Source organism: Motacilla alba, chromosome 2, assembly GCF_015832195.1.
Source record: "Motacilla alba alba isolate MOTALB_02 chromosome 2, Motacilla_alba_V1.0_pri, whole genome shotgun sequence".
NCBI lineage: Eukaryota > Metazoa > Chordata > Aves > Passeriformes > Motacillidae > Motacilla > Motacilla alba.
In genome coordinates, this window is record NC_052017.1 from 66,867,717 (window position 1) to 67,011,895 (window position 144,179).

A 144,179-nucleotide genomic window follows, 5' to 3' on the forward strand; every position below is an offset into this window, starting at 1 on the left:
AGTTATATATAAAAAAAAAAATTGAGGAGTTCAAGTTGTTCTATTTGACAAGTGTTTGTGTCTTTGGCGATCATCTGTTTCCTCTCCCACTACATGGACATGTAGAGACCACATGTTTCTTCCTGCTTTTTGGTCTTGCACAACTTTCTTTGACCACTCCCAGCCACTCAAAGCACTTTACAAAATACTTCCCTTTTGGCTTCTCATTTGCCCATATCTGACGCCAGCATTTCTCACCCAGTTCCTTCTCTCTGTTCAACTGTTAAATGAACCTTTGTGCCCCAAGGTTTTTTTTCTTTCTCTGGAGAATGGATGACAGGTGCACAAAACACATCCAAGCAGTGCTTGCAGGTTTGAAAACAAGAAAAGAAAGGTGCCAGCACTAGGTGAAAGCTCAGGGCTTGTGCTGTGTAATTTAAGTTTAATGCTACAGCAGAATCTGGTTTTTGTGCTTGGCTCTTCAAAGATATAACTTCTGTGACATGTTTTGCAGCTTCTCTTGTGCGTGAGAGTAAAGGACATTTTGACTCACTTGAGATCCCTGGAAATGTTAAAAAAAAAAAGGGGAAGAAAATAGTACAAGAAAAGACACTTATGGAACTGCTGAGGTGATATAACCAGGTGTCTTTTCATGGGTATCCTTTGTTTTTTCTTCTATCTCATCAAATTTAAACGACCTAATCCTATGAAGGATTAAAGCTGTGATGTCTCCTTGCCATGTTTCTGTGTTCTGGGCTTTTCTCATGAGTTAGCATTTAAGCTCTAATGAGCTTGGAGGTTTAGTGAAAGCACAGGCAGCAACTATTTACACATGAAGTGGTTGAAGGTAGTGCCTTTTCCTTGGCAAAGGGATGTTATTCTTCCTTTCAGCCACAACGAAATCCCTTCAGTCAATCGTGTGGTCCCTTAAAGTACCTGGGAAATGGCATGTTTGATCTGGGTTCACTGAGACCTCATTTGCTCTTTGTGTGTGGGGATAAGTTGAGCTGATGCTGGAGGAAAAATGGCACAGGCACAGTCCTGTTTAGGGTGCCAATGCTGTTCTGCAGAAGGAACCTCTGCACCTCTGTGTGGTGGCATGCAGAGCTCATTGGTTACTTCTTTATGAATACTGAGGGGCTGGCACCTCTGGGGCCTGCTGCTACTCTTGCTATCAAAAAGTACAGGTTTTGAGTTCAGTGGGGCAAAAAACAGCCTGGAGAGAATAGGAGAGTTATACAGAAAATTAGTGGATGATTTGAGATGTAGAGAACATTATGCAGTGACCTACTTTGGGAGAGAACAGAAGAGACTCCTGCAGATGGAATAAAACCAGGAGTGCTGCCTCCCTGCAATGAGAAAAGAGAGCAAAAACAGCATTGGGTGGAGAAACAATTACATCTATGTTTTCTGGAGATGCAAAGCAGTTTGCTGCAAGACCTGTTGGCTTGATTTTACCCAGGTGAGGAAGCTGGCATCTTCCAGTGACATCAAGGTAGGAAGCTTTATATTGTAGCCTTCCTCTTACTACCTGATGAGCTTCATAGTGTTTGCTCAGATCTGGCATACTTGGCAAAATAAATGTGCAATCTATGTGTGGAAGATCTGGGGCTTTTTTGGCAGCCCTGCCAGACAGTGCATCTGATCTCTGCCCCACTGGTTGCCCAGATGCTCCTTGGTTCAGCTGTGCTGGGTGCCAGTGTATGGAGCAGTCCTGACTCTCCAGGATTACAGTAGGGTGGTGACTGTGGCTGTCTGCCTGCTGCCAAGGCCAATGCATCTCGCCAGTGATTTCCATCCACGTTGCTTCCAGCTACATCATGTTGATAGGAGAAGTAGTCAGGGAATGTGTGTGTTTGTCTGTTGAAGGTTCATGTTTTCTATAAGCACTTTGGCCTCCATGCAAATCATGCTGGAACCTGCAGCATTCTTTTGAGACTGCAAACTTGGACATGGCCTGTTTAAAGTCAATTAAAAAAAAACAAACAAAACAAAGAGCAAAATTCAGGGTGAGTCTCCCTTGAGCTCGAATACTCCCATTAAGAATTTAATTCATTATGTCTCTTCTTACAGCCATGATAATATGGCCCATGGTCCCTGTGTGGAGGGAGCCCTTTGCAATTCAATATTGATTTATTAGTTTCCTACTGTTACCAATACTTCAAACAAAACACCCAGTGCCTTAACCCATCCTTTGTTCCACACTCTGTTGGGTTTATTCCCCTTGAGATTGTCCTTGAGGGTGTGAAAGGTAGTTAGTGATGAGGAGTCTGAACAGCTCTCCATAATGAGAGACGGTTGATTACCTCCTGCTCCATATGTTACATGTTCACATAGGAGACTGCTGGAACTCAAATCCTGTCAACCTGCAAGTACATAGAACGGACCCTGGTATCCCCGGCTCCTTAACATTTCCAGACGGGAAGAGAAGTTCTTTCCTTGCTCATGGCCCTTGTAGAAGCAACTTGCAAGAAGTGTCAGGAGTTCTAACTGCAATGTACTCACGTCTGCTGTGGAAAGGACTGGCTCCTGAAACTGGCTTTCAAAGGTCTTTCTCACTCTGATCTGACCTTCCTAGTTATTTGCAAGCACAGTTTGACATTTGGATAATTAAGCACATAATTTATGACTGAAAAGGGAGAGCGTTTTTTCCCACTGGTATCTGACCCAAAATGTGGAGAGGTCACACTAAAAGGAGTCCTTATATTTCATTTCTGACTTCAGTAAACTCACCCTGAATGAAGTTATAAAACTTACATTGATAAGTCTTGCCTCTAAGAGATATCAGCTATGGACAGTGTTTACTGGAGTGAAGTGGTACTGCTGTAGTTGGTGTGGTTCAGGATAGTCTCACAGGGGTCCCTGCTATCCTTCCTTCCACATGAAGAAAATGCTTGTATTAAATATTCATGTGGGCGGAAATATTTTCTTTGTGGTTGGCACTGTGGTTACACTATAGCAAGATAACCCATGCAGTTCCTGTGAAACCACCCGTCTATCTAAAAGGCACAATATCCGCAGGAGTGAGTAATAAGGATAGTCTGAACCTGAAACGGCTTGACAGGCCTTATTTTATTGGTCATGGCATGAACACACAGCTGGGATGGAGGGGAGTGGGATCATATGAGGATGCAATGGGAATACAACAGCACAAGCAAACAATCACCTCTGTTGTCATGAGAAGTCAGGCTTCTGGAGAGAGCTGTCCACTTACAGAAAGCCACCTTTTATTGTGCTTCTTGTTTTCACATTCTCTGTAAGTTCAACAAGTGTACACATGCAAAGACAAACTCAGACCCTGCTGTTGCATTGTGGAGACAGAGAAAGCTTTCACCAAGGATGAGCTGCCTTGCACACAACTCAGCCCAGCAGCTGCGGCTGTGTGTGCATTTGCTATTCTGTGCTGGCACAGCAGTCCACAATTGCTGTCTGGTGCTTGGCTGTGAGCAACAAGGGCAGGGCTTTTGTCTCTGAGCACCCTCAGTGGGCACAAGGGGCTGGCAGCCCTTGTCCTGCTGGACCTGGATGTTGTGTGTTTAAAAAGGATATGTCTACATTACACTTGCCCAGAAAAAGCTTTCTTGCTTATAGTGGATTTTTTTTTTGGTGTGTGTTGAATCCTCTTTATGTTAGTTTAGATACAATTGTACTGTTCCCCCATTGCACAGGCGTGTCTCTGTTGGTGAAGAAGTAGATGAGGGATGAGAGATTGATCCTAAACTGGATGTTTGAATACAACCCCCATGGAACTTTGGAAGTGTCTGAGTCCCATATTGAGCTATAGAGCTCTGGGTCTTGGGTGTTCTAATGCTGGCTACTGGAGAGATCCACAAAACCAGCTGTGCTGTGTGACTGTAGCTAATGCCTAACACAGAGGCCTCTCAGTAACGTGCTGCAATCTGCTTGTGAAAAGTAAATCAGAGGTAGTTCTTCCACTGGAAGTGCTTCATGGAGCTTGTAATAGCAGGTTGTGTTTGGGTATGACTTTGTGCTTTTCGCAGCCAAGTTTTCCAAGTTTTTACCTCACATCTACTGAATGAAAGGTGTAGATGTGTTTGTACAGCCCGGCTGTAGGTGCCCTCTCTGTGCCCACAGCTCAACAGCATGTTTCTTTCACCATTTGAAATACAGTAACTGTTTTACCTGAGACCCTATAAACTTCCTGCAAGGACATCTAGGAAGATTTTTTGGTTTTCTTCAGATTAATAGCCCCCAGATATCCAATGTTCTGTTTTGGGGTATGGTTTTAGGTTCTGTTATTTTGCATGTTCCAGTGGTGCAACCAGTTCCTCTTTCTGTCTATTACAGTGAGGAACCAGCCTTGTAACATTTGCCAGCACGGTGTGTGCTTTTTCACTAGGATCACTTCAAGTGAAGGGAAAGATGGGCTGGTTTAGGAGTTTGGGGTGTTCTCTGCCACTCCAGTGGTGGGAAAATTCCTGCCTTTCATAAGTTGTTTTTTTGGTAATCGGTTTGAAATCTCCTCTGTCTTGTCTTGGCAGTGCAGAAGGGTTCAAATGGAAAGAAAAGATGTTGAGAATGAACCTTCTTGCCAGTATCCATTAAAGCTATGACCTGGCCTTCTTGCTGCTCTGTGCTTTGATCTATGGGACCTGAGCCTTTACCGACCGGCCAAACAAAGATGACCAGGTCAGATGAAGATCAGGCTACAGCTCTTCAAAGGGCCATTTGTTTTAGAGGACACTAAATGTCTAGGGTATTTTGCAGCACACTGGTGGGAAGAGAGCACAATAGTTGCTCTTCTATTTTTTTTTTCTCACCCAAAAAACCTGCTACCGGCTGAATGGTATTCAATGGGTTTTGGCCTCTAGAACTGAAAAAAGCCTCTGAACTGATGTTTTATTTTAAGACCACAGGAAACTATTTGCCACTATCCATTAATAAGCACTTGGCTAGCTGTTTGTTATCTTAAGAAAAATAGATGATGAAACAGAAAACCCCACCATCCAGAGTCTACTGTTTTATCCCTTCATCAAACTAACACCAAACTAACTTTCTGCACAAAACACCATTTTCATTATCTGTGCTCACTATTTTTTCCCATCCTCATTAAAATCTGCCAGAATAAGAAAAAATGAGCTAAATCCACTGTGAGCTCATTCTGTCTGGGAAGTGGGGGAGACTGCTGCTCCTCCCAATGGTGGCCAAGTCAAGGCTGGACTCTATTCATCCAGTGGGGGAAATAATTGTACTGGAACATCAGTAGGGGCAGGATGGACTATTCCTCTCACTTCATGTGGGAAAAAATGGTGGAGAAGACAGAGAGGCCAAGGCACTGACCCATGTTCCCAAGCTGAAGACACAGGCTGAAGAGCAGCAATCTCATCCCCACCCAACAGGAACATCTGGCTGCAACAGCTATGTAAATAATTTAGCAGTGAGATTTATGGGCTTTTTTCTCACTTTGGTGTCTTAGATTGCATTTAGTCACATTTACCAGGATAATTGCCCTGAACTTGTGTTCTGATGGCATGGTAATGTGTAAGAGAGGAGCTGATATCTTCAGGTCACCAATTAAAAGGGGAAAACATCTCTTTTTCTCTCAAAACAAAGTGCAAAAGACTACTTTTCTCTCTCTCTTTTTTTTTTTTTTTATTTTATTTTTTGGGCAAGTTTTCAAGGACACAATGGAGTATTTCTCTACAGGTTAGATTGAATTCAAGGCTCTTTGGCTGTAAAAGCTCATTGCTTTGCTGATTCTCACAGTAATCAAACCAATGTGTCAGACTTGATAGTTATCCTCCATACAGATATAGATAAGCCAATTGTTTTGTTAGGGGGAGAAATGGAGCTATCGCTTGCAGATAACCTATTTATTTTTAAAAATTGGAAAAAATTCACTTTTGTTTATTTTCTGCTGTGAATGTGAAGTATTTCTGTTTTCCACAGCCATTTTCTGACATGCAAATTGCAATTTATTTTTATGTGCAATAAATCCTTCCTGTGCACTTTCCACTCTGTGAAACAGGGTTGGGGGAAATGTGCCTTTTTCCATGAAAATACTAATGACTGAATTAAAGCATGACTCAAGTGGGCACTGTTCTAAGCAATAATATCAAAGTTGTCACAATTGTGTGTGGGATTTAATGTTCCTGGATGATACTTGCGTTTAGTCTGCAGATCCATGAGTCAAGGCAACTGTTAAAATCTCTCCAAACCTTAGGTGGGGCCCAAATGACTTATTTTGAGGTGTTAATAGAGTCATTTGAAGACATAACAGAAAACTGACTTTAAAACAGGGCCAGCTGGGAGCATAGGTGATGTGGGCTGTTGCCTTGGGCAGCAGCAGCCTGCCAGGGGCACAGCAGAATGGTTGTGTCTTCATTGCTTGCTCTGCCTCTGCCAGTGCCTGGGGAAATCAGGTTTGCTGCCAGTGCCAGGGCAGGGATCAGGGTGAGTGTGTGCAGACTGGGGCCAGCTGCTTTCAGCGGTCACTGCCCCGGCCTGGCGAGTGCCTGTCTGACAGCAGGAGCTGTCTGTCATGAGTGGTATCCTGGTTTAAGGGCATGCTTTTCCCTGGTGAACATGCACTAACTGTGGTGGCTTTTTCAAGTCCTGAAAGATTTGTACCCCTCCACTATGCCTCTGTGGTGCAGCCTGGCTCCCCATCCTCCTCTGTTCTCTCAGCTGGATTTTGATTGGGTGCCTGGTGTTCCCATGATGGCAAGTGATGATGGAGTTTGGAGCTCTGACAGCTCTGCAGTGAACACAGGGTGGTTATATTTTCCAGAAGAGGATGTTGTTGAACATTTATTTCATAGATTTCAAAGTAAAAGTAAAGTAAATTTTATTACTGTACATAGAATTTATGTCATGAGAAAAAAAAAATCTTCATTAAAAGTTCAGGCTCCCAGAGACATGAGCCTGGTGCTCTGGGGTCAGTGTTGCTTGTGGCTGATGGGCTCTTTTTTGCTTTGACCCTCTTTGTCCATATAGATAAATCTTGATTATGAACTATTTGGCTCCTCTTTACAAAATGGTTGTATCTTCCATGATATTCCACAGTGCTGGAACAGCACAGCAAACTAGAGTTAGGGAAACATTGGGATGCAGAACCCTCTGCACAACACAAACATCAGTTCTGAGTGGCTTTCTAAAAGATGTGTTCAACTTTCATAGTTTCATTTCATAACTTCTTTCTTCACTAAGAATTCTTTCTGAAGCAGAAATACAGTCCCAGCAGTGTACTCAGCAGAGAATTAAACAGTTTTCTGGGCAAAAAATGTTATGTTCCAGCTGGAAAGAGGTCAGTTTCTGGTAACCCTCACCAGTGCCTACACATGCTCTTCATGAAGTTGAGTTAGAAGCAATTGTGTGTACTGCAGTATTGACTAGTTTCGGGAAGAGAATGGAAAGTATTTCCTTTGAGAGTTTGAAAGCCAGGAATAATTTTTCAGTTGGCTGTAGGATGGATACCATTACTTCTGAAAGCAGCAGCCCAGGGCCATGTGACTGGCTTGGAACAAACATCCCAAACAGTGCTTGATTTGGTGGAGATATTTCTAAGCACTTTATTCCCCTTTCTTACATATTCATAGAAGTATTTGTCTGGGGGAATATGTTGACCATTTTAAACCCAAATTCCACTAAATAATGTTGTAGCAGTCATCTAACACTGACAGAAAGTGGTGGCAGGGTACCAGAGACTGGCAAGTACACAGTTATAAGTTAATTTCTTGTAAAAGGTAAAAGTTTCTCCTTTGTCCTTCTAAAAGCCAGCATTAAAGCCAGCATGGACTTCATCCATCTTATGCATCTGTTTTAACAGATATTTCTGTACAGCTGGAAATTGCTAGTTCAGTGTGGCTGACCCAGAGAGCTCTCATCAGTCAGCTGATGTGTGGCTGCTGAACACATGCCTGCTTAAAACCTGTCCCAACAGCTCAGGAAGGCACATCAGTGTAAACTGCTCCCTGATTTTCTTCTGTGGAATAAACCATGTATGTGATACAACATCAGCTAAGAGAAAAATCCAGGTCAGTGGAGCTCTGTGGCTGTTTGTGGTGAGATTTCAGAGGCAACTGCTTCCAATCACTTGTATTTAAGTGCCTGAAGTAAGATCTTGTTCAGTTTTCAACTGAAATAAAACTCCCTACTTTTGTGTGTGACTGAGCAAGACCAACAGGGGAAAAAAAAAAAAAAAAACAACCAAAAACGAGACTCTTTGGAAAATATATCTATGTAGAATATCTGAAATTTTGCAGAAATGTTTCCAGGCTTTCTAGCTACATTGTTAGCACCATGTTCAGGACAAAAACAGTATATCCCATTGTTACTGTATAAAATGTGTGTGCATTTACTGGTATTTCAGTAGTGAGTGAGGCAGTATATGTTATTATCTACAAACATTTTGGGTTTGTCTCTGCTCCAGCACCTCAATGTCTTTCTTGTAGTGAGGGTCCCAAAACTGAGCCCAGGATTTGAGGTGTGGCCTCACCAGTGCTGTGTACAGAGGGATGATCACTGCCCTGGTCCTGCTGGCCACACTATATCCTGGTCCTTTTCTGGCCGCACAGGCCAGGAAGTCAGGATTGGCCTTCTTGTTGACCTTCTTCTGTTAAGCAGCACCCCCAGGTCCTTTTCCATTGGGCGGCTTTCCAGCTACTATTCCTCAAGCCTGTGGCATGGGGAAGCCTTATTCCTGGCTCATGGGGTCATTGTGACCCACATGCGGGAATGGGCATTTCACCTTGTTGAACCTCATACAACTGACCTCTGTCCATCCACCCACTGAACGTGACCAATCCTAGGAGCGGACCAGATGACTGTAGCATTAAAGAGGCTTCAGTACCTGATGATGGACTTTAGGTCAAAGTGCTGTTTGAGAGGAAAACCAAGTAATTTTCAAAATGTATGTTCTTGCTAAATAGGTTGCATTATTGCAGAGGTGGGCACTCTAAGTAATCCTAAGGCAGCTGTTGCTGTTATCTAAGCCCTGGAACTGCCATGGCGCTGCCTTATGGCAGCAGGAGCAAACCACCGAATGATGAATATTTAATCGAAAAGTTGACGTATATCTACAGTGAATCATTTGCTACAGAACTGTAAATAAAACAGTGTTTTTAATTCACTGACTAGGGCTGTTAAAGTATACCATGTATGAGTTATGTCCACAGGGGAAAGGAGCTTAGGTTAGTGTAGCCCTGGCTGAAAATTTGCGAACATACAAATACATATCTTTATTTGATAGTGGTAGGAGTTGCCTGAATCAGTTTTCAATATAGGTATGTGTATGTTTATATGTCTTCTTAAGACCAAATGCTAAATGTTTAGATGTGCCTGGTTTAAATTCAGTTGTCTGAACCCCTGATTTGTCCCCCCATCCTTTTCCTCTGCTGTGTGTGTGTGTGCATTAAACCAGTCTTCATGTAGGTGGTCACACTGCATTTTCTCTCTTTGGCCTTCTCACCTTGATCCAGGTGGATTGTGGTTTTTCATCTCCTTTTATTCTCCTTCACATTACTTCATACACATCCTCTGAGCCCTGCACTAAATACAGGCCTTGCTCAGGGGACTAGAAGTGCTCTGATCATATTTGTAAGCTGTTCATGGACACAAGTGGATTTCTGCTCACAGCTAGCTCTCCACTGATGTGAGGTGTCCTTGTACGTGAGCCACTGAGATGCAGAAGTTACAGCTGTTACTGCCTGATGTGCCCACTGGTCTTTGATTCTGTATCTGGGATATGGGGGACCAAGGTACTTATAATTTTTTTCTCTTCTTGCATTCACATTAAAAGCACAGCTCACATTGACCTTCAGTGGGAGGTGGGAATTCCTATGTTATCCATGTACCAAATGTCTCAAAATGGACCCCTGGAAAATGAAACAGGAGTGAGTACATTGAGAATGCTGGATTAGAAGGAGTTTTGGGCAACTCTGGGATGTAGAAAAGCTGTGCCTGGAGATGGATAAAATCTTTTTTTCAGAATGGCACAGAATTGCCACGACTACAAGTCTACCTTTTCAAGGCATTTTGGGGAACTGCTCCATCTCTCAGTAAAATTTATTGTTGGAATTACAGCTCCTCTCCAGGTCAGGTGTTTTGGCTACGCCCTTTTTCGATGTTGACCATGGGCACTTTTGCGTATCAGCCTGTCCCTACACTGCTTAATTTTAGGGTGAGGACCTCTGGATCTTAACAAGAGAAGTTCCTCCACAAAATCTGAAACATTTCCATAACTTCCCTGTCGACTTCTATCACCGCTCCAGAGGTCCCTACATACAGGACTTGGCACCTAGGTGTTTTTTTCTTTCTGCTGCCACACTTTCCTAATGACTTAACAGGAAGGGATTTAGGGCAACTAGAGGGCCTTTTGCTTTATCCTATGAAGCTTCCAGATCTGTGTGAGTATGCAGGAAAGCAGTCCACGACACCTTTCATTTGGATAGGTACCTTATCTCTAGGTTTATTGTCAAAGGGAAGCACCACACATCTCCCAGCTTCTGTGATTGCAAGTCCTATCAGACCAGAGCCTGCTTTAACATGCCCCCTTTTTGTCCAAAGTTGAATTCATACTATACACTGAAGGAGGCTGGAAACTGTGGGAAAACACTGTGTAACTGAACATTGGATCCTGGAGCATACAGTCCATGGGAAAGAGTCAGGGTTTTCACAGGCATCTCCTGATTTTTTTGGGGCTAGAATATACAACACTTTATTTCTGTGAACTGAGGGTTATGGACCATGCTCTTGGCTTTCCAGAAGGAATTGAACTAGCTTCTGCAGCTTTCCTGAAATGGGAGGGGTTTTTTCAGATTTTGCTCTCTGTGGGTATGTGATTTCTTAAGAGTGACTTTATTGAGCACCTTCTTTGACAAGTAGCCTCCTAAGTTCAAAGCAATGTGCTACAAAATAGTCCTAGTATGGAGATCAGTATTTAGCAAGACTGGCTTTTAAAGTGCTGTAGAAAAATAGCAAGAAAATAAGTGTATGTGAGACCAAAGGACATTTATCCTACTAGCAAGTTTCAGATGTGCTTACTCAAACTTATTTTGACAGTCTGAGGACTCAGCCTAATGGCAGAGACATTAAACTTTGGCATTAAGGGAGTGGACTGTGTTAGTTTGCTGGAAGGGTACCCAAGAGGTTTTATTATTTTTGCCAATGGTATTTATCATAAAGCAGCTTCATTTTCTCTAGGAATACATCTTATTTTGTTTCTTTCTGAGACTTCTCTGTTACAAGAAGTTGTTGATTTAAAACTCTGCAGAAGTAAGCAAACAGTAAATTTCTCGGAAGTGTTTCCCCTCTGTTTTTCCAAATGTTGTAGGCATCTAAACATCTCTCATTGTTCCATGTGACAGGAAAACAGAGCAGAAGATCAGCTTGGGGTTTTGGCAAACAGTGTGTGTTCATGGGGCCAAAGAAAGTGAGAATAACTTGGTATCACAGCAGCCAAGGAACAGACATCCACAATTTTTAGAAGAAGAGGAACCAGGAGAGACTCAACAGTCCTCTAGTCCTTCTGACTTCAAAATAGTTTGGTGGGTGAGAAATTCTCTTAACATCAAGTCTTGCTCCTGTTTCATCGGAAAGGAGAACCCTAGTCTCCAGTGTCCTAGTTGAATACCTGGAACTAGTGGAAAACAGTAAGAGACTCTCCACCCCTGAATCCCACTGGCTTGGTGTGAAGCACACATGTGGAAAGTTCCCCTTCCTCATTCTCCTTCTGCTTGAATTCACACAGGAAGTTCGATTTGAGATTGATTTTATTTTCCTTTCTCCTGAATTTCAGTTTTTTTGAGGGGCATCCATCCCAGTGCCATCGACCATCACTCCCTCAGGCTGCTAATGCCAGCCTTCACCTCAAAGTTCCTTGCAGGGCTTGCTGAGCCCCGAGGGGGTGGCAGTGAGAGAAGGGAGGCAGCCAGAGCTGCCTAAGGCAGCTCTGGCTGCCTTTGAGCTGCTGCTGCTCCAGTGCTCAGCCTGACAGAGAAACAAAATGGAAATTATTCAGGAGCATGAACCAAAGTGGAGGCATCCCAGAGGCCTTTGGCAGAGGTTTATAGATGTCAGTTTTTGTGTTTCCTTGGTGAACGAGTCACTGTGGCTGTGCTTAAATCCTTAAAATACCTTTTAAGCATTCACAGCAGCATTTTTCTCCTGTTCGTGTGGCTACTTTCAAACACTAACTTCAGGTACACCCAGGCCTTTGCAAATCAGTGAGAACCCAGATTTGACCCAGAAGCTGTTTAGCCACGTTAGCAAAGTCCAAAACAAGGTCTAATCTCTCTGGCAGGTTTTAAAAGCTTAAGGTCAGATTTTTTTAGGTGGCTTTCTGTTATAAGACTAGGTTGTTGTGCAGATGGATCAAAATAGAGGGAGACTGAGCTTGCAGTTACTTGCAATGTCAGGCTGACTTTATCCTAGGAATTTGCAGTATAAGAAACAGCAAACCTAAATAACATGCCAGATCTTGACTCCATTTTTCATTGTTTCTCCTGTTCTGGAGGAGCTGCTACTTTGTCAAAATAGGATGTGTGCAGAAGAAAACACCAAAAAGAAAATCAAGCAACAGATGAGGTATTCTCATCATACTGAATTTTGTGTTGGAAGATGGGACTGTTCTCTGGGACACCATGTACTAGATCATGGCATGGTGTGTAATTTTAAACTTTCTCACTGCCAGTTTTGTTGTGTTAATATTTGGGTGCTCTGCTGAGTTGGCACTGCCGGATGCAGGTTGTTCCTTATCCATTACTGGCAGGAAACATTGCACCAGAAGGGTGGATACAGGCACCCTGGCTGCTGGGCACTTGCAATAGGAGATAATTTCCTGAGTGGCATGAGACAGCATGGTTTGTATATCATGTAAAAAGCCCATCTCTTGAGGCATTTTCCTCTGATTGCTGAGTCCACTGCAGAAGAGTAAAAAACATATGACACTTAAAAATAGGATATATCCTCAACCATTGCAAACGCCATCTGTTCTCAAAGAAACAACTGGTAGGAAAAAATAACCTTGGGTTGAAACCTTGCATGAAGTTGCCATTTAAGATAAGTGGGGTTGGCTTTGTTATTTTTATTTTTTTGGAGGTGTGGAGAAGGGCTGTTTGATGGCAACTGAAAGAAGACAGATATGTGGAACTGGAGTGTGCGTGTTACAGACGTGCAGAGAAGTCGTGTCTTGAAGACCTGTTAAAATTGTGGGACCAAGCATCACAGTGACACTGGAAGGAACCCATGCACTATTTTAAACAGTTCGTGCAGGTGACTGCAGCAAGATGTCTGTCTGCCCACCACCAGAAGGTGGTTTCTAGGGAAAATGTCTACATTCCTAGTCATAAACACATAAGACCTAATTTTCCAATTGGACACAGTTCTCTGGTGAATGGTATGGCTTCCTCACCCATTCAGACTCCATCCAGACTGGTAGTGAGGAGTGAATCAGTAGCTTAGGGAATGCTGACTCCATCCCTATATGCTGCTCCCCCAAAGCACACCCACAGTCATCACCTCTGGTCACAGGAGCAAAGTTTCAGAGCTTTGGCCATTCCCAGGAGTCAGCACTGCTTCTTTTGGCCCTGTCAGGCTGTGATTAAATGACTGAAGAGAATTTTGTTTTCACATCGTGGCAATTTGTTGTTACCCATGGAATTTCAGTAACTAGTCACACCACCTGCCCCAAGTCTGATGAAAATCCTGAAAGCCCACTAGTGGACTTGGTCACTTATGCTATTTTGGATACCCTTCTGAGAAGTCAGGTGGGATACCTTTAGCATATACCCATGATTTCTTTTGGTGCCAAAACTGAAGGCAAACAGGAACAACTCACCCCCTTTACATGGGCTGATGGTTTCAGAACACCTGTGGGCTACATGCAGCTGCAGTAGCACATGAAATCAGCAGGGCTCAGCAGCAATATAAAGCCTGTGTCTTGATAGTCTTGTATGGATCAGAAATTTGAAAATGGGATGGCTGCATTTCAGTGCTTCTGTCCCTGCTCTATACTAATGTGAAGAGCAGCTGACTTGTACTTAAGACACATGCCAAGAAACTGTGCATGAGGTAAAGGGAACACTGCACGGTGTTTGCTCAAACAAAATAGCCATGTTCCAAGGCAGTGTCCTAATCCTGTCAACCTCACTGTTTTTATGAGTTCCAAGTGGGACAACATGCTGAGGTAAGAAAAGGGCATTTTAATGAATAGGTTTGATAGTGATATTTCTGAATCATTTCTTTTTTTTGCATCTCACAGCACAGGAATAGCTACAGTGATGTAATGTTGCTATTTAGAATTGTTTTCAAAGTGTGTTTTGAGTTTGGTGTCTGCAGTATTAAAAATTTTGCTTTGGAAATGAGTGCACCTAAGGTAAAGGCTGCGTGCATGCATTTTCAGGCTCTGTCTCTCTGAATTTGGACTACCATGCTTCTGATCCTCTTATCTCCAGTCTGAACATCAGAAGATTTGAAGGATACTAGCCTGTGCTCAGCTTTTGTGACAAGCAGATGAGGGATGAGACAAATCAACTAAACACATTCTCTGCTTTGTGGGGGAAGAAGGCAATAACCTGCTTGCCAGTGTTTGGTCCTAGTAGACCTAACTCCTGAGATAAAGACCTTTTGTTACTTAACCCAGGGAATGAGTAATTCTTTTGTGATGTGCTGCCACAGCACATTTCTGTGTTCTGGTCTTAACTGTGCAGCAGCAAAACCTGGCTGCATTGCCCCACAATAGAGCAAAAAACCACTGTGACCTGGAGTGTAAAACTGCATGGAAGCATGAGGAGTGATGTGGCTGGCATAGTTCGCAGTGGTGGGAGAGCAAGCTTCTAATTTCATATGTGACAAGACAAAAAAACTCAGTTTTGCAAGAACTTTTTTTTTTTTTGGTCAAACTCTTTCATATTGGAACAGTGTGACTAATTTACCAGTCCACTTACAGGGCAATAACACCAAGTCCTGTTTGAAACAAAGTATGCTGCTCTTGCAACACAACTCATACTCTTAGATTTGAGCCTTGCATGTGGGTCAACTATAGTTAACATTTTAATACTCTGGCAACATTTCAAACACACTCTGCTTTTGTCTACCAGCTTATTTCTTGGTACTAATGGTCTTGATCTTCCATGGTGGAATTTCGGTATCCCTCTTAAGTTGAAATAACATCTTCTGTACTCTGAAATGTTAGACCAGCCTTATTATTATTAAATTTTTTTCCAGCTGTCAAGCTTAATGCATTTTTTAAAGCATCCTCCTACTTTAAGGCAGAGTTGTGAAAAGTGAATATGTAACAGTGCATATATATTTACTGTACATGTATTTGTTTGTGAGAGACCAGGACTGAAAACTAAATTCTGTTACCCTGTAAATCTGGTGCAAGTTCACCCCTTCTCACAGCTTTAGATCTACCTGTGAAGTTTGTAGCATTGTGCTGCTTTTTAATGGGCTAAATGAAAGCTCTGGTTTGGGGCAATACTGACTTTTGTCCTAAAACATATGAGTTGGCTTGTAGTACATTCCCACCACGGCCTCCTGTGTCTGCATCCTGTCACATTCTCTTCAGTGACTTCCAACTCATGTTTGCTGTTCTGCCTAATATTTAAACAAGTTCATTAGGTATGGCCATGTTTTAAAAATATAAACCTCATTTTTCAGGCTATGGACCAACATGTTAAAAACCATCTGTGATATCAATTGCTCAACTTATGCTCTCTGAAGAGACTGCTTTACTTTAGGCAAATGCTCTGCACTTACAGAAAATGAAGGTGGTCATTAGGTACCCCAACTCACTTTTGAATATTTCAGCTAAGATTCTGTCATTACAGCTTTTATTGTATCTAACCCTCTGGGTTCTTCTGTAAATGTGGTGGGGTTAAGTGCTTCTGTCATTCATCCCCAGCTATTTGTGTGCCCAGATGTGGAGTCAGGTAACTCACTTCAAAGAAATGACTTTGTAAACAGGTGATGAGAGCGGTGAGTGAAAACTAAATGAAATTTCACAGCCTGAGGCTTAGGCAAAATATCCCTTTGGCTAGTCAGGTTAGTGTCATTACCAGGTGAGACTTCTTTTTCCTGAAGCATTTATTCCAGATGTGTTTCTTTAGCCTTCTGCTCTGCTTGGCTGACTGTTACAGTCTATCGTTGCTCTTTTGTACATAAACAAGTTGAATTGCTAGATATAGAATTAGGAATTATCTTGGGTTATTGAAATGGTCTCTAAAGAAGGTAAAAATACTTCTGAGAAAAAAAGAAATAATTCCAGGTTGGATGTTTTAAGCCACACTGGTATGGCCATGCTGAGGGTTACCTCGAAGTGTAGCTGTGTAAAATGCAGCAAAGCTGACATCAAAGTGAAAGGGAAAATGAATGTCGTACAGAAACTCTGTGTTTACAAAGTCACCTTCTGCACTGCAGGGACACTTTAAAGAGGAACATTAAGAGTGATAAACCTTAGCTGTAGAGCTCTTCTGAATTTTAGTTCTTTTAAACATATTTGATTTTCAGTACCTTATGCCATATGAGAACAACAAAGGACTCCTCAAAATGCTGCCAGCTTGAGGTAAAAATTCTGAAAGACTTTCTCATTTCTTGTTCATTATGTCCTGTTCCTGCCCCCAGCCACTATCAGCGGTGGAAATCTCGATTTTAGAATTGAAGCAGATGGGCTTTCTGCAAGTCACTGAGGATTTCTACTCTGTTATTTAGTTCAGAGAAAAAAAAAACAACCTCCTCTTCTGCCCTCCCTCAGTCTGGGCTGTTAGCTTTTTAGACTAATGCTTGGATGTACTCCTTAGCTAATGGAACCCTACCTTCAGGTGTTTCAGTTGAGTCTTTTTTCTGGTCCCCACCCCCTCCTCAAGAATTTGAGCACTTCAGAATTCTTCAAGGATTCCTGGTTGGAGCAAAAGCAATTGCAGCAACAAACCAAACCAAAATTCTTTCAACAAGTCTGCAGACCATGTAGAAACCCAGTCTATGTCTTTTGCACATGTGCAGACCCACTGCAGAGAGCCCAGCTCACAGTTCTGCCTGGATGTGTCCTTGCCTCCTGGAAGTGACAGACTCACAATACATGCCCCGTACTTCTGCCTGGGGAAGCTTTACCCAGGCTTCTGAGTGCATGGCTGTGAACAGCCACCATCACCTATTATAAATTAATTTTCTTATATTTTAACTGCTACAGTAAAAGTGAGTGCTTCACCACAGGTCAGGAGCCAAGTCTGACCTTAAAAAGATGTAGACACAGTTCTTATTGGTACTCACACACTTTTTTTATGCCCTTGTTGTGCCATCAGCAAGAGAAAAGTTTCTTTTCCCTTGCAAGAATGCTACAATGGATTTTGACATGCATGAGAATCAGAACCAAGTATCTCCAAGTGCTGAATGATTTATGAACATATATTTAGTTAAAAGACAGATGACCACAGCATTCCCTGTTTTTCTAACGCATTTTTTGCAGTCAGAGAGTAAAATATTGAATGAAGCAGAGTGTCTGAGGGTGAGGGCACACCTATATGTCTGACAGCCTCACCTTCTCTACCCACACTCTTGTATTTTCACAAATTCCCCACTCCTCCAAATCCAGCCAACATGGAGCATGGACAGTGAAAAGTTTGAGTCTGTGCCAGCCTGTGTACATGTATCTTCAACTTTTCCCTGTTACCCTTGTGGCTTGGGTGTCTCTTGCAAAGATGCTGTCAGCCCCTCAGAGTGACCCATCCTTCTGTCAAAGATTTTAGATGTCCAGAATATGTGTCTTCTGTTAGTTGTGGCTTCTTGCAATTCTGGAAATCCCAGAAAAATTCTGGAAATCATCTTCATGCAAAACAGTTTTGACCATCACCATTTGGGTAAAACGTTTTATCACACTGTACAAACTGTCTTTGGTCATGCGTGCCCTTGGCTGTTCACTGAGCTTTGCTCAGCCATCTGCTTCCACCACTTTCTTCCTCAAAAGAACAGCTTATCACCTTGGTCAAACAAGACCCCAGGCTCACTCTACTTCTATCTTTTCCTAGAAATACCTGTTTTAATGTCTGATTGCTCTAGGGTCAGAATTCTCTGACTAGTTTTTAGTGTCTTGTTATAGGAGAGACCCACATTTTTTGGCTCAGTATGGTCCATTGCTGGTATACATAGAATACAGAAATTAACACACTGATGTAAAACAGCTTTGAGACTGGCATGATCTCCACATTTCAATTTTGTATGGCTGATGTGTATTTTATATCAGTTGAAAATGTTCATGAATGTTCATAAAACTCCCTGTTTCAATTCTTACCTGCAACATTTATTTCTGTTTTGTTTGTTTGTATCACCTCAAAAATTCCCTTTTCCTATTGGATTCCCAGGTCACCACATGAGTATGTTGGCATCCATAATAAACTACAGAGACCTCATTAAACCACCTTTCTTTTTAAAGTAGTTGGAAATGTTGAATTCTGATGGTGTAGTTGGTGACTGACTTAACAAGATAGCAAAGTTTCTTTAGAGCGGAGGTCTGCTGCTGTGCCAGGCTGATTAGCTCTCCTATTTTATGACTGTGTGGTCACAGCTGAAATTAAGATGTTAAAGTAAATTATCCTTCTTCACTTCACTGGAGTGTGTGGCCAAGTTAATCAGCAGCATGGAGTTGCTGTGTGACACACATCTTTTTGTCACCTCTCACAACAGTGACACTGTAGAGGTACAGAACTTTATTGTTGAAAACACTCTCAAATTCATTGCCATTATCACACTAGCTGATCATGTAAAGACGGTCTGAATTGTGAGGTCATATTCTGTTTACTGAGAGAAATGTCGGAACAGAAACACAAACTCTCCTTGCTTCTGTTGATGAAGTTGCCCAAGGTTCCCAGAAGCCAGTGGGAATCTGAAAGAGCTGTCTTACTGAACAGAAGGAAAAAATGTAATCCTAGGACTCAACTCATGTTTAGCTATGCTTTACTTAAGCAGCTATTTCTGTTCTTACATTTAGGGTATGCTAGTAAAGCAGATTCTGGATTAAGATAATAATTTCTTTTTCCTAGCTAGAAAAAAATGTCCTTTTCTGTGAACCCTTTTCTTTCTTTCCAGCCTGTAGTCTACAGCCTCAGATGGTAATAATGATTTTAATATTTCTGGCTGAGAAATATAGTCAATATTCTCATGCAGAACTCACAGCAGTGACTGTAAATTACATGGTACTCTGGAAACACAGCAGGAGGCGTTTCCTTCCTTGGACGGTTTATTACAGGGCCTTCATCCCGTGGCATATTACCCATATTTAATTTGCATGTTGAGTTAATGTCATTGTGCCAAGTAACAGTGCTCTCCTGGCTGGTGAGAATGCCTGTCTGTGACAGTGAGCTTTCCCTCATGGTCTGTGGCTTGTCCTATGTGGGAGCAACGAGATAACAAGTCAGGGCTGAAATTTTCAAATTCCTCCTAGGGATTTGTCTGCTGCTTTTAATAGGACTTATGAGAATTAACTCTTCCTCTGCCTTGGAAAGATCTACATCATTGTCATTACTGAGAACAATATAAAAGGTTTCAAGAAGTTCCTCTTGCCTTATCTGTGGCCATTAATTTGGGTGTGAGATGTTATCGCTGGCAGTATGGGATTTTTTATAAATAATCATAGAATCAGATTAAATAGTTAGTGGACATCAAAGAAGGAAGCCTGTCTGAACTTCCTAGGTTCATTCTGAGGGGAATATGTTTAGCTGGGATGACTGCTTTACTGGGGACCATTCTAGGGATTGTTTTGAATTAACAGTGGCAAAGAACAATGACTGTTGCTTAATCAGAACAAAATAAGACACATTTGCCTAATGAAGATATATTCAGCTGGAGCCAAGTCATTAAGTGGTGCTTAAATTCATATTACAGTCTAAACTTCTGGAAATTTCCTTGTAAGTATTAAATGAAGATGTAAAGGATCAAATGTGATTTTGAATTGGGTTGGGGTTTTTCTGTGTTGTATTTTTACATCTCTTAAAAACTACTTAGACTAAGGTTTTTCATAGCTTTTCTTGTTTACAGCTGTTAAAATACAACAATTTACTGTTCATCAAGGTGTTTCTGTTCAGAGGATTTTAGTGCATTGTTATTAGCATGTAGAACTACAATTTTTTCATATGCCCCAAGTTCAGGGTTTTCCTCTATGGGCAGTTTTTCTGCACATGCTTGCAAAAGCTGTGACACAGTAGTGTGTCCTGATGTCAGTCACCTGGTGGAGCAGCAGGTGGAGGAGATGATGTTTTCATGTGCTGACCCTTGCTCAGCTTGTGGTTTCAGAAAACACTATGCAGCCTTTTGCTAGCACGGCACTCCTCTCTGAGGTGGGTGGGGAGGACTTCTATGCACATGGAGATAAAGGCACCAGAGTGCTGGGTTGGAGGGGAAAATCCCTCAGAGAAATGGAGGAGTTGGTGGAGTTGCTACAGGAGTGGGGAGAGGGATTTTCCCCTCTTCTGTATTTTCAAGACCCCATCAACATGCCATCCCCATGGGGACTGGGAGGAGGCCTAAATGATAAAGTTGCTCAGCATTAGTGTGATTCACACCTGAACATTGCCTGTGACAAACTACATCTTCCTACCAATAAACCAGCTGCTGTCTATAGCCTTTGAGGAAAAGAAAAGCCCAGAAGCTGTGTATGTACTGGCACAGGTAAGAGAAGGGCTGCTGGCAGATCACATTCTGTGTGATAAAATGAGATCAAAGACATATTAGTGCAAAAAGTCTGACATTGAACAGACCTGTAGTGTCTGTCAAGTGGGGCGTTAAGGTGTCAGATAAGTTTTGGCCACAAATATTTTCTCTCTGCTATTTTAGATCAGATGCATTGGTTTAATCACAAATGTGAACTGGAAAATGTTGCTTAGGGGATCATATATATACTTATAGGAAATGATATCTTAGATATAGGAAATGTTACCTTAGATCAACAGCTTTATTTTAAAGTCACACAAGCACACTCTGTGCTACCCGGAAACATCAGTCTCATTTGGCAGAACTTCCTGAACTAGTTAACCTTTATTTTGCCCTCAGAAGGTATTTGGTTTGGTTTTACAAAGAAAAAAATTGATTGTTTTGACAGATGTATAGGCTTGTTACATCCCTACTTGTATGCCAGTGAAGGTTTGAAAGCACTTACACCTCTTATCTTTCATACAGTCCTGAGATAAGGGAAGATTGCCATCAGGCATCTTACTGGCTCTCAGATCTAAGGTCAATAATGTTCTTACTTTCTTACTGCAACATAATGCTATAAAGCCATTGCAGCTACAAGTGTATAAATGAGTAGGCTGAGTTCCATGCTTTGCCAAATTTCTCCCCAGCAGCATAGGGCTGATTTTCCCTTTGGTCTGGGAGGATGCACACTGGGTGATTTTCCCAGCCTTGCTGTAGTGTGGTGTCTCAGCTAGCAGAGTGACATGTTGTCACGGGGCAGCAAGCCAGGTCTAAGAGTATCCATGTACACCTTCCTTCCCTGCCTGTGCATTCATTTATGCAGGCAGACAAACTGTGTCCAAACTGCTGTACAGTGGGTGAATGTGGGGGCTCTCTGGAGGCCACAGAGGAAAGTGGACATGGCTCTGGCTATATGCTGAAAAGTCAAACTTCTCAGAGCATCATGATTTACATGTGAGGCTAATAAATGAGTGAGACCTGGGGAGCAGCTCTGTGGAAAGGGACTTGGGGTTGGTCCTGGTGGATAAACAGCTCAATCTGAGTGAGCAGTGTGCTGCTGCTGCAGCAAAGAAAGCCAGCAGGATGCTGTGCTGCATCAACAAGGGCATCACCAGCAGAGATGGAGAAGTCATTGTCCCTCTCTAATCATTGCTTGTCAGGCTGCACCTGGAATACTGTGTTCAGTTTTGGTCCCCACAATGGAAAAAGGTGTGGACAGGCTGGGGAGGGTCCAGAGAGGGGCCTCAAAGGTGATCAAAGGCTGACACATGAGGAAAGGCTGAGAGAGAAATGTATTTGTTCATCCTTGGGAAAAGAGGCTTAGGGAGACCTCATCACCATGTTCTAGTATTTCAGGTGTGGCAACAAAGAAGATGGATATTTCTATTTGCAAGAAATCACACGGAAAACACAAGGGGTACAAATTATTTTCAGGAAAATTCCAACTGGACAAAAGAGGGAAATTTTTCACAATGAAAACAAGCAGCCCTTGGAATTATCTTTCAAAGGAAAGTGGTGCATTCCCCAGTATTGGCCAATTTTAAGATTCAGCTGGAAAATGTGCTGGGCTGTCTTGCGTGGACCATGCTTTTCCAAAAATCGATTGATATTCTATGATTCTATATAATGAATTACTTTCAGCACTGTTGTTCCATCTACCCTGTGAACAAGCAGTGCCTAGTGTCCAGAATGACTTATTTTTTCTACCTTTCAGTCTCCCTGCTGTCTGGCATTCTACTGATATCAAGAACAATGGGCAGAACAGAGGTCAGTCTCTCAGCTAGATGTCTTTTAATGCAGCATGCAGAGAGGATTTTGTCTGTTGGAATACCTTAACTGCATCTTAGGCAGGCTCCCTGAAATCCAGAAATTCATCTTGCTTAATGCATGTGGAATGTGGCGCTTAGCTTTAAGGAAGACTCCTTTTTCTCCTCGATTGGGAACCTCTTTAAAATCTCAGCACACCCACACACTGAAGGTCGGGCTCATTTGATGTGTACCCAAGCTCTCCCTGGGTGGTACAACACATTGCTGCCTCTGCACAGCTTTCCTTTTAATCTGTTATGCTGGGGTTTTCCGCAGTGAGACTATTGCAGTCTCTCTGCAATACAGTCTCTCTCTAAAGAAACATTTTACACTATTTTTGCCAGTAAAAGGGTGAATTAAAAAAAAAGAAAAAGGCATACTGCCTGTCTTTCTAAACAAACACATGGTTTGGGTCTTGATGTGAAGCCGTAGTTTTGTGGAGGTATATGTTGGTATGCTAGATGTATGAAGAGAAGTATTTTCTCTTATGGAAGATATACTGTCTTCTAATTCTCTCTATTATGGTAGACTTCAAGTCAAGCCCTATTCTAATTCCCATTTTAGTTACCCAGCCTTCTTTACCAAAACAGTACAATGTTGAGTGTAGGCAAATTATTTTATAGCTGTCAAAATGGAGGACACTATTAGTGAAGTAATAATGTGAGGATTCCTAATTAGTGGAGTCAATACTTTCAGGGGTCAATTTCAGCCTCATTCAACTTAATAGGCCTGAGAGGAGCCAATTAAAATGAAGCTTAAATGACAGAGGTCATAAAAAGAGGGATTTCTGTTCTTCAGTGTATCTCACTCTTTTGTTTCCAGGTCTCCTTTGGTTCACACCAGTCACAGACCCAGGTCTCATTCTCAAGGTGTCAAATTACTAGGAGTCAGAGATATAAATTTCCTCAGTCTGAAACTTTCTTGAAACCTGAGGCGTGTGTTAGGTGTTCCAAGGTCTTTGTTTGAACCTTACACAAGAAACTGATTGTGTTTGAGGCATATCTATCATTTAACTGATTAAAGATTTAAATATGTTATGTCTGGATAAAAATAATATTTTTCATTGCATTGATACTTCTCAGTTCACTTGCAATGGTGATACTTCTCATGTTGGCAAAGGAGAAGCCAACATTCCTTATGCTCTCCAGGTAAAGAATGGCTTGTTGGACTAAAGTACTCATGAGGGAAACACATTATGAAGTTCCTGTTCTGCTGTTCTCTTGTGTCTTGGATGAGATCCTGGAAAATCATCGCGTAACTGCTGCCCTGGTAGTCAAGAAGCTTTACGTGAGAAACCAGGATGATGATTTTTTTCAGAATTGGTATTTTTCTATGAAATACTTTTTGTTGACCAGTATGGTCAACATAATTTGTAATCTCTAATGTGAATAGCTTGAGTAAAGATTCCAGGCCATTACTGGAATGCAAGGTACAGTTCCAAGGGATGAGAGATGCAAAGATGGATTGCCATGTTTTTGCAAGGAATTAGAAGCAGTTGAAAGTTGAAATGAGCCTTTACTCATTTCAAAGCATATCTTCACAATCCTAGCCTTTTCTCTCTGGTGAAGCAAAACAATCACTGTCCTTCTCAATCTCTTGTTCCACCATGGCAGTGTGTCCCCAAGTGATGCAAACCACGGAAGTCTGGGTGCATCTTCGAGCAGTATCATGCTGCATCATCCCATGGAATAGCCATGATTCACCAAGTTTCAAATCTTTTAAAGATCTTGGTATCATTGAAGCTGAAGGTTATAAATCATTTTGAGAGCAGCTGTTTTAAAGTAGAGATATTTTCTCTGAGGAGAAAAATTTAAAAACACATTTATTGCAGTTTTTCAATTTTACTTCAGAAATGTCTGGGCACATCCCATTCAATTTCCACTTCTTGTATCAAGTATTTATTATTTTTCCAAAAAGTTGTTACTAGTTTAGAAAGCATCACTAGGTCAATTATTAGTTTGATAATAACAGCCTGAAAACCCAATGCTGACCACTGAGGTACTTCTTCAAACATCTCTTTTGAGCAGTGGTGGTGGTAATGGCAATAACATTCATACTTGGAGGTCCAAATGAGGAAAGTATGTTCATGTAATAAGTTGAATTGGAGTTCTCTTCCGCATATATCTTGTAAATACACACTAGAGCAATAGTCACTGGGTAAATTTATTGTTGTGATCTGTTAGTAAGAGACCACAGGTTATTCATACAAATGGTGCTTGTTAAAGCCAGCTTTGCAGGGCTAGGTCTCTGGCTGACCAAGTGACACTGTATTAATGAAAACAGTTGCCTTTAAAGAAATTGCATCTCTTAGACTGTTAGTGAAGAAAATAACAGGTTTCAAAGACAAGGCAAAAAATTCAACCATCACAATGTGTGAGAATGCATTGCTTAATATTACAGTATTTCTCAGCTGGAGAAAAATTAGTGTGATGGTTTGCTGGAATACAGTAAGAAAAGGTCACCTAGACTTTTGCCAACCTCTTCTGATCAACAGTCATTTTTATAAAATTTCAGACAGGTGGAAAAGTTGTTTGGCTCTAAAAGCTGAAAGAAAACAAGTGGGTGTTTGAAATGAGGTGGCTTAGATTTTTTGGAATCCTTTGGAATCACCAATGTCTAAAGTGTTAATTTTTAAGCAGCATTTGTCAGGTGTGCTTGGGCAGCACACCATTACTGGCTCAATGAATATATTAGTGGTGGTGTTGTGGCCCCCCCCCCGCAGAACAAAGGCACCTTTGCACTCTTCAAATCCATTTTGAGTTGTGACTGTGCAGCATTAACCACAGCTGCAGCCAAGCCTTCAGCAGGCTTCATACTTTAATACCACACGATTCAAAAGGTGCACTGGTCCTTTTTCAGAAGCCACTCTACTTACAATAGCAGATGCCAACCTTATCTTAAAGGTTGAGCTCAGCCAGGTCATGCATGAAAGCTTCTGGAGTAGCACAGGTTAAAACTCTCATGCCTTCTCACATTATCCCCCTTAACCTCTCACACTAGCTGGCTTCTGACCAGCTAGCTCTCCTGGTGGCTGTTTTCTTCACTTATGCTCTTCTAGTTTTGGCACATTCCAGGTATTACCCTAAAATGCTTTTCTTAATGGAGTATGTCACTCTTTTCCCTCATGTCAGTCCATACTCTCAGCTCTGAAGTGCCACATGTCAGAGCCCTCTTTACATCTCTGCTGCAGCTGAAGCTGAGCAGTGTGTGTGCCATAGCCTTTGATATTCTTCCTCCTGCAGGGTAGAACTTTTGCTTGGCATAGCCCACCTTACATTAAAGAGCCATTTTCAGTAATGGCCTACATTGGGAATCTTACAAAGAATTTTAAAAAGCCTTTGACAGGGTGAAGTGAAAACATTTCATGCTCTTTCACACAACATGTTGGACTATAGGTGTTGTCCTTTCTATATATTCGTATATATATCCTTTCTATATCTTCAGGTATTTGTATGTAGAAGCAGTTAAAAAATTGCCTCTCTCTCTTGAAAAAATAATAATTGAAAACCTCTTTTAAATCCTGTTTTCCTTTGGAGTATATTCCGCGCTCACTCCTCTTTATACATACGAATAGGTTTGAAAATGAGAAATAAAAAAATAACCTTTTTTTTTTTATTTTCAATTTGAAGGAATGATGCACATTGACAGGATCTTAATTAAAATAGGAACTGCCAAAAAGGACTATTTCACTTTGTTAATCTAAGTTCTGCTTGGGAGAATGTGAAAGGAAATATTTTTATAAACTTGAGATTTTCGTAAAAGCTTGTTTTTACTAGTTCTGAAGAACTGGGTTACACTAATTTGCTGATATTTCTGGAAAATTGAGCAGTTGAAAGAATAAAAATGGTTTTATGTTATCTTTGGGTTTTTACCATTACTTTGCTTAGAAATTAACGTACAAAATGCAGTTGCCTTCAGTAGGCTTCACAATCATTATAAATTGCTCAAATCTTGTTGTATTAACTTTTTATTTTGGAAAAAATTTCTCATTATCCCAAACTTATCCATGTAGTACCTGATTTTATTAGAAAACACAGCAAAACAGAAATCCAAACCCCATGCTTCTTAGGGAGTGAAGCATCAGTTCTATGGGGAATTCCATTATTTCTAATACATTTGTCTGAATTTCCAAAGAGAAGCCAAATATTGCTTATTTACTGTAAAAACAAAAATTGCTTTTCAAGTAAAGGGAAAGAAAGTGCTTATGTATGATAGTGCCAAATGCCCTTTTTTTTTTTTTCAGTGCTTTTATTCATTCTGTATGCATTTACTTCAAAATTAGAGCAAGATATCGATAACACTAGATGTATGGTAATGGAATGTCCTGAATTAGGCTGTTTAAAATGAAAACTGTGTGCCCACTTCCCCAGTGCACTTCTCTTCAGGATGAGGGTCTATTGAAAGAGCCTGGTTTGGGACTTGATCTCACAGACATCAGGGACAGAAAAAGGATCTTCCATAGACTGATGACACCTGGAAAAATCTATGGCTTGTAGCAGAGTGGTGATCAGATAGCCACATCTCTGGAGATCAGTAGGGAATTTATGACATACACATGGACTCATAGCATGGTATTTAAAATGACGTTCATCCTGAAGTGAATGAGAGACTTTCCAGTAGTGTGCTAAAGAACTACTCCCACTATTTCTGCCTTAGAGTACCTGTGAATCAGCACTTTCTTATTTCCATGTGTCTTTTGAAATTTCGCTGTACAGAACATCCTGTGGTTGCAAAATCACAGGCGTGTCTGCAATGCTCTGGAGGAGACGGAGTGATTCAAAGGCCCTCAGACTGTGATGAGAAACAGAGAACCAGATTTCAGGTGTAAACTGGAGAGACCTTTGCTGCCAGCGAGATGTCCTTTGAGGTGGTTGCAGCTCAAAAGAGTTGAAATGAGAAGAGCCAGAGTTTGACTAGAAGCCAAGAAAAAGACCAGCCCAGGTCAGTTAACCTACCACGCTGCATGTGGGGGATCTATGATCGGGCACTGTCTCTGTCTGCTCTGAAATAGTGTAGTTGAAGGGAGACAGTCTTCAAAGGTATCCTTGCCTGAATGGCAGCTCCTAGGGCTTGCTAGGCACAGCTGATAGAGGACTCAGGAAACTACTGCAGCAAAGCGCTGCAACTGGTGAGAGACATACTTGTGTAACAAACTGTAGAGTTCTGGGAGGAAGTCCTTGTGGAGGGATAGAAGAAGTATGGAGAGGAAGACCAAGCCATTCAAAGGTATGAAAGCAGCAGCTGAATAGAGTTGGACTCCTCATCCTGTCAGTCATGGAGTGCCATGACAGAGACATAAAATCATGGGTGCTTGGTGACTTGAAGGTGACTTCCAGTTTTGTTATTATTCTTAGCTGATATTTAGATACCCAAAAACCTGAGGAAACCTCCTGTACTTTACGCATCACTTTCTTGACATGTCTCAGACACAGCTGATGGTACTTATTTTGGAGGCATTTATAAAATCATGTGAGGAGGAGATTCAGGAAGCAGACATATTCAAAACTAAATGGATAATGGAACTTGGAATAACAACCATTCAAAAGGGTGAACTGAAATCATGGCCAAAACGTTCATCATCACCTCTCCATGGTGAAGAGAATGTCAATGCCAAAGTGGTGATATTCCAGTACTCTACTGATGATAAAAACAAGCAGAGAGAACTGCAGCTATTGGAAGAGAAAACTAATGTGAGTAAAGAAAAACAATTTCACTTTCTTGGAAATTATCCCCTCTGTCTTCTCATCACTTTCATCAGAGATGCATACTCACACTGACTCACAATTTTCTTCCCCCAGATCATAAATGCAAAAGCCCTCAATGGGTTATGAAGACATTGCTAAGTTTTAGCCTAACTGCACAAGATATTATCTGATGTCAAAATTCTTGTTTGGCATCCCAGCAAGGGCACAGGGTTGATAAATTTCTGGGCTTTTCCTTTAACCTCCCCTGACATCTTAGAGCTCTTGCAAAATTGTGCATTTCTCAAATCTCTAACTGCACCAGAAAAAATTTGGTGACCTGAGGTCAAGATTCAGTTGAGTTCTGTCATCATTGAAGCCTGCTCTCAATTCTAGTTTTGGCAGGCTGGCTACCTGATTTTAATGAAGGTGATCTGTGAGAACTCCAGATCTGAAGACATAAGCAGAAAATTCACAAAGCTGAAGCTAGATCATTTGAAGGCAAATCTGAACATTGTAAATATGTGCCAGTAGCTTCTTCCACAGGTTTTGGAAATTAGATAGAAATTTCCACTGAAAATTTCAGCTGCTTTGTAGTGGTTACTGCTGAGGCTAACCAGGTTTACAGTGGGTCTGCTGACTGGATTATGTTGATCCCTTGAGCAATAAATCTTGCAGTAGAAAGAAGCAGAAAGCAGAAGGTTTCTAATGGAGTTTCCACCTAGAAAATTTCATTTGAGACATGCTCATCTATGGAGAACCTGATCTTTCAAACAGCCTGCTCCCCTGATTCCTTCAATCATATTTGATGGCACCAAGCACTTTGTGTGGACAGGGAAGCACAGATTTCTTCACATCAGAAGGAGAGAGAACCAGGCAAAATTTTCCTCTAGAAGCAGTCATGCAACTTAGAGGCAAAATTCAGCCCTTAAAAACTGATGGTCCAAATGAAGTAATTATTTCAATACTATTGTTGCTAGGCTGGTGTTAGTGAAGCCATGTCATTTTTCTGAACAAAATTACTCAGCTCCTTCCAGAAGAAAGAACTGAGCTCTAGTGCTGATCTCTGCCTGTCCCTGACATACTAGGGTTGTCATGGTGTCTCAAAGGACCTAGGGAAAAGCTGCAAGAACTCCTAAATAATTTGGCAGTAAGGAAAATGCCCTCTTGTCATAAAGTTTCCCTTAGCCCTATATAGAACAAGATCTATCTGTCTGACAAACAGTTAACTTCTAGTTTAAGAGTTAAAGGCAGGCTCATATTTATTAAACATCTTTTAAAAATAAAGCAATTTATGTTTCCAGTGCAGAGATAGTCTGGGAAAGTGTGTTGCTTATGAGACACATTTGGCCCAACTCCTACCTTTGGAGTATGATAATCAGATCTGGATAAATACACATGGACTTTTTTCTTCTGGGAGTGCTGGACCAGATCACACTGAAATGACAACAGCTGGCAATATATTTAATTTTCATCGAGTATATTTGAATGATCTTTCTTACCTTGGCAACAGTATCGATGATCCTTGTCAATCCTTCCAAATGCAGTTTCTCCTTCTGTGGTTTCATGGTTCCTTTATTGCAAATTCACCAGGGCCAAATTCTTACTCAGCTTTCTTTTGAGGGGAAAAAGTCACAGAAATGCCTCTGAGGACTTGTATAAGTGAATGCTCAGGAAAAATGTAAGCCAAAATATTTGATCTACTTTAGGAGCTATAGAAAACTGCATCTCTCAGTTGTCCCATGCCTGTGTTACCACTGTTTTGTCCAAACTGCAAATGTTGAGGGTTTTTTTTTCATTTTCACTGTTTAAACTCTGCCATCCTTTCCTGAATTCCTTCATAGACTGAGTAGCAAGGTGAAAGTTCTCCCATTCAATACCCTTTTTACTTCAAGACTGCTGACATTACTGACCTTCTGTCTCACTAAATACTCTGCAGCATTTCCATCCTCTTTTGAATATTGCGTTTTTAGGTCTCTCCTGGGCATTACAGTCGTATTGAAGGGCCAGCTGTGTGAGAAGCCACTGAAGAGTGTCCATGACCTTGTAACTCCTGAATCCCCTGCTTTTTCCTCCACTGCTTCAATTAAGGTATGCGACAGCTGGGATTTTTTTCACATGTGCAGAACAGACTTGTGAAATAAGTGGTATCTATAAGGTTAAGAAAGTGTCTGTCTCTCTTTGGGTGCTCTGCTCAGAGTTGCTAGAGAGTTGCTAGAGAGTTAGAGCTCTTAAGGCATCCTGAGCACCATCACATGGGTATTTCCTGGGAGAGTTCTTGAAAGAGAAGCCAGCACATAGCTGCTGAGTGTTAGTGACCAGCTTGCATTTTTATGTCGTCCTTATGGGATGAGTATTGGTGCTGAAGTACTTTTGTCCTGTGGCTGTGTGTGCATGCAAACAGGCTCAGTCACTCAGGGAGTGCATGGCCTGTGCTTGGGGTGGGACCCCACACATTATTTGGGCTGTACAACTTGTACCACTCAAAAGCACCTGGATTTTGCTAGAGCAGAACTCAGTAGAAGTCATTGAGAACTATTTTAGACATATTTGGAAAACATGTTGAGACTGTTTTCATTTGCTCATGAAGACAAATGCTTTAGTTAGAAGTTCTTAGAATTAGAAGACAGAATTATAAAGCACCCCAAAATCACAGAAAAATTTAAATAACCTCATGACAGTAAATGCAAGCCTCAGGACTTTCCAGGGCTTCCACTAAGTTCATTCTTCTTCCTAGAAAAACAGAATATTCCCCATATCCTTTATCTGAGAGCTCTTTTTTTGATGTTTGCAGGATGGGAGATGAATACTATGAAAAAGTCATGACTCCTGGGTTGTAGGGTAGGCAACTCACTCAGAGCAACAAGAAGAGGTTGATTTATGGCCTGCTGCTAATTGGAGTTACTCACAGAACTGGGATGTCTTATCCTGTAACTCGCAGAGAGACAGATGACTAGGCACAGGGGAAGATGAGGGAGAGATCAATTTGGTAAAATTCTCTATGATTTACTGTGTGGTGATCCCAGCCATCCCACTGGACATCACTTTCACACTGTAGCTAGAGTCCTCCAATATGCAGCGAGAAGGTTCCTGCAAATTTGCAAGGCCATTTTCTTCTCTGATTTACAAACATTTGCCCAAGAAAGAGAAGTAAAACTTTAGTAAGTGGAAAAAAAAAGTTTTATTAGGGCTTTTATTTGTGGCAAAATATTTTAAGAAAACATGTTTGATACAAATGGTGTTCCATATCTCCCTGGGTTGTTTTCTTTCTTCTTTTTTGAGATGACTTTATTATCTTCCTGAGTTTTTTATCATTATAATGATTGTGGTTGGTGTAAGGGAAGGGTCTTGTGATTAATATTTTATTCTGTCAGAGATCAGATCAATACTTTGTGCTCTCTTTTTTAAACTTAATTTAATATAGGCTGCTTCTTTTCCAGGGTTGGTAACTTCCTCCACAACTTTTCTGTCTACAGGCTTTTCACACTCTCGTAAATTTTTCTCTCACAACTTTTGATTTAATATTGATATTGTGACTTGGAAGGAGAGCTCCTTCCAAGAGGAGAGGGCAAGATTAGGTGTCCAGACTTTGTTCACTCTGCAGCTGTTTTTGGACTGTATCAGCTCTTGTAAATTATGTGGACTCAGGCATGGGTCCAGCTTGTCAGGAAAGCTGTAACCCTCCTGCACCTCCGCATCATGTCCAAGAATACTCAGGAAGTGACACAAATAGAGAAACAGAGTGAGAAATTTTTGAACTCTGCTTCTCTTCCTGATTTTTATGTCCCTTTTCTGGCTTTGTCATATGAGGATCTTTCACATGGATTGTATGCTTTGCTGCACCTTGGTGTAGCAGTAAGATGAGGACAGCTCTCAGATGTAGGGTGCTGCTCATGTTGTGCCTTGCTCTTCTTAAAGCTCTGAAGAACAGCCTAAATATGCCTGGGGAATGTCTGCAGCTTCAACCATATAGGAACCCTTGTTGTGCAGACAAGGTGATGAGATTTCAAATAAATGAACTAAGTATGGGTAGCAATTGTTATATCATAGATTCTGAGGACCGTAAAGGTAAGAGCAAGATGCAGGAGTTAACAGTTCTAAAAATTTTGTAAAAGAGCACATGGGTTTGTGTGCTGAAAGGAACTGGAAACCTACACATCTGCTGATATTTCAAATATCCGTTAAAAGATATAAACTATAATGGACCCTGATCCTTGATTGTCACTGACTTCCCTTGAAACAGGTTTGAGCTTATGATGGAGAGAGAAATTGCAAATGTATCAATTCCTTAGGGGTTTTTTTTGTTTGGGTTTTTTTTTTTGGGTTTTTGTTTTGTTTTGTTTTTGTTGGTTTTTTTTTTTTTTTTGGTTGGTTGGTTTTGGGTTTTTTTGGGTTTTTTTTTCCTCTATGGATTGACTCCCACTTCTGGGAACATCAGGACCTCACTAAGAGCTGTTCCTCTTCTGAGTCTTCTAGGAAACACAGGAGTTGCTGACTGGAAATCCCCAACTCTGTCTGTCCCTCCCAGTGGACCACAGGGAGCACTCCAGTAGGAAATACCTCAGTCGTCTGGGTGAAGTGGGATCCCATCCCTCCCATGCATGTGGCCAGGCTCAGCCCTTTGCTTTGCTGTTGCCTTCCACAGCACATCAGTAAGGTGCATAAGGTGCCTTTCTGTTGTTCACTTTATGAGTGATTTTGGTAACAAACACATATACTAACTCAGCCTGGCCTTGGTTCATGATTTCAGTACTTTCCCTGCCAGCACGGATGGTTTGACCACACATTTCATTGCTCTGCCATGCAGACTATTTGTCATGTTTGCCCAGTGGGACAGCACTTGCTCATTTGTTTGGGGGGGTGTTCTTATTATTATTTTAAAAAGTATTTTGGATGATGTTTGCCTGTGCAAATTGGCAAGGGGAATTAAGAGACCTGAAATAACTTTTAACTCTATTATGAGGATATATCCTAGAATGAACAAATGTCCATCCTGATAGATTTGTGAAACTAGAGAAAAGATTGAATTCTTTGTGTTTAAGAACTCACAGTCAGCAACGATACATAGCCTCTGACTTGACTGTGTGTTGCTTATGTTGGACTCAGAAGGAAGGTCATAATAAGAAAAATGAGACCAGAGATGTGGCCAGTAAAGTCTTCAAGATTCCTGCTTCATGCCCGGTAAGAATAGGACTCCTAATGATAATAGGCAGAGAGAGAAGAATCAAGGCAAGGAGGAAGGTATGTGTGAGACTGCTAGGGAGAAGCAGACCTGAGAAAAAGTTAATTTGTTGATTTACAAAGGAGACAATTTTTCCACTGAATGAAGGTACTGTATAATTTTCTTTAGTAATTTTGAAGATTGGGATACGGAAATTGAGGATCAGTCTAGAGTTATCTCTTTTTATCAATGTTATGCTTTTGTAAGAATATGCAGAGATTTCTTTCTTATAATAGGCATTCTGTATTACTTGGAAAATTATCAAGAAAAGGATCCCTGCATGCAGAAAACACTTACTTTCCATACTCAAGGTTCACTTGGCAAGGAGAGAAAATGAACTGGTGCTGTAATGAGTTCCCTGTTCTGAAAAATAAATAGGAAGGGCATGGTGAACAAAGAAAGAAATGTTCATAAATCCAATGTGTCCTTGAGGAGAACAAGGCTTCTAAGGCTTAGAAGATAAAGCAGCAAGCTCTGAGACTCACAGGGGCAGAAATTAATGGCAAACAGGAAAAGAATTAAAAGGCTTCAATCATTAGTAGTTTCAAAGGAGCAGTTCCCTTTGTTTTCCTTGCCTTAAATGGAGGTTGATGTGGATCCTGGAGAACTAGACTTAACCTTGATGCAGAGTCTGAAAAGTAGTTTGAAAGAAGCATTTGTGGCTGTTGACCCAAATGATAACCTAACACTGAGCATGGTGCTGCACAGAACTGATGTCAGTCCCACAGAACAGTGTTGATTATGCCCTTAAGATCTTCACAACCTCCTGGGAGTACCAGAAAACACCATCCCCACCCCTCAACTTGAAAGTGATAATGGGACAGAGAGGACATCTGGACTTCCATGGGAGTGAAGCTCTCAATCAGTCAGTCAGTCTCTGGTTTTCAGATCTCTACTGTTCATGCTCTAAGGTTTGCAGTGCTGAACTGTAGCCATGTGAACACTGAGCTTGCTGTCTGATCTACTCTGTGTAAGGTAATGCATGCTCCCCCTCTCTGCTGTACCTGAATACAGTGGGATGAATACCTTCTGGAGCTGTCTCTCTCCAATTACTGCAGAGAAAGCATAAACAACAGAGCTGATTTAGGTTATATCAAACTCCTAACTATCTATGGTGAGAGGAGAAGAATCTAACCCGAGCCCACTGCTTATAGGTCTGAATATGTCAAAGAAAGCAAAACCAGAGTGAGGGCTACAGTGAAGGTGGGTGAGAAGAAGCCAAGGTGAAATTAAGATGACAAATCCTTACTGCAGAGTCTGTAATGTAAAATGTGATCTGCAGGTGTGACTGAGTTAGTGGCACTTGCTGTGATACCATTGACTGCTGAAGCCTGGCTGTCCTGCAGGACACAGAGATCCACTGATGGAGGGGAATATCAGGGGATTATGTGAAAGGCCACCACCCCGGTATCACTGGATGTAGTGAACTCCAGGATGGCTTTCTGAAAGAAAGGAGAGCTGTGGGCAAAGAGGAGACAAAGGCCTGTGCTGACCAAGAGGGTGGACAGATGACAGAGTGAGGAAGTCATGGAACAAAAAAGGGTCCAGGGTCCAGCCTGCCTGAAGAAGCCTTTTCCAGTAGGGAAATTAAGGCATGTCCAGCTGAGGGGAACAAAGTTTATATCATATAAGGTCCCAAAAGTGACTTCATTAATGAGGGAGACAAGATATCAAAGATAATTTCAGAATGATTGTGGTGTTCAGATCTGGGTCATTAGGCTGAGGACCAAAGAGCTGAGCAGTCTTGGTGGACAGCAGGAGGTTTCTGGGCTGTGAGTTTCTGCCTTCTTCACAAAGGTTGCAATATGAAAGGAGGACAGGAGTTCTCCCTGGGAGAAGCAAAATTTGGCAAACCAAGTACCTTGATGCCCTATTAATTACTGTCCTTTTTTTCTCTTTCTCTTTTTTTTTTTTTAATTTTGCCTGTGATCTCTTCAGACACTCCCTAAAACATGTTGTGCTGCCATTTCATTCGCTTTTTTTCCGCTGGAAGTGGAAGATATGCCAAACCTGTTGAAGAATTCATTCACTCCAGGGGTTTACATAACACCTGTGAGGGTTTTTAATCAAACAAATTTCTGAATACATCTACTTTTGCAACCATCCTACAAACTGAGATAAATGTCTTTATTTCTCAAGCAGGGAGAACTTTGGACCAGGTGGCCCATCTCTTCTAACACTCCCTGTTCTGTGAGGTAGCCACAAGATTTTCAGAGTTCACACCATATTGAAACAGGCCAGTGTGAGAATTTGCTAGGAATGCCCAGCAATCTAATGTGGAAACAGCCTCTCAGTATATCTGATGACTCTGGTCCCAAGCTATTGCCTTGGACCACAACAGAGATGGCTGGAGATCCAACATCAGTTGCATCGATGTGAGGGGGAAAAGTAGATGCAGTTGATTTGGGCATATTCAGTGTTCCCTGAATGCTAATAAAAAGAGAAACATGTTTGGCACCATTACAAGTCAAGCATCCTGAGGATTTCAAAATAGTGTCCTTTTTTACAACAGTAATAAATTTGTCAGTTTTGTGGGGAAACATTGTGAAAAATGAATGTCTTTTACTGCATTCAGAACTGCTGTTCCAAATCCAGTGAGATAATGGCCAATAAAACTTTGAGCTGGGAGGTTGAGTTCTGCATTGCTAAAGCATCATTATGTGTGGTTTTAGAAAATGTACACATGTGCCAGAGTGTCTCATTGTTCTTTAGCTGTTTTATTATTTTGTCACTATGAAGTGGCTCTAATTTCAGCTGTGAAATGCAAGTTTAGCTTATATTGATCCTGCTGTCTGGGTATAGTCCTTAGCAACTTTGCAGGATGTTGTTAAGAGTAGTTAGGTTTTATTTGCAGCTGAACCATACTATACTCTGTTCTCTATCAAAACAGATTTCACCCCAGTACAAATGTACTTGATGAATCTTTTTCTTTATTTTTTTTCCTTTGCATCGTAGAGAGCTGTTATTGAGATCCCCCAGATTTTCTGAACACTTAGAGGGAATCAAGAGCCAATCTATTTGTCCATTCCAAGGCAGAGAATGTGACTGCATTGTTAGAACTGTTTTGTTAAACAGTAGGCTCTAAGGTGAGGCCATAGCACTCTCTTGTCTTTATAGTATACAGATTCTACATTAGGTGTTAGGCTGACACTCTCCATTAGGTTCCCTGTTGCGGCTTCTAGGATAATGCAGGCTTTCTTTATATCTTTGACAAATTCAGTAACCCCTTGTTTGAAAAATATTTATACTTGGTCAGACTGGAATATAGTTAGGAGCTCTTCTATAACCAGGTTCAGTTTTCAGCACTCAATGAAAGTACTTCATCTCATGAGAAGTTAGCATCTGAATCCAAGTACATCACATTGCCAGTCCACTTTTTGGATCTTTAGGTATTATAAATCTGATTCACAACAATCACACTTCATGTGTAGTGTCTGGGGTTTTTTCCCTAACTGTGGTGTACAGTTTAGAAAATGATGCACAAGCTAGTACTCATTAGCAGATCCTTGGAGGGATGGCATTACAGACACAATGACTTCAAAAAGCTTGAAAATACTGCAGCCTTTAGGATGGGATATGTGAGTTTATTTTGCAGTGACCAATGCTATGCTAGGAAAAACGAACACCTTGTACCGGAACAAAACCAATCGACAGGCTTGCATAAAAAGCCTACCCAGACAAATCACGGAGTATTTTCAAACAGAGAAATGATGTGGTACCTAAGAACTGGCTTAGTGTAAACCAGGCAATGGTGTTGGCAACACCAGGGATGTTATGAAAGAGTGTGAGGACTGTGTGTTAGTGCAGCATCATCGGTATCTCTCATCTGATCAAAACTGAGTTCCTTGTTCCTGTGTTCCACAAAACACAGTCCCAACTGTGGCAGTTGTTTTCTCAGCATAGATGGACAAATCCTTGATCAAATTATCTTTTGAACAGCACTGAGACTTTGCAAGGCAGATTGGGCATAAAGAACACTAAGATCATACCAGTTTCAAAAATTATTCTGGACAGAGAAGGGCAGGAAAGTTTGTCGTGGGCTGCCTCCCACCATGCTCTGCTCCAAAGGACAAGTGTGTGGGAGAGCACCAGAGTATTTTGTCAATCCCCTCTTACAAAGGAAAGCTCAGTGTTGACAGTACATCTGCTAAAGGATCAGAAAATGGAAATTGTTATTCTCCACTACCTCTCTTCTATCTCTGACACCTTGTCTGTTGTTCATGGTTTTGACACAGTGCTATCACATGTATCTGTCTGGGACTGTGTAATAGAAGCGCTGTACCAAAAGAGTGCAAAGAAATTTGCTGTTCCCACTATCAGTTCACAGTACACATGTACCACTGGAAAAACTCTTTCTGAAGTCATGTGATCAGATTTTGTTGTTGGTCATATGCATTTGGAGAAATGTCTTCAGTACTGTCCCTTGGATTGTGTATGGGCAATGAGGGGGATCAGATCCTTCATTTTATCCAAGGAGTCAAAGGCAATTAAAGTCAGAGTATTTTAAAGGAGGGATGACTACTTTTGTTTTGGTTTATTTTAGAGGCAGACATTAAGGTTTTGAATCTGTTTTATCTTGCCATCAGAAGCACTCAGGTTTATCAGAGTTAATTTTAGAGAACTAAATTATAAACCAAAAGTACTTAAAACCAGCACCAACTTTCATCCTTTTCAAGTGAGCGTGTTTCTAAATAATACAGTATTATGATACAGACTTCTAATTGTGTGTTAGTGTTTCCCCTGTAAGGATGATGTGCAGAGAGCAGAATTCCACTAAAGACTCAGAGATCAGCTCCACATGAAGTTGATGACCTAATGTCTTCCTCTGTAACTGAGGAACTCCTTCACTCTTGTGCTCCTTCTCCCACCACTGGCCAACAGGCTACAAGCCAAGTGTCCCCTTCCAGTGCTGTCTGTGTTTGCTGAAACTCTGGTAGCCCCACTCAGGCCAGGTGCTCTCCTCCCACTCTCATGCCTGTACACTTTTCTGGGGCCTGTACACTTTTCTGGACACTTTTCTTGAAGGGCTTCAATTCCCTGCTACCAGGGCTTGCCACTCTGCACAGCCCTGCTTAGGAAGCAGGATCTGTAAAGGAGTGCCACTGAAGTCCTCTCTGATGTTTTTTGGCAAAGAAGCAAAAAGGAATGCTCAGTTTGAGCATGGGAGGTTTAAAGCTTCTGCACTGGTCTCTAAAGTCTCCCCTGATGCAGCTGAATGGGAGCCTTATGTGGGGTGGGTGGGTCTGGGTCTGCACCAAATCACAGGACTGAGTGGTGTGAAGATGGGGGAGTCCCAGCTCAGGGCACACAGCCTCTGTATCTCACTTTGGATGAATTATTTTCTGATAGAAGGTGAAATGTTCATCCCCTCTCCTTTCTTCTTTATGGAATTGCTTTGCCCACTCCTAATTTAAATCTCAGGCATAAAAGAAATCTTTGTGTTCAAATAAAAACATAAAGCTTCACTCTAGAGGCAATTAAAAATGAACAGACAAAATATTATAATATACTGAACAATATGCAAATGCTTTTAAACTTTTTCCACAAGAATACATCTGCAGATCTGTATGCCATTGCAGAGATTAGTCTAGAGGGATTTGATCCATAAAACAGAACAATATACTGACTTTTGATCTTTACTGAAGTGGTGAGTGAATGGAAATAAAAAAAAAAAAAAAAAGAAAAGAAAAGGAGGAAAACAGTACAGAGAGCAGAAATTGTGGAGAATACACCAGGAATTTCTGATTTCTGGAACATTTTACGCTTCAAAAATATGCACATGTGGATTGAACTGCTGCATAATTTTTATGGGATCTGCCTCCAAAAGTCTGTCAGAAATGTTAGGGAGCCAAGGCTCATTCTTTTAGACCAGACTCTGACATTGGAGCAAACACAACAGGAAGGTCTCCAGGAGCCTTTTGTAGATGAAGTGAGCACACCATGCAGAGCACTGATATTTCACAGATATCATCAACACAGATATCACTCATAGTCTCTGGGAATGGTTCAAATGTCCAAAAACTCTGAGGTTGGAAATAGCAATGACAAATTTTGTGCTGGAGCAAATGTTACCTTTACCTCAGATACTGCAACTAACTTGAGAGAAATGCAGTCTTCTGCCCAGATTAAATTTGTCCTGCCGAGCAGTCTGCTGGTGGAGAAAGCCAGAGCTTGTGACAGTGAAACCCTGGTGAGAGACTCTCTGTTACCTCTCTCCTCACAATGTTGCATTTGCTAGTTTTTATGTCACACACAGCTGATGGTACAATAGAAAGACAAAGCCGATGGCTCTCCTTCTGTCATCAGAAAGTTGTCTATCTGGCCTAGGGGTAGCTTCTCAAAGATTCCTACTTTTCTTATAGCCAAACTACACTACAGAGAAAAGATTAATTAAAATAGAAACAGAATAGAAGCTGGAGGGGGAAGCTGGAGGGAGAGCCATTGTGATGAGGTAACTTTCTCTTGAATTAGTGCAATTAGGTTGTGTTATGATCAGACTCTGTCATGGAAAATTAGTCCCAAAGATAACCTTAAGAGATCATTAAACCATATTTCCTTCTGAAGGCAAGTGCAAATTTGTCAACATCATCCCTGACAGATGTGTGTCTAACTCATCCTTAAAGATACCCAGAGATAGAGGCTTGAAGCTGGGGCCTCAAAACTTAAATTAGCTTTAGCCAGCTGTAGCAATGAGCAGCCGTGATTACTAGAATTAAGCTTATATTCTAAGGAGCTGGATAAATCAATCATAATTTAAATATCTGAGTGTATAGCCTAAGTAGCAAAAACCACAAAGGTAATTCAAAATTAAGCTTTGTAGACAGGTGAGACAGTGAATATCCTGGTTTTGCTGCCTTTTTCTGTTTGTTTGCATGGGTTTTATCCTTTTATTTAAAAATTGAGCGCTTTCTCTGTCTTTTATAATACAGCTTTGACTAAAGATACGTAAATATCTTAATATCTTTTGATAGGGAGGAGCACACTGTATGGTTTTAACTGAGAATTATTTTCTATCTTTGTTCCACATGGGGTGGAGGTGGGCAGTGGTGGGTGGCAAGGCAGTAAGTAACCAGTCAAGACTCTCCAACTTCTTACCTGCCTTGACATGGGTTTGCAAAAATTGCTGCTGAGAATCCTTATCTAGTACTTACTTGGATTTATCTGGTTTAAATGTCTGGATAACTGCTTTTGTCTCTTTTGTGCTTACTGTGGCCTTCTTTTAGAATCCTTTTTCTCCAAAATTGCTGAGGGATGTATGGGGAAAATTGTCTGTGAACTGAAGTCTTGACTTCAGAATTAGGTCATGAGTTATTGTCTGAGAGTTTGGTCCTTAAAACTAAACTGTCAGCAAGAATCATTGAAATTGAAATACACTGTTAAAAAATCAGCTTGGTTTTACCTGCACAGCAAAGGAGGCTGCTGTTTGTACTTTCAGCAAGGCTGGAATTTAGACATTGTTAGGCTTGGTTTATGGCACAGACTTAATTCTGCCACATACTTTCATCTCTCTGTGATATTTTGCTCCAGAGCCAATGTAGTTTAGGCTACAGTGTGCTGAACTGAGTGCATCCTTTACAGATACTAATTCATTTTCTAAAATGGGAAAAAAGAGAAGTATACTGTGACTGACAGCTCAATCTCAGCTTTGCATCTAAGCAAAACCCTGGTCTATGTGCAATGCAGGAAGTGAATTGCAGAGCTTCAGAAATAGCAGAGAAACCTACATTCTGCTTGCAAATACACCATTCAGTGCTTCCACAGGGGCTGTAGCTCAGTCCCTTGCAAAAAGGCAGCAATCTTGGTGTGGAATAACATGTAAAAAGCTGTGTTGTGACACACACTCACAATAAGACTGCCTTACAGCAGGTAGGAAATCTAATTGCTTGGAAGATGTGGTGGAAGGTTGCCTTCTTTCAAAGGCTTTGTGAGAAAATGAAGCTGAGTGTGGCAGAGTAGGACTTTGAAGGTTCAGTCTGGTCCCATGAAACTGCAGTTTGGTCAGATGTGGTGCATGCTAAGGGAAAGTGAGCCAGGATCCAGACCTTTGGGTCAGTATGGAAAGCAAGACCTGGCATTTATAGCTAATGAAAAGTGTCAAAGTAGCTCTAAGCAGGGCGAGCTCCATCCAACAGTCTGCTTTATTTTGGTTCTTTTTCTCTTACAGTGGGACTGGGTTTAAATAACAGTGGGCCTGTGTCATGAAATCTCTTAAAATGACCTAGAAAGCAGGTTTAGCTGACCCTGTGTGCTTATTCCCAGCTCCCTGAGCTGTCCCTTCCTTTCTTTGCAGAATTCTTTCATTCCTAAGGCACAGTGTGGGCAAGAATACACACACACGCGATACGCATGCTGGCAGATTACTCAGGTGCTGGTGGCATCACAGTGTGAGACGGCATTAAACTGGCCAGGGTGAAAGCAAATCAGCTCTCACTTCCTGCTCTTCCCATGCCAGCACATGATTAATATCCCAAGGTGCAGTGTGTCCTGGTGAGGGAATTGTTGAGGAGCAGTGTCATGCTGGCTGCACCTATGGGAGATCTGCTGGCATCACCTGGATGAGCACAAGCACAGCGTCACCGTTCAGCCACTGCAGAGGATCCAGTGTCCCCAAAATATTGTGCAGGTGCAGTCTGGCCACAGGCGTGTTATCTGTGTCCAATGCATTGCCTCAGAATGATCAGGGGGAAGGCAGAGTCCAAGTACTCACGGTGATGGTGGGGGAATACTGAAGCAGTGGTAGAAAGCTGTGTCCTAATTCCACCAGTATGGCACTGGTTGTATTTTTGCACCTCTGATATAATCTGCTGCATTAACAGGCTGCTGAATCTACCAGAGTCTATCCAGGGAGTGTTAAGATCACAGAGGATTGAGCTGCTTTTTTGGAAGGCACAAGTCTCTAGCACTCACTGAAAACTTTCACATGAAATCCTAAAAGTCTAGAAATTTCTAGAGGAGCAGTGAGAAACAAAAGATGCGGTCATAATTATGCTGGGGCATTCTGTCATATTTAATGCAGTTTGTAGTAAATGTGTGTGTAAATATGTATTCATCTCTTTGTTAAATGGTTTCTCTACTTATGATTCTAGGAGTTCTTCATATAAAAATTAAGAGAATATATGGTTTCACATCACCTATATTTGCAATCCCACTGTAGAACAAAAGTATTGAGGTAGTTTCTGTTTGGTGCATTTCAGGAACAAATATCTGAATCTGGTTTATTCAGATACACCAAACATATTTAGTTGCAATGATGGGAGTTATATAATGTTTTGGAATGTCACTTTTTATTTGCATGAATGGAAAATAAACAGCCCCTTGTTTTTCCCCATCTCAAAAAAACAAATAATCTGGGAATTGCTTTAAATGCTGGAAAACACCCACCAGAGGTACAAATCGTAGAAACAGAATTGTCAGCCTTCCCAAATGATTAATCCTGGATTTTAAACGACGAACAAAAATTCATCCCAAATGATATTTTTCAGGAAACCACAATCAAATGGGAGGACAGCTTTCCAATGGCCCAGTTGAGTTTATTTTCATCTATACTTCATGGCATCCTTTTCCTGGTTAGTCCCATGGGATAATTCAATGTTAAGCATTTCACTCTCTGTGAAACAGGTTATGGAAAAGCAATGTAATGAAAGTTTTGTGACTTTCAGAACACATCCATTCCCAGGCGTCTCAGGTTTCCTATTTGGAATAAAGGGAAGGACACAAGCATAGGACACTTGAGGGCTGGACCTCCACCTCAGCTCCTTGTGTGCTCTGCACCACTGCCATGCAGAAGCAGAGCTCTAAGTTTGGTGGGGTGCTACCACCCCTGCTTTGCTAGAGCCCTGCAGGGATATGCCTACAGTCTGTGCTCCAAATGGGAATAACATCTCTGTTTCCATCAGCTTTGTGCTCCTTTCCTCACTGTGGGTCACAGTTTTCTCTGCCAACAGCTTCATTGATCAAGGCATAAATGAAGGTAGGGAGCTGAAATTTGCTGTCCTCTCAGCACTGAGAGGATTGCTGGCTCTGCAACCTCTTAAAAGAAGGAAAAACGTGAAATCGCTTTGCTCTCCTTCTGCAGAGAAGTCATTAACCTCAGTAACAGGGAAGGCTGTTAGGGAAGGGGTAGATTTTTAAACCACATGCCTGGGGGGATAAGACAAGCAACTGCTCTTAATGTCAGCATTGATACATATGAGTAAGTTAGTCCCCTTCTGAAAACATAACATAATGAGTAGAGGTTCTGGCTGTGAAGCTTTAGCCCAAGTGGGTGGAGGGGAAAAAGGCTTACAAAAGAAAGGCCAAACTCAGGCCTGTTTATGATAAAGGAATATCTACATCTTCACATTTATCAATGTGAATTTCAAGGAATATATATATGTGTGTGTATATATATATGTGAATATATATATATATATATATACACACACTTATATATACATTTATATATTTTCACACACACACATACACACACACACACACACACACATATATATATATATGTATATATATATATATATATGTAATATTCAGTGTGAAAAATAAAAGGCTCTTCACGACTGTTTTGGTATTGTGCCTTAAAAAAATGACACTTTCTACTGCCAGTCATGACTTTAAGTCAGATTATGGCTAAAAATATTAAGGGAATGATCACCACAGCAACAATCACATTGCTCCCCTTCTGCAGAGGAAATGGAAAAACACTCAAACTTTGCCAAACTGAATAAATTACCCAGATTATCAGAACTGTAAGGAAAGCCATATGTAAGCAACTCTGTGTTTTTGTGTCTGGGAGCGTGTGCAAATGTGTTAACTGGGTTGCAACTCATTAAATACTTAAAGGGGGCAACTCTGAAAATATGCTCAAGAGACCAAAAATTAGTGTGGTTGTACCTTAATTGGCCAGCAGATACTATGTGAAGGGTAGAGCTCCCTGCAACAGTGGGGAACTCCAGTCCAGCTGCTGTGCTGGGCTCTCCCGCCCATGGTGGCCCGGAGATGGGATGGAGCACATTGATGCTCACTTGGTCTTGGGCCAATATGAAGGTGAGAAAGGGCTGCTTTGCTCCCAGAGATGCACTCTTACTCCAGTCTCATAGCTGTTTGTACTTATTTGGCATAGTTTGCTCTGCCAAAGTAAAACATGTCATTAGCCAAGGCGGGAAGAACAAGGGTGGAAGGGTGAGGGGGCAGGAGCAATGTTGTCACTGCTTGAATTGAAGCACATTATGCAGGAGTCTGCACTGGAAACCTCCTCTTTCCAGGCTGCCCACACTGTCAGTGAAGATAGGACAGCTTTTTTAGAGGCAGTCCAAGGACGCGACTTAGAACAGTTGAGATGATGTCAAGTGCTTTGGTGAATTCATATTGCATTAAAGACTCTAAAATCATCTTATGGAAGCCCAGAGCACATGGCTTTTGAGCATTGGAAGAAAAGGCACAGAGTGCAAAAGCTGTGTGTTCTCATTCTCTTGCCATTAGTATGAGCACTTACTTAGCTGTTTATAGGTCCAGAATTAAACCCTGGATTGTTGTCTGTCCGGGGGCTGCTATCACTTTCTGGCTTGGATTTCTAGCTCAAAAGGATCCTCAATTATTTTTGGGATCACATATTTTAAATAAATGGTGCTTGACTGGTCTGTGTCTTTAGCCTTTTCTACTTTCTAGATTCACAGATGTTTTGCAAAGGAGGTGTGTGCTCCTGCTGAACAAATTTAAACTTACTGATAACAGACTTGCTTTTCTTTGCTCTTTTTTTTATGTAGGCCAGTGCAGCTTGGGCTTGGCCAGATGATCTAAGTGATGCCAGTGATATCCTGTCCCCATTTGAAGTGTCTACTGAGTGATGGGTTAAGTATATGTTGCATCTATGCCTGTTGATGTAGACTGAATTCCAGTAATGAACTATACTTGATGCTAATATGGCTGGAAAAGGGTTATGATGGCTGCTGTCAGAATCATATGGGACTCTCTCCTGATTTGCAGGATATGCTGTTCAGGGCCCTTGTGTGCCAGTGCCAGAGAGGCACATGGGCAAGCAGGAGGTTTCAGTTTGATCAGGCTGACTGAAAACTCCTGCTGTTACCTCCAGCTTGTTAAGAGCAGTTTATGGTGAATTTGGTTGCTCTGCAGTATTCTGCTTTTTTGGTTTTTAAGTCTAAATTTTTAAATTTTCTTGCCTACTCATTTGAAGAGCCCTGTGGGCCCTTGCTCTTTTTTCTGTCTTTTGATGGCTGCCACCTGGTTGTGCCCACTGTGGCTCCAGGGCTGGCAGCCTGCTTAACCGCAGGGCCTTGCCACATGGCATGGGTTTTGTGCTGGTTGGTGGTGACACTGAGCCATTGCAGTGGGGAGAAGCTGACAGCGACTGCTGGCATTAATGAATCCTACATCACCCAGGATCAAGGACAGGAATCCCAGAGCTCAGAGGGTTTGGTCTGGTGCCATCTTGATATGTGAGTGAGTGTAGGGGATGAAAGCACATCTGGATGGGCTAAGGAATGCCTAAGCACTGGAATTCTAATACTTAATTCAATGCTTGTGCATTAGTTGGTTTGGTTTGGTTTGTTAGTGGTTTTTATTCCCCATCTCTTTTTAAGATTTGCTTGTTTTTCTGGATAAGGAAAGAGGAGTGGTACATATGGTTTGATGTATGTCCGGTATGATTCTGTTACTGCGTGTGGAAAATTTAAAAATAAAGTGTTCCCCAGGCTGTGGTCTAGAAGTGAATGCTATGCATCAATGCAAGTTAGCCCTTACAGCGAATTACACTCTTGTTTGTTTCCCTTGTAGTTGTTCTTTCTCTCCTTGCTAGTTTGATTTAATATGAAATAAAAACTATTCTGATTGTCGGCAATTTTGATCTAGGCATTCAGGAAATGGAACAGGATTGGATCTACGAAAAATACAACTGCGAAAGTCCTACCAGAACAACATGCTGCTTCCCCCACCATCCTGTCAAAGTCAGATCTGATCAGGATGTCTGCTCTGTACCACTCTGACTACCTGTTAAGAGGGCAGATTCTGAACTGGATGATTATGGACACTGATTTTCTTTCCCCTTCTCAATTACTGTCTCCAAACTAAGGTCTGTATGTTATAACCAACACTCCAGTCTAGAAAGCTGAAATTATTCCAAGCTGCAAAACTCATATCTGAGTTCCCCATAATGAGATAATATGTTAGAAGCCACCAATGGCTTCCATCCAGATTTATGGGATGAAAGCCTCAAATATGAGGGATTTATCTAAAGCAGCTGTGGGTCTTGCCTGCATTATACTTTGGGAATAACAGGCTTGGTAGCCTCTAAGCTGAACTTGGCCTCATGGAGTGCCTTTCTGGGGACTAGTTTATTGTGTTTGTTGTACCTTCCTGTCAAATGTGATGGGAAATCAGTGATGAACAGGAGGTCCCTAATCTCCATGGATACTTGTCTCTGCCTGGTGTCAAAATCTGAGTTGGCTGTTAATTTTCTCATATTTTGCATATGACTAATTTACTTAGGAAGGGAGGGAAAGGAAGGAGGTTATTTGAGATTGAAATAAAAAATGAGAGAAAGAAAATTTGGCAGTGGTTCTCAACTGTAGCTACTGGGAGGCTTCCATTAGCCTGTTCCATACCTGCATCTCCCAAGCTTGTTGTCAGCTCTCATGCTTTGTTCTGTGCTCAGAGCAGGGTCTTGAAGGAATACAGCTGCTGCAGCTGCTTGCAGACCAAAAGGTGACCTTTCGAGTAGCTGAGGCATGATTATTTAGTGCATTCCTGGCTAAAATGGAAATGAAATATTTTCGTTAGCACAAAGACTTGTTTGTCCTTTCACTTGGGTACATCCATTTTGCATCACACAATAGTGTGGCATACACACCACTCCTCGGAGTTTCTTCTGGGCAAAGTTTTTGGTAAGACTTTGAAAAAACACTGACTGTTTACTGGAAGGACCCTACTAGCCAAAGGTAATAGACTTCAGTTTACAGATACCAAGTTTGCAAAAAAACAGCTTCTATTTAAATGATGTGCAGGAGTGAAAGCTTCCTGGTGAAGTGTATGTCTTTTAGACTATCAGCTGATACTGGTAAGTACCATAACCAGCTGTTACTTCAACATGAAGCATTTTACTTCTTCCAATTAATCAATAGTCTCTTGGAAGTTGCCATAGCAGGGCATTCATTACAGGGATGTTTAATGAGTAGAATATTTGTCATTTGCATAGAGAGAGGCTTCAGCAGTAATCCCAGTGATCTGTGATAGCCAGGTACTTAGGCACTCTGTGTATCTATTGGGTGAAGGAGGGGAGGCAGATGGGACCAATTTTTCACAATGTCTGACATTAAATTTCCTACATGGTCTTCCAAACAGAGATTCAGTGAGGCTGGAACCTACCTCTCCCACTGACTGTGAATGAAGACTGCAGTATATTCAGCTACAAGTCCATCTGCTCTTTAACTTTAAAAAAAAATCTATCTAAGAGCGTTTTTCCTTTGAAGTTTCCAGCACCATTTATGAAGGCTCAAAAGGGGTATTATTCACATGTTTCAGATGAAGGAAGCTGAACTGTCAAAGTAACATCTGACTTGAGAATAGCCAGTACTCTCCAAAGCATCAGCATTTAAGAGGACCTGGGAAAAGATCTTGTGCCTACCAGGAAATTTCATGGATCTCATCAAGCCCCAAAACTCAGGAAGGAGAAAAAAATCTGCAAAAATGAAGAAGTGCCCAGCAGATCATGGTATGTTGTTGAAAACCCCAGTGGTAAAAATTTTGCATAAAGTTATAGGTATCTGCTTCTGTGGGATTATTTTTAGCAGTAAAAGAGTAGATGGTGTAAGATAAGTGAAGAGTGATTCCATAAATAACTGCATTTCAATTACCTGTTTGGCATCATCTTAATTGTTACAACAAACAGCACAAAATGACCAAAAAAATGAACACTTTTCTACTCAGAAGATAAACTGCTTTTAAAAAGAAAGGAATGAAACCTAGGTCTGTCATTTTTAGAATCCCAGTTAAGTAAAATGGACATGACTGGAGAAGCAAAGGCAGCTTTGAAGACATTTCTCTGGCATGTTCGCACTGACTCCAATACCTTATTTCCAACTACAGGGTCTGCTCATCCTAGTGCAGCACCCTTCAAACCAGCCTTCCCCAAAGGATTCAGCAGACATGGTCTGAGAAAAGAGCTAAGCACAAGCTGGTAAGCACTCACTGCAGGGAGTTCTAACTGCTGTGGGATTTAGTCAAACAGTAAAGTACAAGCTTCTACTATGACTCATCTAGTGCAAAACTAGTGCTAAGTATTGTACATAATTAAGACAGCATTATTACAGTGAGATGGCACTTCTTTTTTTGGTATGGTAAAAGTCGTGAAAAGGTGTAATGTTTTCAGCCTTCAGAGCTGTGAAGATGAGGAGTTCTGATAAGAGTTCATTCTAAAAGATATCATGGCTGCAGAGAGTTTAGATCATAATCTGCGTTATTGCTGAAGCTTTACATGCGTATTCCTGTTGCCTTTGTGAAAAGCTGTGGTATTTGTGAGAATAAACATGACCTTGGAGTCATGTTCATTAGATGACAGTTGCAACACTGGACTCTCTACACATTCCAAGGGGTTTCATAATTTTTAAACCCACAAATCAACTATTTTATTTTGAGCCTCCTTTTTAAAAGAGATCTTAATGGTTTTTCAAGTAACAGGCACAAGAAATTATATTTGCCATTGAATGCAACAGAAAATGTAGTGTCAGTGAGCTAGAGATTCAACATTTGAGCACTGACTGTCAGCAGGTACAGAAGTATTAGTAAGACATTGTCCCAACTAATAGGAAAAGTTGAACAAGTAGGTCATTCCAATTTGCATACTTATCCAAACTTTTTCCTTCAGAGGTCCACAAATCAACTTTGCTTTTAGTGAATGCATGATCTTGGTAAAAATTTATTGTGGTATATTGCAAAGAAATTCAGCTTATTGGTCATTCTAAACCCATTTGTTCAAGTTACTTGTTTCTCATTATCCTTTACTAGAAACTCCTATAGTGTTATGATATTTTTTTTGTTCATTGATAATCTGTCTGACTTGCAAGGGAGAGGTGGGAAAGCAAACTGCAAGGTGGTGACGTGGACCATTTTGAGGGATGGGACTTTAAAAGAAACCATTTCCACCTGTGTATTCCAATAGATGCCTTTGTACTATGTTTATGCTCTTACTGGAAAATCTATTGGCTACTTCTTCAACCTAACTTTACCACCACTTTTCTTATAGTTTCCTAACATGCTTTTTATACTGTGTTTCATGCACATCTCTAAGGAATTATTTGTGTAAGTTACAGGAACTACAGGGCCTCAGGAGGAATCCCAGGCAAACGATGCACTTGGGTGAAGACATCTCAACAACAGCCAGTAAGCCCTTTCTTTTTGTATGAGTTGAACAACCTATAATATTTTACAAGTCTGAAGATTCTGAATTTCAAGGGTCTTTCTGAAAAAATGATCATTTAATATAAAAGATAGATCAATTCCTGTATTGTTTGCACTGCTGCTTTCCGGATGAGCTTCCAATCTATTAGTGAAGCAGCAAATGCTCCCCCAGCAACCAACCATTGATGTTTTGAAAGCAAATCAAAAGCAGTGTAAGACTGTTGAAGAAAAGGGCTTGAAAGGAAATGAGTGAAAGATCATACCATCCCTATGGTAGCTGCAAAAGTCTGTGAAGATTACAGCTGAGAAAGGGATGGGCCAGAGACCAGAGAGAGACCAAGGACAAGATATCTGCCTGCAGAGTCTTGTCCTAACATGCCTTCTTGCAGGCTTATATTCTAAACAGCACAACTAAAACTCTGTAGGGTTGATCTGTCAGGGGCACACCACCAGAAGTGGAATTGTGTGAGAGGATGGATAAGCCACAAAAGGAGAGAGCACCTGTTGACCATCGTTTTTACCTTGGACTTTGTTCTGCCTTGACAGGATTTATAGAGAGTCTGGACATGTAAGAGAAATACTGTGCATGCCTGTTCTTTGTAACGTAGGGTTTTCACTTCAGCTGAGGGGCCAGGAACCTTGCTGTGGGTGCATACAGGAGTTGCAGTCCTGATGCACTCCCAGCTGCTCTGACTTTTATCTTTATTCCAACCATGAGCTCACTACAAGCCCAAAGGGAAAGGTATTTGTATTCCACTGTGCATATTGACAGTAATTTTGTGGATGCAGCACAACACTGTAGAAAGAGACAGGTATATGGAGCATTTAGAAAGCAATAATTTCTTCTAACTTATTTATTTATTTATTATTTTTAGCCACACTCCAAAGGTTATAGTGGGAATAGCAAAGGAAAAAACTTGCAGACTTCACAAAAATCAAAGCCTGCAGCTTGTCCTGGATGGGTTTATTTGGCACACATCTGTGATTATGAAATGAATTTTGAATTGCTTTTGAACTTCATCTGGATAATGATTCATCCTTTCGATTTCCCTTTTCCCTCCAGAATATCCGCCATTAACAAACCAACTATTGCAATGCTTTATAATCCACATTTGAACCAATTTCTCAAAAGATTGCACATTTCCTTGAATAAACAATTACTCAGCTCATTTGCACAGAGATAAGGTCAGTCTTGGGACTGAAGAATAAATCAACACCCCTCTCTGGCAACCATCTTTGAAACGGTCAAAAAGCAGTTGCAGTAGGAGCAAGTTAAACTGCAACTTCATGTTGCAGAAATGCAACATCAACAGGCAGCTTAAGTCTTTCTGTACAAAGAGATACTGTACAGCCTTGGTTTGGTTGAGTTGAGCCCCATACAGAGTTTAGGCACATGCCTGAAGATGGAATTACACGACTGAAGTTAAGATGTGCTTAAGTGTTTTGTTGTGTTTGGCCTGCATGCTACATCTGTGTTTGTATTAAGAAGAAAAGCTGTTCTACAAGACATTCAGGCATTTTAAAATGTATTTTTGTTCTGAACTGGAACAGGATGTTTTATCTTTTAATGAAATTTAGGAGATCTTTAATTCCAGAAATCTTGTAATTGAGTGTACTTGAAACATTGTGTGTCAGTAATGTTGAAATTATTTGAGACATTAAGATTGAAATATTGCATGTCCACATATGTTACTTAATTAATTAGAAGCAACTGTTAACTAAGCATGCCGGGATCGCCTGGGTTGTGTATTACCACCCCCTGGATACAGAAAAGAGCTGTGGTCTGGTCTAGCTTCTTGGCTGAGATGCAATGTTCTGTGAACATGCTTCTCAGCTGAGCAGTAAAACAAGGATATTCATCTGTGCACAAAGTAGAACTGGACCTACTCAGTCCAACTGGATTTAGGTAGGGACATCTCAAGTGTCTTGTACCATGCCTTTGCTGCAAGTGCTTCAGAAATGCAGGACACAGACCCTTTACTCCTACTTGTAGGTCGTTTGGGTTTTTCTTGGCTTGTTGGTTCTGCCTTTGATGTATCCAAGATGACTCCATACTGTCCAGGAGCCATGGTAATTTGAGCACAGCACCATCATTTTCATCTGATGCTGTACATGATAACTGGGCCCCTCTGGAGCTGAGGGCTGCAGCCAGGGTGCAGAACTAGGCTGCAGCTACCTAAACTCAAGCTGGGTCTTTGCAGGAACTTTAATGTTACCTTCAAGCCTGTTCTGCCATGGACATCCCACTAGCTGAGGACTGCAGCCTGGCTTTAAACTTAAAAGCTAAAATTTGCAAATTAAAGCTAAGCGTGTTTTGGTAACTTTCTAACTATATTCCCATAATCAATTGTCATTTTCTTGGAAAAGTTTCAGTATTGTGGAATCAGCCTTCACTATAAGGACACTCATGCATTGGGAAAAATTCAAGCAGTGTGAGCAAGTTGTATACAAGCAAGTTGTATACTCACAATTCTGTGAGTATATAGCAAGAATGATAGACAAAGTCTTACCAGACTGAATATATAGCTTGTTCTGCCTGTGTCTAGATATAGTGGTTGTTCAAAAGGGAGTAGATATCTGGAAATAGGCTATGAATGGGAATCATACTCTGTTCCCCTTGCTTTTCAAGTTACAATCTCTTATCTCAGCCTCATTGCCTGATAGATCAGGTAGGGTTGATCCCCAAGGCAAGGGCTTATTTGGGTAGGTGGGCTTAAGAAGACTGAAACAAATGCTTTAGAGAGGAAACTTTCTGTGGTCAAGTCATACAGCACCTGTGGTGAAATTTATTCAGACAAATGTTTCATCTAAAATGGCCTTTCCTGCTTAGGTCTCTAGGTAGTTGTGGCTTTGCTTGGATGTCCTGCCCTTTTCTTTTGAGGCTGAAATAAATATCTGAGGTTCACAGTCTTTGTGTCTCTATCAGCTTCTGGGTCAGCTGGCCAGCAGAGAGGTTGTCTAATCCCATTTTAAAGAGATGTTCTTTCATTTTTTAAGGCCTCAACTCCAGCAAAACATAAATTTAGCCAGAGACTGTGAATATTGACCCTTATGACAGCCCCCTCTGCCCTGCCCTTGCTTGGCTCCTCTCATACTCTTCCTGCAAGAAACTAGAGCAGTTTCTAGCATCCAACAAACAGAATTCTTTGGATTTGGATGTGAGTAAGAATAGGAGGGGGAACCTGGATTCTATGTTCATAATAGTTTTGGGTTTGGTTTTTTTTGTTTTGTTTTTTTTTTTTTGTTTTGGTTTTTTTTTTTGTTTTGTTGTTTTAGGTTTTTTTGGGTTTTTTTTCTGCAATCACTACATGGTATGGTTATATTTCTGTTTGAAGAAACAGAACAGCTTCATAAATGAGTATAAAAAGATGTATGTGTTTTCCCAAGCTTGTATGTACTTTACTGTAATCTGACACTTACTGTAAGAAATACATATTATATAATTGGCAGTGGCAGACACATATTATGATAGGAAAAAAATGTATTGAATGATACACTGTGTATCACTGATAGTGACTTGCAGCAATATTTCCATAAAAGTAAAGGATAATTTAGCACTTGAAAGTCAGGCCTCAAAACCAAAATAAAATATTTTTCTGTTTCTGTACCTAGCCTTGGATATATCTCCCCTCACTGCAGACATCAGCAGTGTAGACACATATGGCAAAACCCATCACCCCAAGCTCCCTTTGCAGTCAATACAGGGAGCAGGCACTTTTAGGCCATGATTCATCTGACCTATTTACATGTCTGCTGTAGGAGGAGATGAATCACTGCCTAGACTAGATCTGTGCGGAGGATAAAGGGAGCCTAAGATGGCCAGCACAGATGTAGTTGCTTGTAAAGATCTACAGTTTGAATTTAGGCTTTCAGTTTGGAACAACAACTTTCCAGAGAAGAGTAAAATTTCCTAAGCTGTGTTTTTCTAGCAGAATATGTGTATGATTATATACATCTATGGTATTTTTCTTCCTGCAACAGAAACATTTGCAACAATATCTTTTGAGCACTGGCCCTATATCCCCTTCCAAATGTTCTACTAGCTGAAGAGCTGCCATTTTGTTTCTCTCTGCCTCTGCCCCTCTTTCACACCTACAGACGTGTACCCATACCACATTTCAGAGCTGGGCCTTCTGAGTTTTCAGCATTAACTTAAAATATATTCCTCTGTGTGGTAACCAGAGCTGCTGTTACACACAGACAGATATTATAAGTGGGTTTGTTTTTTTAAAAAAAAAATCCGAAGCAAAATATGAAAACAAAAACACCAAATGAAGATTTCTGAAATTTCCTTCTGTTTAAAAATAACATTTTTCTTAGTTTGGATTTTTTTCTTCTAGGATCTGCTCTACTCTGCCTCCAGCCTCGGTGAGGCGGAGCATCACAGGGAGAGGAACGCAAATTCCTGGGAGACAAGTACTGATGCAGAGGAAGGGGGAAGACTTGATCATCTAAGACAGAGTGAAGGTTCCTAAGTAAAGCTGTGAGACAACAAGAGAGAGGCACAGTTGTGTTATTATGTATAGAAGGCCAGAGTTGAGAGTCTGGTTTCTTGAGGGTGATGTCCTGGCAGGTACTCTTGTGCACATGCTGTAGTATAATGTTCCAGTGCATCCATACATCCATCTATGCTGCAAATGGCACTTCTTTAAAAAAGAAGAAGAAATTAAACCACCCTGTTGGAGAGCTTTACAATGCTCAGCTGCTCCCGAGGAGTGCTTGGTGTAGCTACAGCAGGCAAAACATCCCTCCCATCTAGTCACTGGCATGCGGCACAGCTACCCATTTATGTGAACACCTGGTTGATCAGTTTGCCTGTGACAGATCTTGGCAGACCCTCTCCTCTGGCTGTAAAGCTTTACTGACTCGTGTGTTTTTCCCCCCACAAACTCTTGTCTAGCATGGGAGGACTTGGAACAGAACAACTCTAGCTCTGGCAACAACAGGAAAGTACATTTTAGATAACCCTTTATGGTGTAAGCTTTGCAGCCATTTAAGGGCTTTTCTGTGGGATTGGGGAGGAAGGGCTGTCCATCATCCAAAGTTTATTGCTGTGGGAAGGGTGCCTGTGACTGCAAAGGTCTTTGGCAAAGGCCATGAGCATCTGAAGGCTGCTCTGAGAAATGGATATGGGCTCACAGTTCCCCACAGGGTGCTGTGCAGAAGTGAGCACTCTTCCAGCGGTCATCCCAGTGCATCATTCATTAAACATAACGCCCTACAGGAAAATCAAGGCTTTGTGTTTTCCATACCCCCTCCTGCATCAGCCCTGACGTCAGTAGGTTGGAACCACGGAAGTTAAATTAAGGCCAGTGCAGTCTAATAGGCAAGGGATAGCAAATGCTAAGAAGTCAAGGTAATGAGAAAATACCTGCCATCTGGAGCTGTCATAAGCATGAATTTACATCTCTCCCCATGAAATAAATAAATCACAGCCTGCAAAACATTACTCTCCCTGGATGCAAGTCCCACTCCTGCTGCTGCCACCAAAATTTTTGGCCTCCCCACTTTCTGCATGGTCAGTGGCTTCTGCTGAAAGCCCCAGGGTGATGTGCCGGGGCGTGGGGAGACATCTGCAAGCGCTGCCTGCTCAGGCGCGATGGCTGGAGTGCAGGGATCTGCTCTGCTGCATCCGCTCGCTCCAGTCCTCGCTCTGACGGAAAGTTTTCCTCCTGGCTCTGACAGCACTGCAGCCACTTGGGGAAGCACATGACTTCCTTGGGAGACAGTGTTTCTTATTTGTGTTGCAGGCCTCCAGCAGGCATGGCACCGAGGCAATATTTATATCAGTTTTTGTAACATCATCGCAGCAGCTGCAATTTTGGGAACTGAAGTGCTGGCTGGAAGTGGGAGAGAGAGGCACAAAGCACAATATGCCGTATAGAAATGTGGATGCAAAGGGAAAAAAAAAAAAAGGCAAGTAAAGAAAATTGGCAACCAGCCTCCTCCCCCAGAAAGCTCATTTTGTTCCCTGGTGCCAGAGGTGCTGCTTGCCCTCCAGATGGTTACCAGAGGGCCCATCTGTGTAAAAGTGAATCAATGGCAATTGCAGCTGAGGATGTGTGTGATGGGATCAGATCTGTCCCCTCAGGGTGCTTGCACTCCTGGGGGAGCAGGACAGGGGAAGGGGAGTCCTCCAGCCAGGTGGCTTTCTGTGCTACAAGCCAAACAGTGTTCAGCAGTCTTCTCACACCCTTCAGCTGTGAGAAGGCATGGTGCAACACTTGTATGCAGGTAACCATGCTGCCCCAAAACTGCTGCAGCCCCATGCTGTGCCTTGGCAACCAGCCCTAGTAAGCTCCTTGTCCCACCTACTGGTGCAGTCATGCTGTTCCCAGGTGCCCAGCTCGGATCTCTGACCCACACTCTGCATGTGTCCTGACCTCTCTGGAACTACCTTGCTGTGGCCGGGAAATCCCCAGGGAGGTAGGATAGGTGTCCTGTCTTCCAGGTGATTTACTTGCTGCTTCCCATGAGAGGTATTCTCTCCTTTTCTGCTCCCTAGTTTGATTTCAGTGGTTTTTAGCCATTGGAATTTTGAGAATTCTCTGATGCCATGGGGCTGGAAGTCACAGCTGCCTAAAAGACAGTAGAGTTGTCTTCACTGGGTCTCCTTGTTCCTTCATCTGCCCTGCAGATGCAGAGGCAAGTGAATGCCCTTGGTGGGCACCATGTGTGCAAGAGGGGCTCTCCACTGCCTATGCATGTTCTCAGTAGGTGGTTTCTACCTCTACTGCTAAACAGCAGCAGCTGGCAGAACATAGGCCTGAATTCTTCCATGTTCATTTTTCTCCACGTAACTCCACTGGCCTGTGGAGTTATGTCTGACAGAGGAGGTGTCACACAGCCTCCAGTTACCTTAGAGCTTGATGAAACGGAAGAAAGTTGACATGAAGCTAAAAAGCTCCCACAAAGTGCAGCCCCAGACTTGTCAGGTGGTGCACATTTCATCATGGGCAAGAGCTGAAGGTCATTTGACCCAAATATAGCTGTGTGGTGCAAAACACCTTCATTGTCCTGGACAGCACAAGATCTCTAGAAAAAGCTGGGCTGCCAATGAGCTCTCCAGTTCATGTGTCCTGCAGTCTTTTGAAAGGACTGCTGTGAGGACAAAGCAGGGGAACCATCACTGTGTCTGCCTGGGAGGACTCCTGAAAACCAGCACCTGAAGCTGCATCACAGGCTCCCTGAGGCAGAGACACCACCAAAGACTGGCGACGTGGTAAGCATGGCTTCTTGGACTACGTGCCTCAGAAAATCCCCTCCAGTCTCCCATTTCATATGCTTTTGTGCCATAAGCATTACTACTTTGTCTCAAAAAGAATTGAAACTTCAATGGCCAAGTTGTTTCCTTAGCACAAACACCCTGAACTGCTCCTGGTGAGCAGAGTTGGGGTAAGAAGGGCAGAGAGGGGAGGGAGGAAGAAAAGGCATGCCAGCTGTGGTAGCAGATCCTCTGAGGTGGCGTTGGGAGGGCTTGGCAACCCTTTCAGCATTGTCCTATTGCAACAGGAAGGAGGAGGATATACAGAGGTTACTTAAAAGCCCCCAACATTTTCCCTGCTTCTATTGCACTGCAGAAATTCTGCAAGGGAGAAGGAAAAAAAAAGACTCTCTGAAAAGAAGGTAGCCTTGATAACTGAAAAAACTTCCTTTTAGAGTTTACTTCTATTAAATAATTGCTACATTTTAAATTGCTGTTTTCAGGGGCTTTGGGAAGAAATTTTCTTCTCAGTTATTAATATTTTCTTAGAAGGGTTGCATGGCTTTTTCACTGCCACATGCTTACACTGAAATAGATGTGAAAGTAGTTTTGAGTAGCTCAAAAAGAAGTCTCTGATCAGCCTACATCTAAGATTTCCCTTAAGGACGTTAGTGGGAGAGAAATAAGTGGATAAGTGCTTTTTTCTTTTCCTTTTTTCCCCTTTACTCCCCTCTCTCTTTCCCCCTCCCCCTCTTTTTCTCAAAAGTGGATTGTCTGGGTGCAGGAGTTAGCCCTGTAGATATTGGGTGTTTGTGTGCATAGGGACAAAAATACAATTCTCCACTTATCCACAGGCTGTTGTAGGCTGTAATATTGGCTTGATTGCAGTATGACTTATAATGTCATTTTTATTAGGGAGAGGTAGTTTGTGATGCACTTTCAGAAAATATAATTTGCTATTTTGGATTCAATAATGCTTTTATGGAGGATGAGCGAGTGAAAGATTTTCCAGTTCTTTTACCTGAAACTTCCTAATGTTTTTAGTGCCCTGCTTCTCCTAGGCAAATACTTCTGTGTTACAATTCCCTCTCCTTCTCCCGCCCCCTCCTTCTTCTCTTATTCATGTGTTTTGATGAACACAAAATGCCTTCCAATCCTTAGAGAGCTGTACTTATCATTAGACTGATGTTTTCAGCCTCTCAGGTTTTATTTATGTAAGTCTAAAAATGTGTAGCTCACTGGCACCCCACATTGCTTTTGGCTTCTCCCATCTTGCACGTGCCATGCTAGCTCATGTTTGCTTTTTCCTCGAGCACTTTCTTTCATGCTATTACAACTTTTTTTTAGCACAGGATGTCTGAAACAACGAGCACCAACGAGGAGAATAAACTTCCATTGAATGGGAGAAGAGCCATCCCACCAAACTACTCCAATGATGAAGAAAATGATGTTCCTGAGATGGAAGCTTTTGGATTGATACCTAGAGGATTTAATCCCAGAGGTACAGTGTACAATTAAGCCATAAATCTATTTTTACATCTTCCATACTCTTAGCACAGGTCTGTGAACTAAACCCAAACCACTTTTTCCTTACATCTTTCCAATTCAGACAGTTTTTCTTGCTGTTCATGGGAAAACTTACTGAAACCACCTGTGTATATATGGAAGTGTTAGCATGGGTTATGGGTATGGAATGTGAGGAGTAAAGAAGCTGGGTGACCAGTTATCAGCTTGAACTGTGGGACTGGTTAAAAAAAGGCAAGAATGGGTTTTTTCCAGTTTGATCACAATCACAGAGTCACTTTAAGAACCTACTGGCTTCAGGCACGGCTGTGGCAGCATTGGAGTGTAGGGCCAGAAGGAGTTTGTTCTCTTAATGGCCCATCTCATTTATATGGCCTTAAACTGCCTGTGAAACTGCTGTAAAATGTTGTCTGGCAGAGAATGGAACTTTTGCTATATATGTTCAGCTCACTCACAAAAAAAATAACATGGGACTAAAAGGAATACCCATATGATTATTTATTCTCCTGTGAAAAATGTTTCAACCGTTTGGCTGGGGAAACAAAACAATATCATGGTAGAGAATAGACAAATCAAAGCGTGTTCCCAGTGTCAGCTCTTTGGAGTCAACCAGAAAGAAAAAATATGTAAGATCTGGTTTAAAAGAAAACAGGATTAAATTGTGAATGTCTCATTAATGAAATTATGTTAAATTTTTTGCCTATTTGAATTGAACAGCAGAAGTTGTTGAATGTGGCAGCTCAGGGTAGCTGGATGTAATACTACTTAATGCTCATAGGGGACTTTTCTTCCAGAGTTGAAGGACTGCTTAATAAATGTGGACAAGAATTAATTACTGAATTTCACACATTGGGAAACAGGCAAAGAGATTTTAAGTGACAAGTTGCAAAGCATTATTTCTGTAATCCTAATCATGTGCCTTAACCACACTTCCCTCCCCACACACCCCTCCCTTCTCCCATCTTAATACACACGCATTTCTTTTTGAAGCATTTATTAAAAAAAAAAAATGCCTGAGCAGACCAACTGGCATGTTAAGACTGCAGAAATTTTGCTTGAACCTATTCTGACAACACTGTAGCTCTGGGGCAAGTGTGTGTGTTTAAATTGTCAAATGCAATCCATGCAGGTCCCAGCTAGACACAGTTTCAAACCCAACATGCTCGCAGAAACTGGAGATGTATTACTGTGGGATACCTTAGAAGGAATGCAGCCTGTAGCTAAAGCCCACCAGTACCAAGAGAAAGATTCCTGTTGCTTTTTGATGTGCTTCACATCAGGCTCTGAATGAAGTGTGGTGCATGTGGGTGGCAGCCTCCTGCTTTTCAGAAATGCAGTGGAAACTTAGGAATGTCAGGCCAAGTGAGTTGAGGCAGGAGCCCAACACGTCCTTAAGGTGATGCTATTGTTGACAAGAACATCCCTTGTCCAAAGCAACAGTTTGTGGCCATTGAGTAAACCTGGCTATGGGACTGGTATGGCTGAAAAACAAATCAGTGCATTACAGCAAAACTCTTTGTACAGCTGGATCACCTCTGCTGTGCAATTCTCTCCAATGCTTGTAGCCAAAATATGCAAGGGGGGGGGGGGGGGGGTGGGGAGGGGGACCTGAAGGGTCCCTGAAGCGACTGTAACAGCGTTTCTGTTTTGGTGGACATCAGCTGTGATCTAAGCCTGTGGCACCAGCTGATACAATTGTGGTCTCTGGACATATTGTTTGGGGTAGGTTGTTCAAGTCGCCTGTCGGAGCATGTTAAAGGTTTATTGCCCCATGGAGCTCAACCTGGCATTCAGGAGCTAAGTGTGCCCCAGAGCACTCTCAGTGTTGTGCTTGGGGAATAAAATGATTGTCCGTGGGCAGAGCAGGAGCAGCACAGTGTGATGAGGCCCTAGAGCTGGGGCACATCCTGGCAGGGAGCTGCTTGTGACACCTTCTCCTTCTCCTGCACACCCCTACACTTCTGGGCTGTCCAGATTATTCTGTGGTGGTTTCCAGATTTCGTTGCCATAACACACTGAAAAAAAGCATGCAAATGCTTTTATCTCTGCTGTTACAATGGAGGTGTTTTCTAGCCTTTGGACACCTGATATAAACATCTAAACACCTGTGTCTTCACCTGTGTCAGATTGTAGTCAACACAGAGCTATCCAGTGAGTGGAGGTGAGGGCACAGGCTATCCGGAGAGTCACTGGTGATCTGTACCCTTCTCTCAGCTCCGCTGACTGCAGCGACCAGCCATCAGCTGGCCGTAATAAGTTGTTACATACCAGGCTCACATCATTTAGATGCCTAAATTTAACTGAATTCTGCCCTTGATCTGTGCAGTGTAGGAGTCTACAGCTGAGCTAGTCACCCTCGTTTCCCTTGACAGCCAACAGAGAGAAACAGGCATTTTTAGGGTGTGATTCACTTGACCTATTTTAGCTACTACTCTCGGATGAGGTAAGACCCTGTGCTTGCCTAGCTCTCTGCTGACACCCACTTCGGCTCTGCTGAATCACAGCCGGGGCGAGCGCGGCGGCTGCCAGGGCCGGCTGCGTGCCCAGCCCGGTCAGTGGGCTGCCTGCTGCTGGAGCTGCGGGAGGAGATGCTCCTGAGCGGGACGGAGCGCTTCTTCTGCGGGAAGCCTGTGGCTCCGGGAACATCCCTGCGCCATGTCCTCCCCCCGGCTCGTCTCGGCCAGCTCATCTCACCACAGTGTGTCGTGATTGGGCTCGGTGCGGGGACACAGCCCTGTCATCCCACTCCCCTTTGCAGAGTCCGGGGAGTCGCCAGGCATTTGTGCTTCCCCTGCTAGCGGAGCGATGGGCGCTTCCTTTGAAATCGCGCTATTTTTGGTAGTAATTCAAAGCCCTTCCTCTCTGGTTGTCTGAGGAAACCTGATGTTTGGAGGCTATTCTTTTTATTTGAAAAACTGCTCAGCTTTGTGCTCATTTATTGCCTCTCAGGCTTAACATTACACAGGCTTTAAGAAGGCATCACACTGTTGCCTCTTGTGCAGCAAACCTGCTTGTACTGAACAACAGACCAGGCTACAGACAAACCCTCAAGTGGACCTGACTTCAAAGGTGTCCTCGACTTGCCACCTGTCCCTCACAGCTGAGCATTGTCTGGAGCTTTCCTTTGGATCACACCCTGGTGCTGGTCTTAGCACATCCTATTACCCTGCTCATGCTTTGCTCTTTGTAATTACCATTACTGTAATTAGCACAGGCTCAGCCACGGGTTATCTTCATCTGGCAAGCTTAATGTACATTTTGACACTGAGCCCAAAAATTAAATGTGTTTTTTGCAGATGTGTATGGCTGTGTTCTGACAGAAGCTGTGTAAAGTCCTGTGATAAAATGAAGCAAATGCTAAACTAAAAGCCCAGGGTGGCCTTGCTTTGCAGTTCATTGAAGGGGCTAGCATGCAGAGGAAGGGCGGGATCACTATTGCCCCCATCTCCTGTTTTATTGCAAAATAAGAGATGAAAACAAAACAAACCCTCAGCTCTGTTTTTATGTCTCCTTGGAGTGAGGGAGAAGCTGAGCCAGTTTCTTATTGATATTCACAGAACCCCAAAATACACAGCTTTTAAATGTAGTGCTTTCTGCCCAGATGGGTTTGAAAGATATAAGGGGAGAGATTCTCCCCTGTCCGTGCTTTATCCCTGTACAGAAAATTCCCGCCTCCTGCAATTCAATTGTGAGTTTTGTCAGCATTTTTGAAAGAGTGTTGGTAAGTTTTGCAAGGAGGGAGGTGAAGACATGCCCTACTTCACCGAGGGGCATTGGGAATGATTTCTGGGCAAAATGTTTCACACAGACATCTCTGTAACCTCAGCCAGTGCTAAAATCAGTGGATTTTTACAGAAGTTACTCCAGAAGCCCAGTGAATTGAGCAGAGAATAACAATAATGTTGTCATGGGACTCTAAGCCTGACTCAGGATCGAACAGATTATTCTAGCCTTTTTGCAGATTAGGGTTAGCAGGAGGCAGATGGTTTTGGGTTCAGTTATGCAGGGCTTTTCCATGAAAGGGTTCTTATCATGCTGTGTCCTCAGGCATATTACTTTCCTTCTGTTTCCTAAAGGACACTGGTAGAGATCTGAGAGATGATACAAGCAGGAGTGGGACCTACTCCCATTGCCATTACTCCCCTGTCTCTCATTAGCTGTTGCCCAGAGCCCAGGCTGGAGCAGGAGAAGGACCATGCTGACCATGCTTCCCAGGGAGGGTGCTGCCACATGGCTCTGCTGCCTGTCCAGAACTGACAAATTAAACAATTGTGCTGAGCTTCTGTGAAAGGGGCCACATTCAGTCTTCAATGACTTGAATGTCCGACTCATTTACGGAGCACATCATTCTTGCCCACAGTGTGCTTAGTAGAAAGCCAGATTAGCCACCATCACAAATGCACACAGCTCCACCAGCTGCTGTAAAAGTGCAGCTCTTTTTGCCAGGCATGAGTTTGGCTCTGTCACTCTAAGTGTAAAATGCAGGAATGAGCTTGTTTCTAACTGTCAGCACCTGGAAAGACAAGCTGAGAGCTGCAAATCTAGCTTTACTCTGCTGTCTCTCTCCTGGTGATGAGTAGTAATGGTCCTGCTCCTCCTGGCAGAGGTTTCACGATTATGTGCCTAAGTATGCAGGTGAAAGAACAATGTCCAGTTCATTTTCATGTGGTTTCTCATAGTGTGAGAAGACTCCCATTGTCCAGATTCATGGTGTGGTACAGTCATGTAGCTTATGGTGACTGCAAATGCCTGTGGCTATCCCAGTTGCACCCTACACTGGTCATTTGCTGAACAAACTACTTATAGTTTGCTATAACCATTTATACAGCCTGAATTTGAAGGGAGCAAAGCTTTGCCTGTGTATGTTATAGATACCTACTGCTGCTTGCCTGTAACTCTATGCTGTAATTATATGCTGTAATGTTATATTTAGCTTTCATAAGAAGACACTAATAGCAGTGGAGGTGTACTGAGAAGCTGAGACAAGACACATTCAGTACACCCAAACCTTATCTAATACAGGCAATCCAAGCTCTCAGCTAGAATGCAAGATCATTAACTGCCTCTCGGGCTCTACAGCTCTCAGTACTGGTAGCATTTTGCAAACAAGGTATTTAAGTGTCACAAAGCCCCTGTGAATTTGCATTTTACAAATAGGGGGCTGCAAGTAGGGAGACAGGAAGCCCCAGCCATCAAAGTCCCACTGATTGCTCTGGTAAACTTGTGACAGCAAGGCCCAGACTTGCGGAAAGACAGTGCCAATGGAAAGATGGGTCCAGACTCTCCTTGGGGTCATTCAGTTTCCAACACCTAGCAACCTGCTCTTTCTGTGATTGTTATCACCATGCACGAGAAGCCTTTTGGCCTCTGTGAAAGTGGCAGGTGGACAGAGAAGTGTCTGCCTATAAGTCTCTTCTCAGCCAGGAGCGTGTAAGCCCCAGACAGATCCAGCATGTTCCTGTTGCATGGTGTTCCTTCCCTGGAGAAGGGGAGGACAGGGCCTCTAATGATGTTGATACCAATATTGACATTTCAGCACACTGACTCCTTCCCCCTCTGCTCATTTACGTGTCTCTGCAGATTACCTGCGTGTTGTGGATATTTATATGTTCAAGGATCCTCACGAGATCAACAAGCAGGAGCACCACACTGACAAGTACTACAACCCCAAGCTGATCGTGCGTCGGGGACAGGCTTTCCAAATCCAGATTGACTTCAACCGACCCTACAAGCCAGAGTCAGACCAATTCTGGCTGGAGTTTTTGATGGGTAAGTGCCTGGCAAAGGCTGCATCTTATCAGCAAAGCAATAGTCTCTCATAAACAGGAAAACAGCAGAAATTAATGGCTGGGTATTTTCCTGTTATGATTGATAAACCATAAAAACAGGCTTAGCCATAGGCAAGGAAGTGTTTTTCTAAACAGGGTTTGAATCTTTTCTTGAGAAAATCAGTAGAATTTCATGTGAGAGAAGGAGCAAAATCTGGGGGTTTCTGTTTCATAAGAAGCTGTACTTTTTTGAGCTTTCAAAGTTATTTCTGGTTAATGCTGTATGGCAATGCTGGAAGGTAGGTGGAACAGGAAACCTCTTTTGTTAGTGTTTAGGAGATGTAGGGAGGAGGAGTCTGTTGTTTGAGGTAGGAGAGGTGACTGCATGAACTGAGATAGCAAAATACTGATTGCATAAAGAGGGGAAGTTGCACTGGGCGGAAGAATCTTGCAACTTTTCAGCCTGCATTTACAAACAACTTAGTAACAAGAGATGAAGTTCAGCAACTGTGATTTTGGACCAGAAACAGAATCATAGAATCGCTGATGTTATAAAAGACCTTAAGATCATTGAGTCTACATGTTAACCTAGCACTGCCATGTTTATCACCAAACTGTGTACCCAAGTAAGGATGGTGATTCCACCACTTCCCTGGGAAGCCTATTCCAATCCATGCATCTCTTTCAGTGAAGAGATTTTTCCCAATATCCATTCTAAACCTCCCCTGGTACAACTTGAGACTCCTTCCTCTTGTTCTATTGCTTGTCACCTGTGAGAAGGGACCAGTCCTCTCCTTGCTACAGCCTCCTTTCAGGCAGTTGTAGTGATTGATAAGGTCTCCTCTGAGCCTACTTTTTTGCAGGCTAAACACCCGCAGCTCCCTCAGCCACTCCTCATTGGACTCATGCTCCAGACCCTTCCCCAGCTCTGTTGCTCTTCTGCTGAGCACACTCCAGCACCTCAATGTCTTTGTTGCAGTGAGTGTTCCAGAACTGAACACAGGATTTGAGGTCTGGCTTCACCAGTGCTGAAAGACTTACTCAGGATGATATCAGAGACTTTCTTGATTTCTTGCTGAAAGAAAAAGAAAGCTTTTTTCCTCTTACTGAGAAGTCTTCATCAGAGACCCAGGTCCTAAAGTACCTGTTGACTCACTGAAGGCATGGGACTAGAGAAAAGCATGACCGCACTAGAAAAGGAGACAAGCTTAAGGGTTTCCTGCTATGCTCCAAAGATGGCCCCACCAAATTCTGGTCCCTACAACACAACTCTGGGAAACACTCAGCTTCATCTAGATTGATCTAGGAGTTTCTGTGTTAAGACATCAATGTTACCATTATAAAGTCTTTTAAGTAGGTTATAATTGATGTTTTAATGTACTTTCCTGTGAGATGCAGATCTGAAATTTGTAACGCTGAGTCTTTTCCATCATTGAATTATGATGATGTGGCCATTTATTAGATTTGTTGCCTTCTAAAGCTAGATGGGCGTTTATCTCTTAAACATATGTGCAGTGAAAATGTTACTGGCTGCACATTTTTTTTCCATGGCTCTCTTCTTTCTAATTTAAATTAGGGTTGGGAGGCATGTTATGACAGTCCAGTGAATGATTGGCTGAACAGCCACAAGTGCCTTTAAAAATTTAATATGCATAAATATCATTAGTTCTTTTGGGATTTAATTAAATTCAAGATTGTTCCCTTAATCTTTATATGTTTAAAACAAACAGCTGTATCAAGAAGACGTGGAAAATGGAACATTTGTTTTTTATTGCGCTCTATGCAGTTTGCATTTGTTTTAATCAGATATTCTATATTGGAAGAAGAAAATTAACACTTCTTTTGACATTGCACAATCCGCTTAAGAGAACACATTCACTTATTTTTCTGTTGCTCTTTCCTAACACATCCATCCATAGTTTGTACCTTGAATTTCTAAGTATGGATAAAAATATCCCCATCTTCAGCCGTGGTAGGAATGGGGTTAATACAGCCTGAGCCAGGGGAGTCTATACAATAAACACAGCTCTGAATGATTCCTTTGGAGCTAGCCCTGGTGTGTGGTGGAATTCCCCTTCCTCTTCTTCGCTGTTGCTGTCCTTCCTGTGACATGGGATGGGTGCTCATGTGTGGTGGCTGACAACTGGCTGCAGATACAAGATAGCGTTCAGTGCTATTGCCCTCCCCTGTCTTTTCTTTGCTTCTCTGAGCACCACTGCCCTCATGTTGTGAGGACTTTAACTCAGAGATTCAACTGGGAGGTGTTCAAGCTCCTCTTCTGGGAACTAGTCAACACTCAGCACTCTGCAAATGTTTCTCTTTGTGAACATGTGGTGAAAATGCAGTATATTTGTTCTCAGAGGCTAGCAACAGGAAGCAAAACAAACACAGTCCACAGCAGAGAAGGAAAATTCAGAAATTATATGCTTGACTCTTGCCACTTCTCCTTTTAGTATCGAGTCTAATGTTCAATGCTGAGAAGAGAAAGGAAATTTCTCTTGTGAAAGACAACTGGCTGCTGAATGTCTCAGTGCTATGCTCTCAAACCTTTTGTCAGAGGGAGCTGTGGGCATTTTCACCAATTTTTTTTCAGTTTATCTTCCTGAAGAGCTGGCTCTCACCTCTTGTACTGCCTGAACAACAGAACCAAGACAAAAAGCTCTAGCCCAGGCTGCCTGTGAGCAATGGAGAGAGGCAAGCACCTCCAAGCAGAGTTTAACCCTGCTGTCTTAAAGTGGGATGAACTCTCTTCTGGATTTTTTTCTTCCTCTCTTGACTCCCTCTCATAGACCAGACTCTGGCTTTAAGAACACCGAAGGCAGGGAAGGTGAATCCTGCCCTTTGGTAGTGTCAGAAGCTATCCCCAGGGAGTGGCTCAGACAACAGCCCTGCAGCAGAGGCACCTTGAGCTCAGAGAAACATTTTGTTCTGAAAGGATTATACTTCCTAGGAATGTGTTGAGTTTGGGAGATTAAAGTGATGGACACACAGAAATATTGGCAGATTGTTGTAAGATGACCTTTGCAAGGAGCACTCTGTGTGCCTGAGCAGTAGATTTCAAATGGTGCAGCAGAACTGTTGAATAGAATAATCTCAATTATTCAGAATAATCTCAATTTATCCAGAGGGGCCTCTGGAGATCTCATCTCTAGCCCTTGGTCAAAGCAGATCCAGCTTCTCCAGCATCTCTGGGTCTTTCCCTATGAGAAGGTTTTGAGTGTCTCCAAGAGTGTGGGTGTTTCCCCAAACGATGTGGACCAGGCTGTCCTGGACTGCAGAATATTTTGAGTGGTTTGAGGTTCTATTCTCATAAGGTACAAAGTGACACTATAGGGATGGCTGGACTTGGCTGCCAGGGAATTCAGTTGGAGCTGGGAAAACTTGAAGTCTCCTTTTGCAGGGCTGTGCCTGCAGTGGAGGCTGTTTGTACAACAGTGTCTACAAAGCTATTCAGAAGTTATTAGTTCCCAGCTCTGAGAAAGTTCCCCAAGTTGACATTAATCCATCACAGAATTTTTTTCCATTAAAGACTAATTTTGATCCTGAAAAATGTGACAATTGTAATAGATTGTTCCCGTGGGCATGCACAGAACTATTCTATTTCCGTTATTCCCTAAAATTTACTTTCTTTTCTCTTTCTTTTTTCATTCCTATTTTTTCTTCTTTTGCATCATTAAAAAGATGATTAATGAAGCAAGTAAAGCAAGTAGAAACTGCTTAATCCTTCTAATTGATAATGAATCAAGGGTACCTGGGACAAATACTTCTTCTGTCATGTGAAGCAAGATCTGAAACACTCAGAGAACAATCTTTAATTACAATCCTTTTTAATCCACAGTCCATTTAAATGCCATTTTCACAGAATTCAGGGGTTAAATTGTATAAATAAATATATATGTGTGTGTAAATATATATGTATTTTTGTATATATATATATAAAGGAATATATAAATAGTTCACCCCAATTTCTTGAAAGTCATTTTTATAGATATTCTTCTATAATAGTTCCTTATTACTGAAGTCGTTCTTGCTTTCACAGACTGTTTTCTGTAGTGTCTTCCCTGGTGAAATTGACTGAAATGCTAACATGTGAATTATTATAATTCAGTTTTGCACATAGTCCTTTATTAAATTAGGACCACAGTTGCCTGCCAAAGTATGGAACACAATGAATGTGCCAAAAAATCCACATGGAAAATATCCACTCATAAAGAGTAATTAGATGTAATTCCAGTTCTTGTGCTGGACTTCAGCCCTGCCACAGTACCTATGGTTTGAGAGCTGCTCCATCACTACATATTTCCTTAATTTCTGCCTATTTCCTGGCTTTTACAAGAGGAAAGGTGAGCATCACCACTGGGGTGATACTTGTTTTATTGGTCTGGGGCTGCGATGAAAAAAACACAGGAGAAGTGCAGATGCTGTGCTTACGTTTAGTTCTCCACAGTGGGATTAATTCCAGTTTGTTTGGAGCCTCACAGGAGCCAATGGACTTCCTCACCCATCTTGGTCTGTTCTGACTCCTACCTTTGTGGTAGTGGGGATATTTTGTGTTCCTCTTCATTTTCCATAATGCAAGGCTTAGCCTGGCTAAGCATGGCTCCCACACCTGGGACAGCCAGTTTGGTATGGGTGCTGCAAAGTTTCCACTGGCACTGCTGCACTGGCAGGGATTTCTCTGACAAGCAGATGAATGATGAGATGGGCTTATGCAGCCTTCAATCTTACTTTTAGTAGTAGTTTCCAGTACATGGCTGTAAATCCTTGTGGGGTTGATGAGTTTATATGGTGCATCCTGACTCTAATGATGTATTTCCCCACATCCTCATAAATTGCTGTCTATTTGTGTTTTCCTTAAATGGCTTCATAAATCCATATATATTGGTCTAGCCCTAAATGTTATTATGAACATTTTATTCATTGATGCACTTCTGGAACAACCATAAATTCCAGTCCCCCAGGCTACTATCACCTTTCCACACGTGTGCATGTGTGGATACCCACGCACCCGTCCGTATGCTCTCCTCAGGCTTCTATAAATCATTGGCTTCTGGCCTGAGATCAGAGGAGACACTTACTGCTCCTTTTTCCACAGTCTTCCCAAGCCAGTTCCAGAGGGATAGTTATAAACACATCAAAGAAGCTAAGAACATAAAGATGTTAGAGCTAATCCCATATGGCTTATTTAGGTGATACCAAATTCCCACTTATAGTCAGAGGGGTATCTGAGTTCAACTAAATAACCAGAGGTCCAGTTCAGGATATGCACACCAGAATCAATGGAGCTCTTCATACTGTCCTACAGTGTCCACTGCCTTTCCCTGTTTTCACAGCAGAGTTGGGCCAGGAAAGATTCTGGGATTATTGAGGTTTGGATGATTTTGTCAGGCAGTAATTCTGCCTTAGTGGGAAGTATTGCTACCTCTGCTGTCACCTGTTCTCAGCAGCTCTGAGGCAGGGCAGGTTCTTGCCAACAGAGGTGCTGGCACATGAGATATCCCCCAGCACTTGGGATGGGATGTCAAGCTGAATTCTTACTCTGGGTAAAAGTTGCTCTTTGGAAGACTTTGGATCTTCATGTTTTAGGAGATTCCTTGGCACTATCAAGAGAACAAACTGGTCTAGAGTACACACTGTGTTGGTAGGTAACAGCAGTGCGAGTTTATTAGATCCTTGTCTCATAAAGAAGTACAGAAAATTGAGCAGAGGTACAATAACACCTGATGTCTAAACTTGGAGTCTCATTTTGTGACAGAAAAAATAATTTATTAGCAGCAGAACATATTTCCTAGAGATTGCCTCCCAGCAGACAAGAGACCTGTTTGCCAGCTCTTAGCAAAAAACAAACTTCTCCACTTTCTGAACAAAGGCATTGGGGTATTCTTTTCCTCCCCTCTGGAATTCCCAGCTGGGCCCCAGAGGAGTAGAGAGGAGGGAGTCCCTTGAGGTGCTCTATGAATGCAGTATTTCATGCAAAGCAATCTTTATTAGACTGACTTCTGCACTGCTTCAGCAGCATCAAGTGGCACATAAAATCTGGCTATATTTTTTAGTTGTTTTACTAGCTAAGGTGCGTGGCTCTGATGTGTGTTTTACAATTGTAAAGTACTAGAAACATTCACTGCTGGGACAGAGTGGCCAGATGTTAAGGATTCATAACTGGAGCCATGAGGAAAACTTCTTTCAAGATATTTGCGTTTACTACATTTCCAAGTTTGTATATAGCACTTCTGAAGGCAATGGAATTTGAGGGTGGTAGGAACCCAGATGTGATGTTAGAGATTTAGAGACTGCTGCTTTTAACAAAAAAAAAAAAGTTTCTTCTTCTTGCTTCTTTTGATTGTTTGGAATTTTATTGGAGCACCTTTCCTGTTTCTTTCTAATTTGTTTTACTCTGTGTTTTGTGTCATAAATCCCATATGCTAACACCTATCTCCAAGGCTGCTTGCTATCAAAAGGCTTACCTCTGCTGTACTGGTGACTTCCAGCTCAAACTTATTTATCAATATATCACAGTTGTTATACTTCCATGGATGGTGCTGAAATAGATTTTTACCCTTTATATGAAAGAGTGTATCTAGATAAAACAAATGAACTTATAGGAAAATTGTTAATTACTGTGTGTAATCAACAACTCCAAAGGGAGACAGATCACTTGACTCCTTGAAAAGCCAGTCTTCCAAGGAGGGTTCTTAAAAGGACAAAGGCTACTGAAATACAGCTTTGTTCACGTCCTTCTCTTCTGAGGTATCCCACTTCCATCAGGAAGGAAATTACCTGTGAATCTCACTAGATCTCTAATCTCTGTGCTACCAAACCTTCCTTCCTCCCTGCTGGAATTAAAGTTCAGTTGTGTGGGACCTATCCAAGAGCACCTGCTGGTCCCTCCAGTGTCTGTGCCAACAGCACAGCACTAATTCAGCCCTGGCATTTATGAGCTGTTTAATGCACACACACACACACACACACACACACAGAGCAGTGTGCATATCCACTGCACACTCCACTGTCCATGGGGATCAAGGGGAAAACTAAACTGCATGTAATCAGAAGCTTCCAGGGACAGGATAGAGAAGGAGAAGGAGGAAAATAGAACCGAGCAAGCCCTGGTTCCTGTTGGTCACATGAGCGGAGGAGGACCGCTCATGTTTTGACAGCTGAACTCACTGTACCTATCTTTCACCCTCTCTCTGTTGCTGGAAATCCCTCTCTGGTGTGGCAGTTTTACCAGAATTTAACACAGCTTGCTTCCATGCTTGATGGGACCAGAGCTGACATGCTAGGGAGGAAAGGCATATGTTGAAAACAACTGACTGAACGCATGTGTGTGGCCACAGTTCTGTGATTTAGGTGGCTCATTATTTTGCTGCTACAAAAAGAGATTTTGGCAAGCTTTAACAAATGCTGCACTTTGCTCTTTGCTCCTGCAAAGTGTCTGTGGGTGACAGGGGACATCCCATGCATGCCCACATCCACACATGCTGCAGTCATGGTGCCTTTTGCCATGTAGATCTTTACTCATATTTTTTTTTAATTTATCTTATGAACTCGTTCAATAGTGTCAGCAGGTACTTTGCTCTTTTTTTTCCTGGGTGCCTGGAAACCCCAAGAAGTATAGAGTTGAGCTGAACTGCAACTGAAGTGAGAAGGAGCTTTAGGACCCCAGCTTGGTTAGCTACAGAAACCAGGGTAGAATAAGAAAGGATAAGAAAGAAGTATCAAAGGATTGCAGACCTGTGCACTGTGCATCAGGGGAAATAGATTAGTTTGTGCCATTAGACTTTCTGTACAAGGGAGGTTTCTGTAAAAATTAATGTCTTCTGGCAGCATTGTGGCTCAGGACCTAGCATTGAAATGCAGAGTGTTGGAGGCCTGAGAAAAGGGGTCACTGTGAGTTCTCTCCTCTCCTCTCCTGCTTCAAAGGCAGGACAGTCAGTGGCTTTTATTCAGTACATGGTATTTTTGAAGGAGCCTATAAAAAAATCACCCAGTGCAGGAATCTCCAGACTTTCTGAGTTCACAGGCTGGATTTTCCCATTTCCATGTGTTGTTAGTGTGAGCAGACAGGGACATCCCAACAGTGTGATGTCACACAACGACTTTGTCTGACACAGAGCAATTGGCTGTGAAATGTCCTCGTGTGAGGGCCAGGGCCTCCTACACCCAAAGTAAACGTGAACACTGGGGAGTGAGGCAACCACAAAGAACTGGCTGTGGAGCATAGTTCAGGCTGCCAACTCGTGGTGCAAATCAGAGCCGGAGAGATTCTGAGCCAACTAATGCTACTGGCATAATGTCAGCACCCTCCTGTCAGCATAAAAAGGGTTTATCTTGTCTACATGTCCCAGTTCTGACATGCACTCAAACTGCCTCCTGCCTCTCTGTGGGTTGGGTTAGCACCAGAGACCCTTCAGAGAGTGCTCTGCCAGGCATTCACAGGCTTTTGGTAATAAGTCTTTGGATAGTATTGAATCTTCTTCCTTGGAGACTCAGCCAGAGAATGAAATCACCACTGCATGTTACTCCTTCTGAGGAAGGGCCAACATTGCAGATATCCCAACTATGAGCCAAAGCTGGCTCTGCTTTTCCACTGCAGCCAGAAATGTGTGCTCAAGATGTAGATAAAGGTGAAAAAGACAAGCCATCCTGATAGGACTTCCCTACAGAGTTGATAAACATAGTACTGAGCCTATGTAAGAATTATTTGGCCAGTAACCTTAGCATGCAATGCCAAAGTTACTCAGCTTTACAGCACTCTAGTATCAAGACAACGATGTGTGTATATGAGACTAGTGTGGCTGATGCTGTCAGGTGTCTATATGTGTGTTTACAATTCAGCTCCACAAGCTCCTGACAGAAGTAACAATTCCTTTACTCTTCCATTTGCACCCCCTAGTCTTCCATTTGCATTTTGTTTTGTTCAGTTTTTGGTTTGGTTTAGTTCTATTTAAGAAGATTAGGGAACCTGTCCGCACTTCAAAGAAAACATTTGAAATTGCTCACTGTGCTCTTGAAGGCTCTGCTCATCTTCCCAAACTTCCTTGTGGATTCAGGATTTGTATAACCATTAGCAAGCACCAAATCATGATTGTCTGTCAGGAGCAAACAAGGTTCTCTTGTATTTACTATTTATAACACCCGCAAAGTATCCTGACTTCTAGGATATCTGTCCCTGGCAAATCTGCTATGTCTGCTGGGATGCAGAGCATCCCTGGTGCTTCAGAGCACCTTCTCCTCATGGGTGTGCAAGCTAATGCAGTGACCTCTTACTCTGTGGGGGGCTGTGGGCTGAAAGAACCTTTCATACTCCTTCAACAGCAACTACAGCTGCTGCCCTGTCGAGCAAAAGGTATATTAGGGTGTCTTGTGGCTTTGCTTGTTTGGGAGGGAAAGTGGAATTTTGAGTTTTCAGAAAAAATAAGAATACCAGATGCTTGGTTCTTTGCGAAACCTGCTCATGAGGTGCCAGTGGCAGTGGTCCCATAAGGATGTCTTGAAAAGTTTTTGTGGCCTCTTTGAGATCCTATCTGGTTCCTGTAGGCAGATTTTCTGGGAAGTGATTCTGCAGTCTCCCCATGTACATGTGACATACACAGACATGGTGGTGCAAAGTCACTGCCGGAGTACAGCTTCTCCTGTCCCCAATAGGCTCCTACACCGACATGCAGTTTCCAGCAAAGACAAGGATGTCAGTTCCTAACCATGCTAAAATAGTAATCTCTTCCCCCTCCCACCTTTCTGAAGGAGGTACAGGAGGTATTTTTAAAAGTAGCACTTGTTAACAGTTTTCAACGATATCAGTTCAACTGCTTGGTTTGCTCTGCTGCTTTGTTTGCGTGGACTGCTTTTTTTAGAAAAAGATTATGTCAAAACTAGAAGCAAAATATCAACTGTAGAGGCAAGCTGGGTCATGCACAGTTGCACTACAAAGAACAAGAATGTGTTCAGCTCCCAGATCTGTTACCTCTATAGGTTCTTCTCTCTACACTGGCTTTCTTTTGATGGTTTATATTTGATGTGTCCAGTGCTCTATCTTCTAGTGTTTTCTATTGATTTTGCTCTTATTCTATTCCTTTATTCTTCTGTAGGTCTTTTCCTTCCATTGTGTTCCTCACTGATCTGAATGAGTTTCATGGGTTACAGCATCCCTGGCCTGCAGGGCAAAGTGGGTTATTTATGTGCATTGAATATCTGCAAAATGAAAATTCATGTGCTCAGAATAACCTCTTGGATGAAAGCACAGTAGCCCCAGATTTCTCAGAAACACAAATGTCGTGGCAGCTTGCAAGTTTCGGATTTAAAGCTGGAGTTGTCCTTTCCCAAAATGTAGCAGTGTTCAGATCTGCAATTATCTCTACATCGGCAGTATAAAAATAAGCAAGCAAGAAAATGAATTTAATTTTGAAGTTCTTAAATAGTAAGAATGAAAAATATAGAAGTCTGTCCCTCCGTCTGCCATCATTGCTTTTCATTACCCTATTTTTGAATGAGAGACTGACTTTCAGCCTAAAATATGAAATGAAGAGTAGATTTGAGAATGAGATAAGGAACTCATCTTTCTCACAAGCATCTCTTCTGTCTATGCTTCTGGTTGGCTTCCAGATTTAGTTTGGCTCTACCTCAGTCTCGAGGGGTGGAGCCTCATACAACTTTGAATCCTGGCACTGTACATGTTTACATGTAGCCTATCTGTCTAGCTGCTTTAAGAGTTGGCGGAGTAAAATACGCTCCTCTGGGGTGTGATTTGTTTTACTATGAGGCAGACTCTCACGTGAGGTACTTTGGAGGTGTGTCATACTTTGGGACCCATTTCTGGCAGAGAAAGTTTGGTGATTCAGCCCCAGTGTGGTGGTTTATATTCTGGGCATCCAGCATTGGTTCCCTACATCCAGAATTGGCCACTACATCCCTGAGGAGTGGATGCTCAGGGGGAACTGAGCACTGGGTATCTGCATGTGGACTCATTTGTGTTTCCTCCATCTGTGTGGACTTCATGAGAGAGCGCTTGGTCTCTGCTTGGCAGTGCAGTAGTGCAGAGAAGAACAGGGTTCTGCCCTGCTAAAGAGCCCCAAAGGTGATGTTTGTGCCCCAGAGGGCACTTATGTGCTAGTGACAAGGGTGGTGGGTGCATCTGAACTGGGCTCTTACCTAAACTCCTAAACTTATCAACAGTCTAGCTGGTGTTGTTGACACCAAGGCAAGGAACAATCTGGAGTGCAGCTTGCTGCACTAGGGTAAAAATGATGGTGAGTAAGAAAAGCCTGGACATCCCCTTCTCATGCTGGCAGGGCTATATATGCTCCTAGCAGTGCTCAATCCAGTGAGACTGGAGCCTGCTGGAGTGAGGTGGGTGATGGTGTGGGGACAGGCTGCCTGCGGGGAGTGGGGAGCGGGTTGCAGGTGTTTGTGTGGCTGTGCTGTTAAGTTACCAGGCCCTGTGAGGGGCAATGAGAGAGTAGGTTATTTTTGGCTACTAAAACCTGCCACCTTCATTGAAAATAAAACAAAAGGACAGAGGACTGGTAGAAAATTAAAAAACTGTCAAAACAAGGTGAACCTCTTCACTTCTGTCTCCAGGTCGCTACCCACAGCAGAACAAAGGCACCTACATCCCAATCCTAGTAGGCAGCGTGCTCAAACCTGGTCAGTGGGGAGCAAAGATTATCCACAGGGAAAACAACTCCATTCGGCTGTCCATCATGTCCTCTACCACCTGCATCATCGGGAAGTTTCGCTTGTATGTTGCTGTCTTGACTCCCTTCGGCATCCTACGGACACGCAGGAATTCAGCGACTGACACCTACTTCTTGTTCAATCCCTGGTGCCAGCGTAAGTACCCGGTCAAAGGCTTACACTTTGTGCTGCTGGGCTCATCAGGTTTTAGGTGGGATGGTCCAGGAACAGGAGTGTGGTACCGAGGAGGTTGGAGACATGTCAGTTTGGGTCTGGAAAATTTACAGGAACTCTGCCAAAAGTCAAGTCTTTCAGGCTGGGGAATAGCCCTGCGTGAGCAGGGCTCCATGCTGGAAACCAATGCCTTTGTTTTGTCTAAACTCTGCATTTTTATGAGGCCAAGTCTGTATTTGCCAGTTCAGGCTCCATTTCTCATAGTAAACATACCCTAAGGCTTTACTCTGACTAGAATAGGCAACCCTGAGAGTCTCCAATGTGCTTGTGTGTGCCTTAAACAAGTCAATATAAGCATATTTTTTTCCAGAATTTGGTGTGGGGCAGGATGTGGCCACCTCACATACTCTGTTGTCTTACATTGCTAATTGCCACATTTGGGATTGAACATCTGAAGTCAAAATATTGCGGGAATTCAATGGGAGCTGCTGTTCCTGCACAGGTTGGGTGGAGTCAGCGCGCTGTGGCATCATTGGTGGTGCCTTCCTGCTGCTACATGACATTTGCCCTTATAACTTCCCTTTTAGTGGTGACTAATTAGCAACGGCGCCTTCTCTGAGGAACAAAACATTTTGCAAATGAGCCTTTTTTTAATAATACAGTGGGTTGAAGAACTTTTTTTTTTTTTTTTTAATCTCCCAGGATCCTTGGAAGAAATCAGGCTTTATGCTGTCAGGGTTGTAATTTGCCCAATGAACTCTGTGTCTGGCTTTCAGGAGAGGGCAAGGAGGACCAGAGAGGTTTGACTCAGCCTTCTGACAGGCTGTAGCACAGTCTCAGCTTCCAACACTTTCAAGACTCCAAATGTATTGCAGTATATTTAGGTCACCAGCTAACTTCAATATTCTCCTGCTACCCTTCCTTCATCTTTCCATTTTTTACTACAGTATTTGCATCAAATAATCCTGTACCAAAGAAGGGCACTCCTACCAAGTGACAAGTAAGTTTAGCATTATTAGTAGAGCCCATTATTCAGCTGCACTGCTGTCAGTACATGGAATGATTTGTGCTGGATTCATTACTTGCCCCTAGTCCGAGGGAATATAAGCAATGATTAGCTTATGCATTATTTAAGAAGATATAGATTAATGCTGAACAAAGAGGAGTTAGTTAAGTGGGAATAGGAGGGAAGGGCAGGGACAAAGGCCCTGCCACACTGTGGCATACTTCTGAAAGCAGTGTACGGTACCTCAGAGCAGTGTGCTAACAGTTTGTTCTGGAGGGTGGGCAGCAGAAAGAGAGGAAAGGTTGCCAAAGCTATGATCAACTGAGAGCAGAAAAAACTTCTCAAGTTTTGTTTTGGCATCATCAGACTCACAGCTTCAGTCAGGGAAGGTAGAAAGCTCTACGTAAAAGTAGAGAACTACTTGGTTTTAGTCCTGGGTGTTGTAACAGCCAGCACAGTGACACTGCAGTGGCTCAGCACATCTTTGGAAATGGATAAACTCCAGGGAAAAGCTTCTTAAATTGCCTCAATTTGCCTCATGATTAGCAGACAACCAGCCAGGGCTGCGTGCAATCCTAATGTAGAGACAAGATGTGATGTGGGGGGGTTGCCTACCCCACTGTGGTGTGACTGGGACTGCACAGGCTGATGTGAGATGTTAGTCAGAGGGAAAAAGGGAAAATCGATCCCTACTTCACACCTCCTTGCCCAGCAACTCTGTGTGCAGACTGACCCACCATTATTCATGATACAGACACTTTGCTCTCCTGTGCCCTCCCTCTCTCACACCAGAGTTGAATGAGTCCAAAAGCCAGCAAGATTAAAACCACAACATGGGAGTGAGCCCACAGGGAGCAAGACGTGCAGCAGTTGCCTCCAGTGGCAGGCATCGGCAAGGCTGATGGAAAAAGTCTGCCTTAGGAAAGCAAAAAAGATTTTCTGGGCAGCAAAGACATGTTGTGTGACCCCAGATCCAGGGCAGGCAACTTGGGGACCACGTTTCCCTCTGCAGCTTACATTTTCAGGTGTGTCTCAATGGCTTCAGGTCCTCTTCCTTGCTGACTACTGTGGTTTTCATTCCTGCTTGTTTCATTTAGATTTGGATATATCCTCATTTCTTGTTCCTCTTTTACTCCTAGGTAGTTTGGGCTAATTGGCTCCTATATCTGTCTTTCCCTCCTCTCCTTTTGTTAGAAAATCAAGGACTGTTTCTTCATGCTTTATCCCCTGGCTGGAAAAGATTTTTCAGTGGAATGACAAAAGGGTAGAAAAACTGAGGCAGTTAAAGTGCAGAGAAAACAATAGTTTGAAAATCTTCTAGGCTTGTTTGCTGGTTTAATAGCTAAGCAGAAAAGTCTGAGTGAAAAGCCTCATTAAAAAGAGAGAAGACTGATGCCAGGAATGAATGGGGATTGTTACAGCAGGGAGCACAGTTTCGGCTCTAGAGCCTGGTGCAGCTTTCCGACTCATCATCTCAGAGGAGCATCAATATGTCAGTATGAGCTTTTCTTTAAGACAGAGGCATTTGTGCCCTTTCTTATTACTCCTTTTCTCACTATAGTTCAGTTTTGACATATTTTCCCAGGCAGGGTTGTTTTTTTTTGTCCCGCTGCCTCAGAAGAAGTTTGAATACTTTACCAGTCAAGCTACAGAGTACTTTCCTTCCAGAATTGTCATATGCTTTTATATATTTTAATCCCTTTAGCTATATTTAAGACTGATAACCAAGAATACTTTAAAGACACAGGGCCAGATTCTCCAAAATTATATACACCAGCCCCAAACATCTGGGAATTCACCTAACTAGTGGATTGAGATTTCAGTTACTCAGGTGAAGTTTTCATTACTTAATAAGCAGGGTAAAGTCTGTGAGGAGAGGCTGTCATCCTTCTGCAGATGACATAATTGGATAAAACAGATGTGCTTTTGGGCATGCAAAGCTCTCTTCAGTTCTGGAACAGAAGATACAAACGGCAAGTAGTTAAGGATAACTTCTTGGAATTTTACTAAACTCTTGGTAATATCAGACCACATGAAAGCAGAGAGGAACTCCTTTGATCTGGATACTGTGAGCTCTTTCCAAGGAGCTGTGAGCTCTTTCCAAGCAGGTGCTGAGTCCCCGCAACTTTCTGCTGGGGAACATTAGGTGCTTATCAGACCTTGTGCTGAATTCTGTGACTCTCTCACAGGTGGAGGTGCATAGTGTAGCTGGGTAAGTTGCAGACCCTGTGGGCTGAGGTGTGCATTTTGCCTACCCAAGCCTCATGCAAGCGGATTGCATTTAAGCAATTTAATATATTGCAACTTTATTGAGTCAGCTGCATATTTCTTCTGCTTAAATGTTCTAATACAGTTTGAAGATTAGTAACATGTGGTTGACTCTGGACTCATCTCACATGTTACCAGTCATCCAAATTTGGCCCAATAACATTTTATTACTTTTATAGATAGGTCTTAAATTTGATTGCTTGTGTCATAGATTCCTCATGGGCAAAATTCACACAGAGCTTCATCCTTCTGCTACATTAATGTAGGCAAGTACTAGCACTACTCAAGGCAGCATACTGATCTTGATCCTGGGTAGAGTGCTTTTTGTAGATAACTGCATTTACCTCTTGCAGCTTGTTTGTCACAGCACTGTCCTCTTCCCAACATGAGCCCTGCAGGTTCCAGTGAGGCCCAGCCTCACATTCCTGGATTCCTTTGGGGTCACATTGAAGGGAGACTGGGAGCTCAGGGCAAGCCTGCTGCTTCCACTTTCACCTGTCTGCTGGTGCTGCTGTGCTCAGCTGTCACTGTCCGCATGAAGAAATGGCTTTTCCAGCACCATGGGGTGGCTGTGCTGGGGTTAGGGTCCCTCCATGCTGGGTAGAATTCATTCACTTTCCCAAACAGAAAGGGTTACTCTGCATCTTCATGTCTTTAGCAAGGGATTCCTCATCTGCAGTGCTGTCTTCACGTGAAGTGTATTTTCACCTTTCCCAACTTCAAACAGAGTAGCATAGAAGCTAATTTGCTTCTTTGTAGCATTGCTGGTGTCTTAGTAAATTCCCAGGATAAAAGAAGTGAGTAAAAAAACCTCTGAACTGCTAGAGAAAAAGAACAAACAAACCCAGCACATTTCTGTGGAATTCTTCTGTTTGTCAGATGTGAGCCTCCACTTGCACAAAATAATTAGGAGTTGCATTATGTAGAGCATGCTTAGCATCAAAGTAGTCACAAATGCCTCATATTTTTTTCCTAAACAGTCTCAAGGGCAGTGAAAGCTGTCAAAAATCAAAGCAGCTGGCTTCCCTATAAAACGTAAAAGACCTTTTTACCTTATCAAAAACACAAATATTTAAAATAATCGACATAGAAGTTAATCAATTTTCATCTGATTTAGCAAAGATCATGGAGTCTCAAAATAACATAAGCATCTCATCTGATACCAGCAAGATCAATGTTGATATTTTTAATCCCCAAAAGAAAACAACAGCTGTCAAGAAGGCATATGCACTCACTTCACTGAATGTGTAACTGCACAGAAGAAGGTGTGAATTCTCCTTCTTTAAATGAACTCTGTGTACTATTTGTATGGACAGACTTTAATAAAATCCAGAGCTCAGTGAGAGAATGCAGATAATCGTTCAATGAGCAAATCAGGCAAATCCAGCCTAATGAAACAGAGCCTACATGATCTGTAACACCTGCCATATTTTTAGTGGGATGTTATACAGAACTTGTTGGAGCACAAAAAAGTAATGTAATATACAGTTTCATAAGTATATGAGAGTCCCTGCTTGCAGAAATGGCTACAGCCTTTTCATTCACTGTCAAGTCTGAACACTCTTTCACCTTGTAGCCTCTGAATATAGTGAACCCATGATCATCCACGTTGTACCTGGGTGCAGCTTTTCAATGCCCTAGGTCATGAGTAGTGAAAAGCTTACAAACTTCTTAATGGTCTAGCCTTTAGAAGCCAGGTGAATACCACCCTGCCGAATAACAGGAGTGGGTCTCAGACCTGTCTGCTTTAGGTAAAACTCCATTAAGCCTGCTGTTCCTCTGCTTGCTTCAAGTTGTACTTAGTCATCAGGGCCTGTACAGCAACTGCCATAAAGCATAACAGCAAGCACTGATCTCCTCAAATGCAATACAGGCTCCTTGTATTTAACCCCTGCTTCTCTATCATCCTTTGAACACCAATGTGGAGGTCATTATATTACATATCTAGGCATAATCCCTTATGTATATATATAGACATAGAAATAGAAAAATATCTTGAGGAAAAACAAAACTTTCAGAAGGGTCAGGTGTGTATATTGGCAAAGCCTTTCACCTAGCTGAGGCCAATGTGAGCCTTGCCATTGATTTTTTTTTCTGGGGTTTTTTTTTTTTGTTTGTTTTTTTTTGTTTTTTTTTTTTGGTTTTTTTTTTTTTTTTTTTTGGGTGGGCTCAGCTTTTAGCTTATTTTTGGCCAAATTGCAGATTCATGGAGAAATGAAGAAGCTTTTGAGGATGAGGTCTACAAGAAAGTGCAAATCTGATTTGCATTTCAACAAAACACAACAAATCAATAGGCTTTTAAAAGTTAAATGACCCTCTAGTTATCTGTAATGGGGTGCTGAAGAAATCTACTCTGACAGTAGTGAGTGTAGTTTTGTACTTGCTCATGTCAAACTGTAGGAAATTCCCTTTAATTTGCTATCTGGAACCACAGTACTGATTTCCCCAAATTAATTAATTCCCATGCTATTAATTGTTAACGTGTATCTTTTAGTCTCAAAATACAAGCATTGGCACAGGAAAGAAATCTTCAAATATTCTAGCACCTCAGCATCACAGCCTGCTTCATACTTACCTGTGAATGTCTGAATGGTTTCATGTTATCCGGGGTTCCATATGAACATTAATAATGAGTTATTTACATATGTAAATCATATTTGCAAGTCAAGCGTGTATGCATATACTCTTGATTTTTGATATAAGTCCAGTCTAGAATGTACCTTTTGTATATGTTTTGATAAAGACCTCATCCAATTACTTTCAGTTCTCACTTAGACACTTCCAAATATGAATTTCTCCTATTATGTGGTTAGTCAAGCTATGTGGGGAAGGGATACTCCAGTCAATAACTAATGCATAGAAAAGGCAATCAAACCCTTCTCTTAATACGTTATTAAAACTGTATTCCATTTTTTAATGCACTACAGATTTTTCTTTAGATCTCTTGACCTGAGTTGTTTTCCATTAACATTAATAGGTTTGAAATTGTTCTTTGATCTGTTTGTATAGATGCAGAATTGCATCATGGTGCTCCAACTTTTAAATTAGTTATACACACTAATCATGAAATTCTTGATAAGATGTGACATTTTAATCATATTTTACAGATCCTGAGAAAACTGGCAGGAGTTGCCAGTACTTTTCCATCTTGCATGTTTTTAAATTGTGTATCATATTCCTAACTAGGATGACTACCTCCTTATCCCTGAACTCTTTTGAAGCAAGTAATGCTTTGTTTGATGCAAGAGGGGTACTTTTCATCAAAGATGAATGTATTATGTGCTAAGATATTTTATCTGTCCTATATGAAAATTAAGCACTTGTACTGATATTTATTTTTGGTAAACTAATGCAGTGGATGCTGTGTACCTGGATGACGAGAAAGAAAGGGAAGAATATGTTCTGAATGATGTTGGTATTATATTCCATGGAAACGTTGAAGATGTAAAATCAAGAAGCTGGAGTTACGGGCAGGTGAGCTGTTTAGATCTTCTCTGGATGCTCCCAGTAGGACAACAAATGAGTTTAATTGACACCAGACTGTGGTTGAGACTGTGGGCTCTGGAATGCATTATTGGTTTCTCCTTCAGAAAGATAAGGGGTATCATTTTAAAATTGCATGAAGTGGGCATATGCCTAATCCAGAAAAGCAATACTATAATAGCTGATATTTAAAGACCTTGTTTCAGGGGCATATTTCAGATACTAAGAGGCTGCCTGTTGGAAGTTATAATCATTAGCTGAGGTTTCCACAGGGCAGAGGTATTTCTGCTGCTGCATTATTGCTGCTTCAGGATCAAATCAATTTATGAAAAGTAGAGTTGTTTGTTTGGCTTTTTTTTTTCATTTTTTGACAACAGGTCATATTGTTTTTCGACTTTTCTTTTTAGCTTTAGCAACTTGATGGAAATAATTCTGTTCTTCTTGGGGATCAGATAGTCACAAGTTTCCCATGACAAAGTAGTGTTTAATCCCAACATTTTAAATTCTGGGGGAATCTCTCCTTTTTCTGCCTGGACTTGATAACATCAGTCTCCAGTTGTCTCTCAAAGTCTGGGGCAGACACCCTCCACAAGGCTGGAGTGGGGTATTGGTGTGCCTTCAATAACATAGAATCATAGAATAATTTGAATTGGAAGGGATTTTTAAAGATCATCTGTTTCCACCACCCCACCATGGACATGAACGCCTTCCATTAGACCAGGTGCTCAGATTCCTGTCCAGCCTGTCCTGGAACACTTCCAGGGATGGACCATCCACAGCTTCTCTGAGCAGCCTGTTGCAGCAATTTACCACCATCATTGTAAAAAACTACTTCTTTATACGAAATCTAAACCAACCCTTTTTTAGTTTAAAACCACTAGCCCTTGTCTCAGACTTTTTACTTGCCTATTCTACCTCAACCTTCTTGTAAGAACTATCTGGCCTAAAAATCCCTATTGGATGGAAGAATTAATTTACTGTGTTAGAATGGGGAAAAGGCATTGTCAAGCTGAATTGAAATGACAGCAAAGCTATAACCCTAGCTGTCACTCAGAGGGGCTCCAATATACAGATACTGGACATGGTGAATTTGTCTCATCTCATCTGCTGATTTTCATAACAGCACAATTAAGAAGGTATTTCCTTACTACTGTGGTGATGGATCCATTCAGTTTTTGTGGTACCTCCCTAGCACAGCTTTGCAGAAGGGTCCTTACATCTTGCTTTCTCTCCCTCAGCTAAATACCACCTCAAAGCTTGAACAGGATGGATTGCCAGTGTGCTTGCCCTGGAGAGCTCTTTGAACTCACATCTCTCTTTTTTCCTAATTTAAGGGTACAATTTCATCTTTTTTTTCCTGTGGCAGCACTGCATTAGGGAGTTCCTGCCTCTGCGCCATTCCTTTGGTTGTGTCAGTGCCGTTGTTTGCAGGGTCTGACTAGTTTCCTGACTGAGACAAAAACAACCCATAAATAAGGAGCGGGGAAGAAATTCCATAAACTGCTGGTGCCTCTGATATAAGAGATGTGGAACCAGATCCTGAGGCCAAAGCTGGGCTTGCATGTAAGCTGACCAAAAATGCCCCCTCCTGGCCCTTCTTTCCCCCTGCAAGCACTTGTGCAGCCATGCAGTGACTCAGACTGGAAAGCTGATCTAGCTGAATAAGCATCTCCTTGATTTTTTCCCCCCCCTTGGTAATTTCTTGGGCTTGCTCTGTTCCTAGATTTGGGATTCACTCCATGACAGATGTAAGGGGGAGGGAGAGAGGGGAATAAGCAGCTGGAGGTGGAAGAAGCTGCTTAAATCAGATGCTGGATTTATGTCCTAAGATGCTAAATTTATGGCCCAAGGTGGCTTGGCCTGAGGTGTTTATATTCTAGGAATCTGGCATCTTCCTGACACAAATACCAGCCTTCCTTGAGAAACTGCATTATTTATTTGGCTTTGCTAGGAGGTAGTTCTGCCTGGGAGGTTAGGGCCATTCCGTAGTCCTTTTTCATGTACTTTGGAAATGGAAATTCCTGTGTTGGTTGAAATCAGAGGACCTGATTTGCACCCCGTGCTGTAGTGCATCTTTTGTATTGGTTGCCCATGTGAAAGCTGAGTGTGGCAGATGCATCTCAACAGGCCCAAGCCAAGAGCTTTAATGGAATTAATAATTTTGTAGGAATTTAACAGACATGTCAATCTGCATAGGAACAGAAAAATATTATTCTGGTTCCCTTACCTTCAGTGAAAGAGAGGAGACAGTGTTCCTGATCTTACCCTGCCCATTTCCAGCTATTAAAGACACATTTTTGGCAATCCTAGATGTTAAGAACAGCAGCATTGCTGTGAGTAAAAGCACTAGCAGAAAGGGCTATATTATGAATACATCATACAATCATGCTTTTTATATTTATGATATATAACCCTTTACAACATGTAAGTAAAAGCACAAGGCCACACAGAGTCATAGGGGTGGAAGGTATATGGTCTTATACAAAAATGCAGATAGACTCATGCATGATAGTGTTCTTAAGCTAAAAAATTACTTAGGAAAATGACAGCTGGAAACTTTAACTCAGACTGTAAATTCAAAAGGAGCATAGAGTTCAAAACTGGTTGGAGATGGCTCTCAAATCTGCTGTCTGTAATGAGAAGCATCAACACGAGAGAAGAAAAGGCAAGAAACATGGACAGAGGAAGAGAAAAAAACAGAAGAGTTGAAACATGGCTGCAATGAATAAGGAGGGAGGTGTTCTTTGTAACATGACTGCAATCCCTTCTAAGAAACTGTAAAAGGCAATCACTCAGAAAATTCCATGGAGGATCCAGGGGAAATTTGGCTTTGGAAGAAATCTAGGCACATAGGAATTCTCTAGCTGGAAAATGTCAGAAGTTGGATGCTACATCAATCATTTAATGTTGACTTTTGGTTTTGTGAGAAAAAGAAAATAAAACAGGTGGGCATAGAGTTCTGCTACCATCGTGGCTTCTCTCAAGTCCCCACATTGATCTGTCTGAGCTTGGAAACCCACTGTGCCCATGTAATTCTACAGCACATGCATTTGGTCAGGTCCGACCACAGGCAACATGAGATCACATCTGCCTGCAGCTGACTACGAGAAACACAGCCTCAAGTCAATCAGTGCAAAAAGTGATACGGCCTCCCTTACTTTGGTTTAAATGGAAAGTCATTTATTGGAAACAGCTTACCATGCAGGTGGATGCCCAGGACAGCTATGTGTGCTGCTCTGTAACACAAGGCGTATCTGTGTGCACTTCACCTGGGTGTTTTCTCGTGCCTTATTTTCCACCAGCATTTTTTCTCAGGTGTTTTTACCAAAGTTCCCTGCTCCTGAAATAGGTTTATTTTCATTTCAGCTTCAATGGAACAGACAGGGACTCTGCCTGGATCAGGTTCACTCACCTGTCCTGGCTGCCCTGCCTACTACTTCTCCGGTTCCTCTGATATTTCAGACATGTTCAGCCTTATAACTGCTATTTTTCTGTTCCACTTCCCTCTAGGTAGGATCTTGCCAAGAATGAAGGCAGAAAACTGCTTTAGTTTGATTAATTATTTCTTAAATTCCTTAATAGTCAAGAAGGGCAAAACTGGCCTTAGTGTTAAGGCTACTCTGCATCCTACACTACTGCAAAAGTGTAAGCCAGGTAGCCCTTGCAGCTTGTCTTCTCTTCCCTGTTGATCCAGTTATTTCACAAGTATTCATGTCACTTTGTAAATGCTAAGGTGGAAGGCAACAACCCTGATAGCTATCTATTTCCTCCTTATTCATTCTGTATATCCTGGCAAGATTGACAGTGTCTCATAAACTGTAGATGAGAAAAGTTTAATTTGCAAGGTAAACCTCCTACTGATCTAACCCAGGCCTGATTAATTGAAGTGCAGATAGCAGATTTTGATCCTTGTAAGAGATTTTTGAGCCAGACTAGAAGAAAAGTGAATTTGAACCAGGAAGGACAGCTGCAAGGGGCCAAAGAGGTTCTCCACAGCACAGTCATTCACCCAACATTATTTGCGTCACCCCAGTGGAGTGGACTGGGATGTGCAATTATTCAGCTTCCCAGTGATGACAAAATACTAGTAGTAGTCTCTGAGAAACACTGATCCCTGTTTCCCTATTCCCAAATGCCATTAATTCAGTTTTGCTCAGACTATAAAGTGATCATTAGCGAATACCTGCTCCAGAGAAAGTAATTCAGTGCAAGTGTGGGTGATAATAATAGAGGTGTGCTGCCTTGGAGGATGCTTGCTGAAAAGGATCCATATGGCAGTGCTACCCTCAAGGCAGAAGCAAAGGACTTCCATTGGCCAGGAAATGGCTGAAGATGGTGAAACACAATGGTGCTTACCCTTTCTTGGCTTGTGCCAGAGCTCAATGTCTAAGATGTCACTTCTATCCCTCCCATCTTCCCTGCTATATCAGCAGCAGTCTTTACTCTTTGGGTCTTCCTTTTCAGCTCTCTGACCTCACTCTTCATTCTCCTCTCCCCAGACTGCCAAAGCAGCAGTTTGATCTGGGGTCTTTCTCACTTTCTTCAGGAGGCAATTTCAGGATGGCCCTATCTGCCAAGGAGCCCTAAGCCAGGCTGTAGAGAGTTAGGAAATCAATCCAGCTCTAATAGCAGCTTGAGAGCAAAAATCCTATTAGCATGAATCATATCTTTCAGGATGCAAGCATAGAACATAAAACCTAACACCATGGTGTTTCTGTCACAGCCTTGAATGTTAATATAAGTTTGTGGATCTAGAAGGTATTTGTTTTATTATTGTGCATTTCCCTGCCTGCATTTTCCAGGGGACAGAGGTATTTTCCTTTGCTATGCAGTTTCTTCTAAGGAAAATGAAATACATAGCAGGGCAAGTTCTGTGACAAATAGTTTCTGGTCTATTTAGACACCTCTGCCCTCAATTCATTCTTGTGCTTGTTCATGCTAGATTGAAAAAAAAAATGTACCTTTTCACTCTATTTTTGAAGAAGACTGCTTTAGGTCACTTGGTATTTTTGATGTCTAAATTTTTTAGACCAGGATTAATCTCTATAATAAGCTTTTGGCTTGTCAATTTTAAACAGATTTTAAAAATAACTTTGAAATACAAGTGCCTTCAAATTACCACTGGCAAACCACTTATTGTTCAAGTTCCCAGCAATGCACCGGCTGTGTCGGAGAAGCCCTGGAATTAGCAGGTGTGGAATCTGTGAAGGACATAAAGTCCTTTGCAAGTAGACAAGCTTCTTGTAGTTATTATTATATACCCTACTCTTATATACTTGTTAGCACTTAAAATTTCATGTCCTGTCAGAAAGTCTGTGTTGTCATTTCAACCTTCTGGAAACTGGACTGAGATTGAATTGAAAATTACACTCTCTTGCCTCACAGACTCTCACTTTTTTTTTTCCCCCACACATGGGTGATTATTCCAGAAGAAAATATCTATTGTTAAACACAGAGCTTTGATGTGACCAGCTAATTTTGAAACTAATCAGCAATTACAACAACAGGGAAAAATAGTTTTGCCTGTTCTTTCCAGAATAAAAAGTGAGTCAATTTTTCCCCTGTGTCCCTTTTTATTTTCTTTTATCTAGTTTGAAGAAAACGTTCTGGATGCTTGCCTGTTCCTGATGGACAAGGCAGAACTAGAGCTCTCTGGTCGTGGAAACCCAATCAAAATCTGCCGTGTTGCCTCAGCAGTGGTATGTAATGGATGCCTAATATGCCTCAGAAGGGACTCATAAATCAAAGCTGGGCAGATTTAACTGGCCCTCTTGCCCTGACATGCTCTCTACAACATACAACAGATCAGTTGTCCCTTCTGACAATTGTCCATTCTGGGGTCTGACATTTTATTTCTCTCCACTAAGGCTCAAGCTGTTGGCTTATTGCCTTTTCCTGAGAACTGTTCCTCACTGGTGGGAAAGCCACTTTTAGACATTGCACTCCAGGCATAAGTGTTTCTTATGTGACAATGTGCTCATTTTCCAGTAGCTAATATAATTGAGAAAACAGTTTCTGCTGTGGATAATACAGTGGCATGATGGGCGGAATTTTGGATGGGGAACTGAGGGACTTTATGTGGACTCCAGCACTAACCTCAATGGGGTCTTAGAACACTGCAATGGTGCGTGTTGTTGTGTCTGATCCAAGCCCCAAATGACCTAATCAGGCTGAGAACAGTTATATAAGTGGGCTGCTTTGGCCCCAGAGGAAAACACTGTGGGAACTGTCCTCTTTAACATGAGGTCCACAAAACATACCTCAGTCAGAATGAAAGTACCTAAAATAACTGAGGGGACTATCGAGACCTCCATTCTTTCCAGTTGCCAGGCACCAGGAATCATGCTATGGGTGCAAGAGCAGTCCCATCCCTAATATTCAAGATGCTAGACTCATCCAGGTTGTGGAAGACAGAGGCTGAGTCCTCTCTTTTGCCTTGTTCGAGGTCTGAACTGGTGCTTTCTGCTTCCAGAATAATACTCCAATCATTGAGCTAGAGTAATTAGATGTTCTCCTGAGCCAGCTACTAAAATAGACTGTCCACAAAACATGGCTGCTGGAGAAAGATGATTCTTTAACTCCTTTGTTTTAGCATTTGCCCAGGCTTTAAGAAAATGAGCTCTTTGTCTTAGAAGATGTTGAAGTGGAATATCCAGCCTCTCAATCTTGCATGTTAAATAGAATAGCTTCAGCAAGAAGTATTGAGAACACCTCTACTTCTCTTTGTCTTCTAAAATTTTAGTTCATTCTTTCACCCCAAATATTAGAAATACAGCTTTGGATCTTGGATAGAAGAAAGAAACAAATGTAGTTTCCTCCTCCGTGAACTAGTAGATGCGTAAGTCCCTCATGTAAGGACTGTGAAAGTCCTCAGGACAGAATTGAACAAATTTTATGAATCCAAATAGGGCTTGGATATTAGTTGGGTTTTGAGCCGCTCAACATTTTAGAGAAATGGAGGAGTTCACAACTGGAAATCCAGGACTCATTAGACTTTAGGGCTAATCTGCAGAATTGGGCCATAACTGGGTAGGGGGTTGGACCTGAGTAAGAAGTGGGCAAGAGGTGCTGAAATCCCATCTGTGTTACTCAACCTCATTCTTGCTCAAGTTGAAATGTGGTAGAGTTGAGCTTGTCTGAAGATATGCACCCCCCATGCTGGAATCCTTTTGAGGCTTCCTTCTTCCTTTCTTCTTCCTTTCTTCTTCCACTCATTACAGTCAGAGTAGAAAGTGAAGATCAATATGCTGTCCTGTCCTTGAAGTGACTCTTTTCTTGGCGTGTTTCCTACACTGGTGAGATGGGCACAACCTCTTAACCCGTTGGTTATGACTCTGAATACTTAGCTCATCTCAGTCCTAGAGTTCACAGGAAGTCGATTTTCTAATTATAAAAAAGTAGTTAATGGAGCCAAAAGCTTTTACGTGAGAATTGTGATTTATTTGGTTGGCGTGTAGCTGTTCCATATTAGCATAATTAAAAGGTACAGCGTGAATGAGCTTTTTGCACAGCCTCAACTGGTTTGGTTCAAATTGCAGCTAGGAGAGTTATTGCTCGTTAATGCCTATCAGTATAGCCATTAGTCAGCAAAACTCTTTGCTTTGTATAATCTTACCAGAGGAAAACTTACACAGCAAATTCCTTCTTGTTTTCATGTGGGCCAGACAAAAGAAATTAGTTTCTACTCTGAAAATAACAGTAGACTGGTCCTCCTCTCAATCCATTGTAAATCAGGAGTGATTTTATTAAAATCTCTGGGCCGATATGGACAGAAAAACAGATGATGGAAAGAATATAGCTTAATATTTCTGAGACTTGCTTACCAGTATATAACTGATTGTGTTTATTAAAAATACACAACAATCAGCATGTTTAATGTTAATAAAACTTATTAACTGGCAACATGGTTACTCAGCATGGTGATTTAATTTCAAATTTATTTTTAAGTGTTTGACCTTCATTCAGAATTGCTCAGTGATGAAGAATCCATGGCCCTTAACAAGACTGTCCTATTTATCCCCCTACCTTCATAACAAAACACTTCTCTTACATTCTAGCCTAAACTTGGCTATATTCACTCTCTTTCACCCTATTGGTTTGCTGAGTTAAAGAACTATAAAGAGCTATATAGAGACTGTTATTCAGTCTCTGACATCTCTAATGCTCACTTCCTTCAATTTTAGATTAACTCCAGGGATGACAATGGTGTGATTGCTGGATCCTGGAACAATTCATACGATAATGGTGTTGCACCTTCAGCCTGGACAGGAAGTGTGGACATTCTCTTGGAGTACTACAGTTCTAAGCAACCTGTCCGATATGGCCAATGCTGGGTTTTTGCTGGTGTCTTCAACACATGTAGGTATTAGTGAGAAAAGCTCCAAGCTGCTGTGGCTTGGGTCCTGCTTAACAGAGTTTTTAGGTAAAACTAACTAAAATACTTCCTAGTTCTGTGCTGTTCAGGAGTAAATAGTAGAGATACTTAAAAATGCATGGCTAAAATAGATGGTCTTTAAATAAACCTCTGGCGTGCCCTTCAGGTCAGCTGCTCTTCCACACAAATCTGTTAACTATTTATTGGTTCAGTGAAATGTACTCAGTGACTCATGAGGGTAAGTTTGTGTGAAGGAAAGTTGAGTCCTTCAGCACAGTCCACATTTCTGTCAAGAATTCTTAGACAGAGTGCTTGTTGTCTAGACCTAAAAGATTAAATAACTACTCAATATGGGATATGTGATAGTGTTTCTGCTCCAGAAAGGCCAAATCTTACGTACTGAGTATTGCTCCTAGGAAAATTGATGTGCACTGTCCCTGCATCTGTTAACTGAGCACTGTTAACATTTTATGTGGAGTTCATGAGCCAGAAGAACGGAAAAAATAAATGATGGCCTGGTTTATAAAATGTATACAAGATTAAGTCTAAACGCATTTGGTCAAACTAGCGTTCTAGCGTTGCAATAAGCAGAATGTTGCAGGTCATAAAAACCGGTGGGGCAAGCAGCATTGGATTGGTCCCATGTTTTGACTGTCTAGCACTTTCTAACAACATCATCTGCTAATGCACAGGAACACACTTTGTGGCCTCCTATGGAGCTGCTCCAACAGGTCCATGTCCTTCCTATGCTGGGGACCCCAGAGCTGGAGGCAGCTCTTGGGGTGGAGTCTCAGCAGAGTAGAGCAGAGGGACAGAATCTTCTCCCTTGCCCTGCTGGCCACACTGCTTTGGATGCAGCCCAGGATGCTCTTGGCTTTCTGGGCTGTGAGTGCACACTGCCTGGTTATGTTGAGCTTCACACAATGGGTTTGAAAAAGTTCAGGCAAATGTTTCTTATGGATGCAATTCCTTGCAGTGGATTCCATGGGCCACTTTGTCTTCTCTGCCCATTGCCTTATCTGGATTTCCCTAGATCACAGACAGACACACGCACCAGTTCTCCCACCTTCCCCCCACACTTGCCCTGAATCACCACTACGCAATAATTTGCCTGCAGGCCACTGTGAAACTGGGGCGATGCAGCAGAGCCCGGAGCCTGCTGTGTTAAAGGGAGAGGCGTATTTATCTGGGGCAAAACTTGACTTGGTTTGCTGACTAAGTTAGTCAAGTCAGAGACCTGGCACTTTGCACTGCAAGTATAAAGTTTGTTGAGCGTTATGAAACGCAAATATTGTCCAGTATTGGCTGATCTGATGACAGCCACTGACACACCTAGCTGCTGACCACTGCACAGGGGACAGCAAAGGTCCAAAAAATCACCTGCAACTATGAGGGTTGTTTTGAGGTGTTTTTCAGTCTCTCTCATCTGTCAATGTTTTATCATTGTGACCAGTCCAGCTTTCCAAGGTCACTATATTGTACACTGCAGATACTCATCTGTTAAAAATGCTAAAACATTCCAAAAAATGGTCATTAATCTTGAAATTGTCAGACAAATTATTTCCAATGAGCCCTGATGGCTCATGTGCTGGAAGCCTGGGAGGGCACTTGAATTAAGTTTAATCAATAGGTACATATGGTATTGGATGCATCCAGGTAATTTTTCATCCAGGAACTTGAAATGAATGTGCAGTGTTACACTTTATTGGGAGTCACAGTAGTGACAGTAATGAATATACAAAACCCAGCAGTAGCAGCAGGGCTGTTCAGCTCTGAAGCATTGGAACTGTTTTTAAATAGGATTTTCAATAAAAAATGTTTTCCCTTTAAAAAACCAAAACCACAAAAACTGCCCCAAAATCCACCCCAAACAAAAAAACCACCACCACCACTAAAAAACCAACCAAAAAACTGAAAAAATAACCCAAACAAAAAAGATTTTTAAAAACCCCAAAACAATACAAAACAAACCGAACAAACAAAATCCAGGAAACCCCAAAAAGACCACAAAAACAAACCCTGCCAACCACCAAAAACCCCTCACCCTCTGTTTTCTGCAGAACCATGTTGTCTCCTAAATTGAAATCCAGGATCTTTTTGTGTCTGAGACAAAGTATGTCATCTGGAGTAGCTGAGATGATGTGTCACCCCACAGACCCTTTCGCCTAGCCCAGGAATGTGCTCCATGACTATATATCTGCCAGGGTACACAACAAACATAGAAGCCTATTGATGCAGTCTTGCAGATTACGGACATAGCTGTAGCATTTCCACAGTTTTTCCACATCTTTTAAATTTACCACATGTCAAATGGTAAAAAGGGTCATCAGTGCTATTTTGTAATAGTGTGAGTGTTAGGGCTAGGGCCTTTTTTTTTGATCCTCCTTTTATGGTCTTAATGAAAGAAGGGACTATTGACTACAAAATGCTGTTACTTGGCAGGCAATATGAATTATGTAATGCATTTTATTCAGATTCTCAAACCTTGTCATTTCAGTTGCAAATAATGCAGCTTTTCCCCATTGTTAACAGTAATTTTCTACTTTATTCTTTGTGTTCTCTAGATCCCGTCTGACAACAGACATCAAACAGGAAAACTCCAACTAAAAACTCCTTAAAAGGAGATACTTTCTATTAATTTTCTTTTTAGCATAGTCTCATAATTCTCCCAAGTTACTGATACTAAGAGACCTAATATATTGTGTATCTCTAGCAAGCTCAAACTTCTTTTCCTTTATATCACATTTGGTCATGCATCTGCCCATTGCACCCAGATTTGACCTGAAATTCTGCCATGTGGTAACTGTGCAAAGCTGCTTTGAAACTATTGGTAATCAGATGCTTTGGTTATACCCCTTGTACCAATATTTGTCTTTAATGCTCATAATTTTGAGACCAAATCAAATATTTAGCATGTGCAATATCAATCAAATAGAAGGAATTATTTGGGTTGATTTGACTGAGTTTTCCCATTTTGTTCTGGTTATTACTATTTCTGTCATCCATGAATGCAGTCTCATATTTGTCCTTCTCATCACACTTCTGTCTTTGCCACAGTTCTGAGATGCTTGGGGATACCTGCAAGACTCATTACCAACTATTCTTCTGCCCATGATAACAATGCCAATTTACGGATGGACTTCTTTCTGGATGATGAAGGAAAAGTGGACACCAGACTTACAAAAGATTCTGTCTGGTGAGTCCTCCTGGAAAATGCCTTTAATGTGTCAATGATAAAAGTTGTAAAAACATAATGGCAATGCCTGTATTGTGTTTATTTCTCTGTGCATTGAAGAACACTGCTGGCTTCTGTGAAACCGAATTAATAGATTGTTGGTAGGCTGACTAATATGGAGACTTGTGGTGTAAACAGGCAACCCCTGGGGAATCCTGCTATTAATGTTCCCATACAGAGCTCATTTAAGCACACTGGAGAGCTGGAATGGGCTTATGTTCCATAGGGACCTGTTTTTCTAAAAATGGAAGAGGGTAGGATGGGCACTTCCATCCTTCTGGAGCCAGGCTCCAAGGGGTACCTCAATATCTGTGGAAAAACACCCTTTTTTGATCAGCCTGTGCTTCGTTTCCATATTTGTAGACTGGTTTTACGTTGTGTCCACACAGTCATTGTTACAAAGAGGTGCTTTCCAAAATAAACCCTGCCCTGCTGAAAAATAAACAAGTCAGGGTATCATAAAAGATACTGAAATGCTATCACCAGATTTATAAAAAGGAATTTCCCTAGGGCCAAGAGGAGTTTACACATTATTTTTGAGAAGGCAGTCCTCTAGCTGGATCTTCAAACTCTTACAGTCTTCTGTCTGACAGGAAAAGTGTAGCATATATTGATTATATGCTCTGTGTGGGATATTGGCCCTCAAGCCTCTCCTCCTCAGAGTGAAGAAATGAATGTGACCTCTACATTCCTATATTCAGGAGATACTTGTCCTATTCAATGTTAATATACCTGACTTGTGTCAATGAGATCTTCAACTCATTAGCATAGTAGCTCATCAGCATGTTTCATTAATAACTTAATCTCTGCAAGTCTTTGTATTAAAACTGCAATAAACCCACTATGTGGTGGAGGAAGTGACTGAACCTGTTGCTGTGACATCTTTTATGTGATTTCCATATTCAAGAGGAAATCTAAGGAAAGCAGGTTCATTTACATGTGATCCTTGTGTCACAGCAAGACAGAGTAGTTGAGACTAGAAGGGACCCTTGGAAGTCATCCAACCTTCCTGCTCAAAGCACCGTCAGCTAGAGCAGGTTGCTCAGGTCTGCGTCCAGTTGGGCTTCATCTCCAAGGATGGGCAACCAACAATTACTCTGGGAAACTTGTGCCAGTGCTCAACCATTTTCACAGTAAGAAAAGTGTTTCCTGATCTTCACACAGATTTTTCTGTGTTTCAGTATGTTCCCATTGCTTCTTGTTCTGTCCTTGGGCTACTGAGAAGAGTCTGGCTATGTCTTCTTTCCCTCAATTCCCTAACCAGGAATTTATACACATGATAAGATCCTACTCAGCCTTTCCATCTTCAGACTGAACAGTCCCAGCTGCCTTAGTTTTTCCTTGTGTACAGTCTGAGTTGTATCAACTACTCCTTCCAGTTTTCTTTATCAGCAAACATGCTGAGGGTACAACAGGTCTTGTAATCCAGGTAATAATGAGGCTGTGTCAGTGTCAGATCCCGTATTGACCCCTGGGGTACACAACTAATGACTGAGCTCCAGCTCAGGTGATCACTACTGATCACAACCCTCTGATCCCAGCAATTCAGCCAGTTTTCAATGTATCTTGCTGTCCATTTGTCTAGTCCGCTTCAAAGGTTTGTCTGTGAGGATGTTCTGGGAGATGGAACTAAAGTCAAAAGGACCAACTCCCATGCAGTGGTCTCCCCTTTGTCCTTTCAGTCACTCGTTTCATCAGAAAAGGCTCTCAGGTTTGTCAGGCACAGTTGGCTGCTTGTAAATCCGTGCTGACTACTGCCAATCACCTAGTCCTTAATAAGTTTGGAAATTATTTCCAGAAGAACTTGCTCTATAACCTTCCTAGAGATCAAAGGGAAGCTGGCAAGTCTCTCCCTCCCTGGATACTCCTCTCTCTTGAAGAATAGAGCAATATTTGATTTCCTCCAGTCCGCACGAACTTCCTCCAATTACCATGATCTTTTGAAGATAGACATTTCAGTGACATTGGCAAGATCCCTCAGCATTTTTTATGAGATTACCTCATATTTTCCATCAGATCCATTGGACTTCTGTGTGTTCAGTTTGTTTAGCTGTTCTCTATCTTGTTGCTTTTCTAGTTTTCATTGTTCCAAACCTCCACCCTGGTCTCATAGACTGTGATTCCTGAGGGCAAATCTTAGCAGTAAAAACCAAGATAAAGAATACATTGAATGCCTTCTCCTAATCCTTTGTCACCAGGTTGCCTGCTGTGTTCAACAGCAGAGTCACATTCTATAAGCTTCCTTTTGATACTGATTTGCTTGCATCTCTTGCTGCTCTTCACTTCCCTTGACGTACTTTGTTTGCCCTGTTCTGGCTTTCCTATACCTGTGCCTGCATACTCAGACAGTGGCTCTGTTTTCCTCCTGGTCACCTGTCCCCACTCCCTGCCTCTATCTTAAACATCCCTTTTTATATGTTGGAGTTCAATTGGGACCACCTTGTGTATTTGTGCCACTTTAGGTTGATTTCCTGCACACAAGGATGGACCATTCTTAAGCCTGGAGGAGATGACTCTTGAAAAACATTCAGCTCTTGTGCATCCATCTTCTACTCAGAACTGCCTCCCATGGGATTCTTCCAAGCAGGACCTTTAACATGTTAAAGCCTGCTCTCCTGAGATCCAGAGCTGTGTTCCTGTTATTTGCCTTGTTACCTCCTATTAGTATCCTTGGGCAGTTTCACTTGCTGTCTGTGAGACAGAAAGACTCAGCATGTCTCAGGGGCTGGTCCTTTTATGGCTCAGAGAGCTGTAGAGGAGAAGTCTTCTGAAACCTCCTCTGCCTGCTACAAAAGACGTGAAACAAGAGCCAGTGATTGGGAGCCTCAGCGCACAATCCACACACACCCGGCAATGGATCATTGCTATGTTTTACAATTTTCACTGTCTCATCCTTTCTCTCTTCCTCCTAACCTGATCTATGAAATACATCCCACCAACTTTTGACACTTCTTTTTACTTTCCTACCTCTATTTTTCCCATCTGTTTCCCAATACTTCTTAATTTAATCTCTTTTCTCCTGCATTCTTCTGGGACAGGGTCAGATCATCCAAAATCATCCTAGTCCCAATGAAATCCACATGCAATTTTACACTAGCATTTCATCCTTCCATCCTACATTGCTTTTCCTTGGCTTGATAACTTTTTTAACTGCCATGTTCATCCTTTTATCCTGCCAGTGCATTTATTAGTACATGGTGCACATAACCCTTTGGGCATGACTTAATATATGCACCTGTTTTCATTTCTCCTCTGTGTCCTTTCTTTTCATTACTCTGTAACACTCCTTGGTAGCCCACATGCTGACTTTTAATGACTTGTGTCTTAACCCTGATTTTATTTTTAATGCCTCTTTTATTTCTTTTTTTTAAGAGGACAAGCTCAAGGTACTTATAATGATTTTTAAAATGCATTTCTCACTTTTATTTATAATCTCTTGCAAACTGGAAGCAAAGCTCTTTTTCTTTATTAATATATCATTTCTATTGTACTCTAGCCTTGTACTGCTGGAGCTGATCTGTCTTCAGGTCTTAAATACTCTCAGACTTCAGGGATACTTGGAGCCAGGATTTTTAGTCCAATCAATCTCTGAGTGTGGGGCTCCCTCTGAATGTTATCTGACATTTATTTATTTTTATTATAGATTGTCTTCTCCCTCAGGATAGGAAACAACACCACCACCACCAAAACACATATACAAAATTACACAGACTTTGCAAAAAGTTATTTTTATAAATCTGGCCGGATTTGGGGCCATCAGTACTGTCTGTTCTCCTTGTCTTTCTTAATGATGATATAAAGACATTTAAAGACTATTTCTCTTGGATGGGAGTCAAGACTCACTGCTACTGTGAGGTCCAAGCAGATCAACATCAGCATCTCAGCAGAAATTTTCTTGATGTCACCCAACCTCATGGGAGTTCATCCATATCCAGGCCTGTGGAGAAAACTCTTCTGAGACCTCTGCTCTCCCACTTAGTTCCAGATCACTTTGCTCTAATTTCTCGACAATATCATCAGTGCCTGACCCTAGCAGTCCCTCTCGACCTAAGTGCCTGAACTTGTTAGGTCATAAAAGGGCAGCAGCTGCTTCCAGCATCTGCCTGTCCCATAAGCAATATGAACTACCATTCTTGAATTGTCTTCCAGGCATAAAACCCGCCTGGTCATCTTTTATTAATTTCCCCATTGCTTTGTTTAGTCTATCCGTAATTATCTCTGTAAATATTTAATGGTCACTACATTGATCTCTATTGCCATTCTTGCTTTCTTTAATGTCTCAGGCTTGCTGTAGAATACAAGAATTATAGAATCAGTTCAAGAAATTATGGCCACAGAATTAGCTCCTCAGCTATGCTGACTTCTGTAGGGAGGTTTCTGCTACCTTTGGAAAGGCAAACGTTTCCCTCATCCTCCTTTTCTTAATGCTCACTTTTCTACAAGCAGTGTCTTTCTGTCCATTCAAATTCAATATCCTGATGTGTACTTGTTATTTGCATGGCAGCAGACCTAAAAAAATTGCCATCCTATTGTGTCCAGCACTACACCAATAGAAACCAGAAAGAAAGGTCCTAAGACAAATACTGAAAAAAAAATAGAAAAACTGTGTTACCTAACTAAATAACTGAAGTAGATCTGCCATTTTCCACACTGTTACCCCACTCCCAGCCTTGTTTTTAATCATCTTTTCCTTTTTCCTGCTCTTCAGGTTCTTCTTTCGCAGAATGCAAAGCCAGTGACACGTCTGACTTTGATTCAATGTGAACCAGTGAAGGCTTCAGGGCAGGGACTGTCTTTCTCATGCATAGCAGTTTGCAAATACCCACCTTCCATGAAGTGTGTCCCCATTCTCGGGTAGCCCTTAGCAAAGTTCTGTGAGCATGATTCAGCACCGAGTACTCAGCAGCATCAAAAATTCTCTGAGTGTGCGTCATTTTCCTTGAATAATTCCTTTTTCTTTAGTGCTGCTTCATTAACTCTCCTAACTGACAAGTTTTACCCTGATCCAAGCTTTCATTTCCACTTTGAAATGTCTTGTTAGACAAGCTTCAGATCCTTCTGGCTCTGCTCCATACTGATTTTCACCCATTATTAATGAAATGGGCAGAGTTTAACAATCCTCATTTTGGTTGCTAATATCATTGCGTGTACTAGAGGCTATATCAGCAGCTACACAGATGTAAGTTTATTCAGATCTGCTGTAGGATATGTATAATTTGCAAGCAAAATTGCCCCTTTCTCTACTCTTTCCTTCTTTTATTTTTTGCAGTAATGAAATTCAAATATTTTGCTGGCTTTACTGAGAGACCCTCTTTCCAGATTATATTTTTTTCTTGCTTGTGCTCTCCCTTGAGCATCGGTAGCATTGCTGGAAGTTACAACATCTGTCCATCTTTTCTGCTTATCCTTGAAACATCCAGGGCAGACTGTGATGGTGCTGTGCTATTATTTTAATTCTCTTGAGCATCCAGCCAGGTGAGAGCATTTTAACCCTGAGCACCTAGATGAACTAATCTCAGAATTTTATAATTCAGGTCACTGTCCTGGGCCCTAAAGATGCAAGTTGGCCCACAGTGATTGTAGGTAGGTTTTATGAAAAGATGTGTTTTGAGAGCTCTGACATCATGCATTGGCGTGACACATGGGAAAAAAACTTATAAGGAATCTACATTGAAGACAGTTTTAGAAATGCTGTGCAGGGTCTTTTTTTCAACCAACGTGGAAGCCAGCAAAGCATGCTTGTTTTGAGCCATGAAGACAAAACTACACACTGTACGTTGCAGAGTTGATCCCGAATCTCTTCATAAGACATGCCAAAGCTTCAGTCTGAATAATTATAAAGCAGACCATCTTTCATTGGCTTGAAGATTCAAAGTTTGCTTTAACAGGCAGATTGAAGTGGAGGTGTCTGACAGGAAAGGGATTCTAGTTTGTATAGCTTTTCATATACCCCAAAAATCTCCAAACGCTGGCATATCTTCTGAGACATTTATACTCAGAACATATTTGAAGAATCAAAAAAACCTTCTTCAACTTTCAGTCAAGAAACTACAAGGAAGGATTGTGGCTTTCAGATTTTAACAGCTAGATACCAAACTTATAGACCTAAAAATCTGTTCTCTTTAAAGAGTCAACATTTTTATCCCTGAATTGGCAAACAGTGTTATTGAAGCAATGCCAGGACATAAATACACAGGATTTGTTTTGGTCTGTGTGCTTATTTCTAAGAATTTAATATACTGGTCCCATCTCTTGTCTAAGGAATTATCATTGCTGGAATGAAGCTTGGATGACCAGACCTGACCTTCCTGTTGGCTTCGGAGGATGGCAGGTTGTTGATGGGACACCTCAAGAAACCAGTGATGGTAAAATTGCTTGAAGTCCTCCTTAGTTCACTTTTTAATGTTTGGGATCTCTGTTTCAAACAATGAGCTGACAATAGCTGAGCCAGTGGCACCAAAAAGCCAGTGACAACTTCTTGAACCAAACAACCACACTCACCCCAGGGCCTTCTCCTGATTTGGTCTGAACTCTAAAATAAATCTATCCTTATTCTAACACTGCTCATGATGCCCTGGGCCATGAAATCCTGCATTAGAAAGGCCCTGCTTGGTACTGAAGAGATGTGATCCTGTTGCCAAAGATGGCTTCTCACATTTTAGAGTACCTATATAGGAGCCTGATCAGATTAATTCTCCTTTACTTTATGCAGCCCTAACTGAACTACATGAGTAGGCAGTAGGCAGGAGAGAAAAAAAGTCATTGGTCTTTCCTTCCAGTCCTTGATTTCACAGCCCTTAAAATGCAATCTTCTCAAATTTGTAGCAAGGTCTTTCTCAGCCTGTGGTGTACCTGATTCTTCCCAAAATTATCTGTTTTAACCAAACCCAGCTGTAACTGTATTTCAAGTGCTTGAGACCTTACAGTGGATGTTATAGTGCCATTAAAGGTACTGAACCACCAGGTTGCTCCAGACCCGAGTCTGTGTTATCTACAGGGCTGGTAACAAAATTAAGCTTTTTGCTTCTTGGTCGGGAGTTCCTGTAAGGTATTAGAAGATTTCATCAAACCCCAAGAACTCTTTTTCTTTGAGAAAATATAGTATTTTTACATGTTTTTAATTTATTTGGTCTCTCACTTTGTCTCTCTTCTCCCCATAGGTATGTACAGGTGTGGTCCAGCCTCAGTTCAAGCCATTAAACATGGTCACGTTTGCTTCCAATTTGATGCTCCTTTTGTCTATGCTGAGGTACATATGTGAAAATTTTTACTGCAGTGAGTGATATCAGTGAGGCCATAGTGAGACAGAAGATAGAGCTCTAATTTGTGGATTGGGAAGTTACTTTGTGTATACTTCATGTCACAGAACAATCTCATCATTATGTTTTGACACGCCAGCAGGTGTGATACGGCTCTAATGAATGACAGAGATTTCTCTACTCTCTGCTCCTCAATGTAATAGCAAGAGAAAGCTGCTCTGACTTCACTGAATCTTCAGGCTGTGGTCATTTTTCCTTCCAAGATTCAGCTATGCTGAATGGGTCACTAGCTCTAACTGCTCATTCTCTTTGCCCACCACGGCTGCGGTGGGTCATGGAGATCTCACATGGGGGATTTGACTGACAGATCTGAGAGGGAAATATCTCAATAAGGAGATAGAGTCTGGAGTTTTAACCTCTTGCATCACCAGAGGAGGCATGTCCAAAATTGCAACACTGCAGGACAAGTTTCTCTCTAATTGAATTGTAAATGGCTTAGGACAGAAAAGAATGAAGACATTTTAGCTATTAAGCATTCTCATCTCTATTTCTAAAGCTTTTTGGTACAAGAAATGTGTAGTAGTGCTCCCCAAATTTGAATGACCTCTCTGTAGCCTTGTAAAGTTTACACTGTCTCTAATTCTGGAGCTGTGAATAGTAAAATGCATCTCCGCATATGAGATAATTTTAAACATGAAATGTAGATGTGACACTGGGGGGACTTCAAGTCAATGTGTCATTATCTTGCGGGGGGATAAGCTAACTCCTCTTCCTCTCTCTACTTTCATATATCGCAATCTTATTTCATTTAATTTTACAGGTGAATAGTGACATTTTTTACACAAGAATGGAGAAAAATGGAACCCAAGTGGTAGAAAACATTGACACAACCCGTATTGGGCAGCTGATTGTGACCAAGGAAGTTGGAGGTGATGGAATGGTGAATATTACTGAGGAGTACAAGTTCCGAGAAGGTAACCTGAAATGAGCTGGGACCATATGGATATAGACTTATCTCAGTCAGACCCTGGATGATGACTGGGAAACCTCTGTCACTGAGGAAGCTTCATGAAAAGCTGCCAAAGTGCTCTCTGGAATTCTTTATTTATAACTCTATCCCAAAAACACTGTAGATGCCTTGATCATAAGGCACAAGCAAAGCACAAACTTTGCTACTCTGAAATGCTTTAGACTAAGTATATTGTAGTGAAAATGAAGGTTAGTCATGGAGCAACTCAAAGCACTCAAAACAATTCAAGGCTTTCTGTACAGATGTTTAGATGTTTCTTATTCAGTCCAGATGTTCACACAGAGTAAACCAGTGTAGCTGTATTGATAAGAATTCAGCTACATCAGTTTGTCTGATATGGCTTTAACACCAACTCCCTTGATAGCTGTGAAGTTCTCCCACTGCTGGTGTTACCCCAGGAGGGTTCACTGTCTTCATCTATTTATTTCAGCTACTACGAACTATGGAAGACACACCCTTATGATCAGTAGGTGGCCTAACACTGCACTTCTCTTTCTTTTCTAAAACTGGTTTTCATTCATTCCTAGGCTCAGATGAGGAGAGGCTGGCTCTTGAGACTGCTGTGATGTATGGTGTTAAAAAGCAAAGCATCCAAGACACCACGTACCAGCCACAGACAGATGTTGACATGGACTTCCAAGCGCAAAAGGCAGTCCTTGGCAATGACTTTAAAGTCACTATAACTTTCAGGAACAAGAGTCGCAACTCCTACACTGCAACCACCTACTTTTCGGGCAACATAGTGTTTTATACAGGAGTCCCAAAAAGTGAATTCAAGAAACACTCTTTCAGTGCAAAACTGGAACCCTCTTCACGTAAGTCTTGCATAGTTGTTTTCTGTGTTATTAACTTTCACCAATGTTTCCACCCATGGGTAGAGCCAATTCTAGAAGTTCAGGGTAGGATATTCTATTGGGTATCAGAAGGATCCCCTCCCTGCCCTGGCCTGGATACCCAGGGTCAGTTAAAGCTGAGGCTGTTTTCTTCAGACTGTTTCTCCCTGCATAATTTTCTTTTACACCAAGCTGCATGTCTGGGAATTGTTAATTTTTCTTCTTTAGTACAAAAGAAATCAAAGGAGCGCAGGTATTAAGCTGCAAGGTATTGTTTTCCCTTAGAATTCCTTTATTTTCCTAGCAGCATCCCAGCAAGTGTAGGGGAAGTTCTGGTTCCACAGGGTGTCGTACAAGACATGAAAAGAGGGTGTATTTCTTTTGTCTTACCTGGTAGAAGCTGACAAGTTCTGAGTAGATTCAAGTGAATATCTGGCTTTGGAGGACTGTGTGGTTCAGGATTTCACATTTACAGTGATCTAAAAAATTTATATGTAATGAGAATGTGCCACCATAGAGCAGGGACACTTGTCAGCTGGGCTGGAGCCCCAAAGCTGAGTTATCTTTACAGATGCAGAATTTACTTTTCCTAGTGCCCTCTGGAATACAGTAGGGAGATCCTGACCCCCAATTCTCATGAGAGAAGCAGTTCCTGGCAGACTAGCTCAGGAGGCTGCAGACAGGTTTTTGTACTGCTCAAAGCAGGGAAGAGAGATGTTCTCCTTTTTTAAACTTGGACATAATCTGTTTCCTGTCAGCCATTGCAACAGGTTTTCAGGACCAGCTGTACTTCCAAGTGCTACCTAGCAGGCTCTAGCAACAAGTGATTGCCAGTCACTTGTTCTCCTGACAGGCCTGTGTCCTTGGTCAGTGCTGCCAGCTCAGCAAAAGTGATGACCACGTACTCTTACAGAGAAGTAGAGGATCCTTCACTTGAGTTCCCTGCTGAGAGAGTCAGCAGCCATGACTTTGCCTTCTAGATAATGCTACTGGGAAAATCAATCTTTCTGAGTGCAGGAGGAGTGGCAGGACTTTGGGAGCTCAAATTATGGACCTCCTGAACTGGGTGTGCTGCTGGATCACAGCAGTCCTGGCTGACCTCTGAGCTTTCTGTCTTCTCTACCTCATCCCAGCTCAAGAGCCACTGTGAGCCCTCTTTCTTCCAAGAGGACTAGTTTTGTCTCAGTGAGAAGCCTCCATGGAACCACAGTTCCTATCAGGCCACAGAAAAAAAAAAATCCTCTGCTTTCTTCCTCACTTTAAACATCATCTGAAATGGCACATTTTATTTGGAGCTCATTATTCTGCAAAAAGTAGAAATCCACTGATAAAGATCTACTTGTGAAGGTTGATAAAACTTCTACCTCCAGCCTGTAACAAAGCCCTGAGAGCTACTTGCTGATTCTTTCTAGCTCTGTGGACCATTTGCAGGGGGCCTGGAAATGGGCATTGGATTGTTCCAATATATGCTGTCAAAACACAGTGTGAGGGCTTATAGTGACTTACATCAGTTACTAAATATCTAATCTGAAATACTGCAAAACTTTTGGAGATTTGAATAGGTGCAGCAAAAAAAAAATCAGTTTCAATAGTCTTGGTCTAAATTCTGTGCCACTTCTTTGATGAGGGAAATGTCAGTCATCTTGTAGGAGAAGTGTCTGCTACATTTTCTGGGTGTGATTTGTGCATGGTTCCAGGACTTATTTATGTCTACTCTTGTATCAAAGGTCTGTGTAGGGTATTACTACCTAAAATACAGCTTCTGCAGTGCTTTAAAGACACCTGGCTCCTCTCTGCAAGAAATGAAATTAATAGATTTTTAAACATCACCGAGCATCACAATTCATTTTTTCTAATTTTAGTAAATGCTAAGAAAAAAAGATTCTTGAAATAGTGCTGGAAACTCTGAATTGAGCGATGATGAGTGAATGCAGACTAGGGAGAGGCACCTGACAGACCAGAAAATGGATTTTTATGTATGTGTACCAAGAGTATGTCCCCATCATTGCTTCTGGCCAATGAGACATTTTAAAAGTTATTCTCACTTTTCAAGGTGGGGATTTGCTTATATCTGAGCTACAGTCATCAACTTGTGGGGCACTCTGTTCTGCAACAGGACAAAAATTCCTCCTTCCATTTCTGAAGGTGATACATGAACTTTGAGCATGAATTCTTTTACCTTTTCCTTGAAAAGAAGTACATGAAGAATCAGGAATAGTATCTGAGAAGGTAGGCAGTGTGAAGGAGGTAGTGTGATTATCTGCAAGTGCATGAGAACAATCTGTGAGGGATGTAATGGGAGGGTACCTTCCGAGGCACCCAAGCAGGACTTCTTCAGGTCAAGAAGTGTGTGTGTGTGTGTGTGTGTGTGTGTGTGTGTGTGTGTGTGTGCGCGCGTATATGTAAAAAAAAATTACAATGCTAAACAGATATACACAGATGTATTAAAGGCATTCTTCCAGCTCAAAATACTGAAAGTGTGAAGCAAGCTAAGTTTTCAAACAGGAAATGAATGAATTATTTTCAGAATAATGATTAAAGGAATTGTGTGGGTTGAAAACATCTTTGAGGATTTGAATAGCTTAAACCTTCCAGTGCCTTCAAAGGTGCTCTCGGATCTACTGAGTTATATTTAGTTTTCTCTATTTTTTTAAAAAAACTATAAGGCAGCTCAGTGTTGTGTCTCCCTTGGCTTTCCTAGATGCAGTAAGTGGTACTGACAACTTATCAGCACAACTAGTGCCAAGACAATGAAAGTATATTCTTCTTTTTTTTCCCTGCAGTGATTTAATTTAGACAGAAAAGCTTATCTTTTCTTCCATTATAAAGTAAATTTCTCCTGGTTTGTAACTAATTCATTTACTTATTTACTTCTCAGATGAGAAATACCTTGCCTGATTTATAATTTACAGTCAAGGGTATTATGGGAAATTCTTTTACACAAGATAAAGAGTGAGAGGGAGGGAGCAGGAGCACACCAAGTAATTTTGAGGCTGGCCTAGTAAATCCAGGTCAGGTGGCCACCAAGGGAATAGCTTTGAAACCAAATCAAGGAACTGGTTTTGATGTGAGCGGATCAAAAGAGCGAAAAGGGGTGAATGTCATTTACCCAACTGAGTTCAATTATCTCAGTGTTTCCAGTGTATGTCACAAATACAATACAAATAACGGATAACAGTAATCAGCATAGGTAACAGATGGGAGATCTTGATGTGTTTACTAGGGTTATAATGAATGTTTATAGAGAGAAGAGCTACAGGTCTATATATTTTGCCCAGTCAGTTAGTTAGTAGGTCTGAGTCTCTGCATCATATTCTCACACCATTGTTGGCCTGGGAATTGCAGTTCAATATAGTTAAAATTAATGATTCCCTGCTTCTCAACTGTCTAGCCTACAGGGACTTGTTCCTTCCTATAATTATTGTCAGAGAGCACGTGAAAGCTCTCTTGAGGGCGTGGTGACAAGAAGAATTTCTTGCTAAATTTTGCAGGCAAGTCCAGTGTAGAACAAAGGCAAATATCCAGCCATGTCCTGGAGAGCAGGTTATCTCCCAGGTAGCCTGCATGGGCTCACACCCCCCTGTTACTGCTCTGGTGGCATCCCTGTGCCAAGAAGTGAGGCAAAAAAAGACCAGGAGCAAATTGAAAGAGCAAACATTTACAGGAATGACACTCAAAAGCTGGTTTGGACATTTGTGCCCAATAGATACATATTTCCAGCTTTCCTTCTCATTTTGTGGTAGCACCTAGAAACCTTCAACAGTGACCTGGCCCATGCTGAGGGTACTGGGCAGGGGCTATGCACAAACCCAGCCCTTGCCCCTGGAAGCTCACGGCCTAAATGGAAGGAGGGCAAAATTAGAGGGGAAATGGTGTAGTAAAGAAATTAGGTTAGTTTGACAGAAAAAAAAATCAAAGCCATTCTTTAGCTTGAAAGCCACCTTTTTCACAAGGCACTCATGTAATTGGCACTGGCCATGATGAGAGGAGTAGTTAGTGATCAGATTGTTTCAGATGCCTTTTTTCTTTCCTGTGTCTCCCCTCAGCCAGCTCTTTCGATATTGTGATAAAATCGAGCGAGTACATGCGTGACCTGCTGGAGCAAGCCTCCTTTCATTTCTTTGTGACTGCGCGGATCAATGAAACGGGGAAGATTCTGGCCGTGCAGAAGGCGGTAATGCTGGAAATTCCCACCCTGCGGATCAAGGTAGCTCAAGGTTGTGGTGGAAGGGATGTGTTCTCTACAAGAGTGTTGTGGGGTAGAGGACTGTGTGTGTTTATGCACATTAGAGCATCTAACATGGACCTTATAGAGCAGTGGCTGGCTGGAAGGTGTGAGGGTGTATAGGTACACTATACAGTGTATTGAGTGTCCATACATTGAAGAGAGAGGCTGACAGCAGCACTGGTAGTGAAGACCTGAAATTATTTCAGTGGAGGAAAGAGGGGAAAAGATCTGAGAAAGCAGAAGAAACTCAAAGGGTAAGAGAGATTACTCACTCAAGCCACTCAAGTTCTTTAACTTCTTCAAAAGTCTATTATGTTTAAAGCAACACAGCACAGGGGCCTCTTGCTGAACAATGAAGAACACTGCTGTTGAAGTGATTTTGCTGGGAGAGCTTCCGCAGGCATTGTGGAAAGTTTCTCCAAACTTGAATGGGCAGCACTGATTTGGGACAGTGTCTTGGGACGTCAGTGCTTTGCTGCCACTCTAAATGTACTGCCAGTGGTGTTCCCCGAAAGTTGGAGTGTTTCTGCAGACAGTGGTGTGGTACCTATGAAAATGGAGAAGAGTAATGCCTGTGATACTACCTATGTTGTATGGGAAAGACAAGGCATTTTAACTTAACTGGGATTAACTTAACAAGCCCCTTTAACCGGGATTTAAACTTCTCAATTCATAACTGAGCATCCAAATAAATTGCATTGGTTTCAAAAGCACCAAGCCTTCATCTGCTTTGAATGATGGAATTTGGATATGCTTTTTTCCTAATACTAGGAAAAAAAATCAGAACACGTGTTCAGAAAACTTATATATAAGTATGAATACAGCTCTGTAAAATTCAGGACCTTGAAAGAAATCCAAATTTATACAACTTTTCCCCTCTATATATTTATTTGAACTAGTGCTCAGGTTTCCATGTAATAATTTATGTAGCAAAGTCAAAAAAAAGATTTCTCAGAAACATGGATCAAGACTACATCAAAATTTGCCAAAAAATCTACTCTGTTTCATGGTCTTAAGAAATACCATGATGTTCTGATCAGATAACTGTACTTTCAAACAAAATATTTTTGGTACTAAGCATTCCAGAGAGGAGGTAAACAAGACAAGTAAACTCTACTTCAAATACCTGTCTTCAATAACCAAATTTTAAAAGTAAAGAATTATTTCAATTCAATACTTAAACAGAGCATCTTTTACATCCTCTCAGATTCTCAACTTCAAAATAGTTTATCCTCCCTGCTGTTCTGAAGAAAGGATTTTTAGCATATAGAATAGACATGTTTCCGAGTAAAACTAAGTTTTTCTCTTTTCTGTTTTGTTGGGATGTATGAAAATACACTGAAATTTTTTAAGCCAGGTTTTTAAAAGGGGTGTGGGGTGTGTGTGTATGCATGTGTGTGGGCATGTATTGATAGAGGAAATTTTGATTTATTGCTTTTAAATGAAATTTGAGATAGTTTATCTGTTTTGTTTTCTTGTGAAGTTTGTTCAGTGGATGTGATTGGCAGACCAAATTAATTGATGTGGGAGTGAGAGAGAAGAATAAAAAAATATATCTCCCATTATGTCTTCAGATGAACCTTTGATCTTTGTCTTTTGGTCTAAGAAGATTGTCAGACTCAACAGTTGAGGAAATTAAACATATTGAGATCTAACTTTGAGATCAGGTTTCAAAAATAAGACCAGCAAATACATATCATGGTCTCAGCTGCAAGTGTGGAACTTCAGGATGATTTTGATTCACACCCAGTGATCTTAAATGGTCAATTGAAATTAAGAGGTTATATGATCTCTAATTGAGCCAAGACTTCTGAAAATGCCAGTAATGTCCTTTTGCATATTCAGGTGGCCAAAAGCTATTGAGAGCTTAGTTGTATCTCCTCCTTTACTCCAGTTATTTTATTGGGTTTTCGCACAGAGTAATCCCTTAGACCAGAATCTATACAGCTTTTAGCAAATGTCATACTTCCTTAAAGCACCACTTTAAATTTCTTGACAAGATACTTGATTTTCCTAGTTACCTTTCTCAAGGCCCTTTAAATCATTTGATGGACGATACAGTGGGCTGGAAGATCTGCCAGCCATAAGTTGAAAACCCTTGCCTGAGCAAATTGTGCACATTTTCTGTGAGATATGCTGAATTTCCAGGGGGATAAAGAACCTCAAAGCCCCATGCATGTAGCTGTTGTTTAAAAACACATTTGTATGGAGGTTTGCTATTTTCCAATGCCAAATGTACTGCTCTTTTGCTTACACAGGGTTTGGAGGAAAACTGGCCTTCAGGCCTCCCTAGAACATACGTGCAAAGTTAGAAACCCTTCAGAGCACGAGAAGAGAATGCAAAAGCAAGAGGAAGATGGACATGACAATTTTGAGGGTGTAACTGCATAACCTGGTGTTTCTAATTTAGAGTAGTAAGACCTGCCCTTCTCTTCTGGATCTTATGTCCTGAGCAGATCCCTTCAGTACTGGTGGAGAGCCTGAGGAGGGGAGCAGAGTCTGGGAGAGAGGCCCTATCAGCTGGACTCACCCTCAGTTGGGCCCTCAGCTCCAGAACTGTACATACAGATTTCTAGTTTTCTATGGAAATGAGGGCCAGCCTCTTGATCTGCCATGTGGTTTGAGAAAAAATTACAATGTGTGGAAAAATGTGCCGTCCAACAATTTTCTTCTCACTAGGCTTTCTTTGCCTCCTACAATTTTGCTGGGTGCTCTGTTCTTCTGCCGTGCCAGTACTGTGTATCTGTTATTATCAGTTTCTGGTGCATTGTCCTTTCCTTGTCTTGCAGACCAAAGGTGAACTGGTAGCTGGTAAAGAAACGTCTGTGATTGTGGAATTCACCAATCCTCTGAAACAAACCCTGGAGAACGTCACGCTCCGCCTCGAGGGACCTGGCATGCTGAGAACAATAAAAAAGCAGTTCGGGTAGGGAAGAAAGCACAACCAGCTGGGAGTTTGTCCCCTGCAAGCTCACAGTAGGAAGCTCACAAGAGACACTTAACTAATGTTGTGCTGAGTAATTTAATTCAAACGCTCTCTCTGCACTTTAAAATCCAATACACAGGGGAGCTATAGGTCTCAATAGTCAGTAGAAGTTGGTCTATCCAGAGAGATTGTGAGAGCATTTCATCTGCTCAGTAGCAGGGTTGGAGGAATTGGTAGCGTTTGTGAGTAGTTGCTAGTGCAGTTGAAGTTTACTTTTTCGCTGTATTACATTATTTTTTAGCACTTGACAATAGCACCTACAAGCCGCTATTGCAGAGAGGAAGATTTATCCTGCACTTGAAGTGTTTACTGCCTCTCACTCAGCATGTGCAAATCGAGTCCTGTGCTGTTTCTCGGAAAGGGCTTTTCTCCACTCATGTTAATCATGATTATACAAGACGTTCAGGTACCTCAGATGATCTTTTCAAGCTCATGTCAAGACACAAAATGTGTGTTGTTTGCAGAGCCTGCTGGTATAGCTGCAGCGTGTGAGCACACAGCTCCCCCCAGTAGCTCCACTGCACAGGGCTGCCCTGGCACACAGGCATGTTCCCAGCACAGAGTGCTCCCAGATCTGAGGAAAAGGAAAGCCACCTTCATTATTCTCAGAGACACACTTTACACTGATACCATGATACCCCTATGCTAAGCAAGTTGTAAATCCTCTTTCCATTTGAGTTCAGTGTTATGAGCTTTGAATTAGCCAAGAGTATATAACGGAGAAACTTGGAAAATTTTGAGGCTATTGCTTAGTCCTGGGCATCTATCTATCTGGGCTTAGTATCCATCATTACCTGAGCTGATGGTCCCCAGGTGTGTGTAAAAGGAGTTTGAGAAATTGCCTGTGCTTCAGCAGCTGCATAAATTGTCAGCATCCTCTGCAGCCAGCAGGGGAGGTCTGATCCTGTCTGCACCTGGGACAGGGATAAAAAGATCAAAACCAATCTCCAGAGTAGAGTTGATAGAAAAATAACTGTGAAAGGGCAACATACTGTGTTTGCTTTGTGCACGAGGTATGTCACAGGTGCTGCTGAGCATGACTCAGCATGGTCCACAAGAGGTACACAAGTTGTGGCAATAGCCCTCATTGCTGCCCAGCTGTGCCAGCCTCCCCTGTTGTTCTGCATCCTTTTCGATCCAAAAACTGCTGGGGAGTGCCCTCACCTTCAAGGATGCAGAAATTATCAGGTGCATCAAAGGCACAAGAGTTAGGGGAGAAAAATGACTCACGGAGCACACGTCATTTTCCTTAGAGTCACCATGTTTTCCCCTTTTCAGTAATGCCCTTGGCAACACTGAAAATGGAAATGGATCAGCTTAGTCATTTTAAGATTTAACTTCTCTGAGATGAATGTAGGATGCAGGTGATACACACAGAGGACAGAGCAAGGGGCAGTTGTAGTTTATTTAAATACTAATCACATTTGTCTCCATGCATTCAAAGTGATAAATGGCTCCAGTGTGATGATGGCTCAGCATATTATGCAGAATCATTCATCACTGAGTTCTCTCCCAGGAAAATCAGATCAGGGTGGCTTACTCCATTTGCAAAGAGAATTAAACACGTTCTAGGCTTTCCCCACCCTTTCAACACTTCCCTATTTACTACACGCTGTTACATATGGGATGGAGCTTTTACAGTTGTATGCGTGGATAAGGTTTTTGGCCTCTGTGTACTTTTCAGGTAGTTTTTCTGTATCACTTGAGTGGCTCCAAAAAACTGATCATGTGTGACCTAGCTGATACATCATTATTCTGGCAATGTAGTGGCTGGGGGCCTTCAGTCTTGACCATTCATAAAGTCTATATATAGATAAAGATATTGATTTTTAGCTATTAGCCACAGACAGATGAGGAGCATGAGTTATGGAAAAGCCTTTGGCAGCAGCAATTCCTACTCAGGGCATAGTCTTTGCATGACAAATGAGAATTAACCAGGCAGTGATGGATAGTGCTAAAACAATTATAGCCAAGCATACTTTCACGCTAGCAGGTAAGTAATTTGGGGTGTTTCTACATGTCAGAGCTAAGCTATTATTAGCATCTGTAGTGAGAAGCAGCTTGTTTTAGAAACAGGACAGTAGAGAGATGGGAAAAGGCAGGTTTGCTTTCCCAGCACAGCTGTTGTCTTCCTGCACATGCACACACACACACACACAACACACACACACACATACACACACATATACACACATATATGTACTGAGATGATAGCACTATAAAACAAAGATGGTAGTGCTACCCTCTCTCACTGGAGCACTGTGAAGCTGTGGCCCAAAAACCTTCATCCTTAGAGAATCTGGACCCCCAACTGCTCAAGAAGTCTGCACAGCAGACTTCTATAATTACTTCATCACTTTCCATTCAGATAATCCCTTGCAGATAATTCCCATAAACTCTAAAAGGTATTTTACTTTCTTCAGCAATTGAAGTCATTGGTTTATCATGATTCCACTTTAGTGGGCATCTGGTAGATGCAAGCCAACCAGCTATAGGGAACAGAATCTCTCTCATTAACAACAAAGATAAAAAGTGGGAAGACACTTGCTGGAAGCAGTCTGCACATGCTCACATAAAAAATATGATCTTTCTCTGCTTTTTTTTTCTAAAAGTGGGTACATGCCCCAAGGTACCTCTATCCATGTATGCAAAAAGGAGCTGGAATATCTCATTTTACCAGGGGCAGACTTGCACTGAAACAAATACTCAGGTGGGAGGATTCCAGGCTAGCTCATTTAGAGCTAATTAAGGTTTCTTGTCTTGTGGCAGCTTGTGCTAAGCCTGGGCAGACATTTCTGTCCTGACTCCGGCATATGACATGGGACCTGAGAACCAAATCCTGCCAAATGAGAATTTGAAACAGTGACTGAAGTATAGGCTTGCTTTGCTCTCACTTTGTTCAGTTGTTTTCAGGACACTGTAGCCATATGAGATAAGAACAGTGAACTTAGAACCTTCTTATTTAATGCTGAGGAAAAAATAATTCATTTTCATAAATAGTTCCCCACTATACTGCTTTTTCCATTGCTTCCTTGGGAGCAGTTGTATCCCAGCATCTACCAAACACAATCAATCAATCAATCAATCAATATCAGCCTTTAAAATCTGCACACAGAACCTTGTGAAAGCACTGAGAAAACACAGAAACCCAATACCTGAGGCTGTCCATGAATCTTAATTGTAGCAAAAAATTTGAAAATCAAGAACAGAGCAGAGTGCTGTTGTTTTATATATAAGTTTGTTTTATATATGAGTTTGTTTTATATATGAGTTATCAGGAGTCATGCATGATGTAAAAGAGTAACCAACAACAGCAGGACTCCCAAGAATATTTTGACTTGTTTGTATGGACATGAAGAAGTCATCTGAAGGGGCCACTGGGGAGATCTGCTGATGGCAGGGTGCTTCAGGGTAGGAGTGACAGAGGGGTTGAACATCTCATAGGGTTTGCAGTGGAGTGACCAGAATGCTTGGACTTATCTAACCATTTAAGGAATCACCACCAGACTATAGGCTATAATAAACAGGAAAAAAATGGAATTATAAAGTAGAAAAAATATATGTTAGATATAAAGAAGGTAGTTTTGAAGGTGATCATGAGAGGAAGTGACAGGAGGCAGAAGAAAATGGATTCATTTTGGAAATTTCAAATTAGCCTGGAGGAAAGGCCAGAAAAGGTTTTAACAGGGTCAGTTGTGAGAGGAATAGAAGATGGAGAGAGTAATTTATATGACGTTTATGAGAATGAGTGAAACATAAAATATTTGAGACATGTTATACTTATCTACCTTCAGTTTCTCCAGTTTTTTTGTCGGGTTGAGAGCACTGGCTGACTGACTGCAATACTGAAACTTTTCTTTTTTTTATTCAGGAGAATCCCGATGAACTCTACATTGACCTGGGAGGTAAAATTTACCCCAATGCGAGCAGGTTTACGGAAGCTGATTGCAAGCCTGAATTCTGATGCTTTGAGGCATGTGTATGGTGAGCTGAATGTCCAGATTCAGAAACCATGAACCAAGGTGCTGCCTTCTTCTCTCATTTAGCTATATTTAAAAATATCATGGTAAGGGGAGGCTGATGGAGAGGTATAAATCTTGGTCATCCTTCTGCTGCAAAAAAATTGATAAAGCAAACTAATTGGTATGACTGGGGAGAGCATAAAAAAAGCACCTGGATGCTGAATGATTTAAAATTAGCTATATATAATTAAAGGCAATTCTAGGTCATATTATTCCTGTAGCTCACTTGTATTTATGGTCTTTTGCATTAGTGCTGCAAGGGAATTTGAAAAGCTCCATTCGCCAGAGTAATCTGAACTTTAGTTTTAATTAAGGCCTGGTATTTCACTGAAAAGGGAAGGAAAAAAATAAAGAAGCCAGTGTTATAAATTCTTAGACTGAATTACACAATGTTATGGTAGATCATTCGGGCTGCAATAGAAACAGGTATTTCTAGCTAAAAGGGTCTGCTTTATCCTACAAATTAATAATGTTCTGGTTCATGGAGAGCTCACTTTGCTGGAAGCATCTCTCAGGATGTTTTATCTCCAGAATATTCTCAGCCTCTTGTTTTGTCTTGCAGCTTCCCTGTGCTTTTTCTCCTACTCTCTTGTGTGCAGGCACTTACACAGACTCACTTCATACCCTCATCAGACCTCGTATGCAGTTGGTGTGCTCTTCCTCTACTTTGCTGGGTGAAAATCCAGAGTTTTTCTGCCTCTGCTCAGAGTTTACCCCACAAAACCTGCACTTGCTGGTCAGATCTCTTGTGTAAGACTTGTTCTCTCTTCACCTTTCTCTGCCTTTTTTCTCTCCTAAACCCACCCTGTAGACCCATCTCCCACGAGTGTGTCAGGAGCGTTTGCTGTCCCAGAGCAGTCCAGGCTGGAAAATAGGATGAAGGAAAGAGGAGTGGAGCAGGGAGCCTGAGGGTCTTCTCCTGCCACTGCCACAAGCCTAGCCAGTGTTCTGCACTGGAGCTAGCGGTGACTTTAAACTAAAAGTATGGGTGTGGGATTTGCAGGCAACCCCAACAAGGGAAGAGATGAGGAGATGACTCCATGTTTCAGAAGGCTGATTTATTATTATATTATATCATATTATATTATATTATATTATATTATATTATATTATATTAAAAATGCTATACTAAAGCTATACTAAAAGAGTAGAAAGGATGCATTAGAAATCTAGAAAGGAATAGAAAGGAACGAACAACAAAAACTCGTGACGGCTCGGAGTCCTGATACAACTGGACTGGGATTAGTCATTAAGTAAAAGCAATTCACGTGAGACCAATCAAAGATTCACTTGTTGGTAAACCATCTCCAGACCACATTCCACAGCCATCAGATAGTTATTGTTTACATTTCTTTTCTGAGGCTTCTCAGGAGAAAAAATCCTAGCGAAGGGATTTTCATAAAATATGACAGTGACATATGGGTATGAGTTTAGATTAAACAGTGCCTGAAAGTTCCCAAGAATCATGGCTAAAGCAGAACGAAGACCTGTTACATGAGTAACCCAGGGAATACAGAGGGACAGAATCTCATCTGGGAAGGGAGTAAAGATGTATCCTGAGAATCAGAAACTTACACAAGCCCCAGCAACTCCTCCCTTCTGGCATAGTGTGCATGTAAGAGTAGATCAGGTATTAACAGCACAGGGGAGCCTGTTGAGCTTCTAAAGTTAAAAGGAACATCTTTCTCTTTAAGCCCTGGGGCTTTACTGGATGGCCATGTTTTTTGGTGGTCTCAGTGAAAAGCAAAGGAGATGCTTTCCTTCCCTTCTGCTCCTCTTGTTGCTGCACATTGTCCATGGTACCTCCTGCAAGACCTGTAAGCAGCTGTTAAAGTCTTGGGAGAGGAGAAATGCAGCTGCTCTTTTCACTAAATTGTGGGGAACAAACGGAAAATTCGTACCACCTCATATACTCTGGGAGTACCCCAGGACCAGGAAAACCAGATTTTGGGGGGCTTTTACTTCAGGAATGGACACATTCTCATTTTATACAGCCTATGTGACCACATCAGAAACCTTGTCATGTCAAAGTCCTGCGGCGCAGAAGAGACTGAACAGTGTATTGTCAGTGCAAGGTGACAATCTCTGTTAGGTAATTAAGCAGTCTTACCAAGCTCTACATCTTCTAATAAAATTATCCATTTTGTGCTCTTGCATATAAACCTGCTTTCTACTCCAGGCATTTTATAAATACAGTGTAATAAGAATTCAAAATAAAGCATGTCTGATTGCACTTGTGTGTTGTGTTCTGTATTTTGATCAATTACTTCACAGCAGCACTGTAGACACCAGTTGCTGCATCTTCATTGTAAAAATTTAAAAATGTACTTCTGAGCCATGTGTCTTTTTTGGAGCTAAGGAGAATAACTCATATTTATTTAAATGAAAAAACAGTATTACAGTCTAATTTTAACTGTTTTCCTTTGGTTTTCTTTCTGTTTCGTTACCTGGCTACCTAATGAATTGGAGAAGGTGATGATTTCCAGAGAACAACACTAGTGCCAGGAAAAAGAATCCCTGGAACTTCTTTTAACTTGTCAGAGACCATTAATGCACAAGTTTGCTCCTGATGAAACCTTACCTATGTCCCATTTTTAAGGAGTGCTTCTCTCAGCAAAATATTTCAAGTCATTTTATTAACATACACTAAGCTGAATGACCTTTGCCAGGAGACAGGAAGTATTTTATTTATAGTTTATAGGGAGGTATATTGAAGTGAAGTGATGGCTGGGAACAGAGACCAGGGATATCAGCAGCCCCTGGCACCACCAGCCCGCTCACTGTGCACTGAGATGCTCACAAAAAATCTCAGGAAAAAAGAGGATGGCTTCTAGGATTTCAGCCACTCAGCAGCCCATGCATGGGCTGTCACATCAAACACAGGTAAAACCTGACTGGAGGAGAAGGGAGTGCTGTGATTGCACTTTATGTACATATAGGGTGTGATCAATGAATGATGAGGGCAGATTGGCAACCTCAGATCTGGAGGAGCTCTGAACCTGAAAAGAGTTATAGAGTTCAAATTCTTCAGCTGAGAGTCTTTTTTGAGGACTGAACTTGGGTCCTGAATGCAACCATCACAGCTCAGAAATGCACCGGGGAGGAAACAGTCCAAAAACAGAGAGGCAGAGCTAAGACTTCCACAGCTCTCACAGTCCAGCAGCTCAGAGATGCTAAAAGCAAACACAAGTCACTCATGAAGCACACCTCCTCTGTTACAAACTTGTTTCATCCAAGCTGTGGGGCAAGTTGCTCCAATAGCCATCAACTTGTCACATTCCAATCTTGCTATGATCAAAAGGAAACACATCTTACACACAGACCTGGGAAGAATATGTTGTTAGTTTGTTAAAGATAATCTAATCAGAGAATTATTAGTAGCTGGAATAACTAGGATGGAATTATATTTTTGAGTCTTTATTACAATGATACTAACATTTATAGTCCAAATTATATTTGGTAAAACTGGCACACATAAACTTTGTAGCATACTCCACTTTCTCTGCTTTTATATGCACCTCTACACTGCCCCTGTGATGTCTCCAATCTGGGTGGGGGTGTGTGTAACAGCAAGTGTCCAGTGTCCCAAGTCCTCCACCAAGCAGGGTCAGATATTAGTGGGGAGAGTTTATCTTCCTCTTCACTGGGATAAGCACAGCAGAAAATTTCTTCCTTGTCACCCTATGGTACATCAGAGGTAATTTTTACAGACTTCTTGTACACTCCACATCTTGTTCTCTTTTTTTATTGATTCAGCTCTACAGTAGATCCTAATTTGCTGCATGTTGCATTTTACTTGTGTTGGGTACTCAATGTTTGGTCTCCTTTGTTACATCTAGAATTTTTCTTAGCTACCTCCTAATGTTGCACCCTTTGACAACCACCTATTAACTACTGGTGAGCTGTTTGTAGCCCTAGGCCTCTCATATCATCCTACACCTGCACTGTCAAGGCCCCTGTTACCATCCCATCCTAGTGAACCTTTATGCTGCGTTTTATTCTGAGGTCACAAATAGTTCATTCTACAAGGAATAACTACCTGTACTTACTGTCTACTAGTTACAAAAAAGACATACAACAACAAGAATTTCCCCATGCAATTGGATAAAGCAGAGCAAAAACTGAAAGAAAGCCAGTAGTACATACCAGAGCATTAGATAACTGCTCTTACAGGTAAAAATCTTGACAAGCCCCGGTGCCTGTGCTGCTAGCTTATCACCAAGTTATGACCTTTCTCAAGCAATGGCACATCTGCTTTGTGGACCAAAAGCAGAGAATGTGACTGAGCATTGACTTTTCTAGTGACTGGTACTACCAGTGATAATTGGTTTGAACTGAAACTAATCAATAAACACTGCCAAATCAGTGACACACCTGGTCCCTTGCCTCTTTCTGCTGCTGGGCACGTTCCTTCCTGCTATGCCATTTTCTCAGCATATTGCTTTCATATTTGGCCTTGTTTTTCCCAAGGAGAAGGCTGTGGCTGCTGGTGCTAACTTCTGAATTAGAGTGGTGGCACAACAGAGGAAGACAACAGAAGACAACCAGATGAGAGGAGGTGGGGAAACCAGAATTGATATCCCTGTTATGAAAGAGGAAAGTCTAAAGTACACTGTAAGTGTCGATGGAAGGAAAGGAATTGTCTTGTATATTGGAGCCAGCATGATAGCTGGATGAGAAAGGGAGAGATGAGTGTGCCCTATGAGGAGATCCAAGTTGGGCTAAGCCTTTTCCATAAGTCACCTGCAGCCCAGCTCAAACAGGGTTGTGCCTGTCTGTTCTCTGCAGGATTAGCCTGGGAATAAAAGGGAACCCTTGCAAACACTCACGCAGCTCCTGCTCAGGTTTTGGCTACCACAGAGTGGCCGCAAGACCCTGACATATGCTGGAAGCACCACTCAAAGCCACAACAACGCATAGGCAGGACATGATTGGAGGGTAGGGGAGGAGGTCATTATGCAGCTGCCATCACCTGCAGCTTGCCATCCCTGCAGCCATAATCCTGGCATATTGGTTGTGTGATCGTTTCCTCAGAATCCACTAACTTATGGATATGGTGTAGATCAAGCCTCCAAGCTGGAAGTTATAAATACATCGGCTTACCCAAAAATCTTTTGAAGTGGATCCAACAGCAGGCAGATTGATGAGACATTTTTGCCTCCAGGTGTGAAACGGGACACCCACAAAGTGATGGGGGAGGAAGAATGAGTACTCTCACTGTCTACTTGGTAACTACTTTGTTCATTGCTGTGTGAGTTATGAGTTATGAATAAGAGAACTGCAAGTTGGAAACATCATGAATTAAGTGATGAATCAGTGAATTGGCATGTTAGATCGGTTTGTGCAAAGTTTGAAGTGTCTGTTTTCTTTCCTAGTGTGTTCACAGAATAGAGTTTAATTTATGTATTAATTTTCCTTAATTTCAACAATCCAAATGCATCATGACAACCCTAATGGAAGGAGTGGGAAACATCTGGTTTAGTGAAAACTAGTAGCAATGAATGGTGTGGCAGATTCAAGTATTTTGCTTATGCATCATGAATATCCTGGTTGGGCACAAATGCAACAGAATTTCTGTTTAGTAGCTTTGGTGGCTCTTTTTTTTGTGATCTTTGAGAGCTTCCTTAGATTTTGGCATCTACCCAGGCAATTCCCAAGTGTGCTATCAACAGATATAATCAAATATCTCATATTTACTTTGAGCCTCATTCTCCCACTGACCTTTGACATCCTGTGTCTCTGGTACTGGGAGAATCAGAGAGATCTTTTTCCCTCTCCAACATGCAACTTATAGTTTCATAGAAACTGAACTGCATTTCAACCACATCACATCTTCTTCAGATTTAGGAGCTTTACCTCAGTCATTTTGTGCATGTAAACTCTTCCATGCTTGTAACCAGTCTTGTTTCCCCCCTCTGAACTTCTCCCAACATTATGTCACTTTAAGTAGCATTTAAATACAGCAGTTTTAAGCATCTGCCTTTTGAAAGGACACTGCTAATGAGTGACTGGCCTACCTTTGCAGAGAGAAGTGGGTCTCTTGGCACCCAGATTCATTAAGTTAAGCCTGGACTCAATTGTGGTTGAAACAGATTCAAAACCAGCCCTTGTTGCAAGATCTGTACCATAAAGGTTGAACACATTTTGTGCGTTCGCATGCATTGTTTCATGAATATACCTCTATTCTGTCACAGAAGTGTGACTGCCCTTGAAAAGACCACAGGTCATCTTTCTACAGCAGTGTATGAACAGTAAGTAGGGCATTAACATTTGAAAACCAACTGATCTCTTTCATCACTATGTGGATTCATAGGATTATGAGATGTGCTTAAATGTTATCTGCATGCTGCCCTTCTTCAAAGTAAATATGTCTCAGAATCTCTGTGGTTGTATGGTGCTCTAAAGGTTGTTTTATCTGATTACAAAATTCCTCTGCTTGGAAATAACCTGCAGAATCATAGTGAAATGGTGCTGTGAACTTCAGACATCTGCACAGAAAAAAACCTCAGAGACTACAGGGGTAGTAGTTGATTTACAGGGGTAAATCCAGTGAGCTGTAACTCAATTTTAATGTTCTTCAGCTACATTTGCATTAGCTGTTTTGCAAGAATAGATCTTTAGAGTGAAGCTGCTGGCACTGAGTTCCCAATAACTACACTGTATGTTGGAGGGTTTATATTAGACTTGCCATCTCGGGTCTAAATGGCTGGGAGGCCTTGGAGAGCCTTTTGTTGCACTCTTCAATTCAATCACTCTTCACTCTTCAATCAACTCAGATAAAACTAAGCTGATCCAATGTGTGCCCTCAGATCACTGTGACATGAACTAAAACACTGTAAACCATTTTTAAAAAACATGTTACTGGTCAGAAGATGTGAGGGATGGTCAAGAGTGCAACATCTGTGGCAGCTACATGGCAAAGATCTGCCTGGGCAATGTGATCCAAGAGCATCGAAGCATTCACTATTTCTCTGTGTATGTGTACTGGTACAAAAGTTCTCAAATCACTGCTGCTCACTCCAACAGGAGGTACAAAAAGTGCACCTTCAGAAGTAGTGGTAGGAATGTTTGGTAGACCAGCTTTAATTAAAAAACTCTCTAGTCTCCCACAGATCTGGTTTTGTATCAGCAGGAATTGGTGGTGCTCTCTCCAGAGTGGCACACTAAGGCTGTGTGATCCATAGAAGTGTCTTTATGATGATCTAGGTGTATCTGTGCTTGTACCAAGATGCATGCTCTGGGAACTGGTCTCCTTTTAAACAAAGGCTGTGCACTTCACTAGTGATGCACACTGCCTCCAAATCCCCTTTGCAGCTGGAAAAGTTTGCCCTGCTGTTTGCTTAAAAGTTTGTTGGATTTGTTGTCCTTTGTAGAACAAACAAGTTGAGCTAATTTAGGGACTGTTATAAAGATGATGTTCCAAAGCCTCTGCTGCCTAAACAGTTTAGTTTGTAGGAAGACATTTTCCTTTACTAAGATAAGCTTTGCACAGGGCCATTATAAACCCCACTACAACATACTGATGAATTATTTTCTGCCTTTCAACTGGTTTAAGTTAGGTAGCCACAGTTTTTGCAATATAAAACAATACTTTGTGCTCCAATCAGCTAGTTCTGGAAGAGCTTTTAAGTAATAAAACCTATTCCCAAAGCTCTGTTGACCTCATCAGCATTACTAGTGCCCAAGGAAAAAAAATACCTTTGCGTTCAGAGACTCAGCAATGGGGAAGTGTCATCATCAAACTGCAAATTAACTTGCATCCAACTGTGGTTACACTTGAAAGTGTGAGATTAAGCAATGGGAAAAGCCACCATTTTGAGGAAAAGGGGGAAAAAAGACTTTAAATGGGAGTGTAGGAATTTAGGAAAGTAAAAGAACCTCTACATGTGATTTTTACATATTTAGAAATTGAGTAGCAGGAAACAAATACAACTAGGAACAAGTTTGAGGGAGGGAGGCAAAAGAGGCTGTATCTAGAACAACACAGACATGCCAGCAGGAAAACTGATTATGCCACACTCTGAATCTGTAATTCCTGTCACCAAGTGGATTCCTTTATATCACTGCTCAAACAAGCAGTGGACAAATATGTCTCTTCCTGCAGCACAAAGGGGACTTTATGGCTCAGACCCCTTCTTGGGTGTTTTTCATCCACAATAATTTGTTCAGCCTATGGGTCTCCTTTGCACAAAACCTGTACCTAGAAAATAGGTGCTTAGAAACAAAGCATAGGCTAAATGGATAATGATGGTGGGCCACAGCTGCAGGCTAAAACTTTCCAAGATTTTAGCGTCACATTACCTCTGATTCTGTCTGTTTTGTCCACAGCTGGTGGCTCTGGCTGGACAGGTCCGAGCATGTAAAGACACTCTGGGAATTTTTCCTTTCTAGGCATGTGCCTTAGCAGGTGACGAAGTGTTCAGAAACAGGAATACATGATGGATACTGAGTGAGCCCCTGTGCAGGGTGGTCATCACCACTGTATAGACCAATTACACACTTTTTTCCACAGGAATAGTCTCTCCCTTGGCCAGGATGGATGGTGAGGTTGGGCAGAAAGGATGGTGATCTGAGTGCAGCCCCTGCCTGTTAGATCCCAGGGTCATTTCTGCAGGAGTGGAGAAAATGTAGTGGATAAGAGCCTTCTCAACAGGAGAACAGGAGAACAGGAGAACAACATCAGAGAACAGGATCAACAGGAGAACAAGATGAAGACCATCACTATTTAGGCTGTGTGTGCCTTCACTGGCAATGCACTCCTCTTGTGATGGGCTGGTGAGTCTATTTGGGATGAGCAATCAGCTGTTTGTGGCTCTGGGAGACGGATTGCTGGTACAGGTCTCCTGGGTGCAGAGGTGGCCAACTCATTGGTGTGGGAGAGGCTAATGAGGATCACATGCTGAGTCCATTAAATGTGGCAGGGTGTGTAACTCCTCTCAAAATCAGCTGTTAATTGAGCATCTCAGTTTTCCAGGCAGCTCTGGGTTTCCCACCACCCTGTATGTTACAGAAAGCTGCAATCATGGTGTGTATGTTACAGAATGCCCATGAAGAAAGAGCAAATCTGCTTTCTGAGTAGGGGCTTGAAGAGCCAGTGGGTGGGAAGAGCAGGACGAGCTTGGGTCAAAGTGCTCCTTGACCCCTTACCCCAGCCCTTTCTCTGCTTCCTTGGCCTTGCTGAATTTAGGGCAGAAAGTTGAGACACATTGCAGAGCCCACAAAAGGACAGAAGCAGGGGATGTCACAGAGCTGAAGGGGAGAAGGCAAAACTCCTGGCCAAGATTCAGGGTATCTGTGGTTATTGCACTGGTGGTAGGATTCCCCCTTTTGAAATATCTGTGGTAACAGAAGCTTGAGGCAGGCCGGCTGTGCTAGCAGCTTGGGAGTGGGAGTATCCCATTCTCCTTTCAGTGGGACTAGAGTGGCTGAAGTGATGGTCACTGCAGTAACCAAATTTACAATGACTTAATTGTCCAGTTATTTTTTTTTTTAATGATTTGTTATATTAATTGATGTCTTGGAACAGCCAAGTGGCTGGATCGGAACACTTCTATCTTCCAGTAGGATCAGGGCTTTCAGGAAAATCACAAGCTCCACACTGAGCCTACGAGCTTGGAGCTTTGGTGCACCATAAACCCAGGGTGATGGAGTTGAAGGCTGGAATTAAAGGCTTATGTGGCTGGGAGGTAGCTGAGATAAGTTTAGTAACTGCCTATACCATCAGATACCAGAAATCCTTTCTGCTCCCCTTTGCTTGGTCCCATTGCATTCCTTGGTGAGGGGAGAGTTTTGATTTTGTTCTTCACCTCCCCATCCCTTGAAAATAAAATAATACACATGAAGAAACACCAAATAATAAAAGATAATGGCGTTTTTCCGCTTCTTTTTTTATTTCTTGTGCTTCATTAGTTTTGAGCTGTATTGTTGATGTCTGGCTGGATTACAGTAGATCCATTCACTATTGCAATCCACTCTAATAGGTTCCTAGAAAAGGACACGGGCAATGAAGTCAGGTTCAGGAGCTCTTCCTAGAGTACACCAGAAAAGATAAAGAAATAACACAGAGAAGAGCAGGTAAATCTTCCTCAGAAATCTGGCTGTTGTTTCTCTTCTTGTCACATATATTGTCTTTAGGAGATTTCCAAAAATTAACTGGAGAATCAAGGGGAATAATGGGAATAATATCAGAGAACCTGAACAAGGGCCATAGCTCCATAATACAGGAATTAACTAAACCCATTCCTGAAGCCAGAGAAAGGGGAAAACATTTCTGAGGATCAGTCATTTGCCAAGGGAGGCAATTATGTCAACCAGATAGAGCTGGATGGTGATTCAGGATAAAGTATCTCTGCACTTGATTTTTTGGCATCCTTGTGCAAGTCTGTTCTCTGTTTTTTGTCCTGTTTTACAGCTGGGACAGGAAGAATAAACAAGCTTCAAATTAAAAACTGTATGATGATCAAAAAGTAATATGTTATTTTTTTTCCCAAAGACTTGACATGGGCTGTAGATTTAAAAAAAAAATATATATATATAAATCAGAAACATGGTATTATTACTCAAGTTATTATAAATCCTGTATGTAACTTAGAATTAGAGGAGTTAAAGTTATTCCATGTGTGACCTCTCCAGCAATAATCATCCCAGATGGTTGCTTCCAGTGAGGGTTGATTTACAGTGAGACACAGGGCTGTCTTTCAAAGGTACTGACTAAAAAGTGTGTGCTTGGGTCCTGCTGACTTCAGTGAAAACACATGGTCCCTCCCAGGAAGAGTCATGTCTTACCAGAACACATACAAGATCATAGATAATGTGCCAGCTTATAAAGGAATCAATAATAACTATGTTTTGTTGTATTGTAAAGGCAGGTTAAAGTAATATCTAAAGCAGCTGCTGTCACAGGGTTGGACTAGCTTACATCAGGTCTTGGTTTGGCTTTGTGCTCTTTATTGACTAAAACATCGTATTTGATTGCAACAGCGAGATCTACTTTTAATTATCTCAAGTTGGATGCTTACATCCTGGGTCTTTGATAAATTTACTTTGATACTAGTGCAAATGCTGAACACACCATTGCTGTGTCATCTCTGACTCACAAATTTCTCTTGAGAAGAGCATCAGTTGAGCACTTCTGTGTGTCAAGCACAGTAAATCAACATCCCCATACTCCAGCCAGGTTTTCTCATTTCATCAGAGACCAGCATTTTTACTACTGCATAGCCTTGAAAACACTTTTCACCTTGTTTCCTCTCTCAACACTTCTGTAAGTCATCTTAAGCATCTCACTACACTGGAGGGCTGATCCAGAACGGCTCAGAGTGATGTGGAACAACACAGCAAAACAATTTTTGGCTCCCTAGAAGTATATACAGTGATGTTTTGATGACTCTCACTCAAAATTAGCCACAGGTCTACCTCCTTAAAAGCTTGTTTCATTCTATTGCCAGTCTTGATGGTTTCCTACTACCGCTGAGTCAGTCACTTCAGTTGATAATGATTCTAAAGTATTGCCTACAGTTTTCCCTTTAAGCTGATCCACTGGTTTTTGAAATATTAGCACATACACAGGTTGTTGATGTGAAAATTAATCAACTTTGTGGTAAAGTACATTACATAGCCTGTAGCCTGAATGTTAAACTGGTCCCCTGGAGGTTTGATGGGAAGATCTGTAATAGTTTTGAGGTCTGAGCCTAGCTCTGTTCGACTCAGTAGCCTTGAGTACATTATTGAGATCCCAAAAAACTCAAAAACCAGGCACCACTGAGGTCTAAAGGCAAGAGCACCAGAAACCCAAGGGCCAGAGCTTCTCTTTTGCCACCTGTTCATTGCAAAAACTCTTTTCCTGCAGTTGTTTTATCTTAGAAGGTGTTCCAAATCATTCCATTTAAATTCTTGGGCACCATCAACCAGGGTGCCCTCAAGGTCACCACACATGCATTACACACATGCACACGCATGCTCACCTTCAGGCATCCTCAAAGCACTCACATATACAAGGATGTTGGGCCCTGGCCCTTTGGAATGTATCAAGTTGGTGAGAAAGGGGCTTACTTTTTGGTTTTTTCAATGCCTATTCATGAATGTATAAAGGGCTTTCCAAGAGCTACTGTGAAGAACTAACCTAATGTGTCACATGGCAATAATCAGGCTAAGGGTTCATAGAAGCAATAAGAGGATCTGACCGCTTTCTAAAGGGTTAATATTTTTCTGATAACTCCAGTCTATACTATGGCCTTTGCTGATCATTCTTCCTCTTTCTCTGCAGTGCACTTGTCGCAGAAGTCCCTGCCCAATCTCTCCATGTGGGCCCAGGGGTACACTTAAGTACTCCGTGCATGAGAATTATCATCTGGGATGGAGCCCTTTGGGTTTGGTGCTCATTTGCTGAATTCCCTGTGCTAGCAAACATAATATGCAGAATTCTTGCCTGTGCTTTAAAGACCTGCTTACATCTTAAAAATAACTTTTTAGAAAACAATTCTCCTTTACCTTTTCTTCTAAGCCAGACAACTCACTCACGCCCTGAGTTATATATATCTTTTTTCCTTATGCATTCCTAATAATGGCTGTGGTATTTTACTGGGAAAAGCTTTTTGCTTGTCAACAATTCCTCCTCTCCTGCAGCTAACTTCCTCATTGGGATCACAATTCTCTGCAATATCTTCATTGATTTCTTCTGCAACTGTTAATAAAACTTAGTTCTTTATACATAATTATCTGTAAATGTAAACTGGCAGGATTTTAGAAAGTGACTAGCAATCTCTGCAAGTTCATGCTGCAAGAAAACTCATTTTCCTAGCGAATATTCCTCTGCCTTCTGAAAATAAGTTTTGCCTCTAAAGTGTTTCAGGCTGCATGCCCATAATGAAGCTACCAAATACCTACCACTCACTGTCCTACAAGCCTGAGTGTGGAGCTTCATGTCCAACTCGGCACGCTGGAAACACCCGCAGCATCTCAACCAAGGCTGTGCTCCCAGTCCCCTCCGCTGCTTTCACGACTGCTGCACGAACCTTTGCAAGGCTACCCACCCAACCTGCCCCCCCAGACACACATACACCTTCTCATCCTCCCATACAAAGCCTTCAACACTTAACTTTCATCTGGTGAACCTGCTAGCAAGGTTCCCAAACAGATGGCAAGTCTCGCGCATGAGACAAATTTCTATTTCTAGCCCCATTTTGCAGAACACAAGAGCTCTGGAAGAGGCTTGCTCACAGCCTCGCAGTGAAATCCCGGAGCTGTGAGAAGCGGACGGATTCTTGGACTTCCCCAAGTGCCATCCTCCAGCCCTGAGGCCAGGGTGGGGTCCGCCCTCTTGACAACAGCTCTGCTGCTCTTTCAACCACTGCTGGCCATCCACCCCAAGAGCTCAAGCTGTCAAGCAAGCCAGCAGTCATGCCTTTAAAAACTGAGTGGCCACAGCTCATGAGAGATTAATTTTCAGGCTATGTCTGACCTTCAGCCATTGGTTTCAAATCCCTGCATTAGATTGCAAACATGCACCATAAAAGGAACAAAAGGTGACCAGAGAGTACAAATGCACAAAGTGGAGAGCTGATCTCTCCTCCAATTTTTTGTTGTTCTTTTTTTTTAATCTGGCTATCTGACATACTTGAGAGGGTCTCATGTGAGGGGAAGTGGTCTCTTTTCCTCTCAGGAAGGGAAAGTTTGCAGACACTGCAGACAATGACAGCTTTATGCTATCTCAAATGCCCGGAAAGTTGTTTTGCTTGTGAAGGGCAGCCAGGGTGGAAAACAGTGAGAGGAGGTCCTTGATCCAAGGTATCTCTGAGACCCTCAAAGGAGAAGAGGATGTCCTCACCCTCTCTGTACAACATAAGTGGAGTGATGAAAAGGGAATTACCACAAAAGGGCTGGGAGAGACCATCTGAGACAACTTCCAATTCTTCAGGCAGAGAGAACAGCAATGAAGATCTGGAAAGGAGGGTGTGTTTAGAGTTGCAGGTGCAAGAAGCTGTGGGGAGAGCTTATAACTGAGCAGTTAAAAATCTCCTGGGTAGGCAAGAAACACAGGTTATTGATGACTTTGGCCACCACAGGTGAATGGATCCACTGGTTGGACACTCTGGGTGTGGCGACACTGTGCGCAGAGAAAAACACCTGTATTATGGTAGCTTTGAACAGGTGTCTCGTGGGAGTGGATCCTTCACAAACGAGTTTTTGTAGGCTGTTTTAATAAATCAAGAAAGAAAGCATATTCTGACCAGCAATTCCTTGTTATTATTTCAGCTAACTGCGAACTCTGCTACTATTTTGGCTCAGCCACCTGCTCACAAAGCTTAGTTTGTTGCTAAGTGTCAAAATACCCTAAATCAGAACTGGTGTCTCAGCTAGCAAGCAAGCAGCAGTAACACTAATGAGTCTGCAACTTGATTTACATACAGGATCTCAGTGCCTGCTACTATAAGAACAGCAATGATAGAGACTAGGAGGTCTGCATGAGCTTAAACAGAAAAATCTATCACAATGATGATCGCTTTTGGAAAAAAACCCCACACATTCAGGGGATTTAGAACATTTTAGTATCCTATATCCTCCTCCGGAATTACTGAAACTTTATATGCTGACTTAAGAAGTTAGTATTTTACCGACGTGTCCCAGGAAAAGCTTTTAGACATTTAGGGATTTTTGTTTTTCTGTTTTTGACTAGGAATAAGTATTTTTATGCAGAACAAAGCAAAGGTAATTCTGAAGTATTTGACTCTGGAAGCATTATGGTCAGCAGGTCAGAATCTGGCTATCAGGATGTTTGGATTATGGCAGCCCTCCAATTTGTTCTTCTTTGCTTGCTCTGCTTGGCTCTGGCTGTGCTCTAGTCAACAAGGATTGGTTGCAAGTCTCATTAACATTGCTGGAAAGTGTTGGTGTGTGCAAGGGATGAGGCTCCAAACACCCGAATATTCATCAGCAATGACTCAGAGACCAGAAGACATTAACTCATAACAACACAAGTGCGGGGCGGATGCTCCCAGACACAATTTGAAGTCTGGGATGGCTGGGGGAATTCATTACACAAACCAGCTATGATGGGTCAGCACCATTGAGAGCAGTGGGGCCAACAGGAAGCATGGAACATCCACAGACTCACCTGGGGTTCCTCTCCTTGATGACACTTAAATGTACAGTAAATGCTAGCATTCAATTTTGACCTTCACTCTTTGAAAGCATAGAGGGGAAAACTGTGGGGAAAAAAAAAAAAAAAAGAAGAAGATAATAATCTCTTACCCTTTCTTTTCCTTGTTAAACCAGCATGCTTTACCCAGCAGGCTGCCAAACAGTACAGACCTGCTTTTCCTCCTCTTCCTCCACCCCAGCAGGAACCACCAATACCTCAAACTGTGTCATGGTGGGAGATCTGCCTGGCAAATCTGCTGCTCAGCAGCAGGGAGGTTGCAGGCATTTGCAACCAGTGGGCCCAATTCAGAGAGGTCATCAGAGCTGCTGGAAACCGGCAGGATTGGGTCAGAAGGGTCAGAGGGTCTCAGCTTGGGAAGGAGGAATAACAGATCATATCAGAGTGATTTGCAGTGCCCAGAGTCAGCTTACTGGCACTCTAGCAGAGGTAAAACAATATCCCATAGGGACACTTGAGGCTTCAGTTGTAAAACTACACCTGGCTCAGCAAAACACGAGAGCACTTGATGATGTCTACATATGAGGTAATCACATGCACAGAAACATGATGGAGCACGTTCATCTTGACAGGGGAGTGTCGAAAAAAACAAGGCCTCCTAGGAGGAAAACTTGTTATCTTCAATGAGGAGAGGAGAGGAGAGGAGAGGAGAGGAGAGGAGAGGAGAGGAGAGGAGAGGAGAGGAGAGGAGAGGAGAGGAGAGGAGAGGAGAGGAGAGGAGAGGAGAGGAGAGGAGAGGAGAGGAGAGGAGAGGAGAGGAGAGGAGAGGAGAGGAGAGGAGAGGAGAGGAGAATGTTGGGGTGGAAAAGCAGTTTGAAAACTGGAAACAGTGTGACTTCCATCTGTAAATGGCTTTTGTGGAAGGTTTCACAGTCTGAGATAATTTTCCATGAAGGAGTAAAAAGAAAGCCATTGCTCAAATCCATTAAAGTTGGTGGAAATAAACTACACATCAGTACTAGTCTCACCCTCTGCTCACAGGGAAGGAGGATTCATTTTTGAGCAAATTAAAGCCTTGGTGCTGAAAGTTTGTCTTCAAGTTTAGGAAATAAAACCCAAACAGAGCAAGCAAACAAACAAAAAAACCAGCCAATCAACCAACCAAACAAAAACCAAACAAAAAATCAAGCCCAAATCACAAAGGAGGAAAGAAAAAAAAAAAGGGAGGAGGAGGAGATAAATATAATAGAGTCACTCCCCTGTATAAGAAGTCCAGGAGACTTAGCTCCACTAAACACTGTTGATCAACACATGTAGATATTCAAGGAGAAACCTTTTTCCCACTTCTGCTGTGGACTTCAATGATGCTACAATTTCATGTGTTCTGTTGCCAATGAAGTGTATGAAAATTCAACATATAAAACCCATCACAAAAGAATGGGCCAGCAAGGAAGGTGTATTCTTCATCCGTACATAAAACTGGACACTCTGCACTGCAAAAACACATTTACAAGAACATTTTTGGCATGGTGCACAGGAAGATAGCTTCATATATAGCCATCAGTGAAATAAAGAATATGGATAATGCCAACTCTCTTGCCATAAAAAGCCTTACTGTAAGAGCGAGAAACTAAATAAAATACATGTACTACCTCCTTTCTCCAACACAACATGATGTACAGGATAAAGGTATTTAAAACAGCTCTAATTGGATAGAGTATAGCTTGAAGCTGTCCTGAAAGGACATAATTACAATAATCATGCAATAATGTGGGATAAGACCTTGCATTATGCTTAGACCTGCACCTTGACTCAAAGGGATTTCTCTCTAAAGCAGAGCCCTAAAATCCAGGTTGTTTTGCATTCTGAGGCTGTGTTTGACAAGCATATGAAGCAGCAGCTGCTCCATCATTGCTCCATTTCAGATGTCAAAGTCTGACCCTGTCAAACCCACTCACAGCCTTGCGTGTTCTGGTGAGGAGCTGGAGAAATGCATGGACTTATTCACCAGAGCACTGCTCATTCATAACGAAGTCATCTGTGCTACCCACATCCATTAGCCAGAATTTGAAATACCACACAGAAGAGCAACTGCCTAAAATTTTCATGAACCAAGGTATTAGTCCTTGAGACATGAATGGAAAGAGAATCGGAAGTGTGCTTGTGATGATGAGTCATGAGTTTAAGGGGATATTGCCAGGTAAATATTTTTTGAGCCTTCCTCTTTCTATTACCAGCACTTATCTCACTGCATCTGTGAGAATATGCAGGGCTGCATCCTTGCCTGGCAAATTCCAGCTGAACACCTCAAGCCACCATTTCCTGCTCAAAGACTAAATGGTCACACCAGGACTGAGACCACAGCGTGGCCTTTAATGTAAAGAATATTGCAGAACCAGTCAAGAGGTATTCAGCTTTTCTGGACACAGCATGAACCAGGTGGTGGCAGAAAGGCACCCATCCACTAAAAGTTTCTCCAAAAGTTCATGGAGAACATTATGGCCCATGAAGGGTCCATTTTCAATAGGAGCTTCTACACTGAAGCACGGGATAGCCCTTCAAACACTCTGCTCATGGCGTGAGCTTGTAGGAAAGAAATGAATGTTTCAACAAAGGTCTGAAAGACACAATTACATGTAAAACCACCTAGGTTTCCAGAAGATTCTGTATTAAGACATATAGATGAATTCATGCAATCATCTAATTGGCTACCCACCAGTGATGGAGACTGCACAGAGTAGTCAAATTGCCCCATTTCCTGTTCACTCTTATGCTGGAGTATCTACATGAAGAGAATAAAACCTACATTTTGGGAGTATTGGCTGGGGAGAGAGATCTTTGGATGTCCCAGTCAGTCAGCTGGTCCTCACAGTTTGGAGCTACACCTCTTGCTTCAAGTAATGAGGAGTTCAAAAGAGAATTAACTTTTTTTTCTCTCAGAGAGAGGATATCAGTGAGAGGGGTTGGCATATCCAGCCAGGTGGAAAAGGGAAAGAAGAGTCTGCCATGGAAAAGAGAAGGCACAGAGAAATGAAAACCATTAGAAGGGATGGAGTTGGAAGTGATGGAAAGAGAAAGCGGAATCTCAGGGGTAGGCAGTAGCACCGGTGCTGCTAGTCATGGTGCAGAGTAATACGGAGGGTTATAGAGACAGAGGACTTTGCTGATGTATGTACAGAGAGTGTGTGCTTCTTGTCCCTTGTGAGGATCACAGAGAGTTGTCCCTTCTGCCTTGGCACAGTTTGGGTGAAGGACCTGGATGGCCTCAGAACTACTGGCTTCTCCTAGCTAGTGTCAAGTTTATCATCAAGGTAGGCAGTGCTGAGATACACCAAGGGCACCTTGTGTGTGACCAGTATGGCCAAGGTGTGCGAATAAATTTCCGGCACACATCAGTGGTGTCCCACTGGGAGATGGAGTGGTCAGGATACCACTGCAGAGGATGGTGTCCCACTGGTGGTCCCAGCACAACTGGGGTGTGTCATACCTCCTGGATGCTGTAGTGGCCACTTGAGATACCTTAAACCACCTCAATGCGTGGCTTGGGCAGCAGTGCATGGCTTTGCAGCTCTCTTCAAAGTTCACCTGACCTTGGACCTGGAAGACGGCATAAATACACATAATTATTTCCCAAAGTGGAGACCACAAGTACTCTGAAGGCAATCTTTCACATCCAGACATCAGTGGGCCACTGACAGAACAGAGGTCTGTACAGGTGCAAGGTTCTCTGGGTACTAGAGGGATCTTGTGTCTCTGTTATTGTCATTTGGCTGAAGGAGGGGATTGTCCCATTCTGATCCATGCTGGTGCAGCCTCACCTCAAGTCCTGTGTAAAATTTTGGGCAACACAATATCAGAAAGACACAGGGCTATTAAAGAGCATCCAAAGGAGGGCTACAAAGACGGAGAAGGGCCTTGAGAGGAAGCCATATGAGAAGGGGCTGAGGTCACTTGGTCTGTTCAGCCTGGCAAAGAGGAGACTGAGGGGAGGCCTGAGGGGCAGACACTCTGGTGGCCAGGGACAGGACCCAAGGGAATTGCCTGAAGTTCTGTCAGGGGAGGTTTGGGTTGGATATCAGGAAAAGGTTCTTCACTCAGAGGATGGCTGGACACTGGAACAGGCTCCCCAGGGAAGTGACCATGACACCAAGCCTGACAGATCAAGGAACACTTGGACAATGTTCTCAAGCACCTGGTGTGACTCTTGAGGATGTCCTGAGCAGCAACAGGAGTTGGACTTTGATGATCTTGGTGGTCCCTGCCTGCTTAGGGTATTCTATCATTCTGATCCTCTGACCTTTCCAGAGGTGTTGCAGCACAGGACAGGTGCATCCTCAGCAGGTGTGTCCTGTGATATGCAGTATGGATGCCCTTGGGACAGACAGCTCACGAGGGGTGAGGACTCAGCAGAGCAGTATCTGTGGGCAGCCCTGTGTAGAGCAGGGCCAGGATGTTACATTGAGCCTAAAGTCACATAGTTCACCATTCCCTGCCTGCCAACAGCCATGCATTATCTTCCATCCTCTATTGAAACAGCTGGGCTGGGGCCACCTTTCAGGAAGCATGTTTTTTTCAATATCCAGCACTGTCATATTGTGGTCCATGACTTCTTGATGGGAGATGAGTGGAATTGCAAGGCTCCATCACTGAATGGTAACTCAGCATAGATTAAGGAGCAGGGGGCAAGGGAGGAGCATTTGAAAATATTGCTGTCACAGCCCTCTCCTCTTCCTCATGTTCTCTTTTCACTTTAGATCTCTAATAAAAACCTTAATCTAAAAATAATATCATAGAGAAGACTTTTGCATTGACATGTGAAACAATCTTTGCTTAAGAGCTGCAAGATATCATCAGCTTGTGGAGCCTGTCAGGTCATCTCTGTGACTGAAGTTTATTAGCAGGGCTGACAAGGTTGTGCCTGTCTGTCTGTGCCAGCAGCAAATCACAAGGTTCCTGATTCAGAGCCCCTAACAGCAGTCCCAGTTCCTTGTTTTTATTTGTAGGACTGATTGAGGGCACTGTAAACCTGTAACTGAGCAGTCCAAAGACCTGAATTAGAGTCTGGGGGGGTCAGTCTTGGTGGAGAACAACTCTGTAAGTGCGTGCACTGACTGTGCTTCCCCTGGTTTGCTGAGACAGAAGCTCCAAAAAAACAAGGAGCATGTGAGGTAATACACAAGAGAAGTAGATTACCCATGACTTACTGGTATTCTTTAGCTTTCTTGCCTCTAGAGAATGGCACTCTCGGAAATACACAGCTGTCATGCAGACCTTATCAGATAAAAGACAGTTTGCCTGGAAAAAAAAAATAAAAGCTTTATTTACTGAATTCTGATGCTTTGTACCAGATGACTCATTGTCACACTTCTTTTCCCTCTTCTCAGTGAACTAGAATCGTGTAGCAAGTTACTTTCATCCATTATGGCTTGTTGATAAGATGAAAGGACAAATTTTAAACTTTAAGATTTTCTTATCCTATAAGAGCATCATTCTTATCCTGTATGAGCACCATTAAATTTTTCTCTCTGGTCAGCTGGTTGGCATTTTGAGCTGAGGAGCGACATTTAGTATTGGTGACCTCTGACCTCAAATTTACATATTTTATAAAATTTGGTTTTGGGGCTTCTTTGCATTGGTTCTGGGGCCCTCAAGTTGCGGGGGACGAAGGTTGTTTGAAGTCCCCAGCTCTGCTTGCTGGATTTTAGCCAAGCCAAGTTGCATAAATATAATTCCTTGGCTATGATACTAAAAAATCACACAAATTACAGTTTTCCCCATTGTTTCCCAGAGTCTGGTCTAGCTCTCTAGGAAGCTGGCAAAAGAATTATTCAGTTTTAATTAGAATTGGATAAAGACCTAGAATACAATGGACCAACTATTTATTTTGCATGGAGTCGACAGAGTACAACTGGGTTCAATAAGGATGTGCCACTTTACAGCATGTGACAAACTGGCAACATACAGTACCTTAACAGCTGAAAAATGCACTAACTTTACAGTCACAGGTTGATGTCAGGATTTGTGTGTCAAAACATTTGGATTTGAGCCATTTGAGGAAGCAAGTAGGGTGAATTATGAAAACCAAGTGAATAATTTTTCTTAATAGTAGTTCCACCTCTGTTATTCTTTTATGTTAAGTGTCAAAATCCCAAATTTTTCCAAATGATACATTTTGGTGTGTGCTAGGCTGAAAGAAACTCAGTCTAGTACAGACCTTCTAGTTGAGCATACACCCCAGCTTTTAGACCAGGAGCAGTAATATTTGGTAGATTATGAAAGCTAGGCAGACAAATAGACCAAGCCCTTAATTACATGTCCTGGAGAATTTCTAGATCCTGTTAAATTGATTTATTCTATATTTATGAAATGAGAAAAAGGCCCACATGTGGGCGGCTCAATTTGTATAGCAATAAGATGGAAGATAAAGACAAGGGCACTACTTTATTACATATATTTTTTTTCCTTACAAACAAGAAAAAAAGGTAATTAGTTAAATTAATTACTTTAATTATACAAACCCATTATAATAGCTTTTGATCATGTTAAATAATGACACAACACTTATGAGGTAAAGTTCACCTAAGAGAAGTCATCACAGTAGGTATTTGGGCTCAAAGGGGTGGCTGTAGTTAGCACACAGCAGGATTTTATGTAGATAGATTTAGGATAAAGAAAATTGATTTTTAACCAACCATGAGGACCACAAAAAGAAAAATTATCATGCTCCTTAAGGGAACAGAAGTGCAGCCACCCCCACGGGAAGAGAATTAGACTTCATTTCTCAATGAAGCTGAATTTCAGCAAGATTCAGTAATTAAACTGCTTGCTTTAGCAGTCGGGATATTTGCAGCCAAATGATTGTTTCTTCCTGCTTAATTGATAGGAAGGTACATTTGTATTCAGTTCTTGTCTAAGTCACAGTCTCACCACGGCGTTTTCTGCTTAGAAGCCAAGGGGTGGAGAGGAATCTGAGGTTTGACAGAAGCTGGAGGTCAAACCCCACCACCTCCACTTGTGCTGGACTGCAGAGCCTGGCCCTCCAAGAGCCACAGTGAGCTCTGCTTGTCACTAGCTATTCCCATCAAATTAAGGGAAATTTTGAGATAGAACCCCTTTGAGGTTATGTGTTTCACAGGCAGCTTATCTGTATTAAATTGTGCCAGCATATGTGGAAGCAAACATTTGCCTTGGGCTCTGAGACAGTTTGATCACTTTTATTAGTGCCTGGAAAAGCTTTCACAGGGAGTGTACCACTGCCACACGACAGGTGTCTGTCAACAGGGTGTTTTGAGGAGTTACAAGGAATGAGGTGTTGGAGGCATGTGAGATTGTTTGAGCTTCACCCTGAATTTACAGCTTTTTCCTAGTGGTTCAAGGGCAGTTTCTGTGATGCTCCATTCCTCCAGGCCTTGGGAATCAAAAATAGAGCAGGTCATTTGCACTGGCCTGAGAAATCACCAGGCCACGACCAGCATCAAACCTGTGAGCTGTCACCCCTTGGTTTCTTTGGGAATACAAAGAAGTTGGTCCCAAATGGGACGCTGGGTGCAATGCCCTGGGGCTGACCAGCACCCCAGACTCCTGGTGCCAAGCAGAGCTGCTGCTTCAAGCCTTCCTTGCACCGCACAACAGAGCTGATCATCTCACTGCTGACCACAGAGCAGGAGCAACAAGGCTGTGGGAGAAGAGGGAGGAGAGGAGAAACAACAAAGGCTGGGAAAAGTGAATCTGAGCAGACAGAAAGAGAAGAGGAAGGAAAGGAGTAAGGAAGGATGGCATTTCAGTGGGCTGATAAGGAGAAGAATAAATGTATCTGGGAAGAACTGCATTTGCTCATTCCTTTCTAAATTAAGACTTGTAAACTAAAGTAAAGAAAATAATTGGGGAAAACAAGAAGCAGGTGCAAAGCAGGATGCACTGCATGGCTGGTAATGAGGAAGAGGATTTTTCTTCATCATGCAGAGGAAATGCCAGGATAACAAGGGAAGCAGATGCTGCTTCCTGGCAGCTTGAGTGAGAGGTAATGTCAGGAATGTCAGGAGGGGACAACACTTGTCACTTTTCATGATTTTTCAGTCCCCAAAATGGCCTTTTTTATCAGATTACAAGATTATTTGAACTGGAGAAAAGAGTGAAAATGGATGTCTTGCTGCGTATGCATGAAGGACAGAAGCACAGCAGCCAAGTGGAGGGACTCAGATGGGTCCCAAATGGAGACAAAAACACACCAGTGTGAAGAGAAATGCCAAAAGTTCTCCCACAGCTTGTGTACAAGCAAAATTCCTCCTCACCTTATCAAAATCCCTTGAAAATTTGAAGCACTGGAAAACATTTTCAGTAAGATAAACAAGAAAGCTAGTCCCCAAGTGGAAGTCTAAATAGAAACAGAATATAGAGAGCTGTTTTAAGGGATTGTTTCCTATAAAAATTCAAATCTGCTGTAAGATTATATGAAGAATTTTTTTGTTTTGTTATTCCTTCAGAAATTCCCTGAGCTGTGTGACTGGACTTGAGCTCCCCTAGGTCTTCTTGTCCCATGTTCACACCTAACAAAGCAGTGATTGATGGATGTTAGCATAAGAAGGCTTCTACTTGGCCCCTGAGGGAACAGAGGATTAGGTATTAGCCAAGCTGCTATTGCAAAACACCTACCATGATACCTACTGGACCCATGGCTGGGATAGCCATCAGCTGGTCTTGTCAGGGCGGGCTAATTTGAAGCTGCAAATGTAGGCTGTGGGGGTTTCCTGTTGGGCCAGCTGCATGAGCTTCCCCACAGGCTCAAGCCAGCTGCACATACAGATGGGGCAATTACTTCTTCATGCAAGTTGTCCAAACCTTTTTCTGTGGCAAAACTGACATTGTAAAGCTTGCCATGAATCTGCCAGTGTTTTCTCCCTCTGATTTACTTTGTGATATTGCTAATCACAGATCAGACAATACACACCTGGGCTTGCCAAAATGGGGGCTTGATATGAGTCAGAAACTTTGAATGTATGGATTGATTCCACTAACAAGATGAAGCCACAGTACCTCTTGTATGGGCATAACTTATTTCAAGGTCATTGGAAGGTTACAGTGGCCTTCTCCAAGATGCAAACATCACCACCCTGGCTGCATCTTCCAGCAGTCATCAAGCCATTACTCCTTCAGGCTGGCTACACCACCTGCAGCAGTGGCTAGAACACAACTTGATGATTCCTGAAGTCACTCTCTCCCTCCTACATTATTTTCATTCAGTGCCTGATTCCTCTGCTTTTTGTGCTTGTTAGCTAATAACTAGCTAAGTCAAAGTCACCTTTTATCATGTGTGATCCAAAAGATATCCTAGCAGTAATACTCAGAACAGTGAAACATAATTAGAAGCTTGCTAGTTGCTGAAGCAGCTGTGATGAATCTGTGTTTCTCCAGACAGTTTGCTAAAAAAAAAATCAGCGTGGAAGACAGTACCCTTTGTGATGGGATTTTCTGTGGTTTTTTCTCACTTTGTATGTGGTTTGCATGTTGTCTCTCGAAAAGATTAATCAGAATGAACAGCCATGGCCATAGGTCAGGAAGGTTTCCCAACTCTTCCTTTCCTGCAATGCAGAACACTGCAAGACCAATCCTAAATTCACCAACAATATAAGAAAATGTAAATTTTTCCTTCTAATTGGTAAGGGAGCAGAAAAAGAAGGTGCTCATGCAATAAAATTTACTGCTTTGTATTTGGAGTGCTTTAACCGCTCACCACTCCCCTTTTGTGTGTTCAATAAGAAACCAAAAATTCTTTAATGGTGGTTGTTACTACAAAAACAAGCAGAAAACCACTTGCTGTAAACCCCTGATTTAAAGTTGATTGTTTAATCTTGCAGCAGTAAATCCAAGACTTTACATGAGATGCAAATCTGATCCCTTCTTTAGCCCAAGACACTCCTTTATCATTAACTCATATGCATCAAAAGGCAAAATTTAGCCTAGCATAGCTCTTCTTTTATGATCTTACATGTAAATATTATTTTTCTATCCCCTGAGGCCATTTAGATATTCTGAAGAAATTAGAGACAAAGATGGAGCAATTCTCAGCTCGAGTGATTAAATCAGCTTAATAGAAACCCAGGATCAAGGAAGAGCATTTCCTTCCTAACTCTCTGAGCTCCTGGTAGGCTCAGCTCTGGGGCAGGAATGAGCCACACCACATCCTTAATCACAGCTCCTGAGAGATGGCTTGTGTGTTGTCTGCTGTATTGTATAGGGTATGGCTCCCAGTTACAAAAGTCCAGACTAGTTTTACCCTAAGTTTATCAGACTAATTCAGATCACACTAATTTAGATGTCACTTCAAAAATAAAAAAAAAAGAATGCACCCCATGTGTGCCATGACTTCACATGATTTTCTTCCCTTTAAGAAAAAAAAGCATTCTAACAATTCAGTTGGAACAAATTTCACTTAGTGTCTGAAATAACCAGAATGTATTTCAAAATAAATTCTTTACTTCTACTGTAATTTTCCCCAGACTTGAAGAATAATGAACGGTTTTATGTCCCCCACCAGCTCTCTGGTTTCTCAGTGGAATTCTTCTCTCCAGCTTTCCAAATTCAGTCACTTTCTCAAGATGCAATTTCAAGCTAATAACACTAAAAGTTCTGTGCCTAGCATTCCTCTACAGTCAAGGACCTGGAACAGGATTCACAGGGGAGATGTTTGTTTTGGGTTTGTTGAGGGTTTTTTTTCCTTCTTGTGACAGGTGCCATCACAGACTCAGAATTTTCTTAAGTTAGTAAAACTGCTTCTGGAGTTTGCTACAATGCTGTCTTTTAAGTCTGTGCACTGATGATCTGCACCCTTACACACTTTGTGGAGCTCATTACATTAATTGTTTGACCTTTCCTATAATGAAGTGAACATTCTGCTGCTCTCTCTACTATCCTTCCTGCCTGACCCTTCCAAATCTACAGCAGGATTCTGTTGGGAAAAAACTGGCTGACAGGTTGGGCACAAAGGTTTATAGTGCATGGGGTGATATCAGGCCAGCAACTGTGCACTACTGGGGTTCTGCACAGCTCTGTTTAGGGCCAGTGCTCTTCAACATCTTCATAAATGACTTGGTCGTAGAATCAAAGGCATACTAAGTACATTTGCTGATGATACTAAGTTGAGAGGAGCTGTTCATTCCCTTGAAGGCAGAGTGGCCCCTCAGAGGGACCTTGACAAATCAGAGACATGGGCAATCACCAGCTGCATGAAATTCCACAACGGAAGGTGACAGATTCTGCACCTGGGACAGGACAGCCCTGGATGTACAGACAGACTGGGGAATGAGAGGCTGGAAAGCAGCCCCATGGAAAAGGACCTGGGGGTCCTGGTCAGTGGCAAGCTGAACATGAGTCAGCAGTGCCCTGGCAGCCAGGAGGGCCAAGTCTGTCCTGGGGGGCATCAGGCACAGCATGGCCAGTGAGCAAGGGAGGGGATTGTCCTGCTCTGCTCTGCACTGGGGCAGCCTCACCTCCAGTGCTGGGGCAGTTCTGGGTGCCACAATATAAGAAGGATATTAAGCTACAAGAGAGTATCCAAAGGAGGGCTGCAAAGATGGTGAAGGGCCTTGAGGGGAAGCCATATGAGAAGCAGCTGAGGTCATTTGGTCTGTTCAGCCGGGAGAAGAGAAGATTGAGGGTAGAGCTCATTGCAGTCTACAGCTTCCATGTGATGGGAAGAGGAGGGACAGGCACTGAGCTCTTCTTTGTGGTGACCAGTGACAGGACCTGAGGGAATGGCCTGAAGTTGTGTCAGGGAAAGTTTAGGTTGGGATATTAGAATCCTTAATAGGTTTGGGTGGTTGGGCACTGGAACAGGCCACCCAGGGATATGGCCACAGCTCCAAGCCTGACAGAATTCAAAAAGTGTTTGGATAACACTTCCAGGCACAGCATGTGACTCTTGAGTCGTCCTGATCAGGGCCAGAAGTTGGACTTTGATGGTCTTTGTGGGTTCCTTCTAAATCAGGATCATAGAATCATTTCATAGAATGGATTGGGCAGGAAGGGACCTTAAAGATCCTCTCCTTACAACTCCCCCTGCCATGGGCAGGGACACCTTCCACTATGTAGATAAGGAAGGTGGCTCAAAGCCCCATCCAGCCTAGGCTTGAACATTTCCAAGGTATGGGGCAGCCATCATTTCTCTGGACAACCTGTTCCAGTGCCTCACCACCATCACAATAAAGAATTTCTTCCTAATATCTCATGTAAACCTACCCTCTTTCAGTTTGTAATCTTTCTCTCTTGTCCTGTGCCTACCTGACCTTGTAAAAAGTCCCTCTCCAGCTCTGTTGCAGACCCAGAGGTCCCTGAGGTACTGCAAGGTGCTGTAAGGTCTTGGCTGGGCCTTCTCCGGGCTGAATGACCTCAGCTGTCTCAGCCTGTCTTCATAGGAGAGTTGCTGCAGCTCTCTGAACACCTTCCTAGGCCTCCTCTGGTCTCACTCCAACTGGTCCATGTCCTTATAATGAGGGCCTCAGAGCTGGATGCAGCACTCCAGGTGGGGTCTCACCAGAGCAGAGTAGAGGTGCAGAATCCCCTCCCAGGGTAGGATTGGCTTTCTGGATTGCAAGCATGCATTGTCAGATCATGTCAAGCTTCTTATTCACCAACATGTCCAAGTCCTTCTCTTATTAAGAGCTGCTCTGAGTACATTCTGTTAGTGCTTGGAATTGCTCTGACCCCAGGGCAGGACCTCACACCAGGGATATTCTCTGATTAAATAATTCCCTGAGCTATCAGGGGAGCTCTTCATCAAACGTAGCCCAAGATGGAGGGAACTACAACACGTATCCCTGGTAATGGTAGCAGATGCCCTGTTCTGTCCCATTCACATGTGAAAGGACATGAGGGACCTCTGACAGGCAGCAGCTGCTGTCGTAAAGAAGCAGCGGTGAGTGAAGCTGAAGATAGCTCCTTAAAAACCTGTAAATGTTAAAAACCATTAATAAATCATAAATAGAATTGTAATTTTCAACCATACAAATTTAAATAATGTTGCTATGGTTGGTGTGAGATTGGACTCTCTTGGCCTGAAAGCCACACTGGCCTTAGCAGAGCAGAGTTTAAGCTCTGTCTTGGAGAGAGAGAGCTGAAACAACCTGGACTATCATCCAAAACACAGACAGGACCCTCTGGCCAGTGAAAAGTCATATGGTGTGACTAGCAATGCTTTACAAAGTGAGTTTTGATGATGTACAGGTCTGTGAATGGAAGCAGTAAGAAAACTGGAAGAGAAAAGGAAGAGAATATCATAAATGTTGGAAGCAAAGTACAGGAGGAGGACACAAAGGGACATAAGTAAGAAAAAAATTTATTTTAAAGAAAATTGCTGAGTGGAAACAAACAAACAAGAGACATAAAGCAATAAAACAGAAACATTATTTCCTGATGGTGGATTCTTACCACACAAGGGAAAACAAGATGTATTTCCACAATGGGCAGATCTGATGGATCACAGGAAAGAAACAACCTGCTCCATCAACCATTCTGCTATCAGTCAGGAATCAGCAATGAGAAAAATAACAGAAAGAACCAGGATTATACTGAGAGAGATCTGTTTTTTGAAGCCCAGGAGCTGCAAGGGCACGAAAGACAAGGTTAAATGTAGGTCAGCTGCAGAGCTAGGGAAGTCCCCAGTGAGCAGAGCATGGGCTAGGATTTGAGAAATCTGATGGCACTTCAGATTTATCTTCCACTTCACTGTGCTGCACTTTAGTCCCACTGATGTGAAAGAGAAATCTTTCCTACCTACCAAAATAAGCAGTGAGGAATAAATTTAGCACCCTGGAGATACTGGTGTGATTTGCCGCCAGTTAGACAACAACTGAAGTCCAAGAGAAAGGCCAGCTAGCTAGGTTTTCGTGTTACCTGGGATTCCTTTGCTTGAATAGAGCCTGAAAACTTCCTACATTTTACAGCTCTTGAGCCCAAATATACTTGCAATGCCAGACCTGAGTTCATCAGAGCTGGTAGGAGTGTGGTCACCTGGGCAGACATTGAGGTGACATAAGGTGATGGTGGTGCTAATAGTGCCCAGAGTGTGCCTGCATCAAAGGCTTCTAGCAAAAGGCACGATAATCAATAGAATTTACAACTAAGTTATTTGGATAAGTAATAGATAAACTATATATCTTATTACATAAAATATGTAATTAAATGTTATTTGTGAACTAGGAAGCCCAGCTCGAAGATTAAGCTGACTGTCCAAAGCAGCAGGAAGGTAACTCCACTTCTCAGCCACGTCCCAGAAGCACCAAGACAC

The 144,179-nt window shown here is 42.0% G+C and overlaps 1 protein-coding gene across 4 annotated transcripts; it reads left to right on the forward strand.

Moving 5' to 3' along the window:
• Window positions 1-56,304: 56,304 nt before the first annotated feature.
• F13A1 (coagulation factor XIII A chain) lies at window positions 56,305-115,813 on the forward strand. 4 transcript variants are annotated; one of them, XM_038126794.1, is made up of 15 exons: window positions 56,305-56,956; window positions 58,286-58,439; window positions 64,043-64,231; window positions 75,808-76,059; window positions 82,707-82,825; window positions 88,426-88,533; window positions 91,018-91,192; window positions 94,266-94,404; window positions 100,705-100,808; window positions 101,604-101,692; window positions 102,523-102,676; window positions 103,260-103,547; window positions 107,612-107,772; window positions 110,583-110,719; window positions 114,651-115,813. In XM_038126794.1, exons 2-15 carry the CDS (start codon window positions 58,292-58,294, stop codon window positions 114,793-114,795), a joined length of 2,208 nt encoding a protein of 735 aa, XP_037982722.1. In that variant the 5' UTR covers window positions 56,305-56,956; window positions 58,286-58,291; the 3' UTR covers window positions 114,796-115,813. The 4 variants fall into 4 exon arrangements, with proteins under 4 accessions (XP_037982722.1, XP_037982720.1, XP_037982721.1 ...); XM_038126792.1 differs by lacking the exon at window positions 56,305-56,956 and adding an exon at window positions 57,117-57,360 and having other exon boundaries at window positions 58,291-58,439; XM_038126793.1 differs by lacking the exon at window positions 56,305-56,956 and adding an exon at window positions 57,119-57,360.
• Window positions 115,814-144,179: the final 28,366 nt, after the last annotated feature.

Bases quoted from the DNA above. Each gene is read 5' to 3' on its own strand.
- F13A1 (XM_038126792.1), top strand. From the start codon at position 57,167: ATGCCAGCTGTGGTAGCAGATCCTCTGAGGTGGCGTTGGGAGGGCTTG. The intron at 103,548-107,611 runs GTAAGTCTTGCA...GTCTCCCCTCAG, and splicing joins AAAACTGGAACCCTCTTCAC to CCAGCTCTTTCGATATTGTG. The intron at 110,720-114,650 runs GTAGGGAAGAAA...TTTTTTATTCAG, and splicing joins ACAATAAAAAAGCAGTTCGG to GAGAATCCCGATGAACTCTA.